Genomic DNA, 144,179 nt, shown 5'->3' on the forward strand with positions numbered 1-144,179 from the left:
GACTGAAGGCAACAATATACTTCTTGAGAGACATGCATGGAGAGAGAAATTTGCCTAACCAACCTTTCAAAAAAAAAAGAAAAAAAGACCAGGGATCCCAGTAGTGTTTTCAGAATGGCAGCTAACAACTTCCTGAGAATAATTTGAGACAAACCAGTGTGCTGTTATGGAAGGGTCTGCACTAACCACACATGAATTCTTTCAAAAACTATTAAGTTTGATGGTGGTGGATAGAAATAATCTACTGGAAAAATTTTAAGGGGCTATAACCACCCAGTATTTGTTAATTCAGGATGACTCCAGAGAGCAATTCACAAGCTTGTACATTTATATTTTTAAGGAGGTCATAAAATGTGAACTTTAGTAACTGTTACAGCCAATGAAACTGCCATCAATCCTGCTCGGACTACTGTAACACCAGTAATTACCTACTAGAATTACTTTAAAAAGCTTATCTACACCTAGCACTTAAGTATTTAATCTTATAAAGATCTGCCACTGACATCCCATACACTGTCAGTTTTTAAATATTCCATACTTTGTTTTCCTACGTTACTTGCTTAAGCCCTTACTATTTAAAATTGTACATATAAAAACCAAAGTTCTTTCTCTCTCCAAGTTCTTTTATTTCTCTAAGATAAAAAGCAAACCTTGTAAAACTCAGTATATAATTTAGTGGTTTTGGGGGTGGTGGAGGAGAGAAGAGGAGAAAAAAGGAAGACAAATCAATCAGTATCTCCTGAAGGCAAGGTACTCTGTATTAGTAATGAAAAAAGTCCCGAAAGATGTAGTGACAAACCAAAGACATATGTGGACACACTATATAGGGGACACATAGTTATACTTCAAAAATATACAGCAGAAATAGTTACATAGCTTTTAAATATTTCTTTAATATAAAAAAGTAACAAATATCCCAATATAAAAATAAAGTAATACAAGCATTTTTGTAGTAAGTTTTTAATACAAGGTTGAAAATACTAATTTATAAGTAAATGACATTGTAGTAACAAAATACAATGGTGATTTCTCATGTAAATTACATTTTGGGATTAAAAATATTGAATTATAAAAATGTTACCTCTCATTTTATCATGTTTTAAAGATTCTGTTGAGGATAGCTTCTTACACCAAAATTGTTTTTCTGTAATTCAGAGCAGGAAACAAATCTCTTCCTACTACTAGGTCTGGCAATCAGCCAAAGTGGCCAGCTTCCCACTACCTCCATCACAAAAGACAGAAATCAACACCACTCCTACTGCTCTGATCTCTATCTTTCATGCCACTTTATTTTTAGAAAAAGGAGGAGAATCTGGTAGCACTCATTTCTTCTATCAGTAAAAAACAAGCATAACTACATAATATGAGGCTCAGATTCTGAAAAATGGGAAATCCAAATTTCAAAGCAAAAAAGTGCCACTTCTAGGTTATCAGATTCAAAAATCCATGCAGGTAGGCTTTATCAATTGACAAAAGTGAAATTTTATGAGATGAAAAGCAGCCAAGGTTCAGTAGTTCATAGCCCTGTGTGCAGGTTTCTTTATAGCAGAAAGAGACTCACCAAGAATTTATTTAGCATTTTAATGGAAATTTTAATTTTTCAGAAACTAGATGAATGAATCTCTGGAGACAGCAGTACTAGCCTCCTCCTCCACTCCATATAAATATACCTTACTAATTTTGAAAGACTACCAGTAGGTCTAAAGACTAGGCTCGGAACCCATATTAATTGAATCCTTGGCCTGTTTACTGACAGTGTCAACAAGAATCTCAATTGTGTTTTTTAAGATCACAGTAAAAGTATGACATAATATTGCTTTGGTCAGTGATTCTCAACTTTTTTCATATTGCAATCCTACAACAAAAGAAGAAAAAGGCTTCTGTCCATTTAGCCATGGGGTGGGGGTGGGGGTGGGGAGATGGTCATGACCCCTATGGACCTATTCTCATGGCCTCCAGGTTGAGAACCCATGGCCCTGGGTATCAGATCCATACAGTAAGTTATCAGGCCAGTAGACAGTCTTACTGCAGTTGAGCACAGAATTTGGGCACTGTGTTACCTTGATTTTATCCTGAACTGGCAAAAATTAAGGCTGCAAGATTTAAAGTATGACCCAACATTCTCCTCGACTGTATGTGCATGAGCAATTTATTCCCAGGATCCTCAACACTGCAATTACTGAACCATGGAGAGTCTAACCTTTGTTCATGGGAGATTATACAGGAAGTTATTTACGTTGCATGAAAGAGGCTCTTAAGTAGGAACACAAACACTACCATAAGGAATCGCAGACACACGTGTTAAAATGGCAAGACCATAAAATGACAAAAATGAAAAAAAAGAAGTGTGGGCAACTGATGAATTGACCTCTGAGAATTCCAGCTGCACTGCACATGACGAATTTTGTTATCTGTGGTGGGTCTTTGGGAGCAACTAGGGCAAAGTCAAAAACTCAAAAACATATCAGTGTAGCGAACAGAAATGCTTTGTAAGCAGAAATAAGAATTACCAGGGAAGCTCCTTATTCTGCCTTCAAAGAGCTACATCATTTTTATCTATTATATTCTCAAGAGGACAGAGATTATACATTAAACATTAAAGCAAAGGATGCATCAGTGTATATGAACACAGGTTATCAGAGAAGTTCAGAAGCAAAAATAGCTAAGAAATCTGTTGAAGTTTCAAATTTTACATGGTTGAGTAGCTTTTGCCTTGCATCATGGAAGTTGCCATCTCACAGAAGAGAGAGAAAAGTGGGCCATAGCTTTTTCCATACATGGCCTCCCTTTTGATCGGTCTACTCATACCCCTATTTTCTATCAAGTTACATTCCACTCGTTACTCTCTTTGCTACCGAAGTTGAGATCACTTTTTGCAGCACAAATTTTATTAGTAGTAATATACTACTGAGACACCCAAACACTGTGCTGGATGCTGTAAAAGAAAGGGGAAAAAAAACAGATAAAACATACTGAAAGTGCCTTACAATATAAACTGGAATACTGAGCACAGTAGTCTGACTAGTTTAAAGACATTAACTAGTCCCTTAAGGAATCTCTGAGCAAAGTTAAACTGTGGGAAAAAAAATCCTTAGTCCTTTTTATATTACAGCTTCTATCCCTGCTATCACTGGTGCAGTTCCACTAGTGGAACATTCATTTTTTGCTGTTGGCTGCCAGAAAGGGCACTGCTTTTATAGAAGTTTGCTGAAGCTGAGTGAAGCCTGGGGGGCATATGGAGAAACACAGAGGCCATGTTTCTAAAATACTGTTAATGCTCAATGAATGTGTACACCAAGCTCCACATACCTGATTTATTTGGATCAAGAGAAATATCATCCCGGTAATACACCAACAATTTCAAGTCCAACAGCAAAAGGTAAGAGAACAGGAACTTAAAGGTGAGATCAGTCATGACTCCTTCAAAGAGATTCTCTGTGCTGTAGATCTAGTCATGTTTTCAAAGGTTCTGAGTCCATGTTGCACGGTACATATTTGGAACTCCAAAAGGTAGAGATCAGTGGAGAACCAGGTTACATAGAACAGCAACATCTGAATGAATTTATGTCATATTACTGCATAGTGCAACATTCGCAGAAGCGTCACTAGAGTTAAGAAATGGTTACTTAGCGTAACTGTAGTTCTCTCTCTACCACCTCTGTTCAACTGATGGTAACTGATCTTCCAGAGCCTGAATGCAGAGTCCTCAGGCTTACTGGTGGTAGAGGTACTTGAGAAGCCTTCAGCCTCGTGGGTACTGAGTCAGAGAGCAGTGGGTGCTGAGGTGGTAGATCTGGCCTGAGATTGTCTCTGTGGTAAATTCTCTACCCAAGGGATTTGAAGCCCGTTTCCTAGAGTGTTTTTGAGAGGATTCCATTGATTTCATCTTTGAAGCTATAGAGAAGTGTTTTGCCAAGGAAGTTGACATGGTCAACCTAGCAAGGGGCCGTTGTGCACGAGGGAGGTCTCTGGGTCAGAAGTTGGTCAGAGCAAACTCTCCATCTTAAGTAGAAGCGGTTTCAGTTCTTGGTTCTTTCTGGCTCTCGACTTTCATTTAAGGCAGAAATTAGACTTCTGAGGGACATGTGATTCCCCAAGAGACTATAAAGTGGGAATGTCCCTCACTGACCGGGATAGCCTCTTGGCATGAAAGACAACCTTTAAATCTGCTTTCAATTCCCCTGAAGGGAATAAATTAAAAAAAAAAATAGATGGATGGGCAACAGCTAGTATCCTAATAAGAAAAAAAATTTTTAGATTTTGCTGTACTTTTGTTCATAAACTAAAGAAACAAAAGGATTACTACCACCAACTAATGGAAACTCTAGGAACTAACCCTATCACGAACAAGAGGAAAAAAATATAGCTGATGTAATCTCAACTTGGGCGCTGTTCAAGCTCTGTCTCAGGCTGGGGCAGTTGAGAAAGAACAAACAGTAGTTCATCCATGCAGTGTTATATAGCCCTGGTGAAGGGCACAAGATGGGTAGAGCACATGCGTGGGCCAAATGGACAGTGCTATCTAAAATCTCCAATCTGAGGAGCACAGGATGCAAACGCACCTAGAGTGGAGCACCCATAGGGACACTACTCGAAGAAGAATCATAGTAATAGTAAGTAACTGTGGTTTCTTCTTTTTCGAGTAGATGCAACCATGTATTCCACATAGGTGACGCACAAGCAGTACCCACCCCAGGAAGCAGGGCTTAGAGTCTAACCAACCAAGGATTGCAGGACCATCCTACCAAAATTTGAATCCGCTCTGGCAGATATAGTAATGGCATAGCGGTTTGTAATGTATGGATGGCCGGCCACGTAGCAGCCCTGCAAATGTTCAATATTGAGACGCCACTGAAGAACGCTATTGACAGTGCTTGCATTCTCATAGAATGAGCTCGCACCTGATGAGGTGTAGCCAAGTGATTTCATATACAGTCTTGATACAGAATGTTATCCATTTTAGAGATCTGAGAAGAGACCACTTGTGCCTTCATGTGATCTGCATATGACAAAAAAAAGGCAAGGCAAAGCATGCAACAGTTTAATCCCGTCCAGATAAAAGGCTAGAGATCACCAGCACTGCCTCAACCATGCCAGGGCAATGATAATGAGCTCGACCCGATACACCTTCAGCTTGACCAACAACCTGTGGGATGATAGGGTTTGGGGGGAAAGCATACAGGACAGCCAACTGCCAGCTAAGGTGGAAAGTGACAGACAGGAAACCCAGACTCAGGCCCCCCTTGAGAGCAGAACGGATGACATTTCTCGCTGTTCCTTGGAGCAAACCAGTCGATCGTCGGAATGCCCCAAGATGACCCAGAGGACACTTGGCTTCAGGGACCACTTATGACACAGGAGAAAGTTCCTGCTGAGATGGTCCATAAGATGATTCTGTACCCCAAGCAAGTGATCAGTTACCAGAGTGATACTTTCCTCAATGTAGAACTGTCACAACCTGATTGCCTCTTGGCAGAGCACCCTGTAGTATGCTCTCCTTTGCCTGTTCATAATACATCATGGTGATATTGATGGTAAGTATGTGAACCACTGAGCCCAATATGGTCCAGAGAAATATGACAGGCATTGTGGATGCCCTGAAGCTCCAGCATGTTGATATGCAGTGAGGCCTCCTGTTCTGACCATGACCCTGAACTTTCAGCAACCCCAGGTGTGCTCTCCAGCCCATCAAGGAGGCATTGGTGACAACAGACCTAGTTGGTAAGGGCTGGACGAAAATAGGTGTCCTTAAGGCCCAGAACAGCAAAACAGTCATTTTGAGGCAATGTTGGGAGGACAGTCAGAATCTCATGTATCTGATATATTTGTTGAGGCCGTGAAGGTCAAAAGTTGGTCTTATACTTCCCTTGGATTTGGGCACCAGAAAATACCAGGAATAGAAGCTGTGACCCTGGTGTTCCAGCAGAACCTCCTCCACTGCTCCCAAAGCCAGTAGAGAGCAGACCTGCTTGAAGAGAAGTATCTCATGAGCGGGGTCCCTGAAGAGGGACAGGGAGGGAAGGAAAGGAACTGGATGGCATAGCCCAATCTGATGGTGTTTAGGACCTAGCTGTCCGTGGAGACTGAGACCCAAGCACTGTGAAAGCAAGCAAGCCAGCCTGTCCCCAAACAGAGGGGATGGGGAAAAAAGGAGCCACGACTAGACCACTGCTCTGGATCAGGGAGTCAAAATGGGCACTTGGGGAGTGCCGGTGGGGAAAGCATGTCAATTGGCCAAACCCTGTACCCAAATGCCTCTTCAGCTGGGACCTATGCACCTTTCTGGGATAGTCCCATTGTCTTGAGGGAGGGAAATGCTGCCCAAATACCATAATGCTGCTGCTGACCACTATAGGGGCATCTCTGCACTCCTGGCATGGACACATCTAAGGACTGTAGGGTAGCCCTAGAATCCCTGAAGGAATGCAGAGTCCTATCTATCTTGTCCAAAAAAGCATTCAGACATCAAAGGGCAAATACTATCTATTTTGCTGCACATCAGGAGCAATACTCAAATTTTGCAGCCAGGATGCCCTTCTCTTGGTCATTGCTGAGGCCATCATTCTGGCCAAAGTATACACGATGTCCAGCGTAGACTGCAATGACGTTAGCCACCAAGCAGCAATTGGCGATAACCATCCGATATTCCTCCCTCAAGGTTTTGGACAGCTGGTCTGCAAAGTTAGACACTGCTGTCCAGTTCACAAAGCTGTATTTGGATAGCAATGCCTGGTTATTTACAATCTGCATCTGAAAAGAAGAGGTGGTGTACATCTTCTTACCTATCAGGTCCATCTGTTTAGAGGCTTTATACTAAGAAGTTGACTTAAATTTTCATTGCTGGGCTCTATTGTTCACCATTATTACAGTCAGGGAATCTGGGGTTGGGTGCACCAGAACGAAGTAGTGTTTCTCCAACTGCTTCACAGTAAATGGTATTGAAGCCAGCACGCTCCACAGAACCTTAGCAGGCTCTAGGAGCATATTGTTAATAGGGAGGACGACTCTTCCAGGACAGATGGCTGCAGGATACCCAATAATGTACGGGTATTGTCCTGCAGGAACTCCACTTGAATACTCAGGGAAGCAGTCACATGCTGCAAATGGTCTTCATATGCCTTGAAATCCTCCTGTACGGAAGGAGAGGAAGAGCCAGCCATTGCAGAATTGTCTAGGGATGAAGACAAAGCTGTTAACTGTGCCTGAGCTGGATCCTGGTCCAGGACTGACAGATCTGGACAGGAAGACTCTGAAGACTCGATGAGGGAAGGTTTAGCAGTGCCTGGGCCTGCAGCAAATTGACAGACACAGACCTGCTCGGAGATCTCGCCTTAGAGCAAGATGAGGAGTGGGACTTCCACAACCAAGGAGTGTCCCCTGGATGCCATGGAGATCACTAGTAGTGGCCATTAGGCACTGGGCCAGGGACCCCTGTCCCAAATGCTAGACGACTGTCAATGCTGGTACTCACAGAGCTCCATGAATAGCCCTCAATGTGGGTCAGGTGACGGAGAGCAGAAGGAGGAAGATCCCAACCTGGACACCAAGGAATCCGATGCTTCAGAGGATAAAGAGTGGAGCCAGCTCTGCGGGTATGAGCAACTGGTCTGCCTCATCCATAGCCTAGAATGGAGAGATCCGGCACTGATGGTGGAACTGGTACTCCCGGCACCAAGTACACAACCATTGTTTCTGGTGCCAGAAGCAGTTGACCCCGAAATCAGCAGAGGTACTGACGTGACTTGATGTCAAAATGGTAGGTGGTAAGTGCTGTCACAGTAACATCAGCAGCACGAACAGCAGGGTGCTGAGGAAGTTCCTGGTGCTAAGGTGGTCCTTTGGGCCTGGCATCGGCATCACTTTCACTGACTGGAAGGGAAACACTGGTGTGCAGTGCTGACAGACCCACTGGTTCAACAGTCCATCCAGACAATGGCGCTACAAATGACACCGCCCTGGAAAACTCCTGGGCCCAGGGAGGGGTTAGGACATAAAAGCAGAGTACCATTGCTTCCTGATACACTGCTAGCACAGAAACAGCCAGTGCTGGCATGGCCCTCGTTGGTACGGGACTGAACGGACACCCCAGAGCCGGAACCAGAGACCACATTGATGGAGATTTCCCTTATATCAGTAGCCTGGCTCGTTGTTCCTTCTGTGTGGTTTATATAAATACTTTGCACAAAGCAATCATTGTATATGTGACCTCTCAGTCCTCATCCTCAAAAGAAACCTGCACACCTTCAAAAGATGAGCCAGGGAGCCTAAATTCATAACTTTGCTAGCCACCAAAAATCAGGGACTGAATAAAGACGCTGGATTTATGGTTTATTACAATCTATAATCTCCTTTCCCAGCCTTCCCCGCAATCTTTTTCTCCTCTCCCCCCTATGACTGGAGAGATGTTAACTGGCCACTTCACCTGGAATGATCCCTTGAAATGTGTGTTAATTACTTAGCTGAACAATCTGTTCCACCTTGTATATAGCTGTGGTTCTGAGCACATTCCCCAGAGCTGATGAAGAGCTCTGTGTAAACTCAAAAGCTTGTCTCTCTCACCAACAGAAGTTGGTCCAATGAAAGTTATCACCTCATCCACTTTGATTCTTTAATATCCTGAGACCACCAGGGCTACAACAAAACTGCACAGACAGACAGATCGTACTTCTGGTTGGGATGTGACTTTTAGTTCTGTACTCACTGCATATGTATCTACTCCAGGGTGGGCTTACAGCTGATTAAATAATTAGTTTACAAAAAGCCTTGACTAACTGGAGGCAATTGCCTAGCCTATTATCTTACTGCAGTTTTCATCATGGTCTCTTCAGAAAAAGACAAATTCATTTACAGAAAGGAAGAGGGTAAGTGTCCTGCAAGATGGGAATATTTCTCAATCTTATCCCGATTTAAATATGTGGGGCCACATTTGATCACTGGTGTTTAAATAGAAGCAGATGTAACCAGTGTCCATTCACAAAAATAGAATTTCTGTTTCCCTGGTAGCAACGGACACTATCTTCTGCAAGAACTGCAAATATTAGTATGAGCAGGAATAGCTTGAAATGACAGCATATTACTTCCAATTTTTGGCAGTTTCACTTGTGTACCTATAGTGCCCTCTAGCATTCAAATGAGAAAACACTGTGCCTTATCCGAGCCTTAATAAAAAAAAAGTTTCACAACCTCAGAGGAAGGAAACTTGAAAATGTTTTGAAAGGACATTCTTCCCATGTTAAAAACAGGGTGCTGTAATGGAAATACTTTCCCAGCTTTTATACAGCACTGTCCTGCAGAGTTTAGAAGCTCTGCAGGATGAATTCTTGTGCCCTTAAGGCATTTCTGCACTTTTCTACACCCCACTTATAGCAAATGTGAATTAAGATGATGCATTCTCTTGGCACGAGACTATGGACTTTTACATGCAATCCAAATGGACTGCATATCAAGATACATATTTGTCAAATGTCTTCTATTTCCACACACAGAAAACAGAATTTGGCTCAAATATTTTTTATTAAATAGAATTCTATATAAACTGAAGAATAATTTGTGGTCTTTAGTGAGATAAGACAAGTTTCATAGATTGTAGAGAGCAAATTTTTGTACAGAGAGAAGTCTTAGTTTGCCTCAGAGAAAAGAGACCTTCCACTTAGCTGAAGATTAGGAAAACATTTTGGAGAAATCTCACAGCACTTCCTTCTTCCTTTACAGTTCGAAGGGCACTATGGAAGTCTATGAAAAGCATAAGTCACCATGTACTGATAAAACAGAGGAACTGCTTTGATGCCCATCCAAGACCTGAAAAGAACCAGCATCCAAATGATTGAATATTACATGTGAAATCCACTTCAAAGTGAGTTGTTAAAGATAGTCCTACCATTGCTTATCAAGAGGGGCAATACCTCTAGTTTAATGTCCTCCTTTTTCTTAATAGATTTGGTGAAATAAACAGATCTACTTTTTATAATAAAATTAATTGCTGACAAGCTTCCAACAAAAATTCACATGTGAGTCAGCAACCTACAACAGAGGGGTGGTCTGAGGATTAGTCTTTGTAAAATGGATTGAATAAATGAAGTATTATTAGCGACTTCATGAGAAACATTTTTTCAATATATGTTCCAAAAAAGGCTGAAGAATGAGGGAAATTGCTGCAATAGATACTTCCTTCTTAAAAGAGAAATCATGTCTGAAGAATGACTTCCTCAATTTTGTCTCTCCCCATCTGCTGATAGGAAAGGGTAATATACTGTTCATACACCTGTGCAGCTAATCTTGCACAACCTTGGTCAGAGAAAGGCAAAAAGCTGAATTACTCTATTGGAGTACGGTGGAAGTCAGGAACATGTGACCACGTCAGTAACAAAGTAATACAGGATGAGGTAATATGCAGTTCCAAAGACATCAATAGGCTCTCAGCAGTACAAGACCACTGGAAAAATGAAATCCTGACTCATCTGAACAAAGAAAAGAAAAAAATTCAGTATTAACATTCAAATAACTTCTTATTATCTAATAAATGCTAAAAGCTCAGACAGCATGAATTTCAAAGCAATTATCTATTGGGAAAAATATACAAAGATAAATGACTTGCAAAATGTTTGCTTGACAATTAGGTCTAAATGATTAAAGTGAAATTTATAAATGCAAAATCCATGATACTTGGTGGATACAAATTCAAAATGTGGTTAAAAATAAAATGAAGGATGCAGAAAAAGACATTAAGGATAAAAGCTGAAAAATTATCTATAATACTTATATAGCACCAATAAACATAGTTTCCAGGCAGCAATCCTGCTGAGCATATTAAAAATCCTATGAAGATACATGCATAAGCCATACCAGGGGTTCACAATGCTTAAAGAGCTAATTTCCACAAAGAATCAGATAATCAGTTTGATTTTTCAAAGAAAAGCTAGTAAACCATATTGATCTTGAAATTTGTTCTGAAGAACTACAAAAAGAAATCTTTTTTCTTTGTCTTAATAAAATAGCTGCATGTGAAGATGATAATGGAGATGCTACAGCAGCAGCACACTTGCTGTAAAAATCAACATCATTCCAACTCAAGAAACAGAAGGCTAAATATCAACCAAAATTAGGGTAATGATCTCTAAATTAACTCCTGTATTTTCTGAAGAAACTTCAAATTCCTGTGCTATTTATTCCATTTGTTTTAACCACAGTAATTTAACTGGTTAACAAGAGTAACCTAGGATCTGCTGTACTGGGTTACATCTAATATGCTGCCTTCTCCAGTGGCCAGTAGCTGATGGTGGAAGGTGGAAAAAAAAATCAATGCACCTGGACAATTCAGTAATACATCAAATGAGGTGTACTGATGGAAACTTATGCCAGTTCCTGCGATCACTTTGTGGCCGAAGCGGGAGAAAATCTGAAAATCCCAGTCAATGATATCAAGTGAGCTAACTATAAAGAAAACAAAAGCAAATTAACAAGAGGTTTTGGAATAATTTTTATTAGATCCTTAGTGGGATTAAAAGGATCAGGGAACTGGTAATAAACTGTGTGACATTTCACTTCCAGGTCATTGATTCACATCAGGGCCATATCAGTGGAGAATGAAAATTCTTTGTATCTGATGGCTTTTTGACGTGCTTTGCCTCGTGGACAAATATCCATGTTACAAAACCAACAACACAACTGACTAGAGGAGCATTATTGTTTGCAACCAGAGCAAAGATGCAAAAGGCCAATCTATGAAGATTAAGCTACCACTTCACCTTTAGAAGTGGGTCCTTCACAACAAGGTTAAGATATATTAGCAGATCTGTACAAAGAGGCTTCCTCTGATGTAGCTCATGCTGTACATACAAGATCTTAGAGGATAAATATGTTCATTAAACATTAAAATGTTTAAATACTGAAAAGATTTCAAAAGGTCATTCTTCAACATCAACTATGTTTTCTCCCCGATGCTTTAAACCAAGTTTTCACTTGTTAATTTTACTCCCCTTCTGTGACTCAATTTTTATAACCCTGGCTTTAAGAGCTATTTAAAAGAAACTCTCACTGGAGGTCTTTTGTACATGGCTTGTGAGACAAAGACAAGTTACAATTTCTTGGATTTTCTCTTCCTGCTAGGAAACCTATTGAAGTTGTGGGGTATTTTCTTTTAAATCAACGTTTTCAATGAGTTATAGCTTTGTATTTTTCTGTCTTAAGTCCTTCGTCATTGAACATCTAACAAAAGAGCACCTTAAAGAAAGAAAAATTTACCTTTTTCCTTAGAAGTTGGGAAAAGCTTTCTGGAAAAAACAAGGTAACCTTTCTCGGTGTTTCAGATTAGCAAAATTCATTTGCAGAACTGTTGGATACAAAACAGAGCAATTTAGCTAAGCACACGTGCATACATGAGCAGAATCACATTCAGGAGGATCAACTCATAGGGGAATGAAAGTTGTGAGATGTATGGCTTGTTAGATAAAAACAGAAGGATGCTCCACCAGAGAGAGACTTCAAGTGATGACTCTTTCAACAGTATTCAGACGGTGTGAAAGGAAAGGACAAAGAGGACACTGGTGCTAGGCAACAGGAAGGAACCAGAAGGATGGCAGACATACACAGCATGTCGGTTGGAGCAAACCATAAGGTGTCAAAAAGCAAAAAGGGCAGCTTGAAAATGGTTTAGAAATAAATGGGAAACTAGTTTAGATTGTGAAAGGGTCTATATTCTTTTATGCTGCACAGAACTCAATCATTACTATTATAACTGGGGGGGGGTCTCTGGGCACTGAACACAAACAGTGGCACACTGGTTGCAGGATGAAATGGCTGTGCTTCTTTCTTTAATGTGTGAGAAAGTGAGCTGAAGCATTGTGACTCTGGTATCCTTCAGTAACTGGAAGAGATACGACAAACAGACAGAGTACAAAATATACTACAGCAACAATTTTTTCATTTTCACCCTAATTTTGGAGGCACATAATCCTAAATTTTTCATAGGATGACCACAGGGATCAACAGGAAATGGAATCTCACACAGCTGTGTCACTAGTTTGAAGTCAGTCCAACTGAGCAACCACCAAAAGTTGCGACCATTTGATATCTAGGTGAAGTGACCTAGTTTCAGCTTCTTTGGACATGGACCCACATAAAAACCTACACCCTAACAAGTGTCACTAACTTTCACTTAATCTGGAAGTCAGTGAAGAGGAAGATTATATCATCACAGAACAAACTACTCAGTCTAGGGAGCATGCACAGTCCTCATCTGCAGTACCTGATATGTGGAAAAACACAAAACTTCAGTCTCCAACATTTCAGTCTGGCAACCTTCAAACTGGCACCCTTCAGAAGTACTAAATAATTAAAAAATAAAAGTTGAAAAGTTTTTATTTATTCAATGAACCAGAATAGCTCATCTAGAACACTGGAGAAATAGGATCTAAAATTAATTTATTTTGCCTGAAATTCAGTGTAAAAAAGTCAATTTCCCTAATAAACAGTTCAAGTCCCTATGATAAACACTAGAAGTTGCCATACAAGCAGACAATTGTGAAATTTCAATATAAAACTAAGCTCTATACAAAAACAGAGCACATTTTTGCAACAAGGTGTGAGCACACACAGAGAGAAAGAGAGCACACATACATAAACTGCAAAAGAACTGGGATTCAGGTCTACAGAACTAACACGAGAAAAACCTCATACCACAGATTTAGAAAGCTGAGGGACACTATAACCTCAGGGATGATACTACTTCCATTTCCCTTCATCTCTTATCTTACGAATAAAAAGCCTGCCAGCAGAGTAATGATGTTCCAAGCAAAGACTTAAGGGGTGGCGGTAATTTGCTCCCAAATAAATGAAGAGTGCACAGTGAAAAATATTACGAGATCCAACTACCACCTCTGCTCCTGTCTGATGAGAGGTGTATTGGATTTATATTACATTTATTTGTGGGTTAGGGGATACACCAGGCTCCAACAGCTGATATGCCTACAAAAGACCTGAGGAGGAGACAGAATGCTACTTCAAGGGATATGAAACACTTTCTTTTGGGCATAGGAGTTTCCATATTTCTACAGGGCTAAGTCTTAGGGTTTTTTCCCTGCTAAGAAGAGAACCACCACAAACCTAGGAAACCAATGCAGAACATAGTTTCCTGTGAAAAAGTGCATATTTAGTATTTTTGCAAGCTCACAGTTCGATTAGCATTTCCCACATTTATACATGTTTAGAACTAAATGAACAGACCATAGTATGGACTGATCATTTTGCCAAATGTAGCTTTAAAATGGAAAAAAAAAATCTTTGCAAGGACAAAGGAGATATATTAATATATAGGCTCGAAGTTCTTAAGACTATAATACCTACCATTCACTTTTCTTAATATATTCTTCTGTTACGTTTCTTTAGTGCATATATCTTCGTGGGATCACGTTTTCTTCTATAGGTCCACAGTATATGCATACAAATGCTCTTCTTATTCATTAAATGTTATTCTATTTGAAGCAGTTTTGATTTAAATTACGTTATGAGTTTTAAAATATGTTTCCAAGGCTTTTATGCAGCAAAACCATACACTAAAATACAATTGTATATCACCTAAAAATGAGACTTCACAGTTCAAGTTATCAGTTTTTTATATATTCAGTATGACACTGATGTAAAAAAAAAAAAAAGACAGTGATTATAGCTCCTTTTGTGAGTATGGGGGTGGGGGGGTCACCATTTGGAATGGTCTTTTTTCTTTCCTTTTTTATTTTTTTCCATTTTCAAGGACCATTGTCTTAGCTTTTTTGGTTATTGCTTTTTTTCTTTTTTTTTTCTTTTTTTTTTTTAAGACCATTCCATTTCTTTATTTTTTTAAACATCTTAAAGTCATAAGGACTTATATGCAAAGCAGTCATACACTGTATCATTAAAACCCATACGTAAAATACGTACACAAATCCAACAAAAGGCTAGTACATAGTAAAGCCTAAGCATACTACTATGCAATATTATGAATACATAACTTTAGAGACTTCAGTTTAGTACTGTTATCTATTCATTTCTGAAAACATTCACAAAGATTTTAAATGCAAATTTTCATTCCATATCTGGAATAGAACAAAAATTATCTATGTTATAACAACTCTTGGTCTTTTTTTTTTTTTGACCAATTCATTAAATTACAAAGAATCCAAAGAATTCTCTAACTTTCAGGAGAAGTATGTAATAAAAACATTGCATATGTTCCTAATAAGATGTCTTTAGCAATCATTTACTGAAACTCAAACATGAATCTGGCAAAATACAGGATTGATCAGCTGCTTTTTAGTCTATTTCTGAAATCCAACTTCATCACATTTACCAAAAAACTTTTTAGTACAAACAAGCAAAAGTACATTAGGTAATACTAATGCAATGTAGGTACACTTCCAGCACTTTCTCTGATCAGTTGAATCATCTTCTCCATGAACGAGATTCATTATCCTCTTCCTCTTCATCATCATCTTGAAGCAATGAATCATCCACCAAGGATTCTTCCTGAAACTTCAAAAGAAAAATGTTAGGCTCCATTTCAGAAAAGTCAGAGAATGTAAAAGATCAAAACAAAAAGTAGACTTCTGCTACACAGACTTAAATGAGGAGAAAGATATGTGGACATTCCCTTTTATACGTGAAACAGAAAATGAAAGTTACTTCTAATCTGAGTTCTTCAAGATTGACTTCATATTCACACTTATGGTACTGTACCACTTGGTGGCACCAAACGGTAGAACCTTTTGATACAGTATCCCGCAGTATTCTTCCCAACAAGTTAAAGAAGTATGGGCTGGATGAATGGACTATAAGGTGGATAGAAAGCTGGCTAGATCATCGGGCTCAACGGGTAGTGATCAATGGCTCCATGACTAGTTGGCAGCAGGTATCACGCGGAGTGCCTCAAGAGTCAGTTCTTGGGCCGATTTTGTTCAATATCTTCATTAACGATCTGCAGGATGGCGTGGATTGCACCCTCAGCAAGTTTGCAGATGACACTAAACTGGGAGGAGTGGTAGATACACTGGAGAGTAGGGATAAGATACAGAGGGACCTAGACAAATTAGAGGATTGGGCCAAAAGAAATCTGATGAGGTTCAACAAGGATAAGTGCAGAGTCCTGCACTTAGGACAGAAGAATCCCATGCACCGCTACAGACTAGGGACCGAGCGGCTAGGCAGCACTTCTGCAGAAAAGGACCTAAGGTTACAGTGGATGAGAAGCTGGATGTGAGTCAACAGCTTGCCCTTGTTGCCAAGAAGGCCAATGGCATTTTGGGATGTATAAGTAGGGGCATTGCCAGCAGATCGAGGGACGTGATCATTCCCCTCTATTAGGCATTGGTGAGGCCTCATCTGGAATACTGTGTCCCATTTTGGTCTCCACACTACAAGAAGGATGTGAAAAAATTGGAAAACGTCCAGCAGAGGGCAACAAAAATGATTAGGGGGCTGGAGCACATGACTTATGAGGAGAAGCTGAGGGAACTGGGATTGTTTAGTCTGCGGAAGAGAAGAATGAGGGGGAATTGAAAGCTGCTTTCAACTACTTGAAAGGGGGTTCCAAAGAGGATGGATCTAGACTATTCTCAGTGGTACCAGATGACAGAACAAGGAGTAATGGTGTCAAGTTGCAGTGGGGGAGGTTTAGGTTGGATATTAGGAAAAAGTTTTTCACTAGGAGGATGGTGAAGCACTGGAATGGGTTACCTAAGGAGGTGGTGGAATGTCCTTCCTTTGAGGTTTTTAAAGTTAGGTTTGACAAAGTCCTGGCTAGGATGGGTTTCAGAGTAACAGCCGTGTTAGTCTGTATTCGCAAAAAGAAAAGGAGTACTTGTGGCACCTTAGAGACTAAACAATTTATTTGAGCATGAGCTTTCGTGAGCTACAGCTCACTTCATCGGATGCATACCGTGGAAACTGCAGCAGACATTATATACACACAGAGATCATGAAACAATACATCCTCCCATCCCACTGTCCTGCTGGTAATAGCTTATCTAAAGTGGTCATCAAGTTGGGCCATTTCCAGCACAAATCCAGGTTTTCTCACCCTCCACCTCCCCACACACAAACTCACTCTCCTGCTGGTAATAGCCCATCCAAAGTGACAACTCTCTTCACAATGTGTATGATAATCAAGGTGGGCCATGTCCAGCACAAATCCAGGTTCTCTCACCCCCCTCCAAAAACCACACACACAAACTCACTCTCCTGCTGGCAATAGCTCATCCAAACTGACCACTCTCCAAGTTTAAATCCAAGCTTAACCAGAACGTCTGGTAAGTTCCTGGGTCAGTGGTTCTGTTGTGTGGTATGTGGTTGTTGGTGCTCGGCAGCTCTCCAACACCATTTTCTACGAGCCATTACCCTATCATCCCACTGAGAGTTACCAAAAGCAACTACAGCATTTGCTCAAGAAACTTCCTGAAAAAGCACAAGATCAAATCCGCACAGACACACCCCTGGAACTCTGACCTGGGATATTCTATCTACTACCCAAGATCCATAAACCTGGAAATCCTGGGCGCCCCATCATCTCAGGCATTGGCATCCTGACAGCAGGATTGTCTGGCTATGTAGACTCCCTCCTCAGGCCCTACGCTACCAGCACTCCCAGCTACCTTCAAGACACCACTGACTTCCTGAGGAAACTTCAATCCATCCAACCACTAACCCAGGAACTTATCCTTGCAACAAAGCCCGTTGCCAACTGTGCCCACATATCTATTCAGGGGACACCATCACAGGGCCTAATAACATCAGCCACACTATCAGAGGCTCGTTCACCTGCACATCCACCAATGTGATATATGCCATCGTGTGCCAGCAATGCCCCTCTGCCATTTACATTGGTCAAACTGGACAGTCTCTACGTAAAAGAATAAATGGACACAAATCAGATGTCAAGAATTATAACATTCATAAACCAGTCAGAGAACACTTCAATCTCTCTGGTCACGCAATCACCGACATGAAGGTCGCTATCTTAAAACAAAAAAACCTTCAAATCCAGACTCCAGCGAGAAACTGCTGAATTGGAATTCATTTGCAAATTGGATACTATTAATTTAGGCTTAAATAGAGACTGGGAGTGGCTAAGCTATTATGCAAGGTAGCCTATTTCCCCTTGTTTTTTCCTACCCCCCCCCCAGACGTTCTGGTTAAACTTGGATTTAAACTTGGAGAGTGGTCAGTTTGGATGAGCTATTGCCAGCAGGAGAGTGAGTTTGTGTGTGTGTGTGTCCCCCGGAAAAAAAAAGGGGGGGGGGGTGAGAAAGCCTGGATTTGTGCTGGACATGACCCACCTTGATTACCATGCACATTGTAGGGAGAGTGGTCACTTTGGATAAGCTATTACCAGCAGGAGAGAGAGTTTGTGTGTGTGGTTTTTGGAGGGGGGTGAGAGAACCTGGATTTGTGCAGGAAATGGCCCACCTTGATCATCATACACATTGTGAAGGGAGTTGTCACTTTGGATGGGCTATTACCAGCAGGAGAGTGAGTTTGTGTGTGGGGGGGTGGAGGGTGAGAAAACCGGATTTGTGCTGGAAATGGCCCAACTTGATGATCACTTTAGATAAGCTATTACCAGCAGGACAGTGGGGTGGGAGGAGGTATTGTTTCATGATCTCTGTGTGTATATATTGTCTGCTGCAGTTTCCACGGTATGCATCCGATGAAGTGAGCTGTAGCTCATGAAAGCTCATGCTCAAATAAATTGGTTAGTCTCTAAGGTGCCACAAGTACTCCTTTTCTTCTGGCTAGGATGATTTAGTTGGGGATTGGTCCTGCTTTGAGCAGGGGGTTGGACTAGATGACCTCCTGAGGTCCCTTCCAACCCTCATATTCTATAAGCCTTCTCTAAGCAGTGCCTGCTGAAGCACACGTGCACCCCTCCCCCACTTCTATCCCACCCATTGGTGTCTCTGATCATTGAGACAGTGAGGCCACATAAAGTGCATTCAGCCCTCTACTACCGCAGTTCCTTCCACCACCAACCCAAACAACCGTAACAGGACTCTGAGGATATGACTACACTGCAATGTAAGCCCAGAGTTCAAACTCAGGATCAAGCCTAACCCCTTTTATCATCAACACACAAATTGTGCTAATCCAGGGCTTGGACTCAAGGTCGCAAGACCCCATGAGGGTGGAGGGGTCGAGCCTCATTCAAGCCAGGTCCCAGGGTTCAAGTCCTACTGCTTTGCAGTGTAGACAAAGACCCACTGGACTTGCGCTATGACAGTCTGCCAAAAACATCCCACAATCCCACGGGCCAACTTTATTTGTCCTTTGGACAGTGAAGTTTGGGGGACGGTCAAGTCTTCTCACACTAAACCATGAACAAAAGGCTAGAATAGCCACCTTTTTGGAGGGTACTAGGAAGTCTTGGATATGGGTGGCTGACCTAGGGTCCCAACCTGGGGCTCCCACCTCTGCACTATGTTTTGGGGACCCAGAGTTCAACATTTCCTAACTTGGGATTACCAACGAATATAAAACAGTCAAACCCTAAAACAACAAATCCAGGGTCTACTAACTCTAATTCTACTAACCTTGGGTTTACATTGCAGTGTAGACATACCCTGAAAAAGAGGAAAGGTGGGCAAGAATTGTGAATAAGCAGACTCATCTCATAGAAGTCTGGTAACAAGTAACCAACCTTCATTTCTTTTTTGAATGGCTCTGCATATTACTACTTAGCAGAAGTTTAACAAGTAACGCTGAGAAATCCTAGACATAGGAATGGAGTCTTAATCAAACAACGATTGCAACACTGCTCTGCCATATTTGGCATGTGCTCCAGAAGAAAGATTCAGCATGTTTAGTGAAAGTGTGCACTGACTTCCAAGTGGCAGCCTTACAAATTTCCCTGATAAGAAGATGTCTGAGTGATGCAAAAAGACATTGCTACAGCTCTAGCAGAACGAGACTGCACAGAGGGATCAGGAATTTCAAGTAACTCATAACACTGCACAATGCATTGTTTAACTCATCTGGAAACCCAACTGAGTGGACACACTATGGCCCATATGATAATTTGCATAAGAAACGGTCTAGATGGCCTCTTAACACTTTTAGGTCTATCTAAATAGTATGCAAGAGCCCATGTAGCATATAAAGCATGTAACAGACTCCCATTTATTAGCATGAGGTTTCAGAAAAACTGTCTCATTGAAATGGATCTCAGACACTTCCATAAAAATCTGGGAGCAAGTTTAAGAACTGCCCTATCTTTGTGAAAATTTGTAAATGGCAGCTCAGCTATCAGGGCATGCAATTCACTCGCCTTCTGGCTGTGATATCAGTGATGAAGACCATGTTAGTAGATAAGCATAATAAAGAACACTTCGTCATGGTTCGAAAAATGACCTCACAGGCATAGATGAACAAGGAGTAATGGTCTCAATTTGCAGTGGGGGAGGTTTAGGATGGATATTAGGAAAAACTTTTTCACTAGGAGGGTGGTGAAACATTGGAATGCGTTACTTAGGGAGGTGGTGGAATCTCCTTCCTTAGAAGTTTTTAAGGTCAGGCTTGACAAAGCCCTGGCTGGGATGATTTAGTTGGGGATTGGTCCTGCTTTGAGCAGGGGGTTGGACTAGATGACCTCCTGAGGTCCCTTCCAACCCTGATATTCTATGATTCTATTGTCTCAGCCAAGCTGGAACAATCAATGTAATTTTTTTCCTCTCTTGTCTAATCTTCACTACTTTCTGAATCAATGGAAAGGAGAGAAAAGTATACAGAAGGCCCTTTCCCCAATGTAGAAGAAAGGCTTTTTGTTGATTTCTGTCACAAACAAGTCTATTTCAGGTTGATCCTAATGGGAAAAGATGTCATGACAACCTGATCCTTCAGGGACTGTTGTGAATCTGACAGCTGTCCCTGCTGAGATGATCTGCTAGCACACAGCCTTCCCCGGCTAAATGTGGGGCTACTGGATAGCACTCGTGACAAATGCATCAATCCTATAACCTAACTGCTTCAGCACATAACTGAAGTGAGTGAGCTCCCTCTTGTTCAGTCATGTAAGACAAAGCGGTTGTATTGTCCATTGCTACCTAGACTACCTTCCCTTGTATATGAAGAAAGAATGACTTGAGAGATGAATGGCTCTTAATTCCAACACGCTGATGTGCAAACTTTTCTCTTGAAAAACACAGAGTGCCCTTGGATTGTACACTGAGCTGTATATGGGCTCCCCCATCCAGTGTTGGAAGCATCTGTTATTGTCAATGAAAGCGAAGGAGGACTGAACAGAGCACCTATGAAAAGACTTGTTCCTCCATCACCTTCTGGTACGGACAGGCTTGAATTTAGGAAATCACTTGTTCTATTTTTAAAAACCTGTCTTCTGGAAGAAAAGCTTTTCCTGCTACTGAGATGTTGTCTACACTGAAAATTGGGTCAGACTCGAGTGTGAAAAATCCACAACCCTGAATGACACAGTTAAACCAACTAAAACTTTGTCAGACAGCTCTAGGTCAACGGAAGAATTCCCCTGTTGATCCAGCCACCGCCTCTCGGGAAGGCAGATTACCTAAGCCACTGCTGTGCCATTGCAGCATTTTAAGTGTAGACAAGCCCCGAATCCAGTACGGAACCTATAAAGGTAATCAGCCTCCCTCAGTTGATAAGTTGGGCTAGTCAGTGTCTGAACCACAGAGGAGAATGATCCTCACTGACTAGTCAACAACTCTTGATCCTCATAAAATCTGAGGCATGGTGTTAGCTGAAGATGAAGAAAAGAGATCTGGTTGCCTCATCTTAGGTCTAGATCTGAAAGACCTTCTTATGCTCAGTCTGAAACAAAGACTGGGATTGCTGCTGCTGACACCTCTGGCTACATGCAAAATAAAAATGATGACTGTGGGTAATACTGTCTCTAGTATCTAAATGATGGAGTAGATGGTCTCTTCCTGATCGTGAGACTCAGACCCAGAGTGCGAACACTAGAGCTAGTCTCCTTCAATTTTTCCAAAAGGTCATCTGTCTCAAGTACTGAAAATACAAAAGTCCTGTTGCAGCCACGCTGGTCTCAGAACTCTGGACACACACGGTGGGTGAGGTAATATCTTTTATTGGAACAACCTCTGTTAGAGAGAGAGAGAGAAGCTTTCAAGCTTATACGTTCTTCTTCAGATCCAACGTAGATACCTCACCCACCATAAGCTCTGCCTCAGAGCAGTTAGCTTATAGCACTGAACATAAATGCAACTTTTAATAGTGTGTAACTTCTAAAGTTGTTTAATATCCTTCATTTTGTACTCTAAAGATCTTCTTTTAAAAATATGGTGAAAATATAAAAATCAGCACCTTGCTCTGTACAGCAACTCCATTCTGCAACATTAATGTGACATCTGCATAGTTCATGAACAGAAACTTCATGAGATTTAAATTACCTTTCCTTTTCATCTAAGTGTATTATGCTTAATGCTCACCTTTTTTGGTGTTACCAAATGCATTTTAAAAAAAACAGCTGAAGATTCCCTTTAAATTGATAATGTATCAAAAAACATTACACATGAAGTGCATTCTGGCAAGGTAATTGGAACAGTGTACAGAAATTGAAATAGGTTGTCAAGTTAGACTTGTGTTACAGAAAGTAAAAATGAATTTGGGATAATTAGACACTGTAAACAGAGAGAATCGGTTGAAGAATGAAGAAACAATGAAAGAAAGTAAGCTTGCGGTAAACATAAAGACAATAGGTGGTTTGGGACATATGTTCATTCCTTCCCCATAATTTTTCTCTAGTGTTGAATTCATTTGTCTCAACTGCAAAAAATACATAATTCTTAAAGGAAAAGCTTTTTAGACATCCTAGTAATTATTTTTAGGTATAGACATATTCACCATGCCTATCTAGTTCAATTTTGAACTTGATTGTAAATTGTTGAAGTGTAAAGTCTCATTTTAGACACATTGATTTGAGGGAGGAAAAATATAAAATGGGATAGATTAAGTACCTTTTGTTGTAAAGAGGCAAAGTGACTATGAACATATGAGTTAACAGATTATTTTTCAGTATACTGTCTTAAAGCTCATGGCAGCATAATACAGTAACTCCTCACTTAAAGTCGTCCCACTTAACGTTGTTTCGTTGTGACGCTGCTGATCAATTAGGGAACATGCTCGTTTAAAGTTGTGCAATGCTCCCTTACAACGTCTTTTTGGCAGCCGCCTGATTTGTCCACTGCTTGCAGGAAGAGCATCCCGTTGCAGCTAGCCAGGCTGGACCCGGTGACCTGGCAGTCCCCCATCAGCTCCCTGCTCCCCTAAGTTCCCTGTGCAGCAGCCACCCAGAAGGCTATCAACTGCCCGCACTTGAGCCGTCCCTCCCGCCACTGCCATGTGCTGCTCCTGCCCTCTGCCTTGGAGCTGCTCCCAGGAGTCTCCTGCTTGCTGGGGGGGGAGGGGCGGAGGGGGCTAATGTCAGGGTGTGCCCCTCCCCTCTGCACCCCACTTACCCATCTCCATAGAGCGGGGGGCACACACGACAGGGCTCAGGACAGAGGGACCTTCCTGGCAGCAGCTGCTCTGGTCTTAGTCTCAGCTTGCTGATTAACCTAACAAGGTAGTGTACTTAAGAGTGGTATCAATGTACTTAAAGGGGAAATGCAAATCTCTCTCTCTCTCACACACACGGTGTGTCTCTGTCTCCCCTCCCTCCATTCGTGCTGCCTTATAGAGTGTGAGATTACATTAACAACGAGTCAACCCTTGAGGGCTCAGCTAATTGTTAGTTCATCATTTAGCAGTAAGGCATTCCCTGGGAAATATCCCACCCTCTGACTCCACCACCTCAACCAAGCTTCACAATCATCATCACTGTATACAGTATTAAATTGTTTAAAACTTATAGTGTGCGTCTGTCTGGTTTTTTGTCAGGCAAAAAAAAGTTTCCCTGGAACCTAACCCCCCGCCCCCATTTACATTAATTCTTATGGGGAAATTGGATTCGTTTAACATCATTTTGCTTAAAGTCGCATTTTTCAGGAACATAACTACAACATTAAGTGAGGAGTTACTATAGTTTGGACACATGTAATATGTTGAAGAATCATAAGAACTATTAAAACACGAGATGTACATCATCTGGTCCTCAGAGAGTCTCCCATTTTTATGTTGCCCCAACAGAGAATAAAGTTCAACTTCATTTGCGCCTCCCCCCCCCCCTTTTTTTTAAAATAAATTACATTGGAAAGCTTTTGTTCAAGTGGCTCTGCACATTTCCATGTATGGATATTTCTCCATACAGTGCCTGCTGGAGTGCACATGTGCTCCATCCTACCGCTCCTCTCGGTGTTTGTGAACGTTCTGAGGGGGAGGCTATGTGAGCAGCACTGTGCCCTCTAGCAACTCAGTTCCTTCCAACCACCATGGAAAACAGAAGTAAGCTGCCCTGGTCCTTTAGATATGGGGCATTTGAAGTGCCTTGTTAGATTTATAGTAGTTTATTCCTAGTACAGTTAGTACAAGGTAAGTGTATAAACTATCTGTATATAATACTATTAAGGTAGCTTCTTTTGTGTTATGGCAGAACCTCAGAAGAAAAACAACTTGAGCTTTGAGATTTTCTGGGTGTCAGACAAGCATGAGAGACTTTTGAAATGTCTGTACGAGGTACATTTGCCTCTGGGTGTTCCGTTTGCCAGACTAGCTTCCTGAATGTGTAAGGATAGGTAGACCAGGCTTCAGGTACTCTGGCTCAAAGAAGGTCTGGCCGCTAAACTAAGTTCCGGAGGTTCATCGTGACTGCAAATGAAGAGGACTGATTTGGCTTCAGTAGCTTCCTTAAGTAAGGAAACCTCAAAGTAGTGCAGATTGCTATCTGTGCAGGGTTCTGATCTTTGGAGAAAGCTACCAATGCTTCAAAAGGCACTGGAGAGAGCCTGTCAGGAAAGTCACGGAACCTAAAGCTATGTTGGTTCCAGCTACATGAGAACAGAAGTAGCAGTTGTGGGAGAAGGCAGCCACTGTTAGCAGTGCCAGATCCCACTTGTCAGACTTATCAGACCCCTCCATTGCTACTCCAGTTACAACAGTAAGCTTAAGTCTGTTCCAGGCTCTTTCAAGCCCAGTGCTGAGCGATGGAGTGTTTTCCCGGATCAGTTAGTTTCCAAGTTTGTGGAGCTGGGCCAATCCTCTGCTCCGGTTCCCAGGGCCACCATCAGATCAGAAGAGGATAATAGTAGTGGCTGATGTCCATTTTCCTCTGCCTGAGAGTCCCTTAACTTTGACTGGCAGGAACTTGGCAGGGGAAGAAATTATCTTTATCAGTTCCACAATCTGCTTCATCTGTATCTAAATCTCAGCCAACAGACTAGGACTATTAGAAACTACTGCCTATTGCCATTGTGGGGTGTTGGTTCAGTACTGCCTCAGAGGAAAGAGTGTAATCTACTGAATTATCTACCCACCCTCTTTGTCTCTTAGGGTATTACTTGTGCCCATCCAAACACACACCCTGCCTGACCCTGTTTAGCCTAGACTTCCTTAGATGAGCTGAAGTGAGTCATGAGGAAAAAAGGGGGATTCTCCATATCTGTTATGGATAATGAAGCTTGTAAACAAAAAGTCAAATACTTAGGTGAATTTAGTGGCCATAGACACTACTAAGGCAGTCAGGTATTTTCAGTTTATAAGAGATAACAAGCATAAAAGTCAGAACCATTTATTACAGAAACAATGAAAAATTTTTGATATTGGCTGGGATAAAAGCAAAACTGAAAGGAAGAAGCTGTGGACTTCATGCAGTTTGATGACCACTGCATTTTCTGAAATGTTACTCTAGACCAGGGGTCAGCAACCTTCGGCACACAGCCCATCAGGGTAATCTGCTGGCGGGCCGCGAGACATTTTGTTCATGTTGACTGTCCACAGGCACGAACCCTGGAACTCCAAGTGGCTGCAGTTCGCCATTCCTGGCCAATGGGCGCTGCAGGAAGTGGTGGCCAGCACATCCCTGCGGCCCGCCACTTCCATTGGCTGGGAACTGCGAACTGTGGCCACTAGGAGCTATGGGGGGGCCGTGCCTGCAGACAATCAACGTAAACAAAATGTCTCGTAGCCCAACAGCGGATTACCCTGATGGGCTGCGTGCCAAAGATTGCCAACCCCATTCTAGAATTTGTCTACTTAAGATCAGCGTATATGTTTCAAATACTCAGGAGTGCATGGGCTAGAAGTAATACAGAAGTTCTCTTCAAGGAAAAGCTGACATTTAAGAAATGCAAAATGCTCTTAAGGAACTTTGATTAGAAATTCATTATGTATGGGAATTTATTGAAGGAAAGAGGGGACTAGTTCAGTAATCATTAGAGAGAATGTAAATTAATGCAACCTGGTTAAATAAACAAGATAAAAGGGAAAGATAAGCCTGTATGGTTGAGAATATGACAGGAAAAAATAGCATAAGAAGTTAGATTGCTTGAACATACATATACCAAAATCATCCTGGTAAGAAGATAATTAGGAAATTTATAAAAGATCCACCCAGTTGGAAAAATTATGAACAACAGAAGACACAATGTAAAATTTCAGAGAATATTTCAGCAATGTATAGCATAAAGATTTTAGGAAGCATACAAGAGCAATGATCCACTAGAACTTATGAAAGAACAGATTTGATCCAAAACCTGCTGCTACCCTCCCTCCCACAAGCGCCACCATTGTACTGATGGCCACAACAGGACTCAAACAAAAGTCAGACCCGAAGGGGCAATTGGGGGGAAAAAAAAAAGTTAACTCCCAAGCTACAGTTTCAGTTCCAGAGAAACAAATATTCTGCATCACACCCTCTTCACTTTCAACTATGAAAAGTCAGGGAGAGTCTCACCCATTCACCAGGGTTTCACACAGTTTGTGAATTATGTTCACAGGGAAAATGCCAACATGTAGCTAGCTGGTCCCTAAACTTTTTCCCCCTTACATTAAGGAAACCTGACCAGTATTCCCACTCGTTATGTGGATAAAAGTCTGTAGACAGAGCTTCTCTTCCCCGCAAGGAAGCCCCATCTGAGGTCCCTTTTCCAGGCAGGCAGCGGTTCTCTGGTACCTAGTTCTTTCCAGGACTATGAAGGGTTTTTCCCTCTACCAAGGCATTTACCACATCCAAAAACCTTCTTCTTTGCTCCCAACTTGTGTTTTCCTCCAACCCCACATCACTCTCGAGAGCTGAAGGCCCTGATTTCCAGGCTTGATGTTTCAGCAGGAGTTGTAGAATGAAACTGACTGCAGCCCATCTACAGGACAGATAATTAATCATTTTCCTGCCTCTGCTCCAGTGTTTGTAAAACCTCATTACACCCCCTCACTATGTAAACTGTAGATTACTTTACTTGCCTTTATTCTTTTTCTCAGAAGCGACTAAAATTACTGTTGATCTACAGGGTAATATATCCAGACAACTTCAGATTTCACTTTTCCTCCTTCAAGAAATTTCCTCAGCAGATCCCCACTAATAAACTAGCAAGCACTGATTGCTTTCAGGAAGAAGACAGAGACCAAGACTGAAGCCTTGCTTTCCATATTCAAGCATCTGATCTGGCTTTAAGAATCAAGAAAACAATGCTTCATTAAAATATAAATTGAAATCTAAGTGGCTATTTGCAAATTTCAATTTTGGAGGCTCCAAGAAAACACAGTCTGAACTGAAGTGGTCTCGCCTACCCCTTTTTCTAAACCTCAAAAGATTTCATCTGTTTAAGTAATGAGTACATGGGGAGACACCAATATGATATGTAAATCTGACTTCTCCTGGAAATGGAGAGATAAATGAATTAGTATCTGTCAAACATACAGCTAAGAGTAGCATAAAATTCCTCCTTTACCTATAAGGGGTTAAGAAGCTCAAATAACCTGGTTGGCACCTGACCAAAAGGACCAATAAGGGAAGTAGATCCTTTCAAATCTGTGGGGTGAGGTTTTGTTTTGTGCTCTCTTTGTTCTTTCTTGAACATAGAAGGACCAGGGTAGGAAAAACCATCTCCTAAAATTCTACCTGAAATAAACATCCAAGATTACAAAAATTGTAAGTAATAGCAAGGAAATGCGTTCGCTTATCTTTTGTTTTAGCTTGTGAATTTTCCCTAGGCTAAGAGGAAGGTTTATTCCTGTTTTTTTGTAACTTTAAAGTTTTGCCAAGAGGGAAATCCTCTGTGTTTTAAATTTTAGTACCCTGTAAAATTACCTTCCATCCTGATTTTACAGAGGTCCTTCTTTTACTTTTTCTTTATAATAAAGTTCAGTTTTTAAGAATCTGATTGGTTTTTAGTGTCCTAAAAACCCAAGGGTCTGGTCTGTGCTCATCTTGTTTACCTATTTGGTTGGTATAGGATTCTCAAGCCTCCCCAAGAAAGGGGGTGAAGAGGCTTGGGGGGTGGGATATTTTGGGGAAACAGGAACTCCAAGTGGTCCTTTTCCTGAATCTCTGTCTAGCTCACTTGGTGGTGGCAGCAGTACCATCCAAGGACAAAGTAGGATTTGAGCCTTGGGAAAGTTTTTAACCTGAGCTGGTAGAAATAAGCTTAGGGGGTCTTTCCTGCAGGTCCCCCAGAGTTCAGAGTGGGAAGGAAACCCTGACAGTATCAAATGAAAATAGTAGAAATGCTGGGTACAGCCATAACTATGAAACAGTTTATAAGAAGGTCTAGCCATGAGAGCTTCGATCTCAGACTGCCCTAGCTTAAGTTCAATTTACTTGGAAACACAGATCTTGTGGAATCTTTGAGAAATATTTCTTACTAAGGTCTTAGGCCTATGAAAAAAAATCTAAACCTAGAAAACAACCATAAGCTGATTCTGTGATTGTACTGGTTGATAGAAAAAGGAACCACCTGATATCTAGGGAGCAGGATCTTTCTTTTATCCTCTAGGTCCCAGAAGCAACGTGCATTTGGGCATACCTACTGCTCAACAAGTTTATTGCTATCAATGGTTCTATGACCCATGAAACAGAACACATGACTCAAGAAGGTGCTTTTTATCCTTTAGATTAGTTGGATTAGATTTAAAACTGAACCAGGAAATTAAGTGGAATTAAGAAGGAAACAGAACTGTTACAACCACAGTGAAAACCGCTGCACAGCAATTGTGTAGACCTGGAAGTACATAATGCAGGAGGAAGGGTCACGAAGTATGGATATGTGACAGTCGATTGGACTGAAGAGAGGAGATTAGGTAACAGCTTACTGACTGTTACAAGTCCTTTACGTGGAGAAAGATCATATTAATGTTATCAAATGAGCTAGCTATTGGTCACGATGTAGGTAAAAAAACATTTACGGAAAAAAAGTACACCTTTACGGTAGGTAAAATTCTAGCTCTGCACAATAAATGAGTTCTGTAGGAAAGAAATTAGTCAAGTCTCAAATAGTCATTTTTAGTTGTGATTGTAAATCCACTGAATTATAAAATATCAGAATACTAAAGAAAAGAAATGGGAAATATCCAAGACAAAAATACCTGAGTTTGTGGAACTGTTGAGACTGATTCAATTTGAAGGGAAAAAAAGTGTTGCAGCTTAAAAAAAAAAACCCAAAACATTGGAAAGCCAAGGAATTTACAAGAGACTACTTAATTGTAAATACACTGAATTATAAAATAATCTCCATTGATTGTCCTGGGCATGACCCCTGGGTTTCCCCCGCACCTTAGTATGAGACACTCCTGTTTTGATAAATTACTAAATGGACCATCGAAGTTTTGTTTTTTGCTGTGAAAGAGGTACAATGCTCCTGATAGGATGTGATGGAAGATTTGAACCAATAATAGGTTCACAGTGGCAGAATGGAGAAAGCAAGCTTAGTAGTAGCACAGACAAGAAAGTACACATTATGTAATCAAACTACAAATTCACGCCCCAATGTCAAGTCACCGAAAGTATATGGTACGGGAACAAGTGGGAATCAACAGATGTTACCTACTTTTAGAAAAAAAAAAAAATCTATATTCTTTCATCTCGCCAGAAAATCAAAAGAAACAAACTTACTTCCTCTTCATCTGGTTCAGCTTCTTCTGTTTCAACAGCAGACATATTAATAACTGGCTTATTCCATGCCAACTTCAAATCCTGTCCTTTGAATCGAGATCCGTGAACAGCAGCCTGAAGCAAGTTAGAAAGTTCTTAGTTTCACATTTCTTTGTGAAAGGGAAATAAAATAATCAACAGTTGATCAGAGACCAAAAGTAAACCGATACTAAGCTTTTACTGGGGGGGGAAAAGGTGATTTTTACACATTTGTGAAACAGATTTATGAGTTATTACGAATAGCTTAAAATTAAATAGATTTACTGAATATACCATTTCAGCATATAATAGTTCAGGACTTGATAATCAAATGTATTTACCTAGCTGTTCAGGTAAGAGTTTACAAAAAGTAGTAGATACAGTATTAATCAAAATGCAAGAAAAGAAAATAAGCTTAGCAAGTCATGGATCAATTCATGACATGGATAACATACGGTCATGAACACCTTATTGAATTTTGATCAGTGTTTCACACCCTTGAAAGACTGACACAAATTGAAACAACACTTAATACATTTACTTACTGCAAAAACCCAAGCATCCCCCAAATACAAATGATTCAGTGTAACAAAAATTAAACTTTGTGATTATAAAACTTATTCTACTGGAAAATGCTCCACTTCCTGCAAACCCTTTGTAATTGAAATGTAAAAATTTTAACTTATGGGATATTCATGCCTTTCTAAGTACCAGATGCATTAAGTGGCTGCTTTGGAAATAGTATGTTCAAATTAAAGTAACATGAACTAGCATAAATCAGCGTTAGCAACATTTCGAAATAACTGTCACAGTCACAAAAGATTTATAGTACAATCTGAAAGTACAGCATAATGTGAAATGTAGAAACAATTACATGTTCAATGACATCTGAACATGAATTGTGTGATATTAAAGTCCCCAGGTATAAATTTTAAATCTGTACATATAAATTTATGATAAATTTAAAAGATTCCATGCCTATTAAAATGCAGCTCAGGAGTTTTTGGTTCATGGTCTCATCACAATGTCACACAACTAGAATTTTTATAAGTACTTATACATGACATTTAGGTTCAGAAACAACTTGTAATCTTTTGAAGAAATTACTGCTACATAAAAGTGCAACATTTTATAGCTAGGGAATCCTCCTCTCCCTTCCAGACTAAAATGTCCACCATCATAAAACTTAAGCTTTTTTCAGCCAAAGGTAAAATATTACATTTTCTTCTGAATAAGCCCCAAAGAAAGCTTTCATGATTCAACTAGTTCTGCAACTAATCTTCATTACCAATTACTATTCTTAAAATCTGATTTACTAGCAAGCACCAAACAATTTGTAATCCAACATGTTTTGAATTATAAAATGAATCTGATTTCTTTGAAAGTTCTACATTTAGTTTTACAAGTCATACTAGAATGTGTGAGGGAAACCATGTAATAGCAAATTCCTATTTCATCTTAAGTCCAAATGTCTTCTCTCCATCATTATGAAAAAATATTGCCATATGAGCGTGGAGTGAAAAAGGCGCCCTCATGACGTTTACTGTATAGGTGGAGTTTCTCTTCAGTTAACATTATATATACTTCGTATTGCTTACATGTAAAAGTTGTGTTAAAAGAACATTAACATTGCAAAGTCAAGCACTCAAAAGTTATGAAATGCCAAAATTAAGGCTGCAAACAATTCGGCTCCCTTGTGAGTATGCTTTATGATACAGTCTTTAGTTACAAGATGATGTGTTTCCCCTCCCCCCCCACAGAACACATGACTTGTTCAGTGGACAGCTTGGAGGGCACTCAATACATGGATAACCATTCAATATTTACTTTTATTTGAATCAAGTGGTTGTACACACTGTTATTGTGCATAAAAATATATCAAGGTCCTTTATGAAAGCTTGTAATGTTCTGACCTTGGTGGTCATTAGGAGATATGTATACAGACTGTGGTATGAATTTATCTTATTGTGTATATATAAAGCTGTGCTCATAATCTATGCTGCAACATTCAGTTCCACCTCACAACGGGGAGGGAAGCACAGAGTACCTTTTAAACTAAGCTAAAAACAAGTGATGGGCCATTACATTAATGGGAAAACACTGAAACAACTTGCAACTGAAAAGAAAACCCCAGTCTTGAAAACTAAGAAAGGAAGGAATTTCCCCCATTATGAATCACCATAGTCTGAGAAATTTAACAAACAAACAACCACCCACCCCTGCAAACATTGTTAAAAGAAAAGGTATTTGAAGTGAAAAATATCCAGAATTGAGGGACAGTCTCAAAGGTGGGGGACTGTCTATGAACTCTAGATCCCTCCTCAGGGCTATGGGATAAACCGGGAATCTGAGCAAAGGCAATAGGTAACTTGTCTTAAAAGGGATTCAAATGTGCAAGTGTAAAACCTGACGTTGCACCTATGTTTATTTTCTCCGTAACTTGTATGGTGTTTGCTTTCCTTATTAATTCGTCTTTGAATCTGTGATTTTTCCCTCAAACAAACCTTTTATTTATTTTTACCCCGAACAGGTCTCTGTTGTGCAAATGGTGTGTAGTGTTGTCCCCCGCAAAATGAAGTAATAACTGGGGTGCAGGTTTCATTACTTTGGGAGTGACAAACCAAAAGGGAAAAGTCAGAGTGTCTGGTACTTAAGAGCTCAGGGTAGATGAATTTGGGGAGACCTGAGACTGGAAAGGCTGTTGAAATCATCCTGCAATGAGTATTTAGGCAGGCGGAAGCCAGGATGAGACCTTTATGCTTGTAAACTGGCTACTGGTGTCAAGGTTCTGAGTCTTGAGAGCATAACATTAAGGTACACAAAGTTATACGGCAGATGGTAAGAGTGCCCCGATCCCCAAAACATCACAAATTGCATATACCAAAGGGTCCAAATCCAAGGGTAATCTTAATGCTGGCATTTCCCAATTTTTGAGTGCCTGACTTTGCTTAAAGTTATTTTGTAGGCAATTTCCTAAATTTTTGAAAAAAGTTAAATCCCATCACATGGAACCATATTGACACTACACGGATCATTACTCTGAGTAAGCGTGAGTTTCCTATACATTCTAACATACTTACCTGTCCTATGTATTTATATGACCCCCATTATAGCATCTGAATGCCTCACAATCTTTAACGTATTTATCTTCAAAACCTGTTAGGTAAGCATCCTGCTCAGCATGCTGTACTGGATCCACTGGAAGGTGTTCACCAGCGAGTAGAGGCTGAACATGGCCAGCCCGGGCAGCCTGCGCCAGGAGAGGAGCCCATTGGGCTGCGGGGCATTTCCCCCTTTTCATCTTCCTCCTCCGCCCCGTCCCCAGCCATGGCCATGCCTTCCCCACCCAGCTTCCCACGCCTTATGCCCACTGTGCCACTCACACAGCCCAGGCCCCGCCAGCTTGCTAGGAAGGATGAAGTGAGCTGTAGCTCACAAAAGCTTATGCTCAAATAAATTTGTTAGTCTCTAAGGGGCCACAAGTCCTCCTTTTCTTTTTGTGGATACAGACTAACACGGCAGCTACTCTGAAACCTAGGTAAGGAAGTGTCATTCTCATTTTACATTGGGGAACTGAGGCACAGACCACTTGTTCAAGGGCAAACTGGAAGTTTGTGACAAAGCAGGGAATTGAACCCAAGTTTCCCTGAGTCCCACTTATTAAAGCACTGCACTGGCATGCTTCCTCCCATTTAATTAACAAATTAACATTTAATAGTTTCATTAAATGTTTAGAAAGCAGTAATATTTAGGGAAAAGTTTCATACTGATACATTATACCTTAAGCAAGCACTCTAATTTCATTTCAAAGTGAACTTGATGCTCTGAATGTATTAAATGTAACTGCCTAGTAAACACAAAGAATAATGAATTAGTTCCCAAATTAAATTTCAGTAATCACAACCTGTATCATCTGTTAGAAATGTTGGTGAATTGAGAAATTAAAGATACGTAGTCAAAACAAACTTCTAGAACCTACAAATTCCCAAGAAATCAAATGTCTATAAAAATAAGGGACATGGAAAAATACATAAAAAAAACCCTTTGAATAACTTGTTTCATGATTCTGCATTTCTGATGTAAACTACAACGAAAGGGAAAACAATCAAGCCGTGGGGTACTGAGGTAACTCTTATGGGCAAAAATAAGGAACAATGAACAGGTAGGGGGGTCCTGCCAAAGCCAGACATCCATTCATGAAATACCACTGGGGGGATGTCTTGTTTTGACTCATGCAAGATATACTTTAAACTAGCTCAGAATTTCCTCCCTTTTAAGGATTTCAGTTAATAGGCTGGTTTGAAAGATTTTTTGGGAAAAAGAAAAGGTTACTCAGTAATCTAATTTAATCTAAAATCAAACTTATTCCTCTTTGATAATCAACTCAAAAGCAGTCAACATAAGATTTAACTGTTCTGAAATTATACTTAATTCTTAAATTTAAATTTAGTTCAGTTTACATATGACTAATAGGAGATATCCTCTTAAAGTACTTTTAATATGAAGAATATACTTACAGCTTCAGCTTCTGCTCTTGTCTTAAAAGTAATCACTGCATGGAGAGAAGAGTCGTCTATCTGGCAATCTTCAATTTCACCATATTGCTTTCAATAAGAGAAAAATGTAAACTAAACTGAAAGATTCCTCTTCTATGCAAATGCTGTACTAAGGGCTAGTCTACACAGGCAACACTAAAGAGCTGCCGCAGCAGCGCTTTAATGTGGCTTGTGTGGTTGCGGCGCTATGAAAAAAAAAAACCTCCAAGAGGGGCGTAGCTCCCAGTGCTGGTGCACTGTCTACACTGTCGCTTTACAGCGCTGAAACTTGCTGCGCTCTGGGGAGTGTTTTTTCACACCCCTGAGCAAGAAAGTTGCAGCGCTGTAAATTGCCAGTGTAGACAAGCCCTAAAGAATCACACAGACTTGAAAATTATATAGAACTGGAAATGATGCACGCTAAAGAGACCTTAATGGTTAACTTGTCTTTGTGAGAAATACTATAGAATTTTTATATGCACTTTAAAACACTGAACACTATAGTATTTGGACTCCCCTTATAAAAATTTACTAGTGCATACTTTAAGGATGAATCATGGCTCTCCTCTTCTCCTTCAGAGCCACTGACTCCATCAGTCTGTCAGGAAAATGTCTGCACAAAGACTAATCTTGCAATGTGCCAAGACTCAAATTCAGTCTTATCTCCAGTGACAGCAAGTTCCAGAGCTGAAGGTCCTCTACCAAGAAAGCTCTGCTCTGGTCCCTGTGGAGCATACTTGGGCTACATCACCTACAACAACCCTGACAATCACATCTGTGTAGTTAGAGTGCCGAAAGATGTGGTCTCAGAGCTCACAATTAGCTAGAGCTCATGAGCTCTAGCTAATTCAGGGTTTTACAGAAGTGGACCATAAAATATTTTAAACTGTAGTAGATAATATACATATTAATACAAACTGCAAGACAAACTTCTTTCAAATTGCTGTGCAAGAGAAATCTGATCTCACCATTTTTTTCCTCAACTGGAAGTATTTTGGTCTAAAATATAGTTGCAAACACAGTAAGAGCAAAGCTACTAAAAACAAACACTGATGTAGAACTCCATAGGCTACTGACAAAGTACCAGAGGACTCTGCACCAATTTTTTGATGTGTCATAACATTGATGTTTATGTTCAAGGTGTGGTTGGTTTTTTTTTCTATTTTTATCCATATTCAGTTGCACAAAAGTATATATTTTAATCTTTTCCCCCAAATTGTTATCAATTTGAATTGTCACAGTTGCAGGAAACTACAGATGGGGAGGTTGTCAGAAAATTATTTATTGACAGTGGATGTTGAGGTTCAAAAAATTAAAATGTTATAACCTTAAAATACAAACTGTCAACATTGCTTGTTAAAATATACAAAGTAAATATCCTTATATCAAACAAATTCTCAAGCAGTATTTTTCTTACTTTGCCTATTTGTACATTTTTATTACTATCGAGGGAAGTTCCCCCCCCCCCATTGGTTTGCGCATATATGATGAAATCGGCATTTACCACCATTTACAGATAATAATCGAATCCTTCCAATCATATGTCATCATGGGCTGCCAACCCAGCACCCACCAGCCAGCACCTGCACATTAAACTCAGCAACCAAAATTAGACCAAAGTATTCTAGTCCACAGGAGACTAACCTATTATGTGTGACAGGCAGAGAATAGTAGGGCCCAAGGTGCACCAATACCAGAGACTTCTGCAATGGCTGGGAACTGGGTAAGTGAGATATATCAAGACGATCTCGGCAAGTTACTCACACCCCATGCCGCGAAAGGAGAAAAAACATCCAAAGTCACTGCCAATCTGACGTGGGGAGAAATTCCTTCCCAACCCCGCAGAGTCCCCAACCACACTTATTAAGAAAATAAAATTAGTTAAATGCAACATTATCCTCAATTAAACCCTTTGAAACAGGGAATAGCCAAGTTATGGGAGATGTCATAACCATAAACCAATGCCCACACAGCACGTTTCCACTGACAGATGGAGACTCTGCCTCTTCACAAGGAACTTCCTTCTGTCTCCAGATAAGAGACAATAAACACAATATATTAACTTCCCTCATACTAGAATGCAAAATCTTAAAGGTGACCTTGCAAAATTTTTTGGAAATTTTTTTTAATGATGTTTTTAAATCCTAAAAGGTATTTACAAAAAAAAGTTGGTGTTTTTGAACACACACCTTTGCTTCTGCAGTTTGTGTAATTAATTTCTGTGAAAGTGACATGCCAAACCCAGATTTAAAGACATGTTAATTACTGACTGCAGTCTGAGTTCACCCCCTCTCAGTCTCTCTGTACAAAGAGGCAGCTATTTAGCTGTATTAACAATATAATCTAGCATCATATAAATTAAAGGAGATTATTATTTGCATCCACTTGCCATGCAAATAGCACTGATATCAGAAAGGTTGGAGCTCAAGTTCTTCTCACCCTGGTTTCTTCAGAGGAAGGGGGCAGAGCCACTATTTAGTTTTTTTAAATATGATGAAAACAGAGATTGTCAAAAGCAAAAGCAAAAGCAGCTCTTCATGGATCATAAATTAGTTGAAAAAGTAAACTCAAAAAAGCTTTAGAGGTCCACTTTAATTACAACTTCAGTAATATCAGCAAATATTCAGCCTTGACATATATGCACAGATTAAATGTGAGGTCTAACTTTCCAGAAACTTAACTCTTTACACTAAAAGTGGTATAATTATTATGAATTCTGATTTACATTTATTTTAATGCCTAGCAGAGGAGTTTAAAATATTGTTTTAACTGAAAATCTAAATGTAATGTTGGCTGAAGAGTCTTACCAATATCCTTATAATAACTAGACAAGTTTCCCAATAATAATAAAAAGTCATTTCAATACACCTATTTGTATAGCCATATTCTGCTGCTGGAAATGTGACTGCTATAGAAGAATAAAAACTGACATAAGACGATATGTCTTATCCTCTAAGTCAACCACATCTTGAGAATTGTTGGACCACAGTTTGCTCCTGTTCCTGGTACACAGGCTGTACCTGTTGTGGTGAATGTTCAAAGGCAAACAGAAGGCAGACCTGACTGACTGCTCCACAATCTCACTTGTGACACTGCCTCAATATATCTTTGAGAGCTCTGTACCATCACCAGTATCCACGCTACAAATTCAATAGGTTTCTCCTTCATTGTAGGCTTCAAGAGAAAACACATAGATCAGACAATTTTCCCCTCGTTTGATTTTCAGTCGAACTAAATTATATGCTGATATTACGGACTGCTGACAAATATAATCCCAGTACCAAATTTTGAACTGCAGCCCTAACATTAAGAAGTTAGGAAAAGGGAATTCTGTTTAAAGGGAATTCTGGCTTTGCGTGTGCGCCATTTTGGGGACGCACAGACTTCTGGGAGTGGTATTAAGATCCTGCAGTTGTTGTACAGTTCTGGCCTCTACTCTCAAACTCAAAAAAGTGGGTATAACTCATTGAGACAGGACTGTCAGGCATAAAGAAAGTTGAAGCAAGCGTATCTCCAAAAAGGCAGTTTGTTCACACATTATCCTGTTTTGTTACAGGATAACAATATGGTATTCTGTGGTTTAGAAGAGTGGTCCAAGATTTCTTTTCGTTCTTATACTCCTCCAGTTCTGGCAAAAGCCCATTACCAGTTGTTCTGCATGATTTCTACCCAAGGACTTTCTACTACCACCACTTTAACAGTAGCTTGCTAGGATATTGAATAACGGACGATAGGAAATTTTACCTGCAGATTCTCTCCCTGGTGTACACAACATCCATGTAAACACATAGGGAACAATTTAGCATCACTTATGGTTCTTTCACCCTTTTGCCATGCTCCTTTTCTTTGGCAATGACTTTGGATGATTTTTCTCCTTCTACAGCATGGAGTGTTAGTCACTTTGCAAGATCATCTTAATACATCTCACTTAATCAGTTCCCTGCAATTTAAGAGGCCTTGGGCATTGGCGTACCTTGGTCTGTATCATTTTCTGTCCGTCAAACAGCTGTTTCTAAAGAATGCCACTAGAGTTAAGTAAAAGTTCACTTTTTTCCTTTCCCTACCTTGTATGAAGTCCTTCTATAGTTTAGAAACAGAAAGCTCTTTTTAAAGGTAGAGAACCTACTTTAGGACTCCTTGGTTAATTAAATACTGGATTCTAATTGATTGGAATCACCCCTCGGAAGTTTTTCCCTGCACTTCCACAAAACTACTAAATACAAGGAAAAGAAATGTTGAAGTTACTACATACCGCAAAATGAGGAAGAAGATCTTCTCTATCGCTTTCTGTGAATGCAGAGATCTCCAGTGCCCTCGGTCGATGATCCACTACTGCATGACCTGGAACCCCTCTTCCACGACCCCGGCCTCGTATTCCTCTACCTCTGCTACGTGATGCACCCCGACCTCGTGCATTAATTCCTCTACCACGACCTGAAGAAAGAATCCCTCGTTTGGCAGCCTAAAAAATTTAAACATAACTTCAGTCCACAACACATGATCTAAACATTATTTTCACAGAATTAAAATAAAATCATGTTCCAATCACCATCTTTGTTTAATGTCAAATTTTGAGACTTCTTCCTAACAAGAGGAGCAGATGTGGGTTTTGTTTCAAATAAAATTAAGCATTTTAAGATGTTCGCCTTCAAAATTCAAGTAAACTAACTCTCACACTTGTCCTCAGGAACCATTGTGAATACCTTTATGATTCTGAAAAAAAAAAAAAAAAAAACCCAGTTACCTTTGTTATATGAGACAAGAAAGTATAATCTCGGACCAATCCTGTTTCAGATTGAGTATGACCTTATGTGTAAGTGGTACTTGAGGAAACTCATACATCAGAGTTGACCTCCAGGGAAGGAGGAAAGCATCTGAAAGAGTACCTGGGCTCAGACTTGCTCTGGAACAGAACTGATGGCACGTTCTATTCTGTCTTGTTGCAAACTGGTTCATACCGATAATCCTGCACTTGCAAAAAAAAATAAATCTGAGTATACTGGCCTTCAATGGCCAGTCATGATTCTCCCAAAAGTCCTGCTGAGGTGGTCTGATAGGACATTCTGAGCTCCCAGGTGAAATGCTGACAGAGTGATTTCATTCTTGATGCAAGAGTTATATAGGTGGATGGTCTTGTGACATAACAGTATGGATATTGCACTTCCTTGCCTGTTGACATAAAACATGGGTGTCATGTTGTCCTGGAGGACTTGGATAGTTTGGGCTTTGATTTAAGGTAGAAAGACTTGACAGGCTTTGTGTATGGCTCATAGCTCCAACATACTGATGTGGAGTGATGATTCTTCCTTTGACATATAGTTTGTGTTTGAGGCATCTCTAAATTAGCTCCCTACCCCAGGAAGGATGCATCAGTAGCCAAAGTCATGGATGGAAGAGGAGTTGAGTAGGGCAGCACTACTCTATAATCACTAGTGGGATTCTTCCAGCTGTCCAGTGAGGCAAGTGCTCTGGCAGTTATGCCAACTGTCGTGTCCAGAAGACGTTTGATTGGGGGGTAAACAGGCTTCATCCATCCCTGTAAACATCTGAGGCAAAATCTAGCATGCCAAGTCACATAAGTGCAGCATGTTATGTCCTCCAACAATCTCAAACAAGATCTCATTGATGTGTTGGGGGTAAGACTGTAGACTGTTGAACAGGTCCAGGATGACCTGAAATCTGTCCTGAGGCAGATATGCCACTGCTGTTATAGAATCTGTATCCTCTCACCATTAACTAGGTTCTTTGAATGGAAGTAAAAGTTGACTTGACTTTGTTTATTAACAGGTCCTGCTGAGCAAATAAGGGTTGAATCTGCGAGATGCTCATCTCCATTTGCTGCCTGGAACTGCGGCAGACCAATTGTCCAGATAGGTGAATATCTGGATGTCCAGCCTCCTGAGGTGGGCTGCTACCATCCATTTGGTAAACACCCCTGGGGCAGAAGGAAAGACAGTACACTGGGGAATGCTGGTCCGCAATCAAATGTCTCAGGTACTTTCTGTGGCCTGGATGGTTTGCCACACAGAGTAAACATCTTGGAGAGCCAGAGACTGCTAGGAGTGCATGTGGAACCTGATATTTCTGATTAATTTGTTTAACTTCCACAGCCCCTCTGCCTTCTTTTAGAAATGAGAAAACGCACAGTAAAGCCCTTTCCCCAGCATGAACTTCCTGAGCAGCACCCAAATGAAGAGTTTGCACTTCTTGTAAAAGTACAAGCTTGTCCTTGAAAAGAAAAGAGGAAAGAGGGTGGGTATAGACTTGAACTGTGATTTGAGACCCTTTTTGACATTCTTTTTGAGTAAGAATATCTAGGCTGGTAGAAAGGTTGTCATAGTTGTTGCTGTGGTCTGTATTGCTTCTTTCAGGGAGCTATCATGTAGATCCCTAGTGAACAGTGTGGCAAGTGAGTCCTCTAGACTACGTCCGGCCTCATCTCCTCTCTTATCTGACAAAAACGACCACATATCCCTCGAAGGGCAAGTCCTCAATGATCTGTTGCACTTCTGCAGGTATGCACAAGTTCTGAAGCCACAACAATCTTCTTATGGTGATCACGGTAGCCATTACCACAGCTGCAGAATCTGGAGAGTCCAGAGCAGCCTGAAGAGCAGATCTAGCAATGAGACAGCCTTCAGGAACCAGAGACCTAAAAGCATCCAGAAATCTGCCCATGAATTTACTCATGGAGTCCCAATAAATACCATATTTAGACAGAAGCGCCCCATGGTTAGAAATGTGCAACTGTAGATTTGAGTAGAATTATATTTCCTGCCAAATAAATCTAGTTTCATTAGCATTTTTTCTTATGGTGTAGTATGAAAATGACTTTGGCACGATCATCCATTTGCAGCTGAGAACCAGGGAGCCCAAGGTTGGATGTGAACACAATTGCTCATAACCCTGAACAACTACCTGATAGCATCTGTTTGTTGTCAGGGTAAGGGTCGCTGGAGTCATCCAAAGGGACCTGCAAAATCTTACAGTCATCCAAAGGGACCTCATTAATAGGCAGGCTACTCCGCCTGGACCTGAGGACTGCAAAATATCACAGAGTTTGAGGACAGACTCCAGCACAAGCTTGGCTTTCACTCTTACAGCTGCTTCCACCCATTCTCATAAGATCTTGGTAAATCAAAGTCGTCTGGTGCTGGTGACAAGGACTCAAAGAAGGACCTGATCAGGAGAAGAGAAAGTATAAATGGGGGACAGCTCTTCTACTTGATGAGATGGATTCCCATGTGAACTTTAGTCTGCAGGTTGGACCAGGACAAACTCAGGAAGGTCTAGCTGTTGAGAGGCCTGAGAAACCATAGAAGCCCCTTGAGCAGGATGGGGTGGAGAAGATCTGTGCTGAGAGAGATAAGTAGCGCACTTTTGATGGACTCCTCAGGGTGCCCAATAGGGCCACAGAGCAAAGCATAGGTGGCCAGTGAAATGAATCCCAAGAACAACTCTTGCAGTAAACACAGCTATAAGTCCACTTGGTACATGATCTTGACATCTCACCAAAGATTAAGTAGACCAATAAGATTTTCTGGATCTGGTACGGGGGGGATCGCCCCAGATATATTCAGAGTCAGACACTAGTCAATCATGTCCTCCCTCAATTTTTGAGTCCTCTTTTTAAAGGAACGACAGATGTCACTCCTTTCCCTAATATGACCTTCACCCAACCACAACAAATAGCAGTGTTAGGAACAGAAAAGTGTGGCAGTGCTTTAACATCGTTGCCCCTTTTGACCCCTCCCACACACACCCCCCTCCTCCCAACAGGAGGAGGAGAGGGGCAGCTGCTCCGGGGCCAGCAATTTAAAAGGGCCTGGGCCCTGAGTCCTTTTACATTGCTGCCAGAGCCCAAGCCCCGCCCCTTCCACGGGCCCCCGTACAGGTAAGTGTTTAATATGACTTTCATCCCTGGCCTTTGTCTCTAAATAGGTCAATGGCGTATAGGCTGATGAATGGGGCAAACTATAAGATTTTCTATTTATTCCGTGAACCCAGAGACAAGTAGTTTGCAGCCTTTTAATCCAGTTTCCTAGAGAAGCTGAGAGAGTATGTCATTGAACATAAAAACACAAGAACATAAGAACGGCCATACTGGGTCAGACCAATGGTCCATCTAGCCCAGTATCCTGTCTTCTGACAGTGGCCAAGGAGAGGTGCTTCAGAGGGAAGGAACAGAACAGGTAATCATCAGGTGATCCATCCCATGTTGCCCATTCCTAGCTTCTGTCAAATAGAGGCTAGACACACTTCATAGCATCGTTTTGTATCCCTGCCCACCCTGGCTAATAGCCACTGATGGTCCTATCCTCCAAGAACTTATCCACAAAGTTATTACAAAGTTTCCAAGACTTATTGTCCTAGGACACCTCAGCTACTATTGTGACAACATCTTTAGTACAATGGCCTTTACCCATGGCTTTACACTTTGCACTCTTGGTTGCTCAATCTCAGGAACTACACACACACAGCTGATCACACGCTGGAAATGGAAATATGAAGCATTCCCCCTATCCTGGGTTTTCTACTATCATATCGAAACGAAGATTAGAATCTACTCTGGCTCCAGACAAGAAGCATAAACACAGTAATCCATTTCAATACCCAGTAAATGCTAGTGAATCCTCCTCAATAAGAGACCATAGCAAGTCAATCTAGTGAGTTACTGACCACACAAGGAAACCCATAGAGATTCTGGCTCTGAAACATCTACTTCTTCTTCACTAACCTCACAGCTCTCCATAATTCTTTGATAACTGCAAGAAAGAAGGAAATTTAAGAGTTTGTTGCTGTACTCTGTGGCAAGGTGGGCTGGTGCCAAAGTAGGGAGGTACATGTCATCTATCACCCTACCATAGTTTGGGAACCTTGTTGCTGAAAATCCATCAATTATGTCCTGCACATTGCTGAGGGAAACTATTAATGGCCTTACACACTTGCATGAAAATGACCACCACTGTGGATTTTCCAATTCCAAAATGATTTCCCACTGACTAGTAGTAACCCAACGTTGCAAGGTTCCAGAGTGTGATGGCCACTTGCTTCTCCCCTGTCAATGAATCTCTTTCGCATCCAGAAGTTCTGCAGCCACTGCTCATTGTCAAACTTGTATTACAAAGTGAGCCCACTAGTCAATGCTCATTTCTTGGGCCCAGACTTGGCACACCATCACCCACAACTGCTCCATGAACACAACAACCTTGAATTATTTGTAATTGTCATGTCCTCTCATTGTTGGAGAACTTTCTGCAGGTCTGCAAATACAGGAGAAGCATGAGTCCTGCATTTGCAACGCTCATGAGAATTTATACCTCTTCAGGTTCCATGCTCTTTGTCAAAGATACTGGACACTGAAGTGCCATGCAGGTTTGTGGAATATAAAAAAAAGACAAAAATTATGGTATATGGAGGACATTATGGGATGGAGAAAGTTGCATGCTGAGAACTTGACCACTAGCTCTCAGGAATGCCTGCATGACTCATTTCTATTCCACACTGTGAATCCAGATGACAGCATGTTGCACACTGGGTTACCTATCCATGGTGCACCGCTCTTTGCATCGACACAAGCACTCCTAGTTTGTACATGCAGGGCTGATGCAAGCAGCTAAATACGCACATACACAAGTGATATACTAACTTTGGTAACTGTACGCTGATGAAACTTGTGTCAAACAGTTTGTAGCGTAGACATGGTCTTAGATACTGCCAACATGCTACAGCCCTGTTAATCATGAGTCAGGCCAAGACATGGAACAGAGCACACTGGTGACTCTGCAGAATGATCTCCTGGTCACGGGCATAGGTCAGACGACTACTCTTTGCTGGACACCTACAGTATTTGATACAGTTGACTATGCAATGTGCTCCTTTTACGCCACTCAACCTGAGAATAAGGGGGGATTCTGCTCCCCAGCCTCCAGAACCCTCACCTGTGGGTCCCAAAGTCATAAAAGGAGATCATGAAATAGCAGGGACTAAAATGTGAGCAATATGCAGAAGACATCCAGTTCTACTCCACATGCACATAAGATGCAAGCAACATCCCTCCACACGAGTTTTCCAAGGAAAGGGCCTGTCTGCGATCAGCAACTGACTTAACTGCCTAGAACTGAATCCAGAAGAGCTTAAATTAAGGTAATGATGATGGGATGAAGGAAGCACTCCAAAAAACTTGCCTCCGCTATAATATCACCCTCCACCCTACTCTTCTGCTTTGGTGTTCACCTCGATTCCTCATTTCCATACACCCAAACAGCCACAGTCATACAAAATGCCCTAGTCTATTCATGGATACCAAGACAAATGCCAGCTCCAGTCAATTTTAAATTTAGCCACAATGATTCATTTACCCCTGGCCTCTAGGCATGTTTACTCTAAGTCCCTGTACCTAAGAATGAAACCTTGAATCTAAAAAAATACAGATAAACACAGGACACTAGAAAAAAGTCCTCCACTCTCCATAGAGGCTTCAAACAGGGTCAAACTTGAAGTTCAAGTCCTTATCTTCAAATCTCTCCACGCTCTGGCCTTCTATGATCATGACCTCCCAGAACAGCTGTGTTCCACTGAGACAACGGAGTTATCTATGTCAAGGGTGAAACTAGTGTGTAAAAAATTACAAATGGGAAGTACAACTCTATAGGCCAGAAGTCATGACCATATGAACACCATTGTCTTTAGATTAGGCTGCAACACAACTCTTTGATTTAGCCTTCCTGTATTAAACACTAATCTCCTCTCTTGAACCTGCAAAACAGAGTCCAATTTCTGGAGACACGAAGGAAGAGACTGACAGATTTAACAATACATTTGTGTATAATTTATAATTGTGAAGTACTCATAGCACAATGATGGGTGCCAGAGTAAGAATTTACACAGATCAATCTTGTAAGCACCATACTGAAGTCCCAAGATGGAAGAGATTCTGAAGCTGGTGTATACACATCAGTGCTTTCAACTATCTTGTAATCCTACAATGACTGAAGGCAGAAAAGCTTTGTACTAATGGATGGTAAGCAGAAATGGCTGCCAAGTGCACTTAACAATAGCAAGACTGTCTTACCTTTTTTTTGCAATCCAAGAAAGGTGACAATTTGACAGGCAAGATCCATAGCGAAAATCTCATTCAGTTTAGAACACATTTTCTTGTAAATGGCTTTTGAGAGTGTAAAAATATGTTGTGCACTTCCTCAGAACACCTTCATTTCTAACAAGGTACCATGATCCAAGCAGCCCAATGATGACAGAGAATTTGTCCTTATTCTTAGACAGAAGATGCAGAAGTACAGGAAGAATTAGAAACTGAGGACAGGCCCGGAAGATCTGAATACCAGAACTGATACACCCAGGGAATCCAGTAAAGTATCTCTCATTGTTAATATTTATATTTCAGTAGAGCCCAGAGGACCCTTACCAGCACTGGAGCCCCATTTTACTAGGCACTATACAAACGCAGAAATAGACACAGCCATTGCTTCAAGCATCTTGAAGTCTCTGTGGAAATAGGGATAATGGAAGATAAACTTTATAGAAAGTCCTGATCCAAATCAAACAGGAAGATATCCTTCAGGAAATCTGGATCCCTCTTTACTTAAGTCATGAACAGTATATACATTTAGTGGTCCTTGAAACATCAGTCTATTTACCAATCACTCCACTTTCTGAATAGAGACTATACTACCAAGTCTTTTAGGGACCACAATGCCGCTTGTGACTCGGCCTATAAGAATGCCTTTCCCTGACATCTTGAGGACTATTAGATAAATCTGAACTCTAATACAACAATCCTAAAATATCACTGCTGAGCAAAGACAACGTGATTCCTTGTTTCCTCCTGTAATATTGGAATATTGTTAACAACTGCATCACAAATCCTTCTTTTCCCTGAAGGAAAGACTTCAGAACCACTCATATTGATTGAGATTCCAAAACATGTTTTCCTTTTCCATAAATTCCAATCATCATGCTTGTGAATCCAAATATTTGAAGCAGATCAACAGTTAAGTGGCCACGTAATTAAGCATACATATTTGACATAATGTGTATCTTATTAGTCTCTGCAATTTAGAAGCATATTATAGGTGCAGCTGGTTGCACCACACACAGTGAAGGTGACTTGACACTTCCTATAAAAGAATGTGTTTACAGTAACTTAACTTTCCCACTTTTTAAATGGTCAAGATGATATTTCCCAGGCCACATGTCTGCCCTCAAGCTAACTTATTTGGGAAAGTTTATTTTTATAGATTACAAATATTTTTTCCCCCTAAAACTACCTCCCTGTTGAAATTCATAAGAAAAGCCTCAACATATTGCAGTGTATGATCCACACATCTCTCATATGAAATGTAAATAAAAGTGACTATTTTTGCTGCAGTAAGTATTTCAGAAGTATAAGTTTTACAACCTAGCAGCAAGGCATTACAAGGCCATTTGGAAACAAAAAATGCTGTAAGGAGTTAACAGTATTGTCTCAGCATAAGTGAAAGAGAGGCTTACAAAAGTGAATTTTCTTTTTGGTTATAGAAATTATTTTAACAAAAGGGAATTGTCAGAAATAGTTTACACAGTGCAAATGAGAGCACCAATAGGAAAGCATAGAGTCAGCAAGAAAGTAATAATCAAGATGCAAGTAAAGCACAATAACTTCTTCAGTTTGTTAAAATCTAGTATTTCGCATATTGGTAAGCAGTTGAATTATGTAAAATTTCTTTCACAGCTTTAATGTACACTCCTAGTACATTTATGAAAGTACATTTATTTTCCTTAACACTTAAAAATATATTCTTTGAAAATGTATGCCATTTCCATGTGGTCTGCTCAGTGTAACTACAGAAAGACATGTTATCAATGGTTAGCATTGCCCAGCAACTATAGTTAAAAAGAGCAAGCTATATTCTACCTCGATACACACACTATCAGCAAAACTTTCAGTTAATTTTTAATTGCAGACAATTAAGCCCCATAAACTTATGGTAAAGAAAAGAATAAATATATTCAATATGTAGATATTGCACATTCCAGACCATTTTAGTATTTATCAATTAGTAATCCTGAATGGCACATAAGTGCTTAAAAGTAAATAATATGAAAATAAAAGACTTTTAAAAGCTGGTATGACTATCCTTCAAACAAGCCTTTCTAAAAGAAATGCAGGCATATATTTTTGTACATGGAACATTTCTTGAACCAATTCTATTTACATATTGTATTTGTAACAGAATTTTAATCTCAGGACAGGAGTTAATATACAACCTTTTAAAACAACTATTAGAGAAGAACACTGTTTATCTCTAGTACTTTTAACACTTTTGTTAATATTAGGCTATTTTTAACATGCTGACATTCCTTTAAAGGAAATGTTCCTTTAAAGAAAAGAATAAGCGAGGACAGCTTTAGCCTGTATAAACACCCACAGCACCACCTTCAGACACAATTTTAAAAATGCATGCTAACAAAAGTTACCTCCTGCAAATCTATAAAATATCAGTTGACAATATCCTTTAAAAAATCTTTACACTGAATCAGCAGCTGAATGATCAAAATGGAAGACAGCCAGAATGGCATACTTCTGAGTACTGTCCGGAGACTGAAGATGTGAATTATCCCTGCTAACTGCCCTAAGAGGAAACATTTGCAGTGTTGTAGCCACATTGCTCCCAGGATATGACATACACAAGGTGGGTGAGGTAATATGTTTTATTGGACCAACTTCTGTTGGTGGAACAGACAGGCTTTCAAGAGACCAAGAGCTTGCCCTCAGGGCTGGAAAAAGTAATCAGAGTGTCAGAGATAAATGCAAGATGGGACAGATTGTTAAACATAAGCATGAACATGTTGCAGGAGAGCAGTTAAAGTGAAACAGACAATCAACAATTTTTTGTGATCTCCCATGTCGGTTCCACTGTGGGGTGGTTGGTGGGTTGCATTTTTTCCATACCGAAGCCAGCTCTATTGAGGTATATTGAGGTATTTGTGTGGCCAGTTCCATGACATGATCTACTTCTCTGGTGGAGTGTCCTTGTTTGGTGAAGGCAGATTTAAGTGTCTTAAGGTGTCTATCCTGGACTTTCTCCTCAGAACATAGGCTGCGGTAACACTGTCTGGCTGTAGATAACAGATATTGTGGTGTCTGGAGTGGTTCCTGGATCCAGAGAAGTAAGCATGGGATCTGTGGGTTTCTTGGATATAGTTGTCTACAGTTAAACTTTCACAGAAAAATTATAAAAGACAAAAACACCCTATCATCTGTGGGCAAACACTTTTCACAAAGTGATCACTCTTCATTGGATCTCTCGGTCTTCGTCCTCAAACAAAACCTGCACAACACCATCAAAAGATGAGCCTGGGAAGTTAAATTCATAACTTTGCTAGATACCAAAATTCAGGGGCTTAGAGACACTGGTTTTAGGACTCATTACACCAATGTGTAACCCACTAATTGTCCCTGGCCCCAGGACTGCACAGGTGTTAACTGCCCACTGTCCTTCAACTGGTCTCCTGTAACTTGTTAATGACTTATGCTTAACAATCTGTCCCGTCTTGGATTTATCTGCAACATTGATTACTTTTTGTAGTTTTGAAGAGCCCTGTGCAGCTCAAAAGCTTGTCTCGTCCAACAACAGAAGCTATTCCAATGGAAGATACTACCTCACCCACCTTGACTAAGAGAAAAGGGTTGTGTAATACTTTCCAAAAGAAGATTTTTTTAAAAACTACTTTAATTGCACAACAGATTGCATGATACTTTACAATGTAAGTTAAGCAAAATATACTAAAGGAAAGTTTTTGTAATACATGGTTAACTGAAGAAATAAAAACCAACGTACTTCAAGCTGCAGTTCTGTGTACTTTCTTCTTAGTTCAGCCACTTCTTCCCCAGCCTGCATCTTCTTATACAAATCAAGCTCAGTATCCAGTAATTCTTTCTGCATCTAAGAAATTGTCAAGGTGAAGTTATTAGTTTATACATTCCTTACTCCTGAATGGGGAAAATACTCCACTGATAATGACGAAGGTTTTGATTGCCCAGAATAACACTGCTAATAGTGGGCAGTCGTGACTGGCTATTTTAAAAATAAGCAGGGCCTCCAAGTGAGTTAGGTTACTCTTAAGGCAAGAGAAAGTTTCCCCTTTCTCTCTGTACCTGGAAAATAGAAATTCAGAAACCTGAGCCAAGACAGAAGAAAAGGGTCGGGAATCTAGATGATGGGCTTTTCATTTTTGGCTTAAGTTATACTATTGTTGTTTCTTAGTAGTAGTTAATACTGGTATTGTGAGCAGCATCCAAAGAACACTGCATGAGGTTAGGAGGTTAAGACTGGAAGGTGAAACTCAGTGTTTAATAATGGGAAGTCTCTGAAAACTTTATGTTGTCATTGCCTCCAGTACTGATTTAACTGCCAACCATGATGATGGAATTTGGTGTTTCTTCTTTTAAACCAGGAGTTACCCCAACTAATGGGTTGCAATTTGTGTGGTGGTGGGAAGATCCCCAACAATCTAAAAAGTTCTGCAAAACATAATTCAGTACATTTTAAATGACAAATGAATACACAATACACACTCTAATGGCAAGTTCTTTTAATACCACAATATTTTCATAATGTGAGAAAGCCAAATGGTAGCTCACTGCAGACTAAGGCAGGACACAAATATAAGCAACTACTACTAGCACCTCTGCTAATAAAAGTCAGCCTCTTTGTGTATGTTGTTTTTCCTTCCGGAACACAGCATATGAACCATTAAAAACCTGTTATATACAAACACCAATTGCAAGTACCCATGCACACAAATCATGACAAAATGTGTCACTGAACTGAAATCCACACATGTTGGCTGCAGCTTCTAAGGTCTGAGCGCACAAATGAGCTTCATATGATCATGTTGCATATGTCAGTCTTCACTGGAGTTTGGTTCCAATTAAGGGGTGATTTTAAAACATGGGTTGGTTTTGTGAGGAGGACCATGTCCAGATGTTCCAAATCATGCCTCAAAATAAAAATAAAATGCACAAATAACAAATAGTTTCTGAAGTTACAGTTCATGCAGTGATTACCAAATTGAAAAACAGTGCTTTTGATAAATATTGTTTTGCAGGTGTATCAGCGATATGTGGATGTCCGAAAACAACTGCTTTCAAAACTCATGAAAAGTGATTATTTAGCAATTCAAATTCCTTCGTCAGAAACTCTGGTGCTTCAGAACTTCTTAAGTTTGTTAGGTATATTGCTGATGCTTCTATTGAAGATTCTTTTGTAACATTGTGCAATGTCCCTCAAGAAGAAAATGATTACTTGACATATCAGGAGACAAAGATTTCCACATTCAATAGGAGCAGTGTATTGTAATCTACTTAGATTGCACCAAGGCAAGAACAAGCAAAACTAATGGCCTGGTCACATATATGCAATGCATTATGCTTTCAGGACTTCATGCATGACCAATCTTTAACTGTTCAGAAAATGCCTGAAAACCTGTGGCCAAGACCTTCATGAAGCTGTCAAAGTAGTGAACTTCACCAAAGCTACACTAAGAAAGCTGGCTCCCCGCTCCGCCTCCTCTCCAATCGCTCAGATGACACAGGTTTCTTTCACCACCTTGTTCGCATTACAGCATTTTTACAAGGCAGACTGCTAACTTTCCTCTTTGAGGCAAGAGTGGAAGTGCAGGTTTTCCCTCATGATGAAGTCTCTCCATGCTAATATCTTCAATAATTGTCTGTGTGACAAAGCTTAACCTACCTTGCAGACATCTTTGGACACCTAACAAACTGAACTACTCTCTTCAGGTGAGAAATACAAATGTTCTGTCCATGCAAAACAGTAAAAACATTCAGCAAAAAAACTTGGAAATAAGTCTTCTTGAGGTGCTTCATTTTGTTTCAGTCTTCAAGGAAAATGAGGAGCCAGTCAAGCACTATCAGAATCTGATCATTCAGTATCCAATCTTATTTCAGACTTACTTGTAGGATGAGCTTCTTAACTACTTGCAGAACTCACTGAATCAGTGTAAGACAAACTGACATTTCTCCTGTAATAGAACTACAGGAGTATAGTATAGTATAATGTAGTATACTATAACAGGATGTTTTCTAGCCGGGAATAGAGCAGATTTTGGCTGTTTATTCTTAAGTTTTAGTCAGATTGTTTTTCAGCTGCAGTAACAAAAAAATCCCCAAAAGTGCTGGTATCAACCACCTAACAAAAACTATTTAAAACTATTTCTGCAATTCAACTTCATTGAACATCATTCATCAGCAATACAGTTCAATCTGACAAATATTCTTGTAATTTATCTCCATAACAGAGATCAAATTCCAAAACCTGTTATTTCTAGTATGAAAAAGTTCACCCTATGGTTGGGGTAGGTGGTCTTGGGGGGAGAGAGGTCATAAAACATTTCCTGATCTGAAAGGGGTTATCAGCTCCTAAAAGATTAGGAAAACCCTGTTTTACAATTTCTATCCAAGAACTAGCGCCACCAAATTAATCCTTTTCTTAATATAGCGGTCTTAGGAGTTTAATAGAAAGAACTCAGGTTGAGAACTAAGATGTGTTTCAGAAGTAGTCACACAGAAGCGTAAGTCCAACTGCCAGTCCCAATTATTATTTTATAATTACTATTTTTCATCATCATCTTCCTATTAAGTAAGGCTGCCTTGTATTTTCTCAAATATGATGGCAAATTTAAAGCTGATGATCCTTCCTAGAATCCAGTCTAAGGTGAAGTCATGAAGTCTTCGGAGTAGCATCCCAAAACTAAAACTTTAGAAGGGAGAAATAAACATACTAAGGGATTGGCATTCTGAACAAACTGGAACAGATGAAGACTGGCTGTGGTCTTCCAAAGAAGTATCTGGTAAAACACTCTACACTACACTATTTTTTTTTTAAAAACCCTTCCCTGTTTTTTTTCCTATACGTTTCTGTGTCTAAGTAGGGTAGAACAGAAAATGTGTGATTTATTTGTTTAGAATGACTTGTTTAGAGGAACATTTTAATTCCTTAATATTGATACTTTTCCAGGGCTTTTAAAATTGTTCATTCACTCTAATCTGGGGCTGAAGATCTCACCCTAGAGATAACAAAATATCAGGGTCATAAAAAGGTCATGTAATTGGATCAGAAAGCAAAGGTTTACAGACCAAGTCTAACTCCTGAAACGACAAAAGGGAGTTATTAGCCTTCTGTAGCATCAAAAAGAGAAACCACTGAAGAGAAACTTCTCTCACAACTAAAACCTCATTATGACCAGTGAATTCAAAAGACTGACAATAAATACGTTAACATTGTCTCCAACCTAAAAAGTATGGCATATGGGACAAGTTCACAGTGAAAGATTAATGCAGTACTATAATTGCCCACCCAAATGACTATTTAGTTGATAGCACTGTATAATACAATCAAAACATGACGGGACAGCAACTTAATTCTAGTGAGTTTAAGTAGTTATTTGTTTCTTATTCTAAATCTAACCCTTACAGTGAGAGCTTCCTTTTGTTTAAAAAAAATATTCCTCTCCCCCATTGCTGCTGGAAAGACCCACAATGAAAAGGAGAACTTGACTGACTATTCAGGAGAAGCAGCAAAACTAACAAAGTGCTGTCAAAGGTAAGAGAAAAAAAAGTGAAAAATATTTTTCTTCTGATATATTTCAGATGATGTACTAAATTTAGGTATATAAGTAACAATACGAGGTAAAAAACAATTTCAGACAGCTACCTGTATTTTAAATTGACAACGTCCCTTTATAGTGAAGGAAACTAATAGAATAATCTTACTTACTTAGACTCACAGTGGTGGGATTTTTTTTTAGCTGAGTGGCATCAGCACATGACGCAATTATATAACTTATTTAAAAAAAAACAAAACAGAAATTGAGTACCTGAGCCTTAGTTTTCAAGCTTTTCAGAGGAGCACCTCCAGATGAGACACCTTTTAATTCATCCTTTAACTTGGTAATGCTATTAGTCAAAGTCTCCAGTGTTTTCATTATTTCTGCTTTGTCTTCTGACTTCATCATGGGTTTATTTTTCTCCAACTTTGAAATCAGCATCTGTCCAATTTAAAACATTTTTATTATAGTTGGGAGGATTAATGCATCAGTATTCTAGATGTAATTGTGGGTTTTCCTAGATATGTTGATTAAAATGTTAGAACAGAGAAAACACACTTGGCTTTCAAGATCAACATGGCACCTTAGAGACTAACCAATTTATTTGAGCATAAGCTTTCGTGAGCTACAGCTCACTTCATCGGATGCATACTGTGGAAAGTGTAGATGATCTTTTTATACACACAAAGCATGAAAAAATACCAACCCCCACCCCACTCTCCTGCTGGTAATAGCTTATCTAAAGTGACCACTCTCCTTACAATGTGTATCATAATCAAGGTGGGCCATTTCCAGCACAAATCCAGGGTTTAACAAGAACATCGGGGGGGAGGAAAAAACAAGGGGAAATAGGCTTGAATAGAGACTGGGAGTGGCTAAGTCATTATGCAAGGTAACCTAAGTTAATTGTATCCAATTTGCAAATGAATTCCAATTCAACAGTTTCTCGCTGGAGTCTGGATTTGAAGTTTTTTTGTTGTAATATCGCAACTTTCATGTCTGTAATCGCGTGACCAGAGAGATTGAAGTGTTCTCCGACTGGTTTATGAATGTTATAATTCTTGACATCTGATTTGTGTCCATTTGTTCTTTTACGTAGAGACTGTCCAGTTTGACCAATGTACATGGCAGAGGGGCATTGCTGGCACATGATGGCATATATCACATTGGTGGATGTGCAGGTGAACGAGCCTCTGATAGTATGGCTGATGCTATTAGGCCCTGTGATGGTGTCCCCTAAATAGATATGTGGGCACAGTTAGCAACGGGCTTTGTTGCAAGGATAGGTTCCTGGGTTAGTGGTTCCTGGTGAGTATTTGCTTCAGGTTGGGGGGGCTCTCTGTAGGCAAGGACTGGCCTGTGTCCCAAGATTTGTGAGAGTGTTGGGTCATCCTTCAGGATAGGTTGTAGATCCTTAATAATGCGTTGGAGGGGTTTCAGTTGGGGGCTGAAGGTGACAGATAGTGGCGTTCTGTTCTTTTCTTTGTTAGGCCTGTCCTGTAGTAGGTGACTTCTGGGAACTCTTCTGGCTCTATCAATCTGTTTCTTCACTTCCGCAGGTGGGTATTGTAGTTGTACGAATGCTTGACAGAGATCTTGTAGGTGTTTGTCTCTGTCTGAGGGGTTGGAGTAAATGCGGTTGTATCGCAGAGCTTGGCTGTAGACGATGGATCATGTGGTGTGGTCAGGGTGAAGGCTGGAGGCATGTAGGTAGGAATAGCGGTCAGTAGGTTTCCGATATAGGGTGGTGTTTATGTGACCATCGTTTATTAGCACTGTAGTGTTCAGGAAGTGGATCTCTTGTGTGGACTGGTCCAGGCTGAGGTTGATGGTGGGATGGAAATTGTTGAAATCATGGTGGAATTCCTCAAGGGCTTCTTTTCCATGGGTCCAGATGATGAAGATGTCATCAATATAGCGCAAGTAGAGTAGGGGCATTAGGGGACGAGAGCTGAGGAAGCGTTGTTCTAAGTCAGCCATAAAAATGTTGGCATACTGTGGGGCCATGCGGGGTACCCACAGCAGTGCCGCTGATCTGAAGGTATACATTGTCCCCAAATGTGAAATAGTTATGGGTAAGGACAAAGTCACAAAGTTCAGCGACCAGGTTAGCCGTGACATTATCGGGGATAGTGTTCTTGACGGCTTGTAGTCCATCTTTGTGTGGAATGTTGGTGTAGAGGGCTTCTACATCCATAGTGGCCAGGATGGTGTTATCAGGAAGATCACCCCCCTCCTCAGACGTTCTTGTTAAACCCTGGATTTATGCTGGAAATGGCCCACCTTGATTATGATACACATTGTAAGGAGAGTGGTCACTTTAGATAAGCTATTACCAGCAGGAGAGTGGGGTGGGAGGAGGTATTTTTTCATGCTTTGTGTGTATAAAAAGATCTTCTACACTTTCCACAGTATGCATCCGATGAAGTGAGCTGTAGCTCACGAAAGCTTATGCTCAAATAAATTGGTTAGTCTCTAAGGTGCCACAAGTCCTCCTTTGCTTTTTGTGAATACAGACTAACACGGCTGCTACTCTGAAAGATCAAAATGGTTGTTCATATAGTTTATATTCAGGTAAATGGGTATATTTAACTATTACTTTTTGTAATGATTAATGAGGATCTTTTCAAAAGAGAATTCAAATTCTGCAATAGATAGTTCAACATACTAGAAAGTTTTTCATGCATTCTACCCAACCTAAATTATGACTTTGCCTTTCACCTCCTACCCCGACTGTTCTATGCATCTTTTGTTGTGCTCATGTGATAAATAAAGTGGGGCGATAGCTCCCTTTGATGGGCACCCAGCCAGCCAGCCAACTGTAAAATCCCTCTTGGTAGCTGTTCTCTACTTGCTTTACCTGTAAAGGGTTAAAAAGTCCCCCAGGTAAAGAGAAAGAAAAGTGGGCACCTGACCAAAAGAGCAAATGGGAAGGCCAGAACTTTTTAAAATAGGGAAAGAAACTTTCCCTTTGTCTGTACTCTCTGGGCTGGAGGGAGCCATGCTATAAGCAGCTTTAAGCCAGGTATGATCATAAATCATCAGATCATACCTAGAACTACTTATCGGAACTCCAAATGTGTAAGTAGATCATAATGTTTAGCTAGACGCGATCAGGTTTATTTCTGTATTTTTTAAGGCTTGTGGAGCTCTTCTGTGCTAACCTTTGATGCTTTTGTTTGCTTGTAACCCTTAAACTGAACCCCCAAGAAAGCTGTTTTGGGTGCTTAAATTGTGTAAATTGTTTCTTTTAAGATCTAGCAAAAAGCCTAAGTTCCAGACGTAATCTTTTCCTTTTTGTTTTTAATAAAAAATTACCTTTTTTAAGAACAGGATTGGATTTTTGGTGTTCTAAGAGGTTTGTTCATGTTGTTTGATTAGCTGGTAGAAAACAAAGGAAATTAACTGTGTCTTTCTCAGCTCTTCCCCGGAAGGGGTGGTGAAAGGGCTTGAGGGTACCCCACAGGGAGGAATTTCCAAGTGCTCCTTCCTGGGTTCAAAGGGGTTTTTTTGCATTTGGGTGGTGGCAGCGTTTACCACGCTACAGTCAGAGAAAAGCTGTAACCTTGGGAGTGTAATACAAGCCTGGAGTGGCCAGTATTAATTTTTAGAATCCTTGCGGGCCCTCACTTCTGCACTCGGAGTGACAGAGTGGGAATTCAGCCTTGACAGCTCATCTCAACAGCTCTTAGGGGCAGGAACTGTCTTTGGCCATGCCATTAGTACAAAAATAGGTGTTTTCTTAACTTGAGTTATCAAACTCAAGTTAAAATCCTAGTGAAGACAAGACAGTTTGTAGTTTGCAAATGAGATAGTAGGTCCAGTTAAAGACTTTGGGGAAGACTAATTTAACTCAACCTGCTAACTCATGTAAAAATTACAAACTGCTTAGATTTTTACCAGGATTTTAACTTAAGTTAGCTAACTCAAGAACACACCTTTCTTTCATACTGAAGACAAGAGTTAAGTCTGTTTCTATGTAGCGCCATGCACATCATAGGTGAATGTCAGGTTTAGATTTTATATCCTATTACCTCAGTATTCCTGTAGATCAAGGTTCTATCTATAATCAACATGCCAGTTTCTACCACCTTCAATTTTAACCTCATTAGCTCATGTTTGTATCTACTGATTCCGTGTGTTTGAAAATACTATTTTAGATAAAAACAAGCCTAACTTTGATCACTAGTGTCTAGTCTGCAGTAAATATAGCGCCTTTTTTTTTTTTAAAGATATACCCCCAGTTTACAAATAGACTCCCTTTCAGCCTTCCCAACAGCAATGGAAAACGACCACATGGGGAAGTGTGATGATGCAGGAGGTGTCAACACCAAGTTCCAGGGCTCAGCAAAAATGACTATACTCAGGCTTTCATTTTAAAGCATTCCAAGCCAGGTGTTGGCTGAATTTATGTTTCCCATGAGTATTTGGGGTATTTGATGGATCCCGTACAAAAGTAGACTGCTCTGGGTGAAGTTTCCAGGCATACTTGACAACCTCGCATGTCATGATCAATTATGAGGTAAAAGATGTAGCAATCAGGTTAAACTGTATTACAATTTTTTGCCCCAAGCACATATCTTGGAACCACTATCCTAAAATTTCCGAAGATGAACAAAGGAAGCAGAAGAAATGATCCTTCTTGAACAAAGAATACATCATTAGAAAAAGATGTGCCAAAGTGCTGAGGAGCAGTGCCAGAGCACTTGAGTATCAACAAAAAGCAGCACCACAAAAATGCACTAAGAAACATGGAAGTGCCAACAAGAAAAACTTAGCATACAGAATACAGAACTCCAATATACTGAGCAACTGGAACAAAATGCCAAACAATTCTGGAGACAAAAAAAAAAAAAAAAAGAGCAGACAGACTTGGCACTTCAAGAACAAGCAAACCAGAGCATCAATAAAAGCACAACAGCACTTCTTCCTCTCTCTTTACAGAGCTGACTGCAAGTAAGGACACCAGGAAAAAGACACCTAGAGAACAAGGCTGGCAAGATGGTCAGATGCAGCAACAGGTGGAAGTCCACATGTGGCTCCTTCGCTGACCACAATCAAGGAAGAACTGGTTAGATGGTTCTAGGGATTGAGGGATCAGCAGTGCATGATAGGGAAAACACGGGAAGCTCAAACACTGGCCCCCACTAACAAAAATCTTAGAGATAAAAGAATCCCACACTGTCTAATGAGGGAAGCATGAGAACCAACAGTCAGAACACTTTGTGATAGTGACCTCTTTTGCATTGAGATTTATGGATGAAAAGCACAAAAAGTTGGTGGTATTATATATTTACATACCATTAATTGCAATTTATGATTACGACAAACTATTATAATGATTTTACAACTCATGCTGTCAACTGTTACTTTTATTATCTCTGCAGAAAGCTCCAATCAGGGAGCATCTAAATACTTTACCTTTTGTGTTTCAATGTGCTTTTCTAAGATCTCCTGTTTTTTCTTTCTCACATCTTGTTGAAGTCTTAGTGCTTCCTAGGGGCATAAAATAAAATTACAGAAAGTTCCTAAGATTTTTGGAATCAAGAATTCATCAAGAGAATATTCTGTCACTGAATAAACTAGTTTGCCTACTGTAGTAAGTGATTACAAAAAGAAATTCTGACAAAAATAAATTCTAGTAATAGAAATAGGCTCACCTGACGTACAAAAAGAGGGTTATCAAAGCTATCCTTAGCGTATCAAACATCAGGGTTAGTGATAAATCTGACAACCAGACTTAGTTAAATAGATGCCAGGAAAGCGTCAATCTTTATCACTTATCTAGGACTAGGGTAACCATTTTACAGATCACTATTCCAGTGTGAAAAGCAGAATATTTTACCACCACATTACCAGAGGAATTTTGGTATTCTTTATAGTGCAACCATGATTTTATTGCAGGAGTTCAGACACATAAGGGAAGTATCCTAGAAGCAACCGTATGTTGAGTCCTACAATAAATTAGACATATTTCATAGTACAGTCTCAGGCCACAAAAATCAAAAGTTCATAGGAAGTTCTTAAAAAACTTTGATAACATCACCAAAAACTTGCTACCTGGAAAGTAACATTATGATTGGCTAGTGTAACTTGTAAGGAACATAACTTTCAATTTTTGAAGTGGAATCTTGCCACATATTTATGAATACAGAAGTATGAAATGTAAATTTGTCCATTTCAGAATTGTATTACTGTATTTCTAAAATACTGTACTTGGAGGAGGGAGCAGGAGAGATGCCAGAGCTTCTATTCAGCTTCTGCTGCAGCTGCTGTAAAGAAAGCAATCACTTCCTGCTCTCAGGCACAGAATGGGAGCAGAAGCTCATGATTCAGCACATTTTCAAGAAGAGCTAAGGAATTTTATACAAACATAGTTGATGAGGGAGAAGGAACATAAGAATCTGCCTGCATTTCTGGGTCAGCATTTCCATGCCAGCTGGACTCGGACTGCAAGGTGAATTACCTTATACAGAATGCAAATGTGTCGACAGCTACAAAATACTAATATTAATACTAAGCTATGTTTGTGTCTCTCTTCTCCCATACACCAACCTGACTTCTGCTTGCTCAGAATGTCTTATTTGCTCTAGTGCGTGATCCTGTTCTCCAGTGGCTGCAGTCCATAGAGGGATTATAAACACAGGGGAATGAGGAAAGGAAAGGGAGATGCGGAAAACAAAGGAAGACAGGAGGAGGAGGAGGAAAGGGGAGCTACCTTTGACATCCGTCCCAACAAGCCATGAATTTCTCACAGGTATTGTATTATAATAATACCCATCTCTTCAGACAGCAAAAGGGCAGCAGAAAAAATGAACCAGCAAGAGGGCAAAATTTGTTGTTTCTTTTTATCTTTAAGACTTATTCAATAAGTCTGAAGTCACTGGAAGCTACAGGTGCTCACGTCTTCCGAAAAGTCAGGTTATAGCTGTATAATGTTGGAGACCCCATATATCAGAGGCAACTTGAAAATCTGACCCCATATTACAGGTGAGATGCAGTTACAAAGGCATGTGTGTTAAATTTGAAGATCTCTGTAGTTAGTGTCTATTAACTTAAACCCTCTATACAGAAGTTATGTCATCCTCAATGCTTTTTTAGGAACCTAAATTGGATGGATTCAGCTCATTTGTTATGAACTGAAAAAAGACAGTTACCTTTTTCTGTAACTGATGTTCAAGATGTGTTGCTCGTGTCCATTCAACTTAAGTGTGTGTGCACGCGCACATGCACACACCACATGCACCCGTGTTGGAAGTTTTCTCCCTCAGCAGTAACCGTAGGGGACAAGCTCTGGCACCCCCTGGAGTGGCGCACACATGCTGTGGTACGTAGGGCACCGTCGGCTCCCCCCACCCTCAGTTCCTTCTTGCCGGAAATTCCAACAGTGGGGGAGGAGGGCGGGTTGTAGAATGGACATGAGCAACAAATCTCGAAGAACACCAGTTATGGGAAAATGTAAATGTCTTTTCTTTGAATACTTGCTCATGTCCATTCAGTTTAGGTGATCCCCAAGCAGTACCCCGTGGAGGTAGGTAGGAGTTCACAGACGTGTAGATTGTAACACAGCTCTGCCGAACCCAGCGTCGTCTCTGGCCTGCTGAGTGATGGCATAATGGGCTGTGAATGTGTGCACCAAAGACCACGTTGCAGTGTGACAGATGTCCTGTGCCAGGAAGGCCGCCGAGGATGCCTGCGTTCTGTCAAGTGGGCTATGACGAATGGCGGCACAGGGACTCCCGCCCACTCATAACAAGTCCGAATGCAAGAGGTGATCCAATTAGAAATCCTCTGTGTGGACACTGGGAGGCCCTTCATCCTATCAGCTGCAGAGATGAAAAGCTGAGTCAACTTACAGAAAGGCTTTGTCTAACCTAGGTAGAAAGCCAGGGCTCTTCTAACGTCCAAAGCATGAAGGTGCCGCTCTTCACTAGTCTCATGGGGCTTGGAGCAGAAGACCAAAAGGAAGATGTCCTGACTCACGTGGAAAGTAGACACCACCTTGGGAAGGAAGGCCACGTGGGGCCGGAGCTGAACCTTGTTCTTATAGAAGACCATGTACAGCAGCTCTAAGGTCAAGGTTCGCAGCTCAGAGACTCGCCTCGCCAATAAGTGAGAGAGGGAGCACGAGGCCAAAGGCTCAAAGGACAGGCCTGTGAGCCTGGACAAAACCAAGCAAGATCCCACTGCGGGACTGGGGACCAAACTTGTGGAAAAAGTCTCTTAAGACCTCTGAGGAATTGGACTGTCATGTCATGGGAGAACACTGACCCTGGATTGGCAGATAAAAGGCAGAAATGGCTGCCAGATGCACCTTGATAGAGGAGTGTGTCAGGCCCTGGTTCCTCAAATGAAGCAGGTAGTCTAAGATTGACTGCATCGAAGAATGCAAAGGGGAGATGCCCCGTTTGCCTGTCCAGCGGGAGAACCTCGTCCACTTTGCCAGGTAAGTCTATTTAATTGAGGGCTTCCTACTCTCAAGGATGACCTTCTGGACGCCTTCTGAACAGGCCCGTTCCTCAGGGTTCAGCCACGCAACACTCACGCCGTGAGGTGGAGGAACACAAGGTTGGAGTGCAAGAGTCTACCGTGATCCTGTGACAGTAGGTCCGGTCGGTTTGGCAGGGGCCACGGCGGGATCGCTGCCAGGCTCGACAGCATCCAGAACCAGTGCTGGCAAGGCCATGCAGGGGCGATCATGATAACCTGAGCCTTGTCTCTCTTGATTTTCGCTAGGACCTTGCTGATGAGCAGAATTAGATGGAACGCATATATCAAGCTTCCTGCTCTCGGCAGGAGGAAGGCATCAGAGAGGGAGTCCTTGCCCAGTCTCCGTCTGGAGCAAAACCTGTGGCACTCCTGTTCTGCCTAGTGGCAAACAAATCCACCTGGGGAGTTCCCTACCTCTGGAAGATCGTGCTGGCTACCTCTGGGTGGAGCACCCACTCGTGGTGAGAGGAGAAATCCCTGCTCAGGTGATCTGCTAGCGTATTCTTGGCACCCAGAAGGTGACACGTTTCTAGGTACATTCCATGGTAGATACACAAGTCCCAGAGATGGAGTGCCTCTTGGCAGAAGGCCGTGGATCATGCTCCCCCTTGTCTGTTGATGTAGAACAGCGGTTCCCAAAAACTTGTTCCACTGCTTGTGCAGGGAAAGCCCCTGGTGGGACGGCCGGTTTGTTTACCGGCCGTGTCCGCAGGCTCAGCCTATCGCAGCTCCCACTGGCCTGGAGCAGCGAACCGCGGCCACTAGGAGCCACGATCGGCTGAACCTGTGGACATAGCAGGCAAACAAACTGGCCCGGCCCGGCCCACCAGGGGCTTTCCCTGCACAAGCGGCAGAACAAGTTGGGGAACCACTGATGGAAAACATTGAGACTGTTGTCCGTCAAGACTCTGACCACTATGCCCGACAGGTGAGATAGGAAGACTGTGCACCGCCCTGAGCTCTGATGTTTATGTGTATTGTCATTTCCTCTGGGAACCACATACCCTGGGTCTGGAGAGTGCTGAGACGTGCCCCCCTGCCAGTCGAGGTCCGAGGCGTACGAAACCAACTCGACTGAATGAGAAGTGCTGACGAAGGGAACTCCTTCCAGGACTTTCCTGGGGTTGGTCCATCATCACAACAAGGTAAGTACTGCTGTGGAGATGGTAACATCCGGAGCTTGGCGTGGCACACCACCCATGTACACGCTGCCATGTGACCTAGTAGGCGCAGGCAAACCCCGGACGTGCTCAAGGCAAACAATGAGACTTCCGCGATAAGGTCCATCAATGCCCTGAATCTCTCCAGCAGCACGTGCGGGTCGAGTCAAGCACCGCTCCGATGAACTCTATCCTCTGAACCAGAACTAATGTGGATTTTTGTTCTTCTTTACCAACAGGTCGAAGCAACTGCAAGTGGCTAACAGCATCGCAACATCTCTTTGGACCTGGAGCTGCCTAGGACTAGCCAGTCGTTGAGGTTCGGGTAGCTCTGGACACCACAACGTCTGAGGTAAGCAGCCACCACCGACATGCACTTAATAAATATCTGCAGTGCTGTTGCTAGGCCAAACGGGAGGACAGCAAACTGATAGTGATTTGGACCTACAGCAAACCAGAGGAAGCATCTGTGTCCCTTGAAGATGGCAATGCGAGAGTACGCATCTTTCAGATCCAGCTCAGCGTACCAGTCTCCCGGATCCACGGAGGCCAGGGAGACCATGCTGAACTTCAGCTTCACTAGGAAGCGGTTCAAGTCTTGCAGGTCCAGGATAGGTTGTAAAAATAGCAAGAACAGAACCCCTTGTTCCTGTACTCTGGAGGAATGACCTCCACCGAACCTAGCTGCAGTAACCCCTCTACCTCCTGCACAAGGAGACTCTCGTGAGAAGGGTCCCTAAAGAGGGGCAGGGAGAGGGGGTGGGAAGGAGGAGTAGAAAGCAACTGAAGGGTGCAACCCCGCACCACCGTACTGAGAACACATTGGTCTGATGTTACAGATGCCAACACAGGGAGGAAAGGAGAAAGGCAACTGGCAAAAATAGGGGAGGACGGATCCTGGAACAGTCCGGTAAGTCACCTTGGGCGTACCCTCAAAATGGGCATTTCTCCGCCTGCTTATTGCAAGTAGAGCTCGACTGAGAAGCCTGCAAAGGCTAGTGGCTAGGCAGCTGCTTGTAGCCTCTGGATTTCTTTTGGGGAGGCTCCTGGCGAGGGTGGCTTCCCTGGCCCTGATGCTGCTGTGGCTTGAACGGCATGCAGGCAGGGTCAGGAACACACAGGCCCATTTTAAGAGTTGTGTGGGAGTCCTTGAGGCCATGGAGCTTATTGTCCATCTGTTCTGCAAACAGGGCTTGCCCATCGAAGGGAAGGTCTTGCATCGACTGCTGAGCCTCCGTGGATAAGCCGAAGAGGAGCAGCCAGGATGTCCGGCACATAGCAACGGCCAAAACCATGGTTCAGGCGGCAGTGTCCGCCGCATCCAATGCTGCCTGGAGTGTCGCCCTGGCTGCAGTTATGCTCTCCTCCACCTAAGTTGAATGGACATGAGCAACCACTTGAAGAAGAACATTTATTCTACATTTAGTTGACATAAATTAGAAAAGTTAATTACAGGAACCTAAAGCGTTTTTTTAAGCCTAACTTTAGCTGAGACGGTCTGACCCATTCAGAGATTAGCATGCTTCTTTTGCTTTATTTTCTGTAATCTCAAAGTAGAATTATAAGGACTCCAAAATTCAGTTTGATTTAAAAATAAAAAAGATTCTGGATGAATGAAGTGCAGTTAAGAAACTGTAGAATGAACAGCAGGACAGTTTTCAGTTGAGAATATACTTGGTCACTAAGAATCCAGAATGTTGCAAAAAGGCAGGTGAGTTCTAAATGGTTTGGAAGATAAAGTTAGGGTTGTTCTGTACTTCCTTCTCACAGTTTATCTCCCAGTTTATGTCTCAAACTGGAGATTCTATTTCCATGAAAGATGCTTCTGATTTTGAGTTCCTATAGGATCTTAAGTCTACCGTATACTTATACTGCTAGAAAATATACTGAAAAAAGTAAACAATGGGAACAAATGCTGAAAGCATTTTTTTGTTCTTTCAACACCAACTACACTATTATTAGTGAAGGTAATTTGATTAACTTGTTCCATTATGCCGTTCTGAGGAAATATGTTGACACTGTCTCTATCAAATACAGAACTCCTCAATGTACTGTACCCATTTTATAAAGAAGCATATTTACTTTACCTGTTTTTTCTTCTGTGCTTCATTAGAGTCTAGAATGGAAGTGGAAACAACAGGCAAAGATTTCTGTGCTGCCTTCAAAGCAGCAGGATTGTATACAGTTTTAGTCAAGCCAGTAGACGTGGACAATACCTATAAGAGGAAATCATTTTATTATGTCAATTTTTAGATTTTTTTTAAACAAGAGTGCTTCAAAATGCATTGGCTTTTCCACAATATAGACACCTTTTGCCTCCTTTGATTATAATTCATTACCATATCAAAATTAAAGTAAACATGTTTGCAGTAGATTGGAGTTAAATGATAAACAAAAATGCAGCATTACATCAACTATCTGCTTTAGCTAGTTAGGCTACTTTGGAATGGTCATACCCATGTATAAATAAATACCACAAAAATGCAGGTATGACCTTACTTGCCTCATTAGGAGGCCACTGCATCTATATAAAGGGCATTTAAATAGCTTCAATATAACTTAGGAGAAAGTTAAAATTAAAAGCTGCATACAGATTGCTGGTGAGTCCACTGGTCAGCCATGTATGTACTCCATAAAAAAAAAATGATACCAAGAGAAAACAGTAACAGGAAGGAAACAGCAGAAAGAAATGAATTAGAAGGTCAGCTACAAATAAAAGAGGGATTTACAACTGAAATGTATCACAAAAAGGGCATTACAACTTTTTTCTACTATTACCTCTACTCCTTCCACTAGAAAAGTATTTTCTAGAGTAGATGTGTTGAGAGTAGAAAAAAATCGAAGCTTTATTATCAATGTCAATTGTGAAAGCCCATAAGAAGTGCCTTAGTGGGCCAATCAGAGATGAGATGAAATGCTGCTTTAACTAGTTACAAAAAATTCCACTCCTCCAAACTGTACTTCTACAAATGCCTTCAGGACAGTCTGCTTCACAAACAGCAGGAAACCAATGAAAGAAAAAAATGCTGATATTTGCCTTAAATCCAGTCTTATCTCCTGAAATTTTGGCTACTACTGCCATGACACACAGAAACAAAGATTAATCAGAAGCCATTTAACAAAAAAGGAGAGACCAGCTAAACTACTTAAATATTACTTAAAAATGTATTTGCAATTTAAGTTCAACCAAGTAACGTGCTAACAATTTAGGCTCTAGAATAGATATTCTAGAAGGAGTTCAGACAAATTGTTTGTAGTAGAAAGCATACAACCCAATATCTGAAGTTCAAAATGTGAAATAGTAGTACATGCCCCATTGCATTTTATTCCCATTGCAATTTAACCATTCATTAAGCAAAGCATACTTGCTGTATACTTTCTCTGAGATTACTTTTAGCAGTTAATTGCAGGGCTTTGGAGCAGAGCCCGCGGAGCAGCTCCGGAGCAGTGGAGCCGCAGGTTTTTGCCTGGAGCTGGAGCGGAGCTGGAGCACAGCTCCAAAGCACTGGTTAATTGTGCTTCAATTAGGTATTTATGATAAGGACAAAGTTGAAACAAAATTAATTTTGTATCAAGGATACAGCTGATATACAAATGTGAGTAGAAGGAATAATCAGACATGCATTTTCTTACCTTCTCTGTTGCTGGAGCAGGCAGTTTTGACACAAAACCCAGTCTATCTTTCACAGATAATTTAGTCACATTCTAACAAGAAGAAAAAATAATTAGTTCTTTTCTAACCCTGTGTAATTGTATAAGATTATAACTAAGTGCTAAAGTTTTAACTGTACAATGCTGAATGCAGACTATAACAAAAAGGGTTCTGCAAAGTCTGGAGGATTTTTTTTAAGATTAAAAATTATCAGATTTTAAGTGTGACAATCCAGGTAAAATGGTATAAGATATATTCCTTGAATATAAGAACTGTCTGGTAAGATAGGCACTGATTCCAAAATGAACTGACATGACAAGGATTTGCCCAAACGCATCCAACTGTAGCATCAGGGGGCCTTATTTTGGAAAAAGTATGTTTCACACTAGCAGACCAAGGAGTATCTCTGTAGGCACTTACAAATAAATCACAATTTAAAAGGAAATCCTGCTCAAGTTAGAACATTATAAGTTGCAGTTTCCAGATATCAATTGCAAAGAGGTGCTTTCAGGACTTCTGCATTTTCTGAATTCTAAACTAAGGTTTTCGGATAAAGTAATTGTCCGATGCTGAAAATGTCTACTTATAGACATGATCCAATACTTGAAGAGTATTTAAAGATAGAAATTAATCTTGCAATCTTTCAGGAATCATAGTGTGTACTATGGTGCTTTGCCTCCTTAAAAATTCTTGGAAACATTTCCAAACCACAAGCTGACCATCTGTTCGTAATGCTGCTGGTGAGCTGGCAAAGATATTGACTGTCAAAAGCCTGAAACATCGATTAGATCTGTTGATTTTTGGCAGGTGAAGATTCTAACTGCTTCTGCAGACAAGTTAAGCACCATATGAACTAGAATCTGACCTATCTCTGCCACCTGTTAATGACTAGTCCCCTAAAACAGTGCTCCAAGCAGTCTAACTGTGAAGATAGGACAAAACCCACCACAGGATAGCACCTCATACCATTTTCAATGCAGGTTCAACAGGAGCAATTACTGACAACCATCATCATCAAGAATCTAAGTATGTGACTTCAGGAGGAGGAGACAGTTAAAACCCAAAGATAATGGTTACTGAAAAAAGTTGGCAACACTAATAGCCCATCTTCATTTGGAAAGCTCTATCTCCTCTAAGAATATTCTGCATTAGCACTCAAGTTAGGGAACAAAGATCTTACATTTAGATGCCCCATCCTTTTCCAACCTGCACAGGTATGAGTTCTCCCATGTATTTGGTACAAAATGAAAATACATGTTCTCTTATTTAATGAGAAAGCAGCTGTCCTAGACCTGCTCCACACCTGAAAATTAGATCAGGCTAACTATGTCGCTCAGGGCTGTGAAAAATTTCATGTCCTGTGCAACACAGTACGGTCAACCTAACCCACACTTTAGACGCAGCTAGGTCAACAAGAACTCCTCTGTCAACAAAGCTACCCTGTCTCAGAGAGGTGAATTAACTACATTGATGGAAAAACCCCTTCCATCGATGCATGAAGTGTCTACACTATATCGGCATTGCTGCAGAACTTGTAGAGCGCAGACGTGGCCTTACTAATGTGTTTAAAATTTTGCTCATGCAGACAGTTTGGGTCCAGCCCTGCAAGTCAACAGGGCTCTATGAAGGCACAGTGAATTCCAAGAAAGTGGACTCAATAGTTTCCACGGCTTTTACTACAGTGGACTGACATTTAGGAGATGAATTGGACAAGTATATTTGGTTTCCTATTTATCTTGATTTCTACCACATATTTTGCTACCTAAAATAAATGAGTGAATATTGAAACAAAAAACGTTTAACGTGACAATTCTTAACAAATGCTACACTGTGCAAGTATTAGCTGTTTCACAATTTAATGCAAATATTAAGAAAATACTTGTACAATCAGAACAGGATTATATACAACAAAATAAAAGGATATCAATTGTATGACCTACGTTTGTTCCAATACATTAGAAATTTAAAGGTGAAAGCTTTATTTGGTCAAGCTTTTAGTTAACCTATTTTATTAGAGGGTTTTTTTTTTCCTGATAATATGCAAATTATTCTGTTGTGAAATCTTTATACTACTGTTTTATTATTCTGTGAAAGATTACTTTTCATGATGTGCCCGAGTGCTTTAGCAATGGGAAGATAGAAATAGCTCAACAAATTTAATCCATTCCCCAGAACTGTGACAAGATTTACTCTGTCCAACATAGCAACATATAACAAAAATTAGGTATTCAGCATCTAAAAATTGGTCTTTAAAATGAGTTCAGAGCCACTGCCATACCAACCACTATGTTGCAACTCAGGGTGATGCAAGAGAGATAGCTAGGTTATCAAAAAACAAAAGCTGATTTCAAAATGCTGAAAAAAGTAGTTTCTTTATTAAATATATAACATGGACAGAAATGTTTTCAAGTTTTTAGAAAATTTCATTGAAAAACTATGAGATAATCTTCTGCAGTGCTGCAAACCCAAACAGAACTAGCCAAATATCATTAGATTTAGAAAGACTCTCCAGAAATGTTACTCATACAAAAATACAGATACATTCATGTGATAAATGCACATTTTTATATGGTGTCCTCTACAACTACATTATATCTATGCATACATTTTTGAGTTATGAAAACATTACAAACATATCATGAGGAAAGATATTATTTTAATTACTTATCACAGACATTTCTCTTGGCAAGCTATACATACCTGAGCAATTTCTGTACTGGCACTCTGAGCCTCTGCGGGCTCAATATTACTTGCAGGTACAGGACCTAATCGCTCTTTGACCGACTGCTTCACTACTGGTAAACTGGGCTGCTGAACTAAAGGCTGTATTACCTTCAAAAGAAGAAAAAAAAAATCTTTTAAATCAAAGCACACTAACATACTAACAATAGGGGATTGCTGCCTATGTAGACCAATAAAGGTACAATGAAGCTGCTACTGTTGCCTTTTAAATTTACAGTATTTCCTTTCTACCATTATAAAATTTTACCCTTGCTACCAAAAGAAGCACCTTCATTGAGTAATTGCATAGTATTTACAGTAATTGGACTTAACACTCAAGGGATTTTTGTGCATAAATTCATATTCATGGATACCTATATATCTCAGACTCAGACTTTAATGCCCAGAAGGAACTATCGTGATCATCTAGTTTAACCTTCCCATCGTAGGCCACAGAACCTCACCCACCCTCTCCTATTATAGATCAATAACCTCTGGCTGAGCTACTGAAGTCCTCAAATCATGATTCAGAGACCAAGAATTCACCATTTACTTTAGGTTAAACTAGCAAATGACTAATAAGGAGAGCAGCAGGAGAGTGAGTTTTTGTGTGTGTGTGTGGCCCAACTTGATGATCACTTTAGATAAGCTATTACGAGCAGGAGAGTGGGGTGGGAGGGGGTATTGTTTCATGGTCTCTGTGTATATAATGTCTTCTGCAGTTTCCACAGTATGCATCCGATGAAGTGAGCTGTAGCTCACGAAAGCTCATGCTCAAATAAATTGGTTAGTCTCTAAGGTGCCACAAGTACTCCTTTTCTTTTTGCGAATACAGACTAACACGGCTGTTACTCTGAAACCTAAATAAAATCAGTTACTCCTAGTGTTTGTAGTTACTGTTCTTTTAAAATTTATACTATTAAACTGTCTTGTCTATATTCTAGTAATTTAATTGCAATGACAAATTTTAACAACATTTAGATAAATTCCAGTACACAGACTTAACTCCTTTACCTTTTGCATGGTAGCTGACATTTGTGGAGCACTGCCTTCTCGATGCCAATAGACTTTAATAAAGCGATTATTTAATACTGCTTCTGTGCTTGATATAGCTTTCTTTGCTTCTTCATGGGTGGCAAACTGGATAAGGGCACCTTCTGGATCACCATGATAGGCAACCTAAGATTTCATACTGAAAAGTCAAACTTACACAGCAGTTCCTAAAAAACATACTTAAACTGACATGTCGGTCAATACTACCATGAAACCATTATTTTCAGGAACTCAAAAGCTTCCAATTTAAATGCAGTATCAGTTAGGTATTTGGTGTTCGTAACTTTAATCTTAAAATATTTATTGTTAGTATTAGTTTACAGAAGTCAGTTTGGCTGTTATTAAAGACAGGGAGTCAAAGAAAAGATATGAGGTTACTTACATACCTGTAAATTAAAACACACCAATTTTAAACCAGACACCTTTATATACAAATAGTCCTTACTGAAAATTAGTGCCTCTTGCTATTGAACAATTAAAAAAAAGAAGTACAAACTAATCTTATGGGACACAATATTATGGAGTTCATATATATCTGCACTCTGATTTAACGTGGTTTCTGTATATATAATTGTATGCGAGGACACCCAAGGATAACAAGCCTGCTCTCTTTTCAGTCAATTACAAATCTATGTGCAACAAATCAAGCCTAAGAGAAATTTTATTAGTATCTTCCCAATGTATTATTAAAACTTCACCACCATCACGCCTTCCAAGATTGCTTTTTTGTATTTTAAATTGAAATATCCAGCACACAATTGAAATATCCCAAGTTTCTACAGTATATATAGCTTAGTGATGCCAAGATATATACACAACATCGCAGTATAAAAGTAAACCTATATACTGGTCTCAGTATACATACACATGTAGACCAGTGAGTAGTCACTTGGCAAAAAGTCCTGTATCTTCTGTATCTTCCAAACAGCTGAGAAAAATGACTAATTATTCCCTCTTCTGGCATAACAGAACTTATTCAGTAGCAGCTTCATAATGATGGTTATAATCAGAAAACTATGTATGGAAAACTATACAGGCAAATTTTTGAAGAATCAAGTGTGGATGGAGCCACGACGACAGTGGAGGTGAGAAGATATAAGAAAGCAGAATGGCCCCAACCAAAACACATGGAGGTTAGTTGAAGAGATGAAAGAACTAAAGAAGAGAATTCAGCACGCATGAGACCATAGTAAAAGAGCTATCCTGCAATAAGAGCATGCAGACAAAGACAAGGAAGTTAAAAGATCAGCCAGAACAGATAAGAAAATGAATGGAAAATGAAGCAAAAGAAACCGAGGTGGTGTACAAGGCAAGGTATTCTAAAAATCTTTTTCAAAGAGCTAAACAACAGACATCACAATTCTCAAACTGTTGTGGCATCATGAAAGCTCGAGATGGTACCATTTTAATTGGAGAGGAAGGTTTGTGAACAGATTAATGGAATATTTCGAGACTGTGCTCACCCAGCTAGAACCACTAACACACTCAAAGAAGTGAAGAAATAGCAGACTTACCTATATCACTAGAAGTAATTGCCTTTGAGGAAGTAACTGAGGTCATAAACCAGCTGAAGAGTGGTAAAACATCAGGTTATGATAAGACAGATGATGTTAAAAGCAGGAGAGGAAATTATGGTGAATTACATGGGTAGCTTGTATAGAATAGCTTGGGGAAAGGAGATCTGTCCTGAAGACTGGAGAAGATATGTCATCTATGAAATCCTTAAAAAGGGGGACTAGCTTATTTGTGATAACTGCAGGGAGGTACCACTCCTATCGGTATCCGAAGAACTGTTTTGCACTACCATTTTGAATAGGATGAAAACTGCTTTTGAAAAAGTACTCTGGGACAGGCTAGATTTCAATCTGGTAGGTTGTGTTCAGACCAGATTTTCACACTGAGAAGAGCTATTGAGAAAGAAAGATTATTTTAAACTTTTGATTTTACTAGAGCATTTGATAACGTCCACAGAAAAGCCCTCTAGAGGATACTCAGACACTATGAAATTCCAGCAATGATTGTTAATTTGGTAAAAACTGTGTGTGACAAATGGAGACAGAATAGTTTAAAATTGTTACTGATGTATACAGCAGGGTTGCATACTATCCCTGTTGCTCCCGTGCACTGTCACAGACTTTGTGATGAGAAGAGCAACTGCTGCTGCCAAAGACACAGGCATTGTTTGGATGAGAGATAAGCTGCGAGACTTAGATTTTACAAACTATATACAGTAACTCCTCATTTAATGTCATCTTGGTTAATGTTACGTCGCTGATCAATTAGTGAACATGCTTGTTTAAAGTTCGGCAATGCTCCCTTATAACATCATTTGGCAGCTGCCTGCTTTGTCCACTGCTTGCAGAAAGGGCAGCCTGTTGGAGCTAGCTGGCAGGGGCTTGGAATCAGGGTGGACCAGCTCCCGTAAGTTCCCTGTGTGGCAGCCACCCAGCAGGCTATCAATTGCTGAGCAGTTCAGCTGTCCCTCCCCCAATTGCTCCTGCCCTCTGCCTTGGAGCTGCTCCCGGGAGCCTCTTGCTTGCTGTGGTGGGGAAGTGAGGGAGGGAGAGAGAGAGAGAGAGATAGGGGTGCTAATGTCGGGGTGTCCCCCTCCCCCTGTACCGCATCTCCACAGAGCAGGGGGGAACACACAACAGGGCTCAGGACTGAGGGAGCTTGCTGGCAGCAGCTGCTGTCTCAACTTGCTGATCTACTTAAAAAGGCAATGTGGGGTCAGCGTACTTAGAGGGGCAATGCGCGTCTCTCTCTCTCACACACACACACGTCTCTCTCTGCCATGCTGCGTCTCCTCCCTCCATTAGTGCTGCCTGGTAGAGTGTGAGACTACATTAACAATGTGTTAATCCTCGAGGGCTCAGCCGAGTGCTAGTTCATCATTTAGCAGTAAGGCATAATTTCCCTGGAACCTAACCCTGCCCTATTTCCATTCTTATGGGGAAATTGGGTTCGCTTAACACAGTTTCGCTTAAACTGGCATTTTTCAAGAACATAACTACAATGTTAAGCGAGGAGTTACTGTAGTCATATTGGATACAAACTTGGATGGAATAAAAAGAATTGTTAATGAGCATAAAAGCAGAAGCTGCTAAAGTGGGATTCATTCAGTATGCAGAAGACCAAAACCACGGAGATAAGAGAGAGCACTGTCAAGAGTTGATGACTTCTGTCTATCTTGGAAGTACAATATCTGCTAATGGCCAGCTCACTAAAAAACTGAAGGCAAGAACTGAGAAAGTAGTGGATCATTTTCTCATCTGTCAAACATCTGGGGAGTAAGATGACACAGCTACACATTAAAATGATATTATACAAAGTTACTGTTCTTTTGACAGAACAGTATGCCTCAAAAACATGGCAGATGGTGAAAGTACACAACAGAAAGCTGAATATATTCCACCAACTTTATTTAAGAAGAATCTTGGGAATTTATCAGACAGACTGTGAAAACAAAGTGGAAGCGCTGTGCTGCATGTGTCAGTAGACTGCCTTCTCAATAATTAGACAGCTACGGTGGTTTGGCCATGTCATCAGGCTATCCTGTGGCAGAAGTACAACCTAAGTCTTACACTGGATTCCACCTAGAGGGAAAAGAGCATGCAGGACAAAAGACAGACTAATCAAAGGACAATCAGAAATAATGCTGCCATTATGGAGACAACTTGCGATGGAATCAAACATCTTGCGCTGGACAAGGGTGGGAATACTGGGTTGCCTTACGTGTCACTAGGCATACGAGATTACGTCCAAGTCACTCAAATAAAAAAGCAATTAATAGATCAAACAATTTATATTACAGTTAGTTTAAAGTTATATTTTGAAATTTTAGAAGTTTTTGCTGTCTAGCAAAAATAGCGTATCTGGAAACATTTTATATAACTAAACATAGTAAAATGCAATGCATAGGCCAATTTTAACAAAATGAATTGTTTTAAAGTCTGCCTTGTCCAACGTAATGATGTGCATTAGGCCTAGGTATATTTTATAAATACTATACAGGGCAAGGAGAGGTGGAATCCTTGTAATGATGGAGGAATTCAGGCTCCTGAGAAAACTTGAAGAGCTGTACAAGCTTCCAGAGACCAGACAAAGCCAGCAAAGCATGTACGTAAGAGTTTCTAAGGAGAAGCGTGGGGACCCAGCAACAATGCAGAGCTCCTACATTTTGCAGGCCACGAAGAGATGGGGACATTGCAGAAGCTCGGAACTCTACTCCAGCCCAATGTTTTGAAAGCCACAAGGAAATTAACAGATAAACATCCTTAATGTCAAGAAGCAACTTTATCTGAAAGCTGAAGTAAATGTACGCATACCAAAGATTGTTTAAAAAAAACTGAACAAAACAAAGAAGGCTGCTAAATGGTCAAATACCCTAATATTTCACACAGTTTTAAATTAATGTACAAAAAAAATGTAGCCACTGGGAAGGCTGAGGGGAGATTACCTCACAGTAAGGAAGATTCTATACATAGTCATTACAGGAATTACGTGGAAACTCAATCTCTTTACCAGGTTTTGATGTTTGGCTATATAAGACCAGTTCGATTTTTAATATATATTTGCACACCTTGAAGAATAAAAGCCAAAGCCTTTAGAAGTAACATGAGCAGCCAGAAAGACTTGGGTTATTCATCTTGCTGAATCATACTACTTGCTTAAACTATGGTACTCTGATGTATAAGATTTTAAGAAAGAGAGAGTTAGGATAAAGGCAGCTGCATGTTATAGTGGAGTTTCCTGTATGTATAGGGAGAATGGAGAGGGTAGACTAGGCTGTCTACCTCGTAGCAGAAAGGTGGATGCAGAATATTTTTTCTAAATGGCACCACTATATAAAAAGATAAGAGTATGTTGTGGTCTCTTCACAATGTGAAGTTGGGGCAAGGGAGTGTCTGTACATATAAAGATCTGGCACCTCAGGTTAACTAGAGGATGGTCTGTGTACCATGCATTGAATGTGCAGTCAAACATGATGGAGGGCAACAGTGAGCATCTCTGATCTAGTCTGAGAGACCGGGTACAAGAGCAAAAAGTTAATATTGATATTTCATATGTATATTTCTAAGCAGCAATTGATGTGACGGTACTTGAATATTCATCACATATCTACACTCCATTGTTCATATTTTCTATTTTTAAATATGCTTGGTTAAAAAGTCTACCAGTCTTCTGTGTACGTGTCAATGTCAAGAAGAAACCATAAATTAATTATGGAAGTTGAGAAATCCAGGTCTTGTATACTCCAATTATCCTGAAAAACTGTGGAAGGTTGGGAAAATAGCTTGATTATTACAGTTGAGGAGGGAAAGGACTGTTTGGTCAGATTGGTTTTAAAAGTTTTAAATTATTTATCTTAAGTGCCAGACTAAATAGCTGAGGGGAAGATCTTAGTTAAAATATAAACCTCTGGAACCTTCATTTAAGGACTGAGGAAGCTCTCGTTTTTGAACTTACAAGGAGATTTCCATGAAAAACAAAAGAGAAGACTTTATATTAATAATAATTTGAAAGTAAAAAAAAAAAAATAGGTAGAAAAAATGCAAAAGCTTTCAGGCTTTCATTAATTATAAAGCAGCAAAAAAAAAGAGCCCACGCTTATTTTTTTCCCAATTGTGAGTCCCTTTAATCTAAGAAATTATCACAGAACACTGAATTTTGTGGCTTTTACCTGTAAGTTGACTAAGTTTCCAAATTTGCTGAAGTGCTCATTAAGTTTGCTGATATTGTTAAGTTCTGGAGGAACTTTCCTCAATTCAAGCTTCGTATTCTCGTTTCCAAACTGCACCTTCTTCTGAAAACCTGGATTGTTTGTTCTGTTAAAGTTTTGCCTGCAATAAAATTGAAAATCAAGTCAATCAGAATTCAAGACATTTTATAGACTTTTAAGCAACAAGTGGTTTAAAAAAATTTGAATCGTTGGCCAGATGAAAAATATTCTAATCTAATTTTTTCACTCCCAAGTACGCAAAATCAAAATCCTGACTGATATATGAAGAATCCGACACTACTACACTCCTGTCATTAAAGAACAGTTTTTGTGTGGAAAAGGTGATAGGTTGGCTAAAAAGAGCAGAGTGATAAGTTTTCAATGTTTATCTACTCAAGTCAATATTTAAGTCAAAACAATATCAATTAGATATGTAAATCACATATGTAAATAAGAGCATCCCACTTGGAAGGTAACTTTTCAGACCTCTCAACTTTATCTCACCATTAAAAGGAATGGAAATAAAATGGAAACTCATGCTGGGCTATCACACTTAGTGTCTCATCCCTCTAACATGAGTCATGTTAAATCACCTCATTTTTAAGATATTTGATCTTCTATGCCAGCTGTACAAGCTTGAGGGCCTACAGAATGTACGGTTACCTCAGAGGCCCAAGAACATTCCAACCAGTTCATTTCAGAGCAGGAAACAAGAACTCCCCTAAAGTTCAACAGCATTATTAAACTGAACATAGTTTTAATGACGAGCACTCACTTGTCAAACCAAGCCTTCTTTGTAGGAATTCCTCCATCTCCTGCACCAATTGATCTTTTCCTGGACTCAGAATCCACCACAATTCTCATACTGTTTTTATTCTGAGGTTTTTCTATATGTAAATGGGAGATTGCATAAATTTTTAATTTATATTTTCTGTGCATTTTGTTGTCGTAAGACTTTTGTTGTTCATAACTATTAACTGACTTCACCCTGAGATTACAAGATGCCTTTTGATTTTTAGATCATAAGAACTCCTTTATTTGCTCAAACTAGTGATCTCAGCTAATCCAGCATTCTGTTTAATTCCCATATTGACAATTAAAGAAAGATTTCATCTTGCTCATACAGGAAGTTTCCTCCTAATCTCAGTTTATCACTGTATCATAAATAACCTAATCTCATCTATATTGCCTCTATTCGAGAAATTTTTGTACGAACGCTAAATGAGGCAGAAGGCATCTGCCACAGACTGGACCCATCCTGTTCACAGCATTCTGTGCACTGCTCTGATCCTGCCACTATTTTTGTGGGAGTCTATATTACACTATGAGGTAGCAGAGAATTGGAGAAGGGGCTAATTGTAAATGGGGCACTACTGAGAACCAAAAAACTAGGCACTAGCAAGGGAGTGGAACTTGTGACTATGAAAGAGAAGCCAAACTGCGAAGCCCCACCCCAACCCCACACCAAAATGTACAGATCTAAATTTGGATTGTATCCATCACCTCCCATTCTTTGTATTCCCTTGTCTTATTGGACAGTAAGACCTTTAGGGCCAGGATTGTGCCTTCCTACTTGTGGACAAGTACATAATGGTTTACTTGTTTTATTTGCTATAAAATGGAGGAAAATTATCTGAATTTGTCTCATGATGTATTAAGCGAACACTTATAACAGCTAAAAAATGTGAAACCTCTACATTATCTCAATAGGTTTCATTGTACTAGCTTTCCTGAACCTTCAAAATAATGGATCAGTAACACGGAAGTCCAGATTATTCACAGTTTACCTATTTATAAACTGGTTTTAGTAGAAAAACAGAAAGCTTTATAATATTGCTATGATTTCTAACATTATAACTGTTTAGTTACCACTATTTGTATTAGCACTAGAATACGAAGAGTATGAATACGAATAGTATAAAAATCTTTTGCAGTACCTCTGGGGGGCAGATCCATATCACCTGATGTAAGTCCTATCAAATTAGGCCTTTGGGCATGCACTCTGTGCCTGTACATGGGCCTTGAAGTGTTCGTTATACTTGGAGCTTCAGGATTATAGGCATCTGTGTCATATGTTTCTGGTAATAAAGAAACTGTTTAGTTAAAATTACCTGCAGATTTAAAAATCCAAGTTCTCAATGGCTTAACGCTTTCTCAGATTAATATGAGAAATTGAAGAGTCAATTGTATAATTATAGCACTCTAGCAAATAGCCAAGTAAAGAATTTGTAAAATAGATTAAAATAGATTTTAAAAATTCTTCCCACCCTGACAACCTGAATGCAAAGTTTCAGGACAGAGTTAACAAAAAGCAGGGGGTTTCAAATTGATAACACAATGTGACCTTCAGAGGTACGAACCTATCTTTCCAAACAAAAGTATAACATCAAGCACCGCCATACGATTATATTATTAATGAATATTATTCTATTTTGCAAACACAGAATGCAGTGAATTTAGAAAGTTATTTCTGACTGAGAGCAAGTGTCAGTACTACACCTGTTGCAAAGAGAGAGGGTGGAGCAGGAGGTGGCTGGTGATGAATACCAGTTGTAACAACAGTAGGAACGGAACTGGTTGCTGAGTTTGGAGGAGCATCCATGCCAGCAGGTTGTAAAGGTGGAAGTGGAGGAGGTGGTCCTGTCAAACCAGAAATAAAGAAAAATACTACATTAATATTTTTATTTGCTTGATAATGGTCTCAGCTACGCAAGGCCCCAGCTACCTCTGCAAAGAAATATGTTTGAAAGAAGGGGTTAAGAACAGTTCAAACATTCTATTGAATTGCACATAGTAACCGTAACTGCAATCAGTACCTCGTTATCTGTCGAAATAAATTTTTGACTAGTCAAATTGTTATGTTCCATACAGACTACAGAAGCTTTATTTTACTGAATTTGTAAGATCTAACTTGTCTTTTCTCTCTTTTGTGCAACATAATGTTAGGAAGATTCAGGCCTTATGAACACTTGCAGAGGGACAAAATTTGAAAGTTTATTAATCTATTCACATGCTTTTCTCTGCGAAGTGGATTCTAACAATTTCAAGTGCTAGTGAGGATGGTTGTAATATGATATTGGCCCATCAATTCATTTTTAGTATTAAAATTGGATCTGGCAAAAAGACACTCATCAGAGAAGTGATCTTTGAAAAAAATGAAATAGTAAGATTTATCATGAAAAATTACACCATCAATTTGAAATTGAGACATTTCAAGAGTTTAAAATAATTTCAGGTACTAATTGTTCTTGAATAGTTCTCCCAAATTATTGTGATTTGTACTTTGTTCTGTTTTTCTTCTTACTCATCAACAGAGGGAAAGTCACAAAACCAACAACAAGCCAAAGCTGAATATTTCAAAGCTGCCTAAAAGGTTTGGACACCCAATTCCCACTAAAATGAAAGAGTAACAGGCATCTAAATCTTAGACAGCTTTGAAAGTCTCAGCCAAAGCACTTCCAAATGCACACTTTTTTCCCCCTCTTTTCCCATTCTATAATGTTGGGCATCCCTAGTAAAAACAGGTTCAACATTTTTCAGACAAAAGTTTAATTTTTGAAGTTGCCTGTGTTCCTTTAACTTTGATAGTTCAAATGAAGTGCTCCATATGTTGTGGATTCTAAAGTTTTCTCAGAAGCTGGCAACTTGAGCTTTGGAGATCAAATGTTTCAGGGATAGTATCATTAGAGCCAATGAAATGAATCCACTTTACCAATATTAACACACATATACTGCAGGACTCACAGGTTAAGATGTGCAAATTAGAGTCCTAAAAGCACTTTAGAAAAAAAAGCTACTTAAGGCCATTTTAATCTATTCAATACTAAATACAATTAAAAAAAGGTATTTTGCATCTTAAGAAATTTTATTTATTTTTTACCTGTAACAGGTGGAAGACTAGGTGGTAAAGGGCCTGGAGGTGGCACTGGCGGTCTAAGATTAACAGGTGGAGGACTTAAAATTGGTGGCGGGGGAGGAAGTCCAGGTGGAGGTGGTCCTTCAACAACAGGGGGCTGTGCTGGAAAAGGCAGGATGCCAGGAAGATTGACATCTTCTACAACTACTGGGTCACTTCCATGATCAAAGGGACACATGTCTCCTCTCATACAGAAACCCTTTTCTGAGAAATGAAAAGCACAATTAAATGTAACAAGCATTTAACAGGTGATGTTTGATCTTTAAGCAGATACTAAATATTCTGCACATAACGTAGCACTTAGAAATGTGAGACCTTTGCATAACAATATAAATTACTTAAAAATTAGGAAGTGAACATCTGGTCATTTAGCATGATTTCTACCTACTCAATTTACAAACAGGCTTTGTTAGAGAGAGAGCCAATTTCTAACAAAGAGGCAAAAGAGGGGAACTTGGATGTTATGAAGTAGTATCCGGAAAGAGCAAGTTCCAGACTTTTGAAGTATAATCATGGATTTTTCCATGATCAGTAAGTTCAATGCAAACTTGGGGGGTAGGAGGGAGTGTTAACTAAGTGCAGAAAAAACTGGGATTGACAAAACATCTCCCTTTGAAAATATTTAGTATCTAATTATTGACTATTCAACACTAGTCAATGGTCGAAGTATAAAAATATTTCTATCCTGCAATATTTATCCAAAAGCATCAAAATTCTTTGTTGCACTTTACAATGTACATGCAGGAGAGTAAACAAAAACAGTTTTTTTGTTTTGGTTTTGGATTTTTTTAATAAGTACAGTAGACAGTTAAAGCAATTCTCTTCTCTTTTTACTGGTAGCTACAATGTTACTGGGTCTAGCAATATTCTCCATAAGCATTATAGGAACACCTGCTAAAACAGATAATATCCACAGGTAAAATAAGAGATACAAGCTTTAATTCTTCTCCATCCTTACCATTAGCAGATAAGGGTAGAAAAGGGTACAGTGGCCCGGCCTAGTTTCAGGAAGAATGATAGAACAGAAACTGGAAAACTCAGTTAGTAGGATTTCACTGTTTTACTAAAGTAGTTAGACTAAGGAGAAGAAATGTGTCTGGTAAAGATAATAAGGGTGTCAATTAGATTTAAAGAGGCAGAAAAGCTGCTCCAGGTGGTAAGGGCAGCATAACATAACAATCTAACCACTGAAGGAAGAGAGAGGAATGTAGGTAACAAGCATCAGAACAGAGAGGGAGACAACGCCAAGGAAGATTCTGAAGACTGAGATCTTAGTATCAGATTTTGAAATGGACAAAACACAGGATGATTTAAAGGATAATAATTTTCAGACAATGATTAGGCGATCTTCGATATTTTCAGAAGACTGAACTTTGTAAAGTGATATCTAGGTGACCATAGAAAATGAGAAGAGAAAGAATCAGGTTTCAGCAATCGCAACTGATGAAGATGATACTTCAGAAGTGGAAGTACATAAATTCATGCACCTGAGAAATATGGAAGTTGAGTAGGGGATCAAATCAAACTTCTAGGGCCTAGTCCACACTAGAAAGGTATACAGGTATACCTACACTGACAAATGCTCCTAGTTTAGAAGCAGCTTAGAGCTACAAAAGCACTTCTTTGCCAGGATAACTGCATCTACACTAGGGCTTTTGCCAATATAAAAATCTTGCAAAAAAGAATCACACCTGTAACAGACGTTACTACTTCGGCAAAAGTTTTAGTGTAAACCTGGCCTACATCCTCAACAGCTGTTGCCAATGTGAGATTTGACATGAGAAAATAGCTGGGACTGGTGGAACTCTGGCTAAAAACGCAATTCTTATTGGTTAAGAGGATATCTGCTTTGGATCAATCTGACTCACCAAGACAAATGCCAATTGTGCCAGAAAGATGAGTTGATAGAGGCAGAAAGTGTGCAAAATGATTAAATAGTGTAGAAGATATAGATTTCAGGTATTGCCTGTATAAACACAGCACTTAAGTTGAAAAAAAAAAAAAAAAAAGAGTGGTGTACCGAGAAGAAGAGCCTAAAATGTGAAGTTTAAGGTGGTCACTGACAGTGAAAAAAATAAGCAGATAGGTAAGAAAAAAACCAACACCACAAAATGTCCAAGAGTTCCGTGAACAGGATCATGCCATAAGGTGGTGATTATGCTCAAAACTATTAAATACCGAACTAGGTTTGAGAGTGGTACCGAGTAAGAGATCACCACCAATAAGTTCATGTAATAAAAGAACAATGCCAGTAATGTGGAAGGGACAGAAACTATGCTGAAAACAACCAATGAGGTTGTTTAAGGATAAGTGATTATAAAGGTAAGTTTAGCTTTTAAGAATTTTGCTAGAAAAAGAGATTGAAAATGGGATGTAGAAGGAGACTGCTTTTGGGGTGGGAGTGCTAAAAGAAGGGGGCAGTACAGATGTGAAGGGCAAAATTACATCAGTGACTGGCCACTATTGTTGCACATATGTTTAAGTATCTGAACTTACCATCATAATCTCTGCAGCGTTTCTTTGGCAGTGGAGGTCTTCCATATGAGTTGTGGTCCAACTGTTCTTCGTGGAACTCTGACCAACTTTCAGTAGTGTTATTACCATGATGAGTAGGAGCAATAACTGTAATAGTGCTACTCAGCGTAGGGACAGGGTAATGGCCAGATGAAATGTTTGTTACAGATGGAACTGGAGTATAATTGTTTTCTAATGGATCTGTTCTATCCAAATCATATTTTGGCTTTCCCAAATCTCTTTCTGTAAGAAAATAATATACTTGTTTAAAAGTAACAATATGTCGAAAATTGTAAGCTCCAAAATTAGGCCAACTGTTGGATTTGTATGTGTCTGTAAAATACATACGATTCTTTATATACTGTTTCTTTCTTCCCCACCCTTGGGTTGATGGGGAGAAGAGGAAGAAAGAGGGAGGGAACAATTTCAATGCATGTTTGTAGTCAAGAAATAAATGTATTGGGGTAGTTCGTGTTAGTCCACAAAAAACAGCAAGGAGTCTGGTGGCACCTTAATAAATAGGGAATAAATGCATCACCAACAGTCCAGCACTCATGAGCAACTCTAAAACAAACCTGTATACAATGCTAGAGAAAATAAATATGGAAAGTAAATACATAGTACTTTCAAACTTTTAAGGAATTATCAATCAGAAAAAATTATGAAGTTATCAAAGCACCTTGGCTAGGGTGTTTTAGATCTAAGATCATTATATACAGTGATGTGGATATACACCATTAAATGGAGAATTTAATTGTCAGTTGGAGTGGGAGTTTCGTGGGTGAATACTGTAAGGTAGAACTTCACATAGAGCTATATTTGGGCCTTACCAAATTCACAGACCATTTTGATAAATTTCACGGTTTTTATATTAGTCAACCTCACAATTTCATCTGAAATGTCAGGGTGTTGTAACCGTGGGGGTCCCAACCCAAAACGGGATGGGGCGGGGGTGAAAATTATTGGGGGTGGGGGGGAAACAGGACACAGGATTGCCACTCTCACTTCTGTGCTGCCCTCAGAGCCCAGGTCTGAAGGCAGCAGCCACCAAGCTTCCTGAAGCTAGAGGAGGTTCCGAGAGATGGAGATGGGTCCAAGCTGCTGGCAGCACCTCAGCCGGAGGCTCCTAGCTGCTAGTCCCCTGATTAATGCAGGGGCCCTAGCCAATTTGGGGGACCCCAGAAAAATGGGCACCTGTGCTCTGGCCAAAATTTCCAAACCTAGTACCGAAAAATTAAGTTCCTAAATCCATTTAGGCACATAAATAAAAGTAACTTGAATTTCAAAGGTGCTGAGCACCTCAAGCTCTCATTCACTTAGATTTGTTGACGCACATCAGAACTCTGAAAAAAAAAAATCAGGATACTTGGTGCCTAAAATAAGGATTCTATCTTTAGGCACCTAAGTTTTAACATTTTGAACAACAGTCTTGTAGATACATGTATTAAGTAAAGAGCTGTTGTACTTCAAGACAAATACTGTTTTTCATACTAATCAACCCATATTTTTAAAGATTAACAAACACCTACCTCTGCTTCGTGTTCTGCTTCTACTTCTGCTCCTGCTCCTGTCCCTATCCCGGTCCCGCAATCGTTCCTTACTCCAACTTCTGCTTCGACTCCTGCTGTAGCTCCGACTCCGCCCTCTTCTTCTGTTGTACCTGTCTCTATATGAATCCCGTCTAGGGGGGTTACGGTCATAATCTCTCTTGCGAGAACGTTCATCTTTTTTTCTTTCCTCACGGCTTCTAAATATTTGGGGAATTAATTGTTATTTAAAAATAAGAACATTTTGAAAAGATAATTTAAAATGTAAACTCAAACCTTACAATAGCTACTAAAATCTCATCAAAACCATACTCAAAGAAACAAACACTGGAAAAATTCTGAAGTGCTTAAAGCAGGAAATGAAACATTGGAATTTTCTGTACTGTAATGTAAAACTTTTAATAAGTGCAGGTATTAAAAAGCCCAGTTCCCAGAGAATACGAGCACATACACATCTGGAGCTGATGTTACATTTGTTATGGACTTTTGTGCAGTTCTGATTGATTTTGAATGCATGCCTCTCACAGAGTATGAAATCTTTAACTATTAGTCCTCCTTTCTTCCAAAAGGACTTGTTCAATCGTCTGATTGTGTAATTTTTTGTTGTATGAAAGCCTACTACCATTTCAGAAAAATGTAGGTAAAATACTGATTTTGTGCCAGGACTTATTGTCCCAGTACGGCATCTTCACCAAAGTAACAGCATAACAACTGAGAGTTACGAAGAGAATGACAGTGCTGTATTAAACAAAGTATTCAGATTAAATTTCAAAATTAGATGGGATATAGGTTGTAATATAACCAACCATTAACACTCAAATCTGTTTTGTAAACATTTCTTAAATTGAGTCCTGATGATTTTTAGTTAATAAAAATCTGAACACAGTCTGCATTTTTACTTGTAAACTGTATTTATGTCAAGATTGCATATAAAAAAAGCAATCCACAAAAGAGCTTGCTTCACAAGTACTCTATTAACATTTAGAAGCATATCACTACAGCAAAATGAAACACTGGACATGTCAACACCGCAAAAGGAAAATTTCAAAATTTAAGCCAATATAATTGGTTCTTGATATAATGCAAGAGTCAAACTAAGTTTATAATTACCTAGTTTCTCGGTACCGAGAGCTTGACTGAGGAGGGCTGTGATTTAGTCTTCTAGAAAACTTTTTTTCTCGCTCTTCCTCTTTAATTAACTGGATTTTAAAGTGTAAACAGGAAATCAAAGACAAGCACAACACACAAGGCTTTTTTAAACAGACATAACTAGAATAAAAATCTGAAATTCAGTTGTAGCTAAGTGAAGCGAGGCCTAACACTCAACTCGATGGCATCTCTATAACATGCTTTTTGAGACTGTGCCCGATCTATTCCAAAATTTCAGGAAATATTCTGAGCATCAATTGGAAAACCCTATTATTTTGATGACAGTTGTAAACTGGAACACCAGAATAGTCTAACTCCCACAAAGCCCATTTAGTGGAACATTGTGACACTCCCTTCAATTTATCTGCATACTTCAATCCCATTGCTTGAAATGAATCCGGAAATAACATTGCAGGTCAGGACTGAGGTGATTGGACACAGTTGGGAGGCACAGGGTTTGGGACTGGAATAGCAGGAACTGCTTCAGATCAGATGCTTATATCGAACAGGTTTAGGAGATCTGCCCTTTGTGTCGACACTATGTCTGACTCAGGAGTAGCAGTTACGTTTGCCCAGTCAAAACTGTTACAAAATGAGCACTGTCAACGGGAGAGACACCAAGGCAGGCAGGAGTGTTAAAGGTTAAGGTTTTCTCCAGGTCAAAACAATTTTTTTGTTTTGTTACTTTTTCATTTGCTACAAGTTTTAAAAATATTTATTTTCAGGTCAACCCAAAATGAATTTTGGTTTCATTAGGGAATTAACAGCAAACCCAAAAAACAGTTATTAGCATAAGTCTAGTGATGACTGGCTGACCTACCTCTGATGTCACAATGCTACTGCTCAGGCTCCTCTGCCTGTAGCACCAATTGGCACTGAAATGGGTAAGTTGTTAAGAAACTGATAAAAGAGAAGCAGCGTGGATGTCCAAATGAAATTTAGATTTAGTGGAAGTATCCTGTAAAACTGCTACAGGTTCAGGGATACAAACTGCACTGCAAAGTATGATTTAAATTTTTACCTCTTCCTTTTTTATGTCTTTTTCTTGGTGTTGAAAAAATTCAACTTTTAGGCTTCCTGATGAGGGCTGCTCTGGTGGTGGTAGATAGCTCTTCGTATTCACAGCATCAAAAAGTTTTTCAACGAATATCTGGGTCTCTAAAGATTAAGGGAAAAACAAAGATACCAAGAAGCCATGAATGAATTCCTCTAACATCTGGCTATTTCAATCCTCTGCAGTCTGTTTAGATATAATGCAACTCTTCCCTTTGCTTACATTTACAAACTGCTGAATACTAGTCAGAAATATTATGCTTTTACTGGCAATGAAAATAATGGATACCAATTAATCTTCCAAATATATAGCTCACCAGGAACTGTTTCATAACAGTATGAACTGCATTGTTGAAAGTTATTTAACTTAATTGAAGATAGGGAAAAAAGCAGTCTGCTACATAAACTGTTTTTAATTACTACAGAACATACTGCTCTAACATACTGAACAATTTAGGCAGTGCAAATGTATTTAAAGATCAGTTTTGGATATCTTCCATTCCTGGACAACCAAGAGACAAAGAAAATAGAATCAAGATCATAAATATGGTTTTAATAGGACCATATATACACATGGTACTTTAAATAAGGCACTGCAAAACATTTAGAGATGGATTTTTGTACTAGGGCACTTACTCTGATTAAAGACATTAAAAAGTAGATCTTTAATACAACTGGTTTAAGAGCAGCGGCACAGGTGTAGCAAACAGAGCTGTAAACAGGGGAGTTTGAGTGGTAGTTCTGTTGAAGGGAGGAAACAAGCTTCTGGTCCTTAAGGGCAGTGAGTGAGTTTTTTGTGGTTGTAGTATGTCTTTTTCTGCTTTGTGCCAGTGGCCTTTTCCCCCCCTTCTTTGTTCATTTTGTAGAGGCTGGTAATGGGCAGTGTGCTATGAGAGAAGCAGAGCCCTGATTAGGGGACGGAGCTTCCATGATTAGGGGGCTTATAAAGGTAACCAGTCAGCCAGCGGCTCAGGAGAAGCGAACAGATCAGTAAACAGGGGAGTCTGAGTGGGAGTTTTGGAAGGGGGGTGTGTGGCATTCTGGTTTTGTTTTGGTTTTTGATTGTTTTTATTTTTCCCCCTTGGCAGGAGTTTAGGAAGGAAGGCTATGACAGGTGCAGTGACAACAGTGGTAGTGACTGAAGACATGGAAGAGACAATGAATATGACTGGATGTGGAAGCTGCAGGATGTACATGATCCTAGAGCAGGTACCTGAAAAAAAGCTTCGTTTGTATGAAGAGCCACTTGATAAAGCTCATGGAAGAGAAGACTCGAGGCTTGGAGATGCAGGTGGAAAGTATGGGTGAGTTTCGAAGGGGTTTTGAGTAATGATGAAGCAAAGGCAAGAGAAAGCTGAAGGGAAAAGTCAAGACTAGCACGTGCAAACTGGACTGAAGAATTCAGAGGGGAGACTACTGGGTGAGGAAATTGGTTAGTGGAAGGATGTGACTATAAGAACCAAGCAGAGGAAAAGATCAGTTAGTGAAGGAGAAATAGAGCTCAGGAACAGGTTTTCTGAACAGAATAATGAAGGAGCACAACAGGCTGCAACTGAAGGAGGGAGGGAAAGGAAGAAGAGTAGAACAACTAGTCCTGTAAGAAAAGGGGAAGAGCTAATGGAGATACCCAGAGTTCAGAGCCACAGGAGGATACAGGATGACTTGGAGAATATTGTAAGGGAGAATAAAAGATAAGAGGACTTGCAGCCAGAAAGAACAGGAGGAAGGCCAGCAAATCATACTATCACTAGTAAAAGGTAGGTCTATGTGATTGCAGACTCCCTGCTAAGAACAGACAGGCTTGTCACCAGAGCTGATGCAGAGAACAGAAGGGTGTGCTGTATACCAGGAGCTAAGACATGGGATGTGGACCTGAGGCTGAAGAGGATCCTAACAGGAACAGGAAAGAATCCACTGATTACCCTTTTTTGTGAATATGCCAGGATGGGGAAGTTACTTAAGGAAATGGAGGCTCACATGATCTTCAGTGGGATTCTGCCTGCCCCTAGAGGAGGAAAACAAAGGCGAGACAAGACTATGATGATCAACAGATGGCTCAGGCAGTCATGCTCTAAGGAGGGCTTTGGAATGTTTGACCACCAGGAGGTATTCATGGATAAAGGACAGTTCTCATGGGATTGACTCCATCTAAGTAGGGAGGGAGATTGACTTCTGGGATGGAGGTTGGCACAACTCATTAAAAGAGCTTTAAACTAGGAACTCAGAGGAGACTTCAACAAATAGTTGCTAAAGCAACAAGAGGTGATGCTATTTTAGATGTGGTATTGGTGAGTAGAGGATAACCTTGGTTTGAGTGATCATGAGTTAATTCAGTTTAAACTAAGTGGAAGGATAAACAAAAACAGATCTGCAACAAGGGTCCTTGATTTCAAAAGAGCTAACTTAAAAATTTCCTCAATTTTTTAAGGAAAGTGGACTGGACTGAAGAACTCAAGGATCTGAATGTGGAGGAGACTTAGCATTACTTTAAATCGAAGATGCAGAAGCTATCTGAAGCCTCCATACACCAAGCAAGGGGAAAAAATTCACAGAGAAGGGTTTCAGACCAAGCTGGATGAGCAAACATCTCAAACAGGTGAAAGCCGAAAGCCTACAAGGACTGGAACGTAGGAGGGATCAGCAAAGAAAGCTACTTCTTGGAGGTCAGAAAATGTAGGGATAAATAGAGAACTGCCAAAAGCCAAGAAGAGTTGGACCTTGCAAAGGGAATTAAAACCAATAGGAAAAAGTTCTACAGCAATATAACTACGAAGAAAACAAGTAAAGAAGAAGTGGCACCATTAAGCACTGAGGATGGGGTGGAGATTAAATGTTATCGCGGCATGGCCCAACACCTAAACCAATACTTTGCCTCAGTTTTTAATGAGGCTAATGAAGGGTTTAGGATTAGCAGCATTGTAGCTAATGGCAACGAAGATATGGAGTTAGAAATTACCACAGTTTAATGGGACTAAATCAGGGGGCCTGGATAATCTCCATTCTAGAATATTAAAGGAACTGGCACATGAAATTGCAAACCCAATAGCAAAGATCTTTAATGAATCTGTAAACTTGGGGATCATACCTTATGACTGGAGAATTACTAATACAGTTCGTATTTTTAAGAAAGGGGAAGAAAAGTGATCCACAAAACTACAGGCCTGTTACTTTGACCTCAATTGTATGCAAGATCTTGGAACAAATTTTTAAAGAGAAAGTAGTTAAGCACACAGAGGTGAAAAGTAACTGGGATAAAATACAACATACTTTTACAAAAGGTAGATTGTGCCAGACCAACCTGATCTCCTTCTTTGAGAAGATAACTGATTTTTTAGACAAAGGAAATGCAGTAGATCTAATCTACCTGGATTTCAGTAAGGCATTTGATACAGTTCCACATGGGAAAATTATTAAATTGGAGAAGATGGGGATTTCTATGAATAGGGCCCTATCAAATTCATGGCTGTGAAAAACGCATCATGGACCGTGAAATCTGATTGTGTGTGCTTTTACCCTATATTATACAGGTTTCACAGGGCAGACCAGCATTCCTCAAATTGGGGGTCCTGACCCAACAGGGAGTTGCAAGAGGTCACAAGGTTATTTTAAGGGGGGTTACGGTATTGCCACCCTTACTTCTGCACTGCCATCAGAGCTGGGGGGGAGGGGCGGTGATCTGGAGAGCGGCGGCTGTTGGCCAGGTGCCCAGCTCTGAAGGCAGCACCCCACCAGCAGCAGCGCAGAAGTAACGGTGACAATACCATACCATGCACCCTTACTTCTGCGCTGACGCCTTCAGAGCTGGGTGGCAAGAGAGTGGCAGCTGCTGACTGAGGGCCCAGCTCTGCAGGCAGCAGTGCAGAAGTAAGGGTGGCCATACCATACTATGCCATCCTTACCTCTGTGCTGCTGCTGGCAGCGGCTCTGCCTTCAGAGCTGAACTCCCAGATAGCAGCAGCCACCACACTCCAGCTGCCCTGCTCTGAAAACAGGGCTGCCAGCAACAACAGCGCAGAAGTAAGGATAGCAGTACCACAAACTCCCCCACCCAAATCCTTTTTGGGTCAGGACCCCTACAGTCACACCACCATGAAATTCCAGATTTAAATAGCTGAAATCATGAAATTTATGATTTTTAAAATCCAGTGACTGTGAAATTAACCAAAATGGACCGTGAATTTGGTAGGGTCCTAACTATGAGAACTGAAAAGTGGATAAGGAAATGGTTAAAGGGGCAACTACAAAAAGTCATACAGAAAAAATGAACTTTCAGGCTAGAGGGAGGTTACTAGTGAAATTCCTCAGGGATCAGTTTTGGGATCAATCTTATTTAACATTTTTATTATTCACCTTGGCACAAAAAGTGAGCGTGCTAATATTTGTGGAGGACACAAAATTGGGAGGTATAGCCAATAAGGAGGAGGAATGGAATATCTTACATGAAGATCTGGATAATCTTGTAAACTGGCGTAATAGAAATGGGACGAAGTTTAATAATACAAAGTGCAAGGTCATGAATTTAGGGACTAACAAGAATTTTTGTTATAAGCTAGGGACTTATCAGTTGGAAGTAAGTGAGGAGGAGGTGTATTAGTTAATCACAGGAGGACTATAAGCCATCAAAGTGATGCGGCTATGAAAAAGGCTAATGCGACGATGCATCAGGCGAGGTATTTCCAGTAGAGTCAGGGAAGTGTTAGTACCATTATACAAGGCACTGCTGAGACCTCATCTGGAATACTGTGTGCAACTATGATCTCCCATGTTTAAGAAAGATGAATTTAAACTGGAACAGGTGCAAAGAAGGGCTACTAAGATAATCCAAGGAACAGAAAAACTACCTTACGAAAGGAGCCTCAAAGAGCTTGGCTTGTTTAGCCTGACCAAAACAAGGCTGAGAGAAGATATGACTGCTCTCTATAAATACATCAAAGAGATAAATACCAGGGAGGGAGAGGAGTTACTTAAGTTAAAGTTAATGTGGATACAAGAACTAACTTCTATAAACTGGACATCAACAAGTTTAGGCTTGAAATGAGACAAGCCATCAGAGGAATGAACCTTAACCATCAGAGGAATGAAGTTCTGGAACAGCTTGTCATGGGGAACGGTGGGGGGGAAAAAACTTAACTGGCTTCAAGACTGAGCTTGATAAGTTTATGGAGGGGTTGGTATGACGAGATTGCCTACTGTGGCATGTGGCCCATTGCCAACTGTCAGTAACAAAAGTCTTCAACTGCTGGAAATGGAACACTAGATGGGGAGGGCTCTGAGTTACTACAGAGAATTCTTTCCCAGGTATCTGTCTGGCGGGTCTTGCCCACATGCTCAGAGTCTAACTGATAGCCGTATTTGGGGTCAGGAAGGAATTTTCCCCAAGGTCAGATTAGCAGAGACCCTGGTGGTTTTTTGCCTTCCTCTCCAACACGGGGCACAGGTCAAACTTGCAGGTTTAAACTAGTGTAAATGATGAATTCTCTGTAACTTGAAGTCTTTAAACCATGATTTGAGGACTTACGTAACTCAGCCAGAGGTTAGGAGTTCATTTCAGGAGTGTGAGAAATTCTGTGGCGTACAACATGAAGGAGGTCAGAGTAGGTGATCATGACATTGAACTTTATGAGTCAAGATGGTGAAAATATTACCAAATGCTAGCAAGTATACAATCACTGAAATCCATCTCCATATAAGATGGCCCATGGTGCAAACATTTTGGAATGGAGTTTTAAAGACGACTTGTCAACTAACACAGCTAGCCTTGTGATTGTACAATAGCCTTTTATTTCTGCTATTTTTTTTCGAAATCTGAAGTATTCTTTCGTAATAAGGGGGGAATATGCAGTGTGCTTACACTGCCAAACACACAATAGAAATATGATCCCCAAAATGATGTAATTTTAGTGATCAACCAGCCTACTTGGAAGCAATAATAGAAGGCTTATTGTTAACTGTACTATAAAGTACAATATGCCCTCATATTGTATACTGAAGAGGAAGATGTAGTCCCTGCCCCAAAGATCTTACCTTATAACTCATACAGCATGCTGACAAAAGAATGGGTAAACAGAAATCTGTTTTAAGGAGGGACTTTAACAGAGGCTAAAAGGTTGGCACATGAGCAGTACAAAGGATGAAAACTTGGAAAAATTAAAAAAACTGAAATGGGTGGATAAGATTGTCTGAGAGTTGCCCTCTGTAGTTATATCCTGAGAAAGAACAGAATTAAGGTTATTTAGCTGTCTTATAACGGCACTGCCATAATCAAAAATTTTTGTGTTTCTTTTAAATTTAAACTTAATGACTTGCTTGTATTTCCAAACCATTTTAATTAATACAATCTTACCTCAATTTACCCTAAAATTAGTGATGTATGCTCTCAATCTTATCTCAAGTTTAAATTTTTTGGGGAAAGTAAAGGGACATATATTTCACACTCCCAAATACGTACTCAGTTCCAGTATATCTATTATGATAAACTTTAGTGTCCTTATTTACATAGTTGGTGGAAAATTTAAGCTGTACCCATGATATATATAATACTGATATCATACAATACTGCTGTTTTTTGTTAAATTTTATAAATTATTTTCTTCACGCAACTCAATTAACTGCACTTAACGAAGGCTCATAAAAAAGATAAAAAGCAGTTAATCCTAAATTAAGTTGAGTACACGAACATTAATAAGCAAAGCAAATCACTGAAGTTTTATCGTCACAGTGAAGACTTCTTACCCTTTTGAAGAAATACATCCAGCTGATCAACACATAATGCCTTCAGCTCTTTCTCACTTTTATCCTTCTTTACCAAGGCAAGAACGTATTTAGCTAGGGCTGAGGGATCTGCATCACATCTGTAAATAATTGATAAAAATATAGAATTCAGTAATGAAAAACACAAGACTGCCCGAACCTGGCACAATACACACATCTAGGGCTCAATTCTGCTGCTATTAAAGTCAATTAAACTTCCAATCAATTTCAGCAGGAAATGATAAGATTGGGCCACAAAAAACGCCACCAAAGTTACCTTAAAATATCGAATGTTTTGGATATTAGCAATTAATCTTCATCTATCTACATTACACAAGAAGATGTCATTTAACCTCCTTCACAGAAAAATAAAGGGAATGTATATTACGTTACACTTTTACTGATGCAAGTAGACAAAAAATATTAATAATCATGTTGCAGTTCATCTCTAAATATAAGATTACAGCAGGGGATAATAATTTACACCTGGTTAGTATAAACTTTTCTGAGGTATGCTGATATGAACTATAGCTGCTATTTCTACCTGCTCTCCAAAACATGGACTGCCCCTTACTTGAATCAGCACTGACCACAAACATTATTTTGGACCTTCTGCCATCTAGATATCAGTGTTGAAGTGTTACCAGAGTGAAAAATTTGTGCATAATTACGAAGGCAACATGAATTGTAATGACAAGTAAAGGTTAATTTTGAAATATGGATACTACTGAAGTTAAAGGAAATTTTGCCATGGACTTCAATAGTGCCAGGATTTCACCCTTGAATACCTAGTCTCCTCTTCTTGATCCCTATACCAAAAGGGCTGAAAATGCTAGAGAGAGAACACCTCCCACGCAACCGAGACCTTGGGTCAGTTAAGTTGTGGCATGGTGAAAAACTTTCTATTCACTCCTCTTCAAATGTAAGGGAGACAAAAATGTTGTCTTGAGCAGCAAATGTAAAGCAGGAGAGATTCTTGGTATTCTAAGATCCTTTAGTTCCATCATATTGCCAAAGGAGGATTGTTCCCTAGAGCAGAGGTTCTCAAACTGTAGACCACAAAGCTCTTGGTAGCAACATGCAGAGTTAGTCAGTCAACATTGTACCAGATCTTTGTTTCCAGCTGCTAAATGGCCTTAAAAGAAACTAAAAACACAATAAAAACTCCCCTACTTTTTCACATAGGAATTGCTGAAGTTGCCACAGGGAAAGTCAAGTAATGAATGGGAAGAGAGAGGATCTACATAGTCACAAATGGGTAGAATGGGGCACCACAATATTGTATTAAAATTATTTACATTTTGAATACATTTGAGAACCCCTACCCTATATTTTCTAGCACTTTATCTAGTCTTATTTTGTCATGTATTTGGTAACAGATTGAGTTGGCTAAAAATCTGTTTTCAAAACCCTTGGAAACAGTGTTCATACACGATTATTACATAAAGGCAAGTGCACCAACACATGAGAAATGTGGTGTTCAAGTTTTAGTGAAAGCTCAAAATGCCAGAGCAGGAAAAGAAAACAAAAAAAGGTTTCAAGGAAGAGCATTGAAGCACTAAGGCAAAAATAATCAAAAACACTAATGCAAAGGCTACAAAGCATGAAAGCTCAGCCTTCAAGTAAAGCACTCGAAGGACAGGCCTATACTAAATATGTTAGATTGACACAGCTATGTTGAAAGATCCAGACTCTGAGCAATGTTGGTAAGCCGACCTAACCTCCACTGTAGATCAGCACAGGAGCGATCCCTCAATTAGAGGATGATCTCTACCACAGATGTATATATGGGTCCTGAGATGACTCAGGAGTCCAATCCTGGAAAACACAAATCCACCCACTGTAGTTACAGACATTTCCTGGTGGGCCAGCTGCCTGCTGGGAGAAAGTTTTTTCCTTCCTTCTCTCTTTTTCAGCTTCGAGGGCAGGACACTTCTCAAAGCGGGCCACTGCCTGATGGGAGGATGTGGTGCCAGTGGGGTCGGTCGGTGGCTTGATCCTCCTAGCTTATGATATCTGCACACAATGTCCAGCCCAGCCAAATCTCTACATCAGGTGGATTTTACATACATATTTTAAAGGCTCAGCAAAAAAATCAACTAAACTGTTTCCAAGAAGGAGATTAGAGAAAAATAAAATGTCAGTATTAAACATTTCTTTCAACTGTTTCTCTGAGATGCTCTAGTGCCCCCATGTTTTAGAGCAGCAACTTGAAATTTGACAGGAGGGATGACCTCTGGAGGAAGGGATGTCAGTATGGTTCCACAAAATGAAATCTTGACAGGTCTCAGAGTAGCAGCCGTACTTTGGTTTTTTTTTTTAATTTTTAAAAAACTAAGGAAATACATGAAACTTAAGCTAAAATAATGATGCTAGAGTTTGCATGATCAAGCACTCAAAAACTGGGAAATGCAAAAATTAAAGGTGCTCCTGCAAACTTAATTCAATACCCTCAATGACTATGCATAATGATGCAGTCTTTATTTACATCATCACACACTACTTGTCCTACAGAACTCGTCTTCATTCAATGGATAGACTGTGATTAAGAAGAGATGCTCTTAAACATCTGGCTTAGCATTTGGGAGAGTTTAATAGTTTTCCAGGCTTGACCACAGACTTTCTATAAGGTAAGGCTTATAGAAGGTAAGGTAAGGCTTTGGGTAAGGCTATCATAATACATACACACAATGGGGCTGAATTAAGACTCTAAGATAGGTAGGTTCTTATACCACACATCACTGTAGGATGTGAGCATCGTCCAGTATTATATTAAGTGAGATGACGAACGTCTGTGATTTATTGTTTTCTCTCTCATCCTCTCACCAAGGGGAAACATGTATACTGTACAGCTATGGTTTTCAACATTTTTTTATTTGAGGACACCTAAAAGGTTTCAAACGGAGGTGCAGACCCTTTTGGAAATCAGAGACAGTCTGCGACCCTGATGGGTCCGCAGACCACAGATTGAAAAACCACTGTTCTACAGTAATGACCAAATTTCACAGATCCCTTAGTCATAGTGTGCAGACCACCCCAGGGTCCACAGACCACAGGTTGAAAACCACTGCAGTAGAGCATTATATTTTGTTGCCGCTGGATTTGGGGGTTTGTTTTTTTTTAAAATATATAAACAAGGTTCTCTTTGCTCATATTTGAGAAGGTAAGGTCAAAAAAATGTGCCTTCCACTTGGAGTGGACAATCGAGAGATTTGTTGTGGTCCTTAGTTACTGAGGGAGTTTGTTTCACAGTTTCAGGCTTGCCCACAAGAAAATTCTGTCTCCCACACAGAACGAGCTTACTCTCCTCATAAAGCGTTTCATTGTGCCAGAAGAGGAAGGTGTCAACTCCAGTCTTCACCATGAGGCATCAGGCAAACTTTTAGATATGCTGGGCCCAGGACACTGAGTGCCTTCAAAATAAGGACCAAGTGCTTGAACCTGACTCCATATTATATAGCAAGCCAGTGCAGGGAGTGGAGGCCAGGTCTGATGTGTTCACTGTAACCTGTGTTGCTCAGAAGACATGCTCCAGTGTACTATGGAGCTTCCTACAGAAAGTACTAAGGAGTTGGAGTTTCCCAAGTGCTGAAAGCTTCATGCTCAGGTATATTGCATTGCTGTAGTCCAGTCCACAGGCAACAAAGGCATGAACAACTGAAACCAGGTCATGGTCTCCCAGGATAAAAGTCTCCTGGTCAGCCAGGGATGGTAGAAAGTATTACTGAAGCATATTAATATTTAAGAACTTATGTCAGAGAAATCAGAGCACTCCCAAACTACGGACTGAATTGACTAATTGTAGCTATGTACCTTCAGCCACAGGAGACTGCATAGTGGCTGCAAACTTCAGCTCTGCGCAGCAGCATCACTTCTATCTTGCTTCAATTCAGCTTCAACTAGCTGTTCTTCGTTCATAAGCAGATTTGGTCCAAACATTGGGCCAGCTTGGTTGTAGTAGCATGGTGTACTACTGGGGGAATTCTGCGGCACTGCGCATGCGCAAAATTCATTTCCCAGCAGATTTCTTTGTCCCGCCGCAGAAAAATGACTGACAGGGAAGCAAAGGGAAGTCACAAAAGCGGTCATGCGACCCCCCCTCCCCCCCCACAATATGTTTCGGGTGCCCAGGGCAGCGGCAGAGAGGTATATCACTGTGGGGCGGTACTGGAGAAGACGCGGCTCCTACGCTGCGCTGGGCTCAGCTGCTAGGCCTGGCTGGACTGGGGAGGACGGGACTTCCTCTTATCACAGAATCATGGAATATGAGGGTTGGAAGGGACCTCAGGAGGTCATTTAGTCCAACCCCCTGCTCAAAGCAGGACCAAGAACTAAATCATCCCAGCCAGAGCTTTGTCAAGCCTGACCTTAATCATCCCAGCCAGAGCTTTGTCAAGCCTGACCTTAAAAACCTCAAAGGAAGAAGATTCCACGACCTCACTGGGTAACACATTCCAGTGCTTCACCACCCTCCTAGTGAAAAAGTTTTTCCTAAACCTCCCCAGTGCAACTTGAGACCATTACTCCTTGTTCTGTCATCTGGTACCACTGAGAACAGTCTAGATCAGCGGTTCCCAAACTTATTCCGCCACTTGTGCGGCGAAAGCCCCTGGCGGGTGGGCCCTGAGGACGCAGCAGATAAACAAACAAACTGGCGCGGCCCGTCAGGGGTTTTCCCTGAACAAGCGGCAGAACAAGTTTGGCAACCACTGGTCTAGATCCATCATCTTTGGAATCCCCTTTCAGGTAGTTCAAAGCAGCTATCAAATCCCCCCTCATTCTTCTCTTCTGCAGACTAAACAATCCCAGTTCCCTCAGCCTCTCCTCATAAGTCATGTTCTCCAGCCCCCTAATCATTTTTGTTGCCCTCCGCTGAATGCTTTCCAATTTTTCCACATCCTTCTTGTAGTATGGGGCCCAAAACTGGACACACTACTCCAGATGAGGCCTCACCAATGTTGAATAGAGGGGAACGATCATGTCCCTCGATCTGCTGGCAATGCCCCTACTTATACAGCCCAAAATGCCGTTAGCCTTCTTGGCAACAAGGGCACGCTGTTGACTCATATCCAGCTTCTTGTCCACTCTAACCCCTAGGTCCTTTTCTGCAGAACTGCTGTCTAGCCATGCAGTCTCTAGTCTGTAGCGGTGCATAGGATTCTTCTGTCCTAAGTGCAGGACTCTGCATTTGTCCTTGTTGACCCTCATCAGATTTCTTTTGGCCCAATGCTCTAATTTGTCTAGGTCCCTCTGTATCCTATCCCTACCCTCCAGCATATCTACCTCTCCTCCCAGTTTAGTGTCATCTGGAAACTTGCTGAGGGTGCAGTCCACACCATCCTCCAGATCATTAATGAAGATATTGAACAAAACTGGCCCCAGGACTGACCCTTGGGGCACTCCGCTTGATACCGGCTGCCAACTAGACATGGAGCCATTGATCACTACCCGCTGAGCCCGACGATCTAGCTAGCTTTCTATCCACCTTATTGTCCATTCATCCAGCCCATACCTCTTTAACTTGCTGGCAAGAATACTGTGGGAGACCATATCAAAAGCTTTGCTAAAGTCAAGGAATAACACGACCACTGCTTTCCCGTCATCCACAGAGCCAGTTATCTCATCATAGAAGGCAATTAGGTTAGTCAGGCATGACTTGCCCTTGGTGAATCCATGCTGACTGTTCCTGATCACTTTCCTCTCCTCTAAGTGCTTCAGAATTGATTCCTTGAGGACCTGCTCCATGATTTTTCCAGGGATTGAGGTGAGGCTGACTGGCCTGTAGTTCCCAGGATCCTCCTCCTTCCCTTTTTTAAAGATGGGATCCAGGACCTCCCCTGATCGCCATGAGTTTTCAAAGATAATGGCCAATGGCTTTGCGATCACATCCGCCAACTCCTTTAGCACTCTCGGATGCAGCGCATCTGGCCCCATGGCCTTGTGCTCGTCCAGCTTTTCTAAATAGTCCCGAACCACTTCTTTCTCCACAGAGGCTGGTCGCCTCCTCCCCATGCTGTGCTGCCCAGTGCAGTAGTCTGGGAGCTGACCTTGTTCGTGAAGTTAGAGGCAAAAAAAGCATTGAGTACATTAGCTTTTTCCACATCCTCGGTCACTAAGTTGCCTCCCTCATTCAGTAAGGAGCCCACACTTTCCTTGACTACCTTCTTGTTGCTAACATACCTGAAGAAACCCTTCTCGTTACTCTTGACATCTCTTGCTAGCTGCAACTCCAAGTATGATTTGGCCTTCCTGATTTCACTCTTGCACGCCTCAGCAATATTTTTATACTCCTCCCTGGTCATTTGTTCAATCTTCCATTTCTTGTTAGCTTCTTTTTTGTGTCTTCCCAAGCACGGCATCCAGGGCTGGGTCAAACCCATTTCCAGATTTCTCCCCCAGCTGTAGGAAGCTCTGCAAACTCCCCTCCCCACAGGCTTCCTGCACCCATTGCTCCTCAGCTGCAGCGGGAGGGATCAGTGTACAGGGAGCTGCTCCCACATCCGTCCAACCCCAGTGCATCCAGATACCACCACTGAGCCTCACCCCCCCCCAGCACCCAGAAACATCCCCCCCAACGAGCCCCATTCCCCCTGCACCACCCTGATGAGCCACCCATACCCAGATCCCCACCCTACCGAGCCCCAACCAGCTGCACCTGGATCCCAACCCTACTGGGCGCCACTCCCCCAGCATCTGGACCCCCACACTGAGCTCTATCCCCATCCACACTCGGACCCCCCTGCTGAGCTCCAACCACCTTCACGTGCACCCCCCTGCAGAGTCCCATTACTGTTGCATCCACAACATCCCCAACAAGCCCCTGTGCATCCAGATCCCCCCCTTGTACCCAGATCCCCCATTGAGCCGCCCACACAGAACCCTCTCCACCCACATCTGGATTCCCCCCACACTTGGATCCTGCCTTGCCGAGCCTGCCTGCCTACAACTGGTACACCTGGCATGCAGGGGCAGGGCTCTGGTGTGTTTCTGGGGCAGGCATAGTACATGTGCTGTGTTAGGCCACACAGTCGTCATCTCCCACCTCTGTGCAGCCAGTAGCCTGTTCTCCCCAGTGCCATGCTGGAGCTACCACATTTATCTGACAAATAATATTTTCAAAATTTTAAACTATTGTGTGCAGAATTTTAAATGTTTTGGCGCAGAATGCCCTCAGGAGTAATGGTGAGAGACAAGCAGAGCGGTATCTCATCTGCACGCAGCTGGCACGTGAGTCCACATCACCTGACCAGTTCAACGAGCGGCTGCATCTAGAAGTTGAATAGGGCCGAAGGAAGAATTGATCTTTGTGGGTCTACACAAATGAGGAGTCTAGTGGTGGAGATGCAGTTTCCCTGAGCAATCTTAATTCTAGTATTTCCTACCTTTGGAGTGCTTGACTTGGCAAGATTAATATTTTAACGTTCCTTAATGCAATTTTCATTATAATGTCACTTCACATATAAGCAAGATTCTTTTCCCTCCCTCTTCAAAAGGTGTATACCAGTTACTTTTAAGAGAAATAACTGTGTGGGGATAATAAGAAACACACCAGAATATTTTTTTTAATCTTTATTAGTACCTATCCTCACTAGTCTTAATAAAATTACAACATTTTTATATAGAATCAGAGAAAATGCTCTTAAGCAAACTAAGCAGTCATGGGATAAAAAGGAAGGCCCTCTCATGAGTAGGTAACAAAATGCAAAGCAATGCACTGGAAAAACATAATCCCAACTATACATATAAAATGATGGGGGGGTCTAAATTAGCTGTTACCTCTCAAAAAAGATCTTGGAGTCACTGTTTTCTCTGAAAACATCCACTCGATGTGCAGTGGCAGTCAAAAAAGCTAACAGAATGTTGGGAATCATTAAGAAAGGGATAGCTAATACAACAAAAAATATCACATTGCCTCTGTATAAATCCATGGTACATTTTGAATACTGCATGCAGATGTGGTCACCCCATCTCAAAAAAGATACATTAGAATTGGAAAAAGAACAGAGAAGAGCAACAAAAATTATTAGGCGTATGGAACAGCTTCCATACAAGGAGAGACTAAAAAGACAGACTGTTCAGCTTGGAAAAGAGACAAATAATGGGGGATATGATATAGATCTATAAAATCATGGTGTGAAGAAAGTGAACAGGGAAGTGCTATTTACCTCTTCACAAAACACACAAAAAAGGGGTCCCCAATGAAATTAATAGGCAGCAGGTTTAAAACAAACATAGGGAAGTACTTCTTCACACAACGCACAGTCAACCTGTGGAACTAATTGCCAGGGAATGTTGTGAAGGCCAAAAATATAACTTGGTTCAAAAAAGAGTTAGATAAGTTCCTTGAAGATGGATCCATCAATGCCTATTAGCCAAGATGGTCAGGGACGCAACCACATAGTCTGGGTGTCCCCTCTTGAATGCCAGAAGCTGGGATTGGATGACAAGGGGTGGCTCACTCAATAATTGTCATTCTGTTCATTCCCTCTGAACCATCTGGTACTGGCCACTGCCAGAAGACAGGATATTGAGTTACCGGTCTGACCCAGTATGGCAATTCTTAGATTTTTTTTAAAAATACAAGAACATGTTTTAGGATGCAAAACAATCTATGAGAAATTGTATATACATGAGGAGTGTTATGACTACACTCCCAATTAACTGTTGTATTGCTGACTTAAGTGTTTCACTACACAACTGACTTTTTTTTTTTTTCATCAGTTTTGTGTATGAAATTTTCTTGGTTTTATTTAACTAAATAAACTATACATGCACCAAAAGAAGAAGATTAATAGGGAAGAAATCAAAACTAGAAACTCAGTGCTTCCGTCTAAGAGGCTTAAAAGCTTTGCTGCCTCTGACTTGCTACATGTTGCCAATTCCTGCAATTTTATTCCAAGTTTTGAGATATTTTTTTCTTAAAGCTCCAGCTCCTGGAGCAAAGACATAATATGAGCATCTCGGCTTCAATTTTTTTTTTTTAAAGTAACTTTCTAGCTCTCACAGTGGCAGTGAAAAGCTGAAAAATGTATCTCAAGTGTACCCTAAAGACTCAGAAACCAAAAGGTAAATAATCCCAACTTTAAAAAAAAAAAAAAAAAAAAAAAAGCAAAAATGCAAATAAAATAATAAAACCACTCAATTTTTAATGTAGTCATGATTTTTGCGGACCTGCCCCACTGTTTTTGAATACTTGGTTTTGGCAATACTGTTCAAGACATGAAATAGCCAGCAGGTAATCCGTTACTGGTGCCAGCCCACCCTGTCAGACCACCAGCAATCCTTCCTAGTGGAGAGAAAGCTTATTCCAGCAAGAAAGTTCTTTTGCCGGAACAACACATACCAGCTCAGCAAATGAAATAAACTAGACCAGTGAAAGCACTTTTATGTTAGCATTACTGCATCTACACTAAGGGCTTTTACCTGTATAGAAATGTCTCCAAAATACCACACCTAACCAACACTGGTATACTGGCAAAATTTCAAGTGTAGACCAGGCCTAAAATTTAATTTTTTAAAAATTATATTTCTAGCCCTTATGGGTACAAAGCTAAGTTGCTTTGAAAATTTGAATCAAGCATAAAGCATGCAGTAATCTCTCCCCAAGTCGCAGACAGCATGGAGCAATAACTCTAAAAGATATATAACTGTTCCATTGTTTAACTGGACTGTTAACCCTGATACCTAAAAAAGGACAATTTAATGTCAGCACTTAACTATTTTACTGCTAATCATTTCAGAAGTATCCAAATAATGTGTTTAACACAATACCAAAATGCCTCCTCTGCCTTTCCAGGTACCAAAAGCCTCATGTGTCTCCTACTCATTTACCAAAATCTCCAGGCTTCCCCCGATTGTTCCCAAATTGCAGTTAAACACTGCTAGTACAGAACTTGCTGCAGCATACCAAAACTAAAAATTTTGGGAAAATGTGAAATAAATTCAGTTATCAAAATACAGAACACTGGACTGCATTATTCATTTTCATATTACAGTAACTCCTCACTTAATGTTGTAGTTATGTTCCTGAAAAATACAACTTAAAGCAAAACAATGTTAAGCGAATCCAATTTCCCCATAAAAATTAATGTAAATAGGGGGGTTTAGGTTCGAGAGAAATTTTTTTTTTTTTGCCAGACAAAAGGCATCCTATACATTTTAAACAAGCAACTTAATACAGGTATAAGTTTTAAACAATTTTAAAGAAACAATTTAATACTACGATAATCATTGCTGATTATGAAGCAATGGGAGGTGCCCCTGCCTTACTCCACACAGGCACAGCTCACTGGTACTGCAGACAATGAGGCAGGCAAGGAGGCCGAAGGTGCCGTAGGGTTGCGCAGCAGCAGTGGCTGCTTCCCCTACTGTGAAGCACCAGGGGAGGGGGGCTCAACCCTCAGCCCACCCACTGCACCCCTTCCCCCAAGCCCCCCGCTTAACCCGCCTCTTCTCCCCCCACACCTCCTCCCCCTTTACTCTGCACACTGCGTCCTTGCTCCTCCCCCCTTCCTCCCCTGCTTCCTGCCTGTGGCAATCAGCTGGTTTGCAGTCTTCCGGAGCCAGAAGCGAGGACTTGGCATGCAGGCTCCCCCTCCCTTCCCTGCCCCCTGAAAGCCACAAACCAGCTGATTGCCACGGGCAGGAGGAGCAAGGGAAGGCACTGATCTGTGGGGTCCGCCGGTGGGTGGGAGGCGCTGGGGGGCGGGGGGAGCTGATAGGAGGCTGCCAGCTGTGGACAAAGCAGGCAGCCAAACGATATTATAGCGGAGCATTGCACAACTTTAAACGAGCATGTTCTGTAATGGAGCAGGGACGTACGATCGAAACAACGTTAAGTGAGAGGATGTTAAGTGGGGAGTTACTGTACTTTCACTAATACTCAATTTTTAACAAACTGCTACAGAATCCAGACCTTTACCAAAAAATTTGGACTCAACATGGCACAGAATTCAAATGACCCTACCTTAGTTCACCAAAACACACATACAGGTTCTCGGATATAAAAATTTCAAGGCCAGAAGGGAGCATTATGATCATCTAGTCTGACCTCTTGTATAACAGGTCAGCAAAAATTTTCCCAATTATTCTTGCACTGAATCCAATAATCTGTGGTTGAACTAGACCATGGTTTCTCAATTGGTGAGTCATAACTGGCAACTGGAGGTGGAAGACATCGAAAGATGTATTACAAGCTAACGCAAAGAAAATCTCAAGTCCTGACTTCCGGCATACTCTTCCACTTTAAGGTAAGTATTCTCTGTCAAAATCATATAGGCTTATTGTTATTGATACATATTTAAATATTACTTTTATAATAAACATAAGGTAGCAATGAACATTTTTACTTTGAATAAAGGGCCTCAAACTAGGGGTATAAATAACGTGCAAAACCAGCAATCATGTAACCGATTAAAATTCTATCGGTTACACAGTTAAACGTTTACCTGCAGCACCCCAACGTTTTACGTGAGGCTCCGCTGCCATCCCTGGGGTCCCGGCTGCCAGCCCTGTGCCCGGGGTCCTGGCTGCTGGGATGGACCCTAGGCGTGTGGCCAGCAGCCGGGAGGGACCCTAAGCAAGCGGGGCGGCAGCTGGGATCCTGGGCACGGGTCGGCAGCTCGGACCCTGGGCGGAATTTAACAGTTACCAGAAAGCTTCAAGCTTATTGGTTAACCAGTTAAACTCTTACATCCCTATCTCAAACCTAAAAAGGTTGAGAAATACTGAACTAGAGCATAACTTTTATCAAGATACCCAATCTTGATGTTAAAATGAATACATCAGAAAGGGACCAGCATGTCTGGCAGCCTCTGTTGGACTGGATACAGCAAACTGCAAACTTTCAGGAATCTAAGCCCCACAACATACAAACTTTGAATATGTAGGCACCAAGACCCAATAGGAAGACTACCAGAGTGTTGAGCCCCCCTGATGCATTCTTAAGGCAAGGTGTGAGGGAAGCAATTCAGGGAATTTGAGAAAGGACTGGCCAGGATGCAGGAAAGGTCAAGAATGGTTCTGTTATAGAGATTCATTTAATAAAAATGGGCATATTTAGTCTTGAAAAAAGAAAACTGAGGTGAGACTAATAACAGTCTTCAAATATACTAAGGACTGTTATAAAGACGACGGCGATCAATTGTTCTCCACGTCCACCGATGATAGGACAAGAAGTAATCACCTTAATCTGCAAGGGAGATTTAGGTTAGATATTAGGAAAAACTTTCTAACCATAAAGATAGTTAAGCACTGGAATAGGCTTATAAAGGAGGCTGTAGAATCCCATCATTGGAGTCTTAAGAACAGGTTGGACACCTGCCAGGGATGGTCTAGGCATACTTGGTCCTGACTCAATACAGGAGGCTGGAATAATGACCTCTTGAGTCCCTTCCAGCCCCACATTTCTATAATGCTATGAAACACGCATCCATTAAAACAGTTATGCCAGGTCTACATTATACCATTACAACAAAAGGGGATACAGTTGATAAGTGCTTAAAATTGTTACAGACAGTAACTACTCCTGGGGGAATTTTGTGGCAAAAAATTAAAAATTTTGTGCACAATATTTTAAAATTCTGCATATTTTATTTGTCAAAATAACACAATAGAATCACATCAGTTTCAATTATTTTGATAATTTATTTCAAAATACCTGTCAGCAAGTATGTCTGTAACAATACAGACAACAAAAAAGATTCAGGAAATGATTTTTGACAAACAGATTCCTTACTAAGCATATTAATAAACAACTCTGAGTAATAATTCATTTAAACTACAATACAGAAAAGCATTTACTGTACCACTCAGAAGCAGTGCAAAGGCTTGGTGGAGTCAGGGCTAAAGGAGGAGCTGAGGGAGAGCGAAGAAATTGCTTGGAAGAAGCCTGGGAGTGAAACTGGAAGGTGGTTGGGTGTGGGTGGGAGAAGTATAGAACAGGATATTGGGTTTTTCTGGGGGACGGGATTGTGGGGGAGCTTGAGCAGCGGACTGTTAGGGAGCCTCCCCCATGCAGATCCTCGCTGACCCCTAGCCTCTCCTATTCACTCAGGCACATCTGCTCCTATCCCTCTGTGATCCTGCACCCCTCCTTCTCTCCATCCCCACTTGTCTTTGCACCCCCCATTTCCATTCAGCCCCTGGCTCAAAGCTGTCACCCCACTAGCTCCTCTGTCCGTCTGTCCCCCTCCCCACTAGCCCTTCTGAACCCCAGTCTATGTGACCCCCCTCCACCCCCAGCAGCCCCACGTGTCCCACTCTGTCCATTCACGCACGCACGCACACATATATATATATATATATATATCCTGTGTGTCCTCTGGCCCTGCGAACAAGGTGCTGTGAGGAAAGCGGCATCTGCTCCCTCCCTTTTCATAGCTGCCTGCTACAACCTTGAGCCTGCTACCTCTCTTCTGGTGCCACAGAAGGCCCTGTTGGGTGAAAGGTGTAATTGAATCACCTCCCCAGCAGAATCTATTTTCTGCAGAAGTAAAATAAAAAAAATCTGCGAGGGAAATTAATTCTGTACTTGCGCAGTGGTGCAGAATTCCCCCAGGAGTACACACTGAATGAACAATGCACTGTTCTAATTCCTTTGTAACTATTTCTCAAGCAAATTTTTTCTAACCTGGAAAAGCATGGAGGGAAGCAAGGACACAGAAACTGACCATGTACATACCAAGCTGAAACATTTAAACTACTATTTAAGTCATTACAGGAAGAAAGGCCTGAAACATTTAGATGGACAGAATGTTTTCTCAGTTTCCAGCTCAGACTGCAGCTTCTACCTGCAAAGGAGAGGGGGAATGGGTCATCATCAGCCTTTATCCTCACAACTGTCAACACCTCTGAATTCCACAGCTTATGAGTACTATAGATCATCACTTCATTCAATTATTCATACCTAATGTAAACTCAGATTTGCCCAAGATTTGAAAATATGAACATCAATAGTTTTCACCTGTTGGTCAAAATTCCTGCAGCCTCATTTTCCTCTTAACTTCGTCTACCTGATTTTGTTCTTGCAACACTTAGGGAAACCTGCTATTAAAGTGCAGCAGTAGCTAGTACAAAGTTCATTTTTAACAGGAGCTCTCAACCTTTATTTTGCTAAAATCTCATGGAAATGGCAAAAACTAGAACCAGAATATAAACTTTGGACACTGTTTAAATTTTTTAATGGTGTTTTGATAAAAAACAAAGTGAGAGGGAATAATAGGACAATGAAAGCCACCTCTTGGGGCAATTTTGAACTGGATTATCTCACTTTTCTTGTACCCTTCTGTAAGAAACCTAATGTTCTGGGACAGGCCCATCTGGCCACACTGTTGCTCCTTCTTAATTAGATTCCTAGAATAAGTTATACATAAGTAATGTTTGTTTACAAAATATTTTATAACTTTTTAGCCATCACAGAAAACATCTGCCAAACTGAATCTAATTTTCATTTGACAAAAACTCTGCCACACCATGAACACCGTCACTCACTCAGGAAAGTAGGAGAAGAGACAGACAGATTCCTTCACCACATACCCCTGAACTCTAGAGCTAAATTTTTAAATTCCAATGCAATTAACTATCATTATTATATTGACTAAGGTCAAGAACCTCAACTCAGCCCTGGTCTACACTAGGACTTTAGGTCGAATTTAGCAGCGTTAAATCGATGTAAACCTGCACCCGTCTACACAATGAAGCCCTTTATTTCGACTTAAAGGGCTCTTAAAATCCATTTTCTTACTCCACCCCTGACAAGTGGATTAGCGCTTAAATCGACGTTGCCGGCTCGAATTTGGGGTACTGTGAACACAATTCGATGGTATTGGCCTCCGGGAGCTATCCCAGAGTGCTCCATTATGACCGCTCTGGACAGCACTCTCAACTCAGATGCACTGGCCAGGTAGACAGGAAAAGAACCGCGAACTTTTGAATCTCATTTCCTGTTTGGCCAGCGTGGCAAGCTGCAGGGGACCATGCAGAGCTCATCAGCACAGGTGACCATGATGGAGTCCCAGAATCGCAAAAGAGCTGCAGCATGGACCGAACGGGAGGTACGGGATCTGATCGCTGTTTGGGGAGAGGAATCCGTGCTATCAGAACTCCGTTCCAGTTTTCGAAATGCCAAAACCTTTGTCAAAATCTCCCAGGGCATGAAGGACAGAGGCCATAACAGGGACCCGAAGCAGTGCCGCGTGAAACTGAAGGAGCAGAGGCAAGCCTACCAGAGAACCAGAGAGGCGAACAGCCGCTCTGGGTCAGAGCCCCAAACATGCCGCTTCTATGATGAGCTGCATGCCATTTTAGGGGGTTCAGCCACCACTACCCCAGCCGTGTTGTTTGACTCCTTCAATGGAGATGGAGGCAATACGGAAGCAGGTTTTGGGGACGAAGAAGATGATGAGGAGGAGGAGGTTGTAGATAGCTCACAGCAAGCAAGCGGAGAAACCGGTTTTCCCGACAGCCAGGAACTGTTTCTCACCCTAGACCTGGAGCCAGTAGCCCCCGAACCCACCCAAGGCTGCCTCCTGGACCCAGCAGGCAGGGAAGGGACCTCTGGTGAGTGTACCTTTTAAAATACTATACATGGTTTAAAAGCAAGCATGTGAAAGGATTACTTTGCCCTGGCATTTGAGGTTCTCCTAGATGTAGTCCTAAAGCCTTTGCAAAAGGTTTCTGGGGAGGGCAGCCTTATTGCATCCTTCATGGTAGGACACTTTACCACTCCAGGCCAGTAACGCGTACTCGGGAATCATTGTAGAACAAAGCATTGCAGTGTATGTTTGCTGGCATTCAAACAACATCCGTTCTTTATCTCTCTGTGTTATCCTCAGGAGAGTGAGATATAATTCATGGTCACCTGGTTGAAATAGAGAGCTTTTCTTCAGGGGACACTCAGAGGAGCCCATTCCTGCTGGGCTGTTTGCCTGTGGCTAAACAGAAATGTTCCCCGCAGTTAGCCACAGGGAGGGGGGAAGGTTGAGGGGGTAGTCACGCGGTGGGAGGAGGCAAAATGCGACCTTGTAACGAAAGCACATGTGCTATGTATGTAATGTTAACAGCAAGGTTTACCCTGAAAGAGTGTAGCCACTGTTTTATAAAATGTGTCTTTTTAAATACCACTGTCCCTTTTTTTTTCTCCACCAGCTGCATGTGTTTCAATGATCACAGGATCTTCTCCTTCCCAGAGGCTAGTGAAGCTTAGAAAGAAAAAAAAACGCACTCGCGATGAAATGTTCTCCGAGCTCATGCTGTCCTCCCACACTGACAGAGCACAGACGAATGCGTGGAGGCAAATAATGTCAGAGTGCAGGAAAGCATAAAATGACTGGGAGGAGAGGTGGCGGGCTGGAGAGAGTAAGTGGCGGGCTGAAGACAGGGCTGAAGCTCAAATGTGGCGGCAGCGTGATGAGAGGAGGCAGGATTCAATGCTGAGGCTGCTGCAGGACCAAACCAGTATGCTCCAGTGTATGGTTGAGCTGCAGCAAAGGCAGCTGGAGCACAGACTGCCACTGCTGCCCCTCTGTAACCAACCACCCTCCTCCCCAAGTTCCATAGCCTCCACACCCAGACGCCCAAGAACGTGGTGGGGGGGCCTCCGGCCAACCAGCCACTCCACCACAGAGGATTGCCCCAAAAAAAGAAGGCTGTCATTCAATAAATTTTAAAGTTGTAAACTTTTAAAGTGCTGTGCTTCAAGTGCTGTGTGGCATTTTCCTTCCCCCCTCCACCACCCCTCCTGGGCTACCTTGGTAGTCATCCCCCTATTTGTGTGATGACTGAATAAAGAATGCATGAATGTGAAGCAACAATGACTTTATTGCCTCTGCAAGCGGTGATTGAAGGGAGGAGGGGCGGGTGGTTAGCTTACAGGGAAGTAGAGTGAACCAAGGGGCGGGGGGTTTCATCAAGGAGAAACAAACAGAACTTTCACACCGTAGCCTGGCCAGTCATGAAACTGGTTTTCAAAACTTCTCTGATGCGTACCGCGCCCTCCTGTGCTCTTCTAACCACCCTGGTGTCTGGCTGCGCGTAACCAGCAGCCAGGCGATTTGCCTCAGCCTCCCACCCCGCTATAAACATCTCCCCCTTACTCTCACAGATATTGTGGAGCACACAGCAAGCAGTAATAACAGTGGGAATATTGGTTTCGCTGAGGTCTAAGCGAGTCAGTAAACTGCGCCAGCGCGCCTTTAAACGTCCAAATGCACATTCTACCACCATTCTGCACTTGCTCAGCCTGTAGTTGAACAGCTCCTGACTACTGTCCAGGCTGCCTGTGTACGGCTTCATGAACCATGGCATTAAGGGGTAGGCTGGGTCCCCAAGGATACATATAGGCATTTCAACATCCCCAACAGTTATTTTCTGGTCTGGGAATAAAGTCCCTTCCTGCAGCTTTTGAAACAGACCAGAGTTCCTGAAGATGCGAGCATCATGCACCTTTCCCGGCCATCCCACGTTGATGTTGGTGGAACGTCCCTTGTGATCCACCAGAGCTTGCAGCACTATCGAAAAGTACCCCTTGCGGTTTATGTACTCGGCGGCTTGGTGCTCCGGTGCCAAGATAGGGATATGGGTTCCGTCTATAGCCCCACCACAGTTAGGGAATCCCATTGCAGCAAAGCCATCCACTATGACCTGCACATTTCCCAGGGTCACTACCCTTGATATCAGCAGATCTTTGATTGCGTGGGCTACTTGCATCACAGCAGCCCCCACAGTAGATTTGCCCACTCCAAATTGATTCCCAACTGACCGGTAGCTGTCTGGCGTTGCAAGCTTCCACAGGGCTATCGCCACTCGCTTCTCAACTGTGAGGGCTGCTCTCATCTTGGTATTCATGCGCTTCAGGGCAGGGGAAAGCAAGTCACAAAGTTCCATGAAAGTGCCCTTACGCATGCGAAAGTTTCGCAGCCACTGGGAATCGTCCCAGACCTGCAACACTATGCGGTCCCACCAGTCTGTGCTTTTTTCCCAAGCCCAGAATCGGCGTTCCACAGCATGAACCTGCCCCATTAGCACCATGATGCATGCATTGGCAGGGCCCATGCTTTCAGAGAAATCTGTGTCCGTGTTCTGATCACTCACGTGACTGCGCTGACGCCGCCTCCTCGCCCGATATCGCTTTGCCAGGTTCTGGTGCTGCATATACTGCTGGGTAATGCGTGTGGTGTTTAATGTGCTCCTAATTGCCAAAGTGAGCTGAGCGGCCTCCATGCTTGCCTTGGTATGGCGTCTGCACAGAAAAAAGGCGCGGAACGATTGTCTGCCGTTGCTCTGACGGATGGAGGGGCGACTGACGACACGGCTTACAGGGTTGGCTTCAGGGAGCTAAAATCAACAAAGGGGGTGCCTGTACATCAAGGAGTATTTCAGGCAGGACTGCACGGAGGGTTCCAATAAGAAATGGTGCACCTAAGTTATCGTTCTTATTGGAACAAGGAGGTTAGCCTGGCCTCTGATTGATACATGGCTAGATTTACCTCGCTGCACCTTCTCTGTGAGTGACTGCAGTGTGATCTAGAGGAATGAGTCCCCTAGACAGGGGAGGAGGCAAATGAGTACAAAACAAATCTGGTCTATTTCTTGTTCTGACCCACTCCATCTATCTTTTACATCTTTGGCTGGCAGCAGACGGTGCAGAAGGACTGCATGCCATCTTCATCTCTTGCCTGCCTGGCAGAAGATGGTACAATACGACTGCTAGCAATCCTCATCTCTTGCCTGCCTGGCAGAAGATGGTACAGTACGACTGCTAGCAGTCCGTATCGCCTGCCCGCTCACCATAAGACGGTTCAATAGGACTGACTGCAGAACTAAAGAGAATGACCTGGTCAAGTCACTCCAAATTTAGTCCCTGCGCCCATGTCTGCCCAGGCACTCCCAGCTGACGTGGCCAGGAGCACCTCGGACATGACGATGACGGCTACCAGTCGTACTGTACCGTCTGCTGCCACAAGGCAAGGGGTTGCTGCTACTGTGTAGCAATGCCGTACCGCGTCTGCCAGCACCCAGGAGACATAGGGTGACAGTTACCTGAGCGGGCTCCATGCTTGCCGTGGTATGGCGTCTGCACAGGTAACTCAGGAAAAAAGGCGCGAAATGATTGTCTGCCCTTGCTTTCACGGAGGGAGGGAGGGAACGGGGGCCTGACGATATGTACCCAGAACCACCCGCGACAATGTTTTAGCCCCATCAGGCATTGGGATCTCAACCCAGAATTCCAATGGGCAGCGGAGACTGCGGGAACTGTGGGATAGCTACCCACAGTGCAACGCTCCGGAAGTCGACTCTAGCCTCGGTACTGTGGAAGCGCTCCGCCGAGTTAATGCACTTAATGCACTTAGAGCATTTTCTGTGAGGACACACACACTCGAATATATAAAACCGATTTCTAAAAAAACAACTTCTATAAATTCAACCTTATTCCGTAGTGTAGACATACCCTCAGAAAAAAAGGAATAGGTACTGTACAGTCCCCATTATTTTTAAAATTAGTTTTCTTAGTGTCGGCGCAACGTGCCTCAAGGAGGCCCATGATCAGGATTCATCACTGAATTTGGTCCGCTGGATGGATCATTAGTTTCCCCGGCTCAGGCCAGGAACTGACAGGGAGTGCAACATGAATGCTGATCCGTACCCATCAGAGAGGTTACCCAGGTCTCTAACATGAAAAAGCCAATCTTATCCCAGTGCATCTGATTTTCTTTCAAAGTCACTAAAGCAGTGTCAGTTAACTTACCTCTAACCACTGTAAATCCTACACTTTCCCAGAGCCAGTGATAGAATCTGGGGTTCTTGATCACCACTGTTCTATTGCTAACTGGTAAATATTTGTGTAACACACTGGGAATGTGTGTCCATCTTCCCACAGTGGCTGGCCTACAAAGTGCCTCACTTGTCAGAATATGCTTGCATACCACTCTGTGCCCAATCCAGAGGATGAGACTCCATGAGAGTGTTTTGGTAGAAGAGCAATGACAGATTCCTTCACAAAGGTTCCCTCCAATTGACAAGTCATGTTGTCAATGCTCAAGTGCAGGGCTGTTCTTGTTGTGCTCACTTTCAGTAAACTTTTAAATGGGGATAAAGTGTTATAAACAAAGAATTAAAACTTTTATTAAAGCTAATATTTAAAATCAAATTTACACAAGTTAAGAGGGAATGTACTGTACATCTGGGGTCAGGCTTGAGTTATGAGGGATTACAAGTGTCGGTTACAAGGTTCACCGGATACATACGTAGTATATAACCAAGCATAGACCCAGATTACTAAATCACTTCACAGCCACTCTCACTCTTCAGGAGGGCAAACTAGCAGTAACAGCAGCAGTTTCTCCCTGATTCCCAAGTAGGTACAGGTCCCTTTTTCCTGATTCTAGAGAGCTGTCCACTGAGGTACACAAAAGAGGTATATAAAACCAGGAAATCAGCCAACAAAAATTATCTTCAATGGCAGTTAAGATTGCAGCACAACACACTCCAGTAAAGTCCATTTACCTCAGCAGTGTTAATGAAGAGTAACTTTCCAACCTTACGGGATGTGAGCCCTGGTCTACACTAAAATGTTAGCTCAACCCTGCTACGTCACTCAGCAGTATGAAAATCCACACACCTGAGCAAGGTAGTTAAGACAACCTAAGGCCCCGTGTACAGCCAGCATTAGGTCAACAGACAAATTTCTCTGCTGATCTGGCTACCACTTCTTGGGCAGGTAGATTACCTACACTGAAGCACTACAGAAGCAAGTAAAGACAAGCCTTGAGACAATCAGATGTGCTGATCTGTTGCTAGTATTGATATAAATGCACTGTTTACATTAGAACGTAAGTTTGACAAAGTTGGGATACATAATCGCTTTTTGGTATCTATTAGAGATGGAAAAGAAAGCTTTGTGGCATTCTAGAGTTAGTTGATTGTATTACCTACTATGCTATTAATTAACACTAAGGTAGAAAGGATGCACAAGTCTTTCATTTTAAGACTGTCCAATCTTTTAATGTTTTGGGTGGTATCCAGCCACAACCTTAACGGTCACTAAACAGTTGACTTGCTCATTCTATTAAGCAACAGAGTGGGACAGACCACACCACTCACCTAACTTACGAATTTACAAAAGAGTTGGGACTGAGCAAGAATTTGAGTACAGTTAATTGAGAAAGCTAGCAATATAGAATTGGATAAGAGTAAAATGATGGAAAGAAGGAAAGACTGTTTAGAAACTAATAATGGTCGGAGTGCTTTGACAGATTCTTTGCCATGTAATATTGTAAATGAAAGTATTATATATATTAGTTAGAAATGGTGTTTAAACAATTTGTTTTTTATTCTCTTTGTAATAAGTAGTTACAATCTGAAAATCCATAGCACAGTGAAAGGAACACTTTCCATTTTAATGAGGCTTTGCCTTTATGGCATATAAACTCTACTTTAATTCACATTTTAAACAGTAAACTTTTTCTATATATCTGAATTAGCAAACCAAGTAAGCCTGCACAAAGATCCCAAACCAAAAGAAAAAAAAAAACTAAATACCGTATATACTCGTTCATAAGCCTAATTTTTTTTAGTAAAAAAGGGAAGCATTAGAGAAGGGGGTCGGCTTATGAACAGGTATAGAGATGGAGAGGCGGGACACAGCCCCTCCCCCCAACAGAGGGAGCAAGAAAAGGCAGCAGAGCCAGAGGGGAAGAGGTGGAGCCAGAGTCTCTCCGCTTCTGGCCACGCTGCTCTCCCCCCAGCTGCAGCTCCGGGGCCGGCAGGCTGCAGCCGTGCCACTCGGCCCCACCCCCCAAAGCAGGCTGTGGCCATGCTGCCTGGCCTGCCGGAGCAGGCTGCGGCTCTGCTGCCCAGACTGCCAGAGCAGCTCCATCCAGGCCAGAGACATCCTCACCAGATAAGGAGGGAAGGGATGGGATGGGAAGAGTGTGGGGGTCCCAGGCTACGGGTAGGGTCACGTGGGGGATGGTCACAGGGGTTACTCACCTGACCCCCAGCTTCTCCCCCCAAAAAATTTCCCCACCAGTTGCTGCCCAGCCCATCAGGGTAAGCCGCTGGCGCGCCGGGACACTTTGTTTACTTCGGTTTACCTCTATGCCTGCGGACGCTCGAGGTAAATAAACCATCTCGGCCCGCCAGCGGCTTATCCTGATGGCCCGGGAGCCAAAGTTTGCCAACCCCTGAATTATAGGGTCGACTTATGAATGGGTCATAAAAATTTTCCATTTTTACTTATCCATCTTTTGGGGGGGGCTGGGGGAGAGTAGGCTTATAAACGAATCAGCTTATAATCAAGTATATATGGTACCTGGGAGTCTTAAACCATGTATGGAGGAAAGTCAATGTGCCAACAGAAGATGTTTAACTAATTTTGATTTACAAGAAGGTAATTAAAAACAAGACATTTATGCTATAAATAAAGAACCACAGTTTCACCTAAGTACTACCACTGTCACTGATGTTACCACAAAGCAGTGTTTTCAAAACCAGGAGACTAGACTGTAGAAACTTCCTATTACAGACTGGTGGCTCAAACTCAAGGAAAATGAAAATAAAAATAAAAAACTGCTTAGACCTTTGCTAAACCAGAACTTGGTTCTAGTGAATGTTAAACACAAATGATGAGATCCTCACCTGCACTTCAGCCCCTTTACAAAAAATGAATAGGGTAGAATGACATAAAGGGGCTCTAAAAGCCAGAGATATGGCCTGGGGAGGAGACTCTCCTGGCACAGGAACTGCAAATGTCCAACCTAAGGCTGTTTTCTGAAGACCCCTTTGCAAGCCCTGTGTAGAAGATATGCCAGGGACACAGTATTTCCATTACAGAGACCACACAGTGCTGTACTTCATAAGCAGGTGGAGACAAGCTGCATTTGTCACAGCATGTCTGCACTACAGTTAGCTCAATATATCTATGCCCAAATTAATCCCTTTATTAGTCCAGTTTGAATGAGAGCAGCCACACCCGGAAATACTGGAGCCGCTGTGTCCACACCGGCACTGCACTCATTCATGTGTGGCACTAAGACTTCTAGGAGGACATTCCATGGTACATTCTTTGCGCTGAGATGCTCTAGGAACTCTTTCTCAGTGAATTGTGGGAGAACTTCCGTCTTTCCTGAGCACAAAGAGGGAATTGCTGGAAGACCTTGGTATTTGTGGATAATCCAAGCACTATATCCAGATGCACAAACACTCATTCCTCAACCTGTGTATTATATGATTTTAACATTAGCTTTAATAACATTTTTATTTCTTTTATTAGGTCACTTACTCCTATGGGCAGGGTTATATTTGAAATGCCGCATCGGTGCAGCTGCAGTGTTTAAGTGAAGATGTGCTATGCTGACTGAGAGCTTCTCCTGTAAGCTTAGTTGACCCACCATCATGAGAAGTGGTAGCTATGTCAACCGGAAAAGTGAGTGTGGATTTTTCACACCCCTGAGCAGCGTTATTATACCGACATAAGTCTGTAGTGTAGACATGTCCTAAGAGTTCCACCTTCATATTGCGTACAACACAGCTCCGAGCTATGGGGTTTTTTTTGGCAAGGATGACAAACTCCTTTGCACCATTTGAATTCTGGGCAGCTCGACAGTTTTGGCATAACTAGATACTCCTGTAAGTCTATCTAAGAGTGTTTCTTCATCGCAAAATTAACTTGAATTAAAACTTGATTGCCTCTAACTTGAGTCCTTTCCATACACATAACCTCTTAATTACCATGCAATGGTATTTTCAGTTCGGATTGGATGATTTGTCAGGGAGTATAGGCTAAAGCTTGAGGTAACACAGTTCAGCAGCTGCTACCATGACCACATTTGCGTTGTGGACATAGAATAGCCCCACTTGAGTGCTACCAGTCCTCACAGGACTTCCAGCAATTCCCTCTGTGTGCATACAGTGTCTCATAACAGAATTACGCATCATTTCTCCAGCAAAAACTTTTGCCCCTTTTTTAGAAATGTTCACACACAAAATAACTCAAAACTAGCTTTTAACCATTCCTAAATTAAAATTAAGCTTCTTGAAAAACAGAACTCAAAAATAAAACAACAAATCTTAACTCCAGTGATACATTTTTCTAATTCTTTTCTACACTTAAGTTGCTGCCTGTGGTACACAACTACATGTTCTGCTTAAGAACTACCCTCCATCTAAGAGCTTTCAACCCACATCTCTTATACTTAGAATTTTTAAAACCCACTGACCATTTGTAAAAGCGCACCAGCTCAGTGGGGGAGAAGACAGTGTTTTAGGAGACTTATCCCAGTAATTCCCACAGGCTCTATAGGGGAGGGGTGCAGAACGCTGCAAGGTTTACCCAGTTGCTCACACGGGCTGTTATAGAGGAGATGTTACCCTGGCTACTCACATACGCTCTGAGGAGGAAGGAAGGGAATTATCCCAGGGGGTTACCCCAGTTACTCACACGGGCTCTGTGGGGGGAACGGCGTCCCGGGAGGGGTAACCCCGGTTACTCACACGGGCTCTGTGAGGGGAGCGGTGTCCCGGAGGAAGGGGGGGGGTAACCCCGGTTACTCACACGGGCTCTGTGAGGGGAGCGGTGTCCCGGAGGAAGGGGGGGGGTAACCCCGGTTACTCACACGGGCTCTGTGAGGGGAGCGGTGTCCCGGAGGAAGGGGGGGGGGGTAACCCCGGTTACTCACACGGGCTCTGTGAGGGGAGCGGTGTCCCGGAGGAAGGGGGGGGGGTAACCCCGGTTACTCACACGGGCTCTGTGAGGGGAGCGGTGTCCCGGAGGAAGGGGGGGGGGTAACCCCGGTTACTCACACGGGCTCTGTGAGGGGAGCGGTGTCCCGGAGGAAGGGGGGGGGGGGGGTAACCCCGGTTACTCACACGGGCTCTGTGAGGGGAGCGGTGTCCCGGAGGAAGGGGGGGGGGGTAACCCCGGTTACTCACACGGGCTCTGTGAGGGGAGCGGTGTCCCGGAGGAAGGGGGGGGGTAACCCCGGTTACTCACACGGGCTCTGTGAGGGGAGCGGTGGCCCGGAGGAAGGGGGGGTAACCCCGGTTACTCACACGGGCTCTGTGAGGGGAGCGGTGGCCCGGAGGAAGGGGGGGTAACCCCGGTTACTCACACGGGCTCTGTGAGGGGAGCGGTGGCCCGGAGGAAGGGGGGGTAACCCCGGTTACTCACACGGGCTCTGTGAGGGGAGGTTTACCCCAGCTACTCACATGGGCTCCAAGGTTTTGCTGAGCCAGGATTTCAGGGCCTCGAAGTTTTCTATGATCATTTTCGCCACCATCCAGAGCGGCCCGGGCCCCCCGCCTCCCTGGCAGCAGCAGCGGCGGTTCCGCCCCGGCCGCAGGCCGGGTCCCGGCTCCTCCGCGCCCCTCGCCCGAGCTGCCTGCCCAGCTCAGTCTAGATCCCCGGAGACGGGACAAGGGCCCGACGCCGCGGAGGGCTCGGAACCCGGCGGGCCCCCGCTCTCGCCGCAGCCTCCCCGAAGATCCCGACCGCACGGGGAAGATCCCGGACAAACGAAGGACCCGAGCCCGGACCGTGGCTCCCAAACGCGCGGTCCCCGCCCCTCCCCCTTAGCCGCAACACGAACAGGTAAGATGGCGGCCCTGAAATGTCGCGAGAATATAAAAGCCTCGCGAGGAAAGAGAGGGCGCTGGGAATGAGCCCGAGGGGCGGGGCGCCGAGGAAAAGCCGGGGCGGGGCGAGAGAGGGAGACGCGGGGGAGCGGGGATCCGCCCTGTGGCGCTCGCGGGCGGGGCGGTGGAGTTTCATGGGTCTCACGGCCCAGGCCCAGGCCCAGGCCCTGGCCCTGCGGAAGGTGTTGCTCTTAGGCTCTGGCGGGGAATGGGTTTTGTTGGTAGCGTTCCACCAGTGTTTCCCCCCAGGAATTGAAATGGCGGGGGGGTTGAATATACAGAGGGGTGAGGGCCCAGGCGTGGTGAGCCCGTGAGGGTGAGGGTGAGCTGTGTGGCTCCCTTGTACGTTTTGCGGCCATTTAATTAGATTTAGTTCGTGTTTTCAAATCACAGAGATTAAAATTGGCTACTCAAGCCTATTGTTGTGAAGCACTACAGCTGCATCCTTCTTGGTGTCTTGTAATTTTGCACAACTCTGTTCATGAACATCTCAAATGCAGTGCCTACATCTTTGGTGGCTTCTCGTGTCTCCGGTATTTCCAGTCCTTCATGACATGCTCATGATCAGGCAGAATGTATTCTATTTTTTCGGAATACAGAATTCTATTCAATGAGGATGAAGAACACTCTACTTGTGATGGGGAATTGCAAGAGATTAATCCCTACGTCTTTCATTTTAGGAAACCTAGCACAAAGAATGGGTTGAACCACTAGTGATGATGAAGTTGAAGTCAAATCTTCATTCGTTCATCATATTATATTCCACTCTGTGTTCAAATTCTCTATTCTGTCCTGATCACACAGCAGCCCTGTCGCTGGCAACACTTCACTCTGCTCAACTGTCAGTGTTTTATAAGTTTCAGAGGGATAGACATGTTTTATGACAGTCATCTGTAAAAGCTTTATGTAGAGGTTGAGTAAAATCCAGAAGTCGCTGTTGTCGATTTGTAAGAATGAAGTATGTGTGCTTTTTCAGATGGCTTAACGAAGACTTCTTTTCCTCTTCCCTTAAGGAGTCAATATAAGTGCCTTAATTAGTCAACTTCTGAACCAAGCCTTTGCTTCTTCCAGTATGTTTTCAATGGATTTCTCTCTGATTGAGCCAAGTGTTGTTTCTATTGCTGGACAAAGATCTACTACTGCTGTAGCAGATGTGTTGTTTAATGACGCAAGTGGTTTCAACGGTAGAGTTACAAGAGACAGAATGGCGATAGTCTTCTCTGAACTTAGTAGCAAAAGTAGTCCACCAGCCTCACTACTTAGATCCGTCCCATCTTGATAGATGCTTTCCAAAGCCAGTAGTAATGGTTGCAGTAATTTTAAGACAACAGTCATGGATCGCTCATGAAAAAGCCAGCAGGTTTTGCCAAATTGGACTAATTTGTACTTTATTCCCAGTGTATCTTCTATTTTTTCCAAGACGTTTAGTCCCTCAGAACTCTTGCGGAAAAAAAGAGTATAATGAAGATGTTAAATGTATAGCTTTTTTAATGTCTTTTGGAGATTCTGCAGCTCATGCTAGTGCTAGTTGGAGTAGATGGCTTCTGCAGTGTATATAGGAGACATTAGGGTTACACTTTCCTCTGAGCAAAGCTTGTACTCCACTGTGTCTTCCAGAGAAGTCTGGAGCTTCATCAAATGCATAAGCAGCCATCTGTTTAGAGTCCAGTTTAGAAGCATTTAACTCTTCTATAATGCGAGTTGTCACAGGTGCAGCCGATATGTCTTCTAATACCTGAACATCTACAAATGCGTCTTCTGGACGGCCACTGACATCAAGATAATGTATGCAATGACGTAATACTTGACGCCAATTTCTATCGGTGCATTCATCAGCCCACGTGGGCACATTTTTTGAATGTGAAGAGAGAGTTCTTAACTTTTTCAACTGCTGAGTCCTTCGTTGTTGTATTGCATGCTTCTAATCAGTCAGCTAAGTTTCTTGCAGAAAGATAGCGAGCATCTGTTGGTGTTGTTAGGAACCAATATTGAACTTCAGGATTAACAAGTGACAATGGACTTAACATTGGCCTCTGGCTTGTAGCATGTGGTATCTCTTGCTTAAATAGAAAGTATGATGCAACAGCGACATTTGTTTGCATAAACTGTGTTCTGTCTCCAGCATTCTTAATAGCCTTATTAAGTACTTCTAAAATTGTCTTTGACAGTGACTGTTTTATAAGGCTTTCTGCATGTCAATGCAGTTCAGAGGCTTGGTGTTTTGCAGCCTTTTCACGTAGGCTCTCATCATTGGCTTTGCTGATTAGTCTGGCTGTCAAGATTCCTTCCCCACTCTGAACTCTAGGGTACAGATATGGGGACCTGCATGAAAGATCACCTAAGCTTATTCTTACCAGTTTAGGTTAAAAACTTCCTCAAGGTACAAACTTTGCCTTGTCCTTGAACCCTATGCTGCCACCACCAAACATGTTAAACAAAGAACAGGGAAAGAGCCCACTTGGAGACGTCTTCCCCCCAAAATATCGCCCCAAGCCCTACACCCCCTTTCCTGGGGAAGGCTTGATAAAAATCCTCACCAATTTGCATAGGTGAACACAGACCCAAACCCTTGGTTCTTAAGAATAATGAAAAAGCAATCAGGATCTTAACAGAAGAATTTTAATTAAAGAAAAAGTAAAAGAATCACCTCTGTAAAATCAGGATGGTAAATACCTTGCAGGGTAATCAGATTCAAAACATAGAGAATCCCTCTAGGCAAAACCTTAAGTTACAAAAAGACACAAAAATAGGAATATACATTCCATTCAGCACAACCTATTTTACCAGCTATTTAACAAAAGTAAATCTAACGCATTTCTAGCTAGATTACTTACTAACTTAACAGAAGTTCTGAAGAGCATTCCTGACCTGTTCCCGGCAAAAGCATCACACAGACAGACCCTTTGTTCACCTCCCCTCCAGCTTTGAAAGTATCTTATCTCCTCATTGGTCATTTTGGTCAGGTGCCAGCAAGGTTATCTTAGCTTCTTAACCCTTTACAGGTGAAAGGATTCCACCAAGTTCCTTCACTTTTCCAAGTGAAGAACCAAGTTCCTTCATTTTTACTATATAAATCTATGGTATGGCCACATCTTGACTTCTGCCTGCAGTTCTGGTCACCCCATCTGAAATGAGATACCCTTCTCTGTACCTTTCCCATTTCCAGTGTATCTAAAATGATTAGGGGTGTGGAACAGGTGAGGAGATATTAAAAGGACTGGGACTTTTCAGCTTGAAAACGAGAAGACTAGAGGGAATATGATTGAGGTCTATAAAATCTTGACTGGTGTGGAGAAAGTAAATAAGAAAATATTATTTACTCCTTCACATAACACAAGAATTAGGAGTTACCCAATGAAATTAATAGGCAGCAGGTTTAAAACAAAAGAAAGTACTTCTTCACACAACGCACAGTCAACCCGTGCAATTTTTTGCCAGGGGATGTTATGAAGGCTAAAACTATTACAGGGTTCAAAAAGAACTAGATAAGTTCATGGAGGATAGGTCCATCAATGGCTACTAGCTAGGGTGGGCAGGGATACAACACCATGATCTGAGTGTCCCTAGTCTCTGTTTGCCAGAAGCTGGGAGTGGATGATATGGTATGGAACACTCGATAATTACCCTATTCTGTTCATTCCCTCTGAAGCATCTGGTATTATCCACTCTTGGAAGGCAGGTGTCAGGGTTCCCTCCCCACTCTGAGCTCTAGGATACAGATGTGGGGACCCATATGAAATCCCCCTAAGCTTATTTTACCAGCTTAGGTTAAAAACTTCCCCCAGGCACAAATCCTTTGTCCTTGGATGGTACACTGCTACCACCAAGTGATTTAGACAAAGAATCAGGGAAAGGACTACTTGGAATTCCTATTCCCCCAAAATATCCCCCACAGCCTCATGCCCCCTTTCTGGGAAGGCTTGAGAATAATATACCAACCAAAGAGGTAAACCAGATTCTTAAAAAACAGAACTTTATTATAAAGAAAAAAAAAGTAAAAGAAGCACCTCTGTAAAATCAAGATGGAAGGTAACTTTACAGGGTCATCAGATTCAAAACACAGAGGATTCCCCTCTAGGCAAAACTTTAAAGTTACAAAAAACAGGGATAAACCTCCCTCTTAGCACAGGGAAAATTCACAAGTTGAAAACAAAAGGTAATCTAACACGCCCTGCCTTATTTACTTACTCTTTTTGCAATATTGAAACTCACTTTAGGATGGTTTATAGGAGAAGGAGGTTTCTGACCTGGTGCATCTCTGCTTCCCAAGAGAACACACAGACAAAGAGCACAAAAAAGCCTTAACCCATCAGATTTGAAAGTATCTTCTTTCCCCATTGGTCCTTTTGGTCAGGTGCCAACCAGGCTTCTTAACCCCTTACAGGTAAGGAGGAATTCTGGGCTACCTTTAGCTGTGTAACCCTTCTGCCAGGCCAAGTTGATAGCAGCAAGGGCCGGGTTCAATACACAGGGGTTCCCTCTCATTAAAGCAAATGCAAAACTGGCTCGAGCCCCCACCCAGTGACCTGGGAAAATCTTACACACCCCCTGGGCGCCTCAAGGAGGCAATACTTCCCCTCTCGCAAGCACAGAGTCTTGGTGTAGTAGAGAATCTTTAATAACATGAGGCAAACAACATCAGCATTAAATTGGGGAAACACCACAACTAGTGTTCATTAACCAAACCATGAACACCGACCCACCCCAGAAAAATTGGGCCACATCCTTTCCCTCAGGCTCTTGAGTCCCAGAACCCAAACGTCTCTTGAGTCCAGCAATCCACAAATCACCCAAAGTCCAAAAAAAGTCCAGCCCCGGAGTTCAAAAGTTCACCTGCAGAGTGTTACTCCCCAATCTGGCTAAAATGTGCCTGGGTGTGGGGGAAAGAGGTAAGGGGCACCTTACGTGTCCTGAAGCTGACTGCCCCACAGGGCTCTGCTCCGCTCCACCACGACCGGCTCCGCTCTGCACAGCTCGCCGTCTCACGAACACACCGCTGTCTCACGACCGGCTCCGCTCAGCTCGCCGTCTCACGAACACACCGCTGTCTCACGACCGGCTCCGCTCAGCTCGCCGTCTCACGAACACACCGCTGTCTCACGACCGGCTCCGCTCAGCTCGCCGTCTCACGAACACACCGCTGTCTCACGACTGGCTCCACTGCACACTAGATCTACCGGCTCCCCACTACTTGACACAGTGCTCAGTGATTTCAGCTCTCAGTGATTTCAGCTCATAGTAGTGGGAGCCTTAGTGCTGGTGCACTATAAGGCTGAAGTGAATTCAGCACAGTACCTGTAACAAAACTCTTAATAGACCCAAAATTAGCTCTGACATTCCACAGTGGAGAGAGACAGAGGTGCAATTGGTGCTTCAGGCCCTCACAAAGGGGCCTACACCACCAGGCACTAATACCTGTCTCAAGTCTCTCTCAATTCACAGAGTTTTGGAACCCATGTCCCTTGCCTAGTGAGTGCTACTCAGTTGATGGTGAGTCCTCCATCATAACAAAAAGGCCAAGTACAGTTCCAAGCACAGTTCCCATAATCAGGGTACTAACAATTTATTCTTCCCGCCCCAATAACAGAGACACTGGGGATCCCACAGCAGCCAAAGTGACGATTTGGGCAGTTATGGCCTCATTCTAGGCGGGGTGGGTGTGCCTATGCAAATGAGATCAGCCCCTGAAGTTCTTTTCCACAACTTGCCACACCTCACCACCAGATGTCAGGGTGGAGCCCACCCTGTCTCTGCTTACATCCTCCCCCCAGCCGAGAATTTGGCGTCCCGACAAATCATACTCCCTTTATACCAACTCATTGATTTCCTCCAAAAGGCCTCAGAAAGCCCACTTTGGCTTCCACAATCCTGTGTGCTAAATGTATTGGCTCCTCACTAGTCACCCCAGGTGCATCATAAGTTAACCGTTTTACTGGTCTTATCACCCTGTCTCGTCTATTGAGAATCTCTGTTGCCGAGGTAAGGGGAACGTCCTCTTGATTGATGGATGGAGAGGCTTCCTTTGAGGGTCTCTTGGCTACTGGTGTAGGCCCCTGCACTCCTAGTTCTAACGCGGGAGGGTCCAAGGTGCCCAGGACATCCTCTACCTGAGTGTTTCCACTGGCCAATAACCTGTGTGTGTCATCACACGGGGGTCTCATCAGCGGCACAGGGGTGTCAGAAAGGGGCCTAAATAATTCCGCCATAGGGTTTAGGGTGGAAAAGGGAGAACTCTCATTCGGTTCAGCTGGTCGAGACTGAAATCTTGTCTCCATCCCAGGATACACCAGGGTTGTGTCTTCCTCCTCAGACTCACTCTCAGATGTGCAGAATAGGGGTAAGTTAGCTGCAGGAGGCTCACTGTCTGTGTTGGATGGCAGCTTTGGTCTAGCACTTCTGTTCTGCCCGGCTGCCCTGTCATGGCCCATCTCATAAGGGGTGCTTACCAATTCCCCCACAGGGAGCAAAAGGTTTCTATGCACCGTCTTTATTTGCCCTGGACTGTCTTCAGGTTTGATCTTGTAGACCGGCAGATCTCCCAGCTTTTCCATCACCAGGTAAGGTATTGCCTTCCATCTGTCAGCTATCTTGTGTTTGCCAGCGATACCCAAATTTCGCAGCAGGACTCTGTCCCCCGGCTGGAGCTCCTGCGATCGCACTCTAGCATCATATCGATGTTTGTTGCGGTCTGCGTTCTTCCGAGCCGCAGCGGTAGCCAAGCGATAAGCATCCTGCAGCCTTTCTCTTAGTCGGGATACGTATTGCTGATGAGTTTCATAGCTATCTCCATCCTCTGATACACCAAAGCACAAGTCTATGGGTAATCTTGGTTCTCGCCCAAACATCAAGAGATATGGGGTGACTCCCGTAGCATCGTTCTTTGTGGCATTGTAGGCATGCACCAGAAATGCGACATGCTGGCTCCAGGTTGCCTTCTGCTCTGGTCGCAAAGTTCCCAACATATCTAATAGGGTTCGGTTGAACCTCTCTGGCTGGGGATCACCTTGGGGGTGATAAGGCGTTGTCCTAGACTTTTTAATTCCTGCTATCTTCAGCACCTCCTTCAGAAGGTGACTCTCAAAATCCCGCCCCTGATCAGAGTGTATCCGAGCCGGGAATCCATAGACTGAGAAATATTTGTCCCACAATACTCGAGCGACGGTGGTGGCCCTCTGATCACGTGTGGGATATGCCTGTGCATACCGTGTAAAATGGTCAGTCACTACTAGAATGTTCCCAACATTCCTCTTGTCTACCTCTACAGACAAGAAATCAATGCATACCAATTCCAAAGGTTTGTTGCTGGTGATGTTCTTGAGATATGCAGCCCTCGTGGGCAGAGTTTTCCTTTGAACACATCGAGCACAAGTCTCACATTTCCTGCGAACATCTTCAGCCATTCGGGGCCAATAGAACCTACTACGAATAAGTTCCAGAGTCCTCTCCATCCCTAAATGCCCAAAGTCATCATGCAGGGCCCTCATGGCCAGGGCTCTGTACCTTTTTGGCAGTACTAGTTGTGCTCGTTGCTTTTGTAAAGAGTCGGTGGTCATTCGGTGTAGCACTCCCTGAATCAGTTTTAATTTGGTCCATTCTCTCAATAGTAGTTTACCCTCCGGGTTAGGTGGGACAACCGCAGCTGGGCTTCGCCCCTCCCTTTTGGCAAGTAGTGTATCACGAATGTCAATATCTTGCCGCTGGGCTTCTTGCCAGTCAGCCGCATTGAGCATGGGCAAAGGAGGTTGGTCCAATGCAATATAGTTCACTGAGGCAGAAGGCATGCATTCAGGGGGCAGGCCCAAAGCTTCTGCAATACATCCCTGAAGGCTCTCACAGGCCTCTGGCTCTCGACGACTCACACTGCAAATAGCTCTCACTCCATCTGTGGGTATCACAGCAACTTCTGGAGCCTGCGGACGCCTGGACAATGCATCTGCATCTACATTGCTTCTCCCTGATCGGTACTGAATGCTAAACTCATAGCTAGCCAAGGCGGCCACCCATCTCTGCCCTGTAGCATCCAGCTTAGCACTTGTTAACACATAAGTCAGTGGATTGTTGTCTGTCCACACCTGGAACTGAGCACCATACAAGTAGTCTCGAAATTTCTCAGTGATGGCCCATTTCAAGGCCAAGAATTCCAGCTTGTGGGTGGGATAACGAGTTTCACTATCAGACAATCCTCGGCTGGCAAAGGCTACAGGTTTATGTTTGCCTTCCACTTCCTGGTACAGGACTGCTCCCAGACCCTCCAAACTGGCATCAGTATGCAGGATAAATGGTTTGCTTGGGTCAGCAAAAACTAGGACTGGAGCATGAGTTAGGCAAGTAATGATTTCTCGAAAAGCCCTTTCACATCTCTCATCCCACCGTGGCCCAAATGGTGCAAAGGGGCCATAGTTTCTCTGCACAGGAGGCTTTGGGAACCTCCCCTTATTCCTGGTCTTAGATTTGTTCTTGCTGGACTGATGTCCCCTGGTAAGATCATTCAGAGGCTTTACAATCGTAGCATAGTTTTTCACAAACCTGCGGTAGTAGCCACTAAATCCAAGAAAGGTCTTGAGTTCTCTATAGTTACTTGGACGTGGCCATGTAGTGAGTGCTTCTATTTTATCAGGATCAGTACTCACACCCTCTTGGGATACGATGTGACCCACATACTTCACTGAGGTTCTGCAGAACTGGCATTTGTCAATTGAAAGCTTCAGACCATAATCCTCCAACCTATCAAGCACTTTAAGAAGTCTTTCTTCATGCTCCTCTAAGGTTCTTCCAAACACAATCAGGTCATCCAAATAAACTAACACTTGCAGTAAATTCATGTCTCCCACAACTCTCTCCATGAGACGTTGAAAGGTGGCAGGTGCTCCAGAAATCCCTTGGGGCATGCGTTCGAACTGATAAAACCCTAATGGGCAGATGAAGGCAGTCTTCTCCTTATCTTCTTCTCCCAGAGGGATCTGGTAGTACCCACTTCGAAGATCCAACACAGAGAACCACTGGCTTCCCAGCAGACAGTCTAAGGCATCTTGCACTCGAGGCATAGTGTACTGGTCGACCACAGTACGGCTGTTTAGGGTGCGGTAGTCAATACACATCCGGATTTTCCCATTCTTTTTACGGACTACCACAATGGGCGAGGCGTATGGGCTGTGGGACTCTGTAATGATGCCATTCGCAGCCAGCTCCTGAAGATGATGTCGCACATCTTCCATCTCAGAGAGAGCAATCTTCCTAGATCTCTCCCTAAAAGGTCGAGAGTCATGTAGTCTGATATTGTGTTCTACTCCTTTTGCACATCCCACATCCCACTCATGCAGTGAGAACACCTTGGATCTTTCACAAAGTTTCTTCCTCAGGCGATCTTTCCACTCCTCAGACACTGGTGAATCTCCAAAGTCAAACTTTGCTGGGTCTATCGTCGGAACTTGCGTTTCACACTGGGGAGTTACAATTGACTCGGGTTCAAAGAGGTCTGCTATCTTTTGTCCTCGCCTCACAAAAATATCACGACTTGTTCCATTAGCAATCAGTATAGTCACCTCTTCCTGGGCTTCAGCAGGTAGGGTTATGACTCCACTAAGAACCAGCACTCCTTCAGGGAGCCCTCCCTCAGTTGGCTGCTCCACCACTGCTAATGTTCTCTTATTGCCTTTCAGGCAGGTACTCATGACAATCACCTCCTTTTCTGTCATTGCAGGCACCACTAAGGGGACCGGGCCTGCGTACCTCAGTGCTCCCACCGGCAAATCAGGCATCACTCTTTTTGCGTCCTCAATTTTTCTGTAGGCTGCAGCACAATGTGTGTGTATCACCAAGGTATTCAGGTATTGGTCCCCTGCTCGCTGTCTGCAGTAATCTGCAAGTACCTTAAAGAGGCTGGAGTTGGTCCCTATCAGCACGGACACATCAGAGACACCTTTAGGGTCAGGGCATATTAAAGCTGCAGTGTCCACCTCCTGTCTTACCCCAGCGATCTCTTCTGGGAATTCCAGGTGTACAATGACATACCCCTGATACGGGTATTCATCCATGCTGAGACCACACAGGCCAAGCCCTGTCAAGGGCTGTATAGGCAGATGCATAAGCATCTGCTGGTAGAAAGACTGGAATATGATAGTCACTTGGGATCCCGTGTCAAGCACTGCTCTACATTCTGTCCCTTCAACCTTTACAGTGACCTCAGCTCGAGGTCCTATCAATCCTGGTGGGATTCGGGTGGCATGGTTCTTCGCAGGGGAGCCTCCAAACCCTGCAGGCCTAGGCGGCTCCCTTCCCAGGCCCTGGGGCCGTTTCCCGACTTTCCCCAGGTGGTCCTCAGCTTTTGGTATACTAGCGGGGGATTCTCTGCATTCTGACACCTGGCAGCAATGTGCCCATCCTGGCCACACCGGTAGCAGAAGAAGGATTGCCCTTTCCTGTGTTGCCGGGGTGGGGCAGAGGTTCTAAATGTAGTCTTCTGGACCGTGGTAACAGGGGGTTCCTTGTACACTGAAGTCTTTGCTGAATCGATGGTATTCTCTAGTTCAGCCACTTTCTGTGTCAGGACCTGCACTCGTTGGGTAAGTTCCTCTTGAGGATTCACCATCAGCGCCTTGGGCGCTCGTATGGATGTTGTGGCAGTTGCCTGGGGTGGCTGAACCTCCCAAACCTCACCAGCTGCCTGCCTCTCTTCCTCCTCTCGGACCTCTTTTATCAGTCGAGAGTAACCCGGTGGATTGTCTTGGCGCTCCCTTAATCGAAGGTGGAGAAGGATTGGGTTCTGATATTGAATTCCCCTCACAATCTGAGCCAATCTAGTCCGGTCCATTTGCTCAACCGCTACTGCTCCCCTCATGATGGCTCTCTGTAATAATTTCTCCAACCTCTGTATGTAGGCAGAAACTTTCTCTCCCTTTTGTTGCCTGGCATTGAGGAACTTGCAATAAACATCCTCTGAGCCCTCGGTTCTCCCGAAGGCATGATCAAGGGCCTCTAGGCAGTCCTTTACCTTGACCCCAGGGTTACTGAGCTTCAGGGTGCGAATCACATCTAGGGCTGGCCCCCTGAGGCACTCTACTAGTCGCCTTCTCTTTTCAGCATCAGGTACTGCCCACTCCTGCAGCATTTCAGTGGTGTGTTCCAGCCAGGGTTCAAATGCTTCCTCCCCGGGTATTGGGGTGGGACCCCCAGAAAACAGCCTCAGTTTACGATAGGGGCTTGACTCAGGGTGGGGTGGCACGACCTTCTCTAATGCTTGCCCCAAAGCCTTCACCCACTCATCAGGTGATGGAGCAGCCTCCCGGGTTGGGACTCCTGGGTCAAGGCCCAACAGACCCGGCATATCAGCCAAGGTCTTCCCCTCTCTCCCCAAAAAGGCTGACATTTTCTTTAAAAACTCCACTTCAGATGCAGGAGCCGGTGAGGGCTGGCTCCCAGTAGTTATTACCTTCCACTCACCATCTTCCACTGCTATCGTGCCTGGAACCTGTAGAGGGTCCACAGCTGACGGCAGCTCACACAGTACAGCAAAATCTCCGTCCTCCCTCACAAATATGCGCCCATGCATTTTACACTTACTCAGGTACTCAGTGGATGCCCTTAAGGTAGGCTCTATTGAGCCTTCATCGAATGCCTCCGGCACCCCGGTCACCAGGACACAGTTCCTAGGGTTAATATTCATCCCCTTGCACCAATCCTCTAGCAAATGTAGGGCCATTATACAAACTGTAATTTCTTTCCCAAATATAACAGATCAAAACAACAACAACCAGATTCTGGGTTCTCCCAATTTAATGACTCACCTAAGATGTGCTTGCGAGGGGTACTGACCCAGTCTCGATCCCGGACGAGCCCCCACAAATGTAACCCTTCTGCCAGGCCAAGTTGATAGCAGCAAGGGCCGGGTTCAATACACAGGGGTTCCCTCTCATTAAAGCAAATGCAAAACTGGCTCGAGCCCCCACCCAGTGACCTGGGAAAATCTTACACACCCCCTGGGCGCCTCAAGGAGGCAATACTTCCCCTCTCGCAAGCACAGAGTCTTGGTGTAGTAGAGAATCTTTAATAACATGAGGCAAACAACATCAGCATTAAATTGGGGAAACACCACAACTAGTGTTCATTAACCAAACCATGAACACCGACCCACCCCAGAAAAATTGGGCCACATCCTTTCCCTCAGGCTCTTGAGTCCCAGAACCCAAACGTCTCTTGAGTCCAGCAATCCACAAATCACCCAAAGTCCAAAAAAAGTCCAGCCCCGGAGTTCAAAAGTTCACCTGCAGAGTGTTACTCCCCAATCTGGCTAAAATGTGCCTGGGTGTGGGGGAAAGAGGTAAGGGGCACCTTACGTGTCCTGAAGCTGACTGCCCCACAGGGCTCTGCTCCGCTCCACCACGACCGGCTCCGCTCTGCACAGCTCACCGTCTCACGACCGGCTCCACTCAGCTCGCCGTCTCACGAACACACCGCTGTCTCACGACCGGCTCCGGACAGCTCGCCGTCTCACGAACACACCGCTGTCTCACGACCGGCTCCGCTCAGCTCGCCGTCTCACGAACACACCGCTGTCTCACGACCGGCTCCGCTCAGCTCGCCGTCTCACGAACACACCGCTGTCTCACGACTGGCTCCACTGCACACTAGATCTACCGGCTCCCCACTACTTGACACAGTGCTCAGTGATTTCAGCTCTCAGTGATTTCAGCTCATAGTAGTGGGAGCCTTAGTGCTGGTGCACTATAAGGCTGAAGTGAATTCAGCACAGTACCTGTAACAAAACTCTTAATAGACCCAAAATTAGCTCTGACATTCCACAGTGGAGAGAGACAGAGGTGCAATTGGTGCTTCAGGCCCTCACAAAGGGGCCTACACCACCAGGCACTAATACCTGTCTCAAGTCTCTCTCAATTCACAGAGTTTTGGAACCCATGTCCCTTGCCTAGTGAGTGCTACTCAGTTGATGGTGAGTCCTCCATCATAACAAAAAGGCCAAGTACAGTTCCAAGCACAGTTCCCATAATCAGGGTACTAACAATTTATTCTTCCCGCCCCAATAACAGAGACACTGGGGATCCCACAGCAGCCAAAGTGACGATTTGGGCAGTTATGGCCTCATTCTAGGCGGGGTGGGTGTGCCTATGCAAATGAGATCAGCCCCTGAAGTTCTTTTCCACAACTTGCCACACCTCACCACCAGATGTCAGGGTGGAGCCCACCCTGTCTCTGCTTACAGCTGTATGGTTATGACAACAGGATACTGGGCTAGATAGACCATTGGTCTGACCCAGTATGGCCGTTCTTATGTTCTTATGTAAAAATTAATTACAGTATAATAATAAAAATGTTTAGTACAGAAACTCCCCAAGATAATGACCTCTCAAGACAACAACAATGTGAGATAATGACCTTTGAAAATAATGTATTTTAAAAATCTTGGCCTCATAGGAAATGTATATTTATATCAGTTTCCCAGTCACAAATCTAACATTCTGGAGCTAAGTCACTAAAACATAGTCCAAGAAGCAAATATCCCTTTAACATGCCCCCTCTCTTCTCCCTCCACTACATCCCACTCATAGTTGTTGTCCTTGAGACCCAGAGTTCAGAGGTGCTTTCACATGAATTCACCTCCCACCCTGGAGAGTGGAGGGGAAAAGGCACCTTGCTTGCTCCTCCAGCCACTCACCAATCGCTCTGACCGCTCGCTCGCTCTGGCTGCTGTTATTTGACATGCCACCATTATTCCGCTGCTCTGTTGCCGATGGCCATGCACCATCACTTTCTGCAGCCACCTGCCACTGTGACCTCTGAAAGTCAGTCTCTTGAGGTTCCATCCAGCTCTCAGTGATTTCAGATCTCAGTGGGGAAACCTAACTGCTAGTGAAGGCTGGGCTGTCTCTTCCACAGAAACACTGTCCTGCCTATGACACTGCACCCCATACTATTCACAGTGATATTATTATGATTATGATGTATTTTATGCAAGATAGGTCATGAGAGATGTCATTGGAAAAGTTATGATTTGCTGAATATGATTATCCTATTTGTATGCATGTATCATTTTTGTATCTGAAGTTATGAATATCAACGATGTATCTGTATTTCAAATGTGGTTACACCTGGGTAATGCCCACTGAACAAGATGCTTTCAGTCTAGATAATGGGTGGGGAAAGGCCTATTCAGAGCAATGGGCCATTAGAAAAAAAACAATAGGCCTTAGAAGAAGCTTATCTCCCACTTGGTGAGCCTTCCCGTGAACGCTCCAGACAACCTCCAAGTAATGGCTGCTATGACTCTACAAGGACATGTGACCAGACCACATGTCTCTGGACTCCATCTTGGGATGTCAGTATTTTTCCACAGACTGGTCTGGGAATCAAGCTTTGGAACAAAGTGTTCCCACCATATGCAAAAGTTATATAAGGGAGGGAAGGACATCAGCTAGTGTTTTTCACTCCCACACACAAGAAGACTCCTGGAAACACCTGAGGAACAAAGACTAAAATGGGGGAAGTGCTGGACCCAGGCTAAAGAGATTTCTAGCCTTTGTATGAAACACCTGGGGATTCCAAGCTGTAAAGCAAGTGCAGCTTGTCCCTTAAGAATCTGCAACCTGCTTGTATCATCTGTTAGGGTGAGAATCTGCTCATTCATTTCCAATCTATCAAGTATATTAGGCTGTTGGTGTTTTTTGTTTATTTGCTAAATAATCTGCTTTGATCTGTTTGCTGTCCCTTACAATAACTTAAAATCTATCTTTTGTAATTAATAAACTTGTTTTTGCTTTATCTAAATCAGGGAGTTGGAATGAAGTGTTTGAGAATCTTAGCTTAAGGGGTAAAGGCTGTTGCATATTCCTCTCCACGTTGAGGGAGGGGGGAACTTTATGAGCTTATGCTGTACAGTTCCCTGTGCAGTGCAAGATGGTATAATTTTGGGTTTATATTCCAGAGGGGGTGCGTGCTTGGGGAGTTGGGAGTTGCCTTAGCTGTAGCCTTTCCATTGTTGATTCATTGCAGGGGCTAGATAGAGAGCCTGCATGTAACTGCAGCTGGATATGTCCCTACCTATGTGAATGCTGGTGAAAGTGTAGGCTGAAGGGCTTTGCAGCTTGTCACAGAAGTACAGTGTGAAAACCGAGGCTGGTGCGTCAGGGGACTCAATGGCACCCCAGTTCCAGGTGGTACCCCAGGGGGGAACCCATCACACCGCAGCAGATCTACTAAGCACTTAGACCTGATTATCAGTGATTTCAGCTCCTGTGATCATTTAAAAAAACAAAAGACTCTCTATGGAGCCTAATCAGCTCTATCTTTTAACAGGAGAGGGAAGCAGGTCAAATAGTGCCTGTGACTCTTAGGCAGAGCCCACACCACAAGCAAAACACCTGTCGTCCACCCTCTCTCTTTCTTCACTGAGATCAGGCATCCAACACCCCTGCTTAGCGAGTACAGTTCAGTTGAGGGTAACCAGTGCTTAATTTGTAATAGAAGAGGTGCTGGGGCTCAAGCAATTAAGTGCTGGGGCTCAAGCAAGTTTTTTACTTTCATAACTCATATGGTAAGCCCAGAGGTCCTGGGACTATGAACTGCCAAGCCTAGAGGTGCCGGGGCTCAGCACTGGCAAGCGCTGGCACAAATTAAGCACTGAGGGTGACCCCCCTCAGTCAGGACAGCCTAAGTACAGTTCTGCTGCCCTTTACTCATATTGTAAGGACAACATTCCATTACCTCCACACTCAAATTTAAACATTTTTATTAAAGCTAATGTTTAAATTATCTAATACACAGGTTTAAGGAAAGAGTGCCTATACATCTGAGTATAATGCTTAAATTATCCAAAAGTACAAAATTTGGTTTGAAGGTCATAAAATACATATAGTACACAAACAGCAATATCCCAAATTAAGGTTAATCAATTTAACAATACGATTGAAAATATTAGCATCCAAATACTCAGGTACATCACTCATAAAATTTTATAGTAAGAGTAGCTTGTAGAAAGCAAATGTAGCAGTGTAGATTGTCCCTCAGTAATTGAGACTTTAGGATAGGTTGTTCCTCAGTAAATAGACTCCACCAGAGAAGTATTTCAGTTACTTCCCTGACTTTGCTTCTCAGTGGCACTCCAGTTCATCTCTCCTGCCAATGTCTAGTGATGTGTTCTAAATAGATTATTCTAAATAGATGTGTTCTAAATAGATGGATCTAAAGTGATTTGTAAACCAACACCAGCCAGAATTTATCCCTTGGGCAACACAGCTCTGTTTGTTGGATACCTAGGCAGGGTAGGTGTGTTCATGTAAATACAGTCTGGTCCTGAAGCCTTTTCCTCCCCTCCCCGTGGCTCATCTCTAGCTGTCAAGGGAGAGTTCATTCAGTCCTTGCTTACAAATCATAATTTGAAATTATTGGGTTGACCAACATCGCTGAAATGAATGCACCAACATTGTCATAGAAACCAACAGCTGTGTGAGGAAGCTAGTCTTTGTTCATACTTCTCAAACTTAGCTTTTTCAGATACAAGTATTTTATCATATAGTGTATATGCTTTTAAAGTGTGTATTAATGTTTCTATTTCCATTCAAATTTCCAACCAACCACTAAATTGACAACACTGCATGTAACTAGTTGAGCACTGGGGGGGTGATGGGGAAATTTGGGGGTGTAGGGAAATTCTTGAAAGCCCTTTTCCCGGGAACATGATGGTACCAATGGCAGCAAACCTAGAACATGCCTGTAGCTATATTTTGGAGAAAATGTGTGACCATCACCTTTTTTATTAGTTACACTTGAAGACACAGGTATGTGAAATGAGCAACTCACCCTAAGGTTAACTGTGGCTGGCAGTAGTACTGTGTTATCAGTTACTGCTCAGAGCATAAGACCCATAGCCGACACGTAGGGGAGGGGGCAGGAGCAAGTGCCCTGCCCCCTCAGCTTTCTGCTCGGCCTGTTGGTGGCGGAAAGAGCGGATCAGAGACCTGGAGCGGCCAGCTTCAGTCAGCATGAGAAGCAACTCCATCCCACTCCCCGCCCGGGCCAGGCTGCCAGGAAGAGCAGCCGAACATGCTGGGGGAAGGCACAGTCAGAGAAGGACAGAACTACACCCTGCAGGTAACTCTGGTGGGGATGAGGAGAGCACAGTGGCCCTGGGCTAGGTGCAGGGCAGAGGGTCTCTGGGGAAGGCACTGGGAGCAGTTTTCCTGGCCTCTGCTCAGCTGGAGGTAGGGGCATTGCCTGTGCCCCTCATCTGCCCTGCTGAGGTGTCCGCGAGCTCCAGGGAGACACTGGTGCTGTGCATCTTCCTGGGCTTTGGCTGGCCCCAGCTGATCCCAGAGGCACATGCTCCCTGCTCCTGTGCCCCACCCCCACCCCAAGAACCAGCGGGATTGGCTTCCCTGGCCCAGAGACATGGGGCTGGAAGTTCCTCCCAGAGGCAACAGATGGGCCAATCACATGTTTCCCCCTTTACATTGTGCCCTCCCGGTATAAGGAGGCACTAGTCGTCTATGATGAGACCTATTTTTTTTAATGTGACAGATTAATGTACATGCTGATTGGCCATTATGGGCAAAAAAATAAGATATTCAGTGGTAGATTATCATCTTTGATTATGATGCCAAGTGAGTTGTAATGAGGCACTGGTTAAGATGTCAGCATTCAGTCACACTCAAACACTTGTTGCCCTTCAAAAATGCTTCTTAGATGTCTTCTTTGCATTTCCCAAAGGGTACAGGACTTGCAAGACGGGTTCCACACATCCAGTGTACATTGTGCTGTCAAAGACCTACTGTGCATGATGGATTGCTGCAATATCACAGACCAGATCAAGCAATTTGAGGAGGTTGAATTGGTGAGAGAGCCAATTTTCAGGGTGGTGTGATGTTGCATGAAGATAGTTGAGTCTTTGCTGTCCATTATTCGATCTGTCAGGTCTGTCAATTGGAATTTGCACCTCATAGCACTGGAAGACTTTGTGAAATCTTTTTTGCTTTAGAGTTAACAGATTATTCTGTACAATTGCCTGATACCTTGCTGAAATAAAAGTTGTAGAAAAGTCTGACCCTGACTTGGGAAGAATTTCAAAAAGGAAACTCATTTATCAAAAGGTTGCAAGTTGCCTTCTTTGTACTTGGTTCAGACAAAGACCTAGAACATGAATACAGAACAATGAAAGTCATTGGGGGCTTGGTGGGCATAACACAGCCTCCAAATGAACTTTCCCAGTTTTTCCTGACAATACCAGAACTCCATCACATTTCAAACAAAACATTAAGCTTGTCTGGGATGACTTCTTCAGAAGTAACCAAGTACCAGCAAGACTCATTCGGTGTTGTTAAATGCAAAAAAAAGGGGCCATTTAAAAAATACAGGATGAGCTTACTCACAATTTCAGCCCATTCACGAATGACTAACTGGAGCTCATTAATATGATGAAAGCAGTTGTCAGTGATGAGATAGCTAAAGATGTCTGTCAAATGGATACTTTGGCTCATGACTTGTATGAAGTCTTCAAAATCCAAAGAATTATCCAAAGCTCAGTCAATCTACAAGCTCCAATCAAGAAGAACAGACTAAAGCTGTGCTCAAAGACAAGAAAAACGTCAGAGTGAAGGTGGTAGGGACTATTACAGAACTAACCACACAGGCAGGTCATTGTTTGCTCTTCTCCTGGTTATGTCCAGATCTCAGTGTGATGTTGATCTATGTGATACTTTGGGAAAGTATGAGTTATCCGTGGTACCATGATCAATGTTTGAATGTGACAAAACAATACATATGTGGTAGGCAAAAAGCAAACAAATGCACATCTTGTATGATCTTCCTAAGCCAGCACCTACTGCCAATGTGATCAATACTTTACACCAACAGAAGCCTTCCAAAGTAGCAATCATAGATGGCATGGCTGAGGTACAAGCTATAAATTATAAACTTAACACCTGCCAACATTTGGCTGAACACTTCATTATGAGGCTACAGAGAAAATACTGGACTTATGATGAAGTCCACCTAGTGTTTGACATGTATGCAGAGGAATCAATTAAAAATACTACCAGAAAGAAGAGATTCCATGGTATTGTCCTGTCCAGTACCAAATCCTTGACTCCATGAACATGTCCAGTCTCACAGTGAAGAAGCTACTCTGATACTTGCACAAAGGACAAGTTAACTGCATATCTTGAAGGAAAAACATTCCAGTATGTGAAAAATTGCTCGGATTTCCTCATCACATGGTATAATGAAGCTACTGCCTCGCACTGTTCAATTGTCTTTCCTCATATTTCCCATGAGGACGCTGACACCAAAATGATTTTGAATGCCATCAATGCCACACAGGGAGGTTCTATAAACTCTAAATTTTTGCACAAGACACAGATGTTCTATTGTTTTCTGGGAGACCTTGCATAAGACTTCCACAAAATTCTATTTTGGTGCTTGCTGCTGGGCAACAGAATCACTGTATATCCCTCAGAGATGTGTTCCTGTCATTTGAACCATTAAAAGTCACTGCACTGCTAAGTTTCCATGCCCTTTTAGGATGTGACACTACTTGAAGATTGGCTGGAAAGACCAAATTATCTTACTGGAAAGCTTATGATTCAGCCTCCAGACTCTCTCCTCACTCTGAGAATGCTCAGAATGGCTGAGACCATCACTGATGGGGTCATAAATGCATGGAAGGTTTTCATATGCCGAGTTTACCATTTCAAGACCAGCATTATGACACTTGCAGAGCTACGTTGTTGGATGTTTTCCAAGAAGCAGACAAAATGGAGGAAAATTACCTCTGACAATGGGTGCATTTATGCCTGCTATCGAGAGGGCAAATTATCAAGCAATGAAACTGCTCTGGTATGATCAAGGACATCCAAAACTATCCTCCCCTATCAGGCATGGATGGATTTTGGAGGATGGACTGATCACACCAGTTATGTGTGAAACCCCATGTGCTCCCGAATCAGTCCTTTAGTTAATCAAATGCTGGTGTTCAAATACCCATTTTATGAAATTGTATTATCAAAATTTCTACCAACTGGAGAACCTGGAGCTGGCATAGGTGCCGACTGCGTGGGTGTTCCGGGGCTGGAGCACCCATGGGGAAAAATTAGTGTGTGCTCTGCATCCACAGGCAGCCAAGCTCCCCTCCCCCCACCTCCTCTTTGAGCGCGGCGCATCCCCGCTCCTCCGCCTACCTCCCAGCATTTCCCACCTGTGATTGTGGTCATGATTACAATCACTTTTTGTCTCTTTTTCTGAAATGCTTTCCCAGCCTTCAAAACCTCAACAGCTTAAGTGTGTAGCCCCTAGGATTACTTTGCTAGCTATTATATCCTACTAATCCAGCCAGCGTATCAAATATGTTTCTCTTTCTGAATTAATCCATTTTATTCTTATATTTTATCAGTATTAATTCCTATGAATTTAGGATGTATGGAGGCATATGATATGTGTTTGGTAATATACATAAAATAAGTTTTACTGAAATGCAAGAAGCCTACTGGCCTGTATCCAGTAAGATCCACTTTATAGCTAAAAGTATAATCAGTTAAGAGTAAATCAGCATAAAAGCTGGTAATCTTTGGCACAGAGAAGAATGGTCCCTGAACTTTTGAGAACAAAGAGAGGAACTATACACAACACTGAACATGTTTATCAGGCATCTACAACCGGCTGGTAACTGCAGGGTATAACACAACCTGGAAGTCACCAAGAGAGCCTAGGTAGGCAGTTTTTGGAATGAGATAACCCTTATTAATATATAGAGAGTAAGTACTATATATTATATCATAATCCACTAACCTATAGGATAAGGGTACCCATACATTTGTTAGGGTATGGAAATAAGATTTGGGTATAGTAGGTTGGGCCTGAATTACATAGTGTCAGGATCCTATAAAATACCTTGTATGGAAGAAGTCTGGAGCTCTCTTTTAGCTTTCTTTTAGTGGTCTTTCAGTCTTTAGCTTTCTTTTCTTTGTTCTCCTATATTCTATAGACTATCTTTTTATCTACCTATCATTCTATCTTCTATCATTCTATCAGCTCAGCTTGTGTAGTATAGTATAACTACTAAACTAAACAATCCTGACAGCAGGATTGTCTGGCTATGTAGACTCCCTCCTCAGGCCCTACGCTACCAGCACTCCCAGCTATCTTCGAGACACTACTGACTTTCTGAGGAAACTACAATCCATCCGTGATCTGCCTGAAAACACCATCCTAGCCACTATGGATGTAGAAGCCCTCTACACCAACATTCCACAAAAGTTGGACTACAAGCCGTCAGGAACAGTATCCCCGATAACGTCATGGCAAACCTGGTGGCTGAACTTTGTGACTTTGTCCTCACCCATAACTATTTCACATTTGGGGACAATGTATACCTTCAAACCAGCGGCACTGCTATGGGTACCCACATGGCCCCACAGTATGCCAACATTTTTATGGCTGACTTAGAACAACGCTTCCTCAGCTCTCATCCCCTAATGCCCCTACTCTACTTGCGCTACACTGATGACATCTTCATCATCTGGACCTGTCATAAATATAAAGGGAAGGGTAAACCCCTTTAAAATTCCACCTGGCCAGAGGAAAAATCCTCTCACCTGTAAAGGGTTAAGAAGCTAAAGGTAACCTCGCTGGCACCTGACCAAAATGACCAATGAGGAGACAAGATACTTTCAAAAGCTGGGAGGAGGGAGAAAAACAAAGGGTCTGAGTCTGTCTGTGTGATGCTTTTGCCGGAGACAGAACAGGAATGGAGTCTTAGAACTTAGTAAGTAATCTAGCTAGATATGTATTAGATTATGATTTCTTTAAATAGCTGAGAAAATAGCTGTGCTGAATAGAATGAATATTCCTGTCTGTGTGTCTTTTTTGTAACTTAAGGTTTTGCCTAGAGGGATTCTCTATGTTTTGAATCCAATTACCCTGTAAGATATCTACTATCCTGATTTTACAGAGGTGATTCCTTTTTACTTCTATTAAAAGTCTTCTTGTAAGAAAACCGAATGCTTTTTCATTGTGCTAAGATCCAAGGGTTTGGGACTGTGGTCACCTATGCAAATTGGTGAGGATTTTTACCAAACCTTCCCCAGGAAGTGGGGTGCAAGGGTTGGGAGGATTTTGGGGGGAAAGACGTGTCCAAACTATGTTTTCTCAGGAACCCAGATAAAGTTTGGTGGTGGCAGTGGAAATCCAAGGGCAAAGGATAAAATAATTTGTACCTTGGGGAAGTTTTAACCTAAGCTGGTAAAAGTAAGCTTAGGAGGTTTTCATGCAGGTCACCACATCTGTACCCTAGAGTTCAGAGTGGGGAAGGAACCTTGACAGGACCCATGGAAAAAAAGCCTTTGAGGAATTCCACCATGATTTCAACAATTTCCATCCCACCATCAACCTCAGCCTGAACCAGTCCACACAAGAGATCCACTTCCTGGACACTACGGTGCTAATAAGCGATGGTCACTGTCAAGGTTCCTCCCCCACTCTGAACGCTAGGGTACAGATGTGGGGACCTGCATGAAAATCTCCTAAGCTTATCTTTACCAACTTAGGTCAAAAAGTTCCCCAAGGTACAAAATATTCCACCCTTTGTCCTTGGATTGGCCGCTACCACCACCAAACAAATACTGGTTACTGGGGAAAAGCTGTTTGGAAACGTCTTTTCCCCCAAATACTTCCCAAAACCTTGCACCCCACTTCCTGGACAAGGTTTGATAAAAAGCCTCACCAATTTGCCTAGGTGACTACAGACCCAGACCCTTGGATCTGAGAACAATGAAAAAGCATTCAGTTTTCTTACAAGAAGACTTTTAATAGAAATAGGAGTAAATAGAAGTAAAGAAATCCCCTCTGTAAAATCAGGATAGTAGATACCTTACAGGGTAATTAGATTCAAAACATAGAGAATCCCTCTAGGCAAAAACTTAAGTTACAAAAAAGATACACAGACAGAAATAGTTATTCTATTCAGCACAATTCTTTTCTCAGCCATTTAAAGAAATCATAATCTAACACGTACCTAGCTAGATTACTTACTAAAAGTTCTAAGACTCCATTCCTGGTCTATCCCCGGCAAAGGCAGCATCAAGACAGACAGAGACCCTTTGTTTCTCTCCCTCCTCCCAGCTTTTGAAAGTATCTTGTCTCCTCATTGGTCATTTTGGTCAGGTGCCAGCGAGGTTACCTTTAGCTTCTTAAATCTTTACAGGTGAGAGGATTTTTCCTCTGGCCAGGAGGGATTTTAAAGGGGTTTACCCTTCCCTTTATATTTATGACAGTGACATAAACACCACCGTATACTGGAAACCTACTGACCGCTATGCCTACCTACATGCCTCCAGCTTTCATCCAGACCACACCACACGATCCATTGTCTACAGCCAAGCTCTACGATACAACCGCATTTGCTCCAATCGCTCAGACAGAGACAAACACCTACAAGATCTCTATCAAGCGTTCTTACAACTACAGTACCCACCTGCTAAAGTGAAGAAACAGATTGACAGAGCCAGAAGAGTACCCAGAAGTTACCTACTACAGGACAGGCCCAGCAAAGAAAATAACAGAACGCCACTAGCCATCACCTTCAGCCCCCAACTAAAACCTCTCCAACGCATCATCAAGGATCTACAACCTACCCTGAAGGATGACCCATCACTCTCACAGATCTTGGGAGACAGGCCAGTCCTTGCTTACAGATAGCCCCCCAACCTGAAGCAAATACTCACCAGCAACCACACACCACACAACAGAACCACAAACCCAGGAACCTATCCTTACAACAAAGCCTGTTGCCAACTGTGTCCACATATCTATTCAGGGAACACCGTCATAGGGCCTAATCACATCAGCCACACTATCAGAGGCTCGTTCACCTGCACATCTACCAATGTGATATATGCCATCATGTGCCAGCAATGCCCCTCTGCCATGTACATTGGCCAAACTGGACAGTCTCTACGTAAAAGAATAAATGGACACAAATCAGATGTCAAGAATTATAACATTCAAAAACCAGTTGGAGAACACTTCAATCTCTCTGGTCACTCGATTACAGACCTAAAAGTGGCAATTCTTCAACAAAAAAAACTTCAAAAACAGACTCAAATGAGAGACTGCTGAATTGGAATTAATTTGCAAATTGGATACAATTAACTTAGGCTTGAATAAAGACTGGGAGTGGATGGGTCATTACACAAAGTAAAACTATTTCCCCATCTTTCCCCCTCACACATCCCCACCCTGCTCTTCCTCAGACGTTCTTGTCAACTGCTGGAAATGCCCCCCCTCGTCCTCCCCACTCTCCTGCTGGTAATATCTCATCTTAAGTGATCACTCTCCTTACAGTGTGTATGGTAACACCCATTGTTTCATGTTCTCTGTGTATATAAATCTCCCCACTGTATTTTCCACTGAATGCATCTGATGAAGTGAGCTGTAGCTCACGGAAGCTTATGCTCAAATAAATGTGTTAGTCTCTAAGGTGCCACAAGTCCTCCTTTTCTTTTTGCAAATACAGACTAACACGGCTGCTACTCTGAAAAAAAAATATGATACTTGACAAGAAACAGCATATGAAAGATAAACTGGATTCCTCCCTGAGACACAAAACACCCACTTACAGACTCTTATTTAACAAATATATACCAAAATACAAAATAGGAGATTATATATGCCTGTACGCTAAATAAGGCTTGTTTTATCATAGGAAAAAAATTGGGGGAAATCACCATTTTAGTGATTAAAAAAAGCCCCAGAGTTATAGCTCATTTCATAGAACATCATAAAAGGGACCTTAACGTAATGGAGAATCTGTACAGGAAAGTGAAGCAATTTACGAAAAGTTGCAATGTTATATCTGCATGCCAGAAGTAGGGGAAAAGACTTGGTCTCTGAAGTGGTAGATCCCTATCTTATCCACTGCACTACAGTGACGCAAATTGTTTCAAATATGTGCACTTAGGTCCACTGTAAAATGGGGATAATAATGCTCACCTATCTTAGTAAACTGCTTTGAGATCCATGGATGAAAAAGTACTGTGTAAATGTAAACCACTAGTTCAGGGGTGGGCAAACTTTTTGGCCTGAGGGCCACATCTGGGTGGGGAAATTGCATGCAGGACCATGAATGTAGTGCTGGGTCAAGGGATTGGTGTGTGGGAGAGAGTGTGGGGTGTGGGTGGGGGTGTGATGTGCAGGAAGGGGCTCAGGGCAATGGGTTGGGGTACAGGAGGGGTGCGGAGTGTATAAGGGGGCTCAGGGCAGGGGGTTAGGGGCTGAGGGGGTTGGGGTGCAGGAAGGGTGCGGGGTGGGGCAGGGGGCTCAGGGTTGCGGGTTTAGGGCAGGGGGTTGGGGAGTCAGAGGGGGTTGGGGTGCAGGAGAGGTTCAGGGAGTGGGCTCTGGCCCGGTGCCTCTTACCTTGAGTGGCTCTGGGGTGGTGGCAGCGTGCAGTGGGGCTAAGGCAGGCTCCCTGCCTGCCTGCCCTGGCCCCATGCCGCTCCCAGTAGCTGCCAGCACCACGTCTCTGCGGCCCCTGGGGGAGGGGAGGCAGAAGGCTCTGTGCGCTGCCCTCACCTGCAGGTACCTCCCCCAAAGCTCCCATTGGCTATGGTTCCCTGTTCCTGGCCAATGGGAGCTGCAGGGGGTGGTTCCTGCA

General features: G+C 42.2%; 2 protein-coding genes across 5 annotated transcripts; one reads left to right on the plus strand and one right to left on the minus strand.

The window, feature by feature from the left end:
• Nucleotides 1-3,084: 3,084 nt before the first annotated feature.
• On the minus strand, nucleotides 3,085-118,483 carry RBM26 (RNA binding motif protein 26). Of its 4 annotated transcripts, XM_073347385.1 has the most exons (27): nucleotides 118,106-118,483; nucleotides 92,885-93,003; nucleotides 86,121-86,257; nucleotides 85,061-85,149; nucleotides 83,933-84,150; nucleotides 82,386-82,646; nucleotides 79,854-80,093; nucleotides 78,473-78,613; nucleotides 77,911-78,051; nucleotides 76,749-76,860; nucleotides 75,935-76,094; nucleotides 70,213-70,377; nucleotides 69,178-69,309; nucleotides 66,459-66,530; nucleotides 64,913-65,041; nucleotides 58,597-58,671; nucleotides 53,446-53,616; nucleotides 49,389-49,493; nucleotides 38,801-39,010; nucleotides 34,531-34,617; nucleotides 29,996-30,109; nucleotides 19,554-19,583; nucleotides 14,341-15,504; nucleotides 13,244-13,322; nucleotides 12,241-12,328; nucleotides 11,305-11,430; nucleotides 3,085-10,457 (listed from the first exon to the last, which is right to left on the minus strand). In XM_073347385.1, the coding sequence occupies exons 1-23, from the start codon at nucleotides 118,174-118,176 to the stop codon at nucleotides 15,415-15,417; spliced, it is 3,069 nt and encodes a 1,022-aa protein (XP_073203486.1). In that variant the 5' UTR covers nucleotides 118,177-118,483; the 3' UTR covers nucleotides 3,085-10,457; nucleotides 11,305-11,430; nucleotides 12,241-12,328; nucleotides 13,244-13,322; nucleotides 14,341-15,414. The 4 variants fall into 4 exon arrangements, with proteins under 4 accessions (XP_073203486.1, XP_073203495.1, XP_073203504.1 ...); XM_073347394.1 differs by lacking the exon at nucleotides 11,305-11,430; XM_073347403.1 differs by lacking the exons at nucleotides 3,085-10,457; nucleotides 11,305-11,430; nucleotides 12,241-12,328; nucleotides 13,244-13,322; nucleotides 19,554-19,583 and having other exon boundaries at nucleotides 14,592-15,504.
• Nucleotides 107,705-109,624, plus strand: LOC140912643 (uncharacterized). The gene is made up of 2 exons (XM_073347370.1): nucleotides 107,705-108,460; nucleotides 109,049-109,624. The coding sequence occupies exons 1-2, from the start codon at nucleotides 107,878-107,880 to the stop codon at nucleotides 109,222-109,224; spliced, it is 759 nt and encodes a 252-aa protein (XP_073203471.1). The 5' UTR covers nucleotides 107,705-107,877; the 3' UTR covers nucleotides 109,225-109,624.
• Nucleotides 118,484-144,179: the final 25,696 nt, after the last annotated feature.

This window comes from Lepidochelys kempii, chromosome 1, assembly GCF_965140265.1.
Source record: "Lepidochelys kempii isolate rLepKem1 chromosome 1, rLepKem1.hap2, whole genome shotgun sequence".
Classification (NCBI taxonomy): Eukaryota; Metazoa; Chordata; order Testudines; family Cheloniidae; genus Lepidochelys; species Lepidochelys kempii.

Excerpts from the sequence above, each read along its gene's own strand:
- LOC140912643 (XM_073347370.1), top strand. The coding sequence starts at position 107,878 with ATGCAGAGCTCATCAGCACAGGTGACCATGATGGAGTCCCAGAATCGC. Across the intron at positions 108,461-109,048 it reads AGGCAGGGAAGGGACCTCTG|CTGCATGTGTTTCAATGATC; the intron begins GTGAGTGTACCT and ends TTTCTCCACCAG.
- RBM26 (XM_073347394.1), bottom strand. The coding sequence starts at position 118,176 with ATGGTGGCGAAAATGATCATAGAAAACTTCGAGGCCCTGAAATCCTGG. Across the intron at positions 82,647-83,932 it reads AAGCAGAACACGAAGCAGAG|AAAGAGATTTGGGAAAGCCA; the intron begins GTAGGTGTTTGT and ends ATTTTCTTACAG. Across the intron at positions 76,095-76,748 it reads AAGAAGGCTTGGTTTGACAA|GCAAAACTTTAACAGAACAA; the intron begins GTGAGTGCTCGT and ends ATTTTATTGCAG.